Source organism: Rhinolophus ferrumequinum, chromosome 18 (assembly GCF_004115265.2).
Source record: "Rhinolophus ferrumequinum isolate MPI-CBG mRhiFer1 chromosome 18, mRhiFer1_v1.p, whole genome shotgun sequence".
Classification (NCBI taxonomy): Eukaryota; Metazoa; Chordata; class Mammalia; order Chiroptera; family Rhinolophidae; genus Rhinolophus; species Rhinolophus ferrumequinum.
This window is the reverse complement of record NC_046301.1, coordinates 39,779,252-39,916,647: the sequence shown is the minus strand read 5'-3', so window position 1 is coordinate 39,916,647 and position 137,396 is coordinate 39,779,252. Positions and strand designations below refer to the sequence as shown.

The following is a 137,396-nucleotide window of genomic DNA, read 5'->3' as shown; positions in this document are numbered from 1 at the left end:
CTCAACCTGCCTGACTTTGGAACCCGGCCTCCATTCAACCAGGACACCTAACTTAAGAGGAGGAACGAACAGGCAACCATTCACAATAACTTAATCACAAACCGATGCTAACTCCATTTCCAAATGGGGAATCTGAGGCTCAGAGAGAGAACTTTTAGTTGGTCATGGCCCTGCCATCCTCTGCCACCTCAAGGGGATGTGGGCACCAAGCGAATTCATCTGTGTCCCGAGCCCCGCCCAGGGCCTGGCGCATGAAGTAGGTGCAAGAACATGAATGACCACTGTGGGAGCAAGGGGAGAGCGTCCTACAGTTGCCTGATTCCCTAGGTGCTAACACCCATTTACACAAGAGGAGCGGGCCCCACTCAAGGCCACAGAGCTGGGGTCAGAGCCCAGGACTGTCCCATCTGAGCCAGATCCCAGCTTTCTCCAGGCTGGCCTGAGGCTTTGGAGCCAGCCTGGCTCTGCCACTCCCTGACTGTATGACCTGGGACATGTCACTTGAACCCTCTGTGCCTTAGTGTCCCCACCTGAAAATGGGAATAATACCTGCCTCTCTGGGCTGTTACAGGATGAAGGGATTGCAATAATGTGTCCAGAACCCAGTGCGTGCTGAAGGAATGTCCACCTTGGGGGTCATCTGGGACTCGCCAAGGGCTGGGCTTGGCCTATTCTCACCGCACTGCGCCTGTCATGGGGCTGGGCCCACATATGGAAGTGCCTGACAAATGGGACTTGGATGAACCAGGGATTATTTTGTTACCCTACTCATGAGTATCAAATTGCTTCTTATGAAGGAAACTGAGGCCCAGATAGCAAGTGACCGGCCCGGAGTCACAGAGCAGGGCTGGGACCTGGTCAAGTACGCGACCTGACCTCAAGGCTTAAACAGACTGTGGACTTCTCCAGAGCAGCCTCCTTAAAGCTGGGCCTGGGGCCTGAGACCCAGCAGATGCTCCACAAACATCTGAAGAGTACAGCAGTGCAAGTGGATGAGGGGTAAACAAGCCTCGCGCCCAACTTTTACAAAAGCAGCCTCACCTGCACCTCACAGGGGGAGACCAAGGCCAGCAAGGTTAAGCCAGTCGCTAGAGGGAGTGCAGGGATTTGAATCCCCATCATCTGGCTCCTATCTGAGCTGTCACCCACTATACCACATGGCCTCTCTAACAGGAACCCCAAAGTGGTGTCGTCAAAGGCTTTACTGAAAAGGGACCCAGGAGACTAGAGAAGGCAGGTGACGTCAAAGGACCCCTCCCAGGTGCACTGGGCCTGCTCCCGAAGGCCCCACTCCAGGCACAGGCTCACCTGGCAGAAGGTGGGTGTGTGGACAGCTGACAGCGCCCGGCACAGGGCATCCACATCACTGAAGCCGGGCGGCAGACGGTCGACACAGAGGCAGCGGGAGTGGAGCAGGGCGGGCGTCAGCTGCCCCGCATCTGTCCAGTGCACATAGAGGGTGCGTTGGCCCAGCGGCTTGCCCAACAGGTCCGACTTGGCGCGGGCAGCTGAGTCCTTCTTCATGTACTCAGCGAAGCCATAACCCTTGGAGTGGCCAGTGCGCTCACTGTAGACCAGGAAGCAGCGCTCCAGGCTGCCGAAGGGCCGTACCAGCTCCTCGAACTGCTGCTGCGTGAGGCTGGGGGGCAGGTTGGCCACGCAGAGCAGGGCATCTGTGGGCTGCAGCTGCACCGACAGCTCGCGCTCCCGCAGGTGGCTCTGGTGAAAGGTGCTGATGGCGGCCTCAGCCTGCTCCCCGTTCAGCAGGGTCACGAAGGCTGCAGCAGAAGGAGGTGTGGGTCAGTGGGGGTCCTGAGGGCCTGCCCCTCCGCCCCACCCCCACTTCCCTCTAAACCACGTGACCTCAGAATACTGACCAACCAGGACATCTCAGGCCACAGCCAACTGGATAGTTGCCAGCCTTGCACGGGTGCCTCCTACCTCCAGGAAGCCTGCTCCCTGCCCTTACCCCTACCCCTGCTTGCAACCCACAGTAACACTCCCCTACTCGTGAGCTCAGCTGCCCTCTCACCTACTGTGCACCTGGCTTGGTAATATATAGGAACTACATGCACAACTTGCGGGACATATAGGGCAGTGGTTAAGCATGTGGTGACTGGAGCCTGGGTTTCAACTCTAGCCCGCGTGGTTTTGGGGTCTGTTTCCCCATCTGTCAAATGGGAATAACTTATTCCTCATAACGACCATTGTGTCAGCAAGGAAATGGGTCTAAAACAGCATCTCCCTGCCCAAGGGGAGAAGCCTAGACTTGAATCCAGGTGGACTAGAGCCCCACTCTTCCTCATTGCCTTTTCAGGTCACTAACACCTCATATCTGAGCCCTGCCTCAGCCTTGGTCCCACTGCCACTCCTGGTTTGCTGTCTACCCACCAGCAACAGGGAGTTTTTCAAAATGAGAATCGGATTGTGCCATGCCCTTGTCCAGGGGCTTCTCAATACTGGGGCCAGGGGAGCCTTTGTGGCCTGGCCCTGTGGCCTTGTTGACCTCCTCTCCCATCTCCTACTGCTACTTCCTGGACCATGCTGGGCACAACCCCCCTCAGGCCTTTGCACCTGCTTTTCCCCGAACGTGGAATACTGGCCCCCACCCCCCTTCACCCAGTTAACCCCAACCCCCCCTTTAATCTGACTGCAAAAATCATGTCATCCTCACAAAGCCTACCCTGACTGCTCCTGTTTCAGGGCCCAGCTCTCTGTAGCTTCTGGTCCCATGACCACTGCACCTTCATGTCTGCAGTTGTTTGAATAATATCTGCTCCCCAGACTAGACTGTCTCTGGTCCACAGGGCCATGAGTGCGGGGTGTCCTCATGGCCCCGCACATATTGGCATTCAGTATTTATTGAAAGACGGTATGAATGAGTCTCTTAACCTCTGGATCCTCAATACCTGGCATATATGCATACGAGGTGCTTAGTAAACAGTTGTCTCATTGCCCCATCGATATTTACTAAGCACCTACTATGTGCCAGGCACCCCCAGCCTTTTTTAGATATCTTAATGTGACCAACCCAAGCCGGTCACACCCAATTTGAGAAAACTGAGGCTCAGGAAGGGTGAATCACTTGCCTATGGCCACAGAGTGAGGACAGATCACTCAAACCCAGGTCCATTTGCCTCAAGGGTCCAAGAGCTTAGCCACTACCTCAGCCCACCAGATAAGTTTCCAGGGGTCACCTGTCCTCACTTCCTTCTCACCAATGTGACAGATTGTAAACAAAGGCCCTGGGAGGCTGAATACCCAGCACAATGCTTGGAGGACAAAGACAACCACAGAGGGCCTCCCACACTAGTGGGGGGCGGCCAAGGCTGACAAAATCTGTCTCTGTTCTTATGAAGCTGACCACTGAGTGCAGGAGGCCAGGTGAGTGAGCCAGCAATGACCACCCAGGGTGGTCAATGCTATGATGGGGAGAGGGCACTGTAAGGAGCTGCCTGCTGCTACCTAGATGGAAGAGGAGACAGCTAAGAACAGTGTCACAGGGAATAGCCTGGAAGCTTATGGGTGCCTGAGGTAAGGCTGGGGTACATCCTTGTAAGATAGTGTCAGGAGAAGCCTCAGACAGCTTTTGAGTGAACAAAAGGATCAGGGTTGGGATCAGGTTTGATCAGATTTGCAATCAGATTGATCAGATTTGACCAGCCCTGGCTGCCTGGGGAAGGGGCAAACAGGGGCGTGAAATCATGGAGGCAGAGAGGCCATTTTGGCAGAGATGAAGGGCCACCTATTGTTCTGGAGAGCTTGAAGAAGACTAGACGGGCCTGGGTGACTGGCTTGCTGGGAGGGGTGTCGTGGGCAGCAGGGGAGCCCAGTGATCAGCTACCTGGCTAAGCAGCCTGAAGTGGGGACATCAAGGCTCCCCATGATGAGCACCGAAGACGAGGGACAGATGGGGGCAAGCGTCTGTCCTGTGCTGGCCTAGGGAGCAACGTTGGGCCGAAAATTCAGGAGAGGAGACACTGGGCCAGAACGCTCCCGGCTTCAGGAACTGTCACCCCTTGCCACTAGCCCACCCCACAACCCCACAAACCTGTCCCTTTGTATTTGTCCACAAAACAGTACTTGAGCTCATAGTCGCTGAGCAGGTCGTGCACTTCCTGTGGAGACAGAAGCCAAAGGACAGAGAGTCATCAGGGGCTTAACAGAGCAATCCAGTGCCACCTTCATGTGGACCAGCTATGAAGGCAGATCCATTACATCCCCCATTTTACAATGGAGGAAACTGAAACACAGAGCAGTTACTTGCCAAGGCCACTGAGGCCATACCTGGCAGTGCTGGGATTCAGAATCTATCTGCAGACCCCCTGCTCTTAACCAACACAACATGCTCTTAGAGAGCCAGGTAGGTCTGAGTTCAAGTCCCATCTCTGCCATATGCCCTTAGGGAAGTTGTTTAACAGTTCTGACCCTGGATTGGCAAGACTGGCTGTTTGCAACATTACAAGTTAGGTTATTAACAAACTCATTTTGCAGATGAGGAAAGTGAGGCTCAGAGATGTGAAGGAACTTGTCGAAGGTCTTGGGGTTGGTCATGGCAGCAGCAGGAATGCCACCCAGGGATACCTGAATGGGGACCTTGTGTACTTTAAGCCACATTTTGTGGCTTCATATGCTTCTCAATTCCCTCCTGCTGACAGGGCCGCCTTCTTGCAAGCCAGTTGCAGAGGCGAGGCTCTGGGGCCTGCTTGTGCCAGACACACTGTACACCCAGCAGGAGAGACTGCATGTTCCCAGCTGAGAGATGGCAGGTGCCAGGAGGAGGGCCAGCTCTAGAAAACCATGCTTAGTGGCGCCTGCCGCAGGTCTGATCCCAAGTCATGCTTGTCTCAACACTCCGGGGGCCCCACTAGCCATGTCCCCACCTACAGGCAGGGTGAGCCAGTAGCAGATGTGCTTGTAGGCCAGAGAGCAGGAATTCTCAGTAACAGGAAGAAAGAATCCATTCCACCACCACAGGGCAGGGCAGACCAGATGCGATCTCCTTGGGTCCAAAGAGCACTAGAAAGCCCTGTGCTACATAGGCCCCAAGAGAAGGGCACTCCTGGCCAAATCAGCCAAGGGGCCGCTCCACAGAACACTCGCCCCTCTTTTCCTTCAGGTCTGTGGGCTGGGGACAGAAGACGCCATTTTTCCAAATTAATCCGGGGGCTTTGAGGGAAGAAAGACCCCAGAAACTGCTACAGCTTCCAGATCTCTAAGAGACATTAATAAATGCGTACTAACAAAGAAAGGCATACTCTAAACAATTCTGAAACTGCTGGCTATGAGGTCCCACCACCTCATGTTGAGGAGAATGAGGAAAAACACAATCAGAGCAGAGAGCAACTGGCATCCCTATTTCCACATTCTCACTCTAGCTGCCCATTCACAACCCCCCAAAGCTGCCCGCCCCCTTTCATTCCCCGCCCACTTCAATCACTTGGTCTTGTCCAAGCCTGTGGTCGCCCCTAGCAACATCCTCCCTCAGCCCAAAGTTGGTTTCTCCCTCCATACCCTCCCCCCACAACCCGCTCTTGGTCTCTCCCAAACCCGCGTGGATCCCGCGCTTGGATTCTCCCGTTCCCCCCTGCGCACGCCAGCGTTGGTGTTGCTCGGGTACCCCCGCGCACGCGTACGGTGGTATTTCCCCGCCACGCTCCCACACCGCCCCCCCATACCTGGTTGGTCACGTCCCCCGGGAGGCCCCGGATCAGTATCTTGCGGCGGTTACGGAACTGGCGCTCGGTGTGTTCCAAGCGTTTCCTGATCTCCTCTGGATCTAGCGGCGGCAGTTCTTCTTCGGGCGCTCGGCGCTCCGCGGCATCGTCGGCTTCAACCTCGGCCCCAGCCTCCGGACTCAGCGGGGGCCGGTGAGTAACGGACACGTCGGCCGCCATCTTGGGAAACCCGACGCCTTCTGGGACCAGCGAGTCGGGGCGGAGCGTCATAGAGCGGCAACGAGAGCGCGTCCACCTATTGGCCGGGAGAAGCCCCGCCTCCTTCTCGATTCCCTCAGCCCATTGGCTAAGGCCCAGCCCGCCTCTCAGAGTTCAAGCCCCTTCTGGACGCCACAGCCTCCGCTCCTTTCCGCCGCCGAGGTGTCACTCAATGGACGCGCTGTGGGAAAGTACCTCTGCACAGGTGGAATCAAGCCACAGACTCCGGATTTTGAAGGCTTTATTGTTTCGGAACCCGGGGATACAGCCACATCCCGGTCTTCTTTGGCCCAGTCCCCCGGTAGCCCGAGGTTCAGGATGGCTCCCTCCCCAGCACCTCGCTGGGCCGTTTAGACGTGAGGGGCAAACAGGTGCTGCCCTGATTCACATGGTAGATGTCATTACGCTTCCTCACCCTGAAGATGTACAGTAAGGCTGCGATGACAGTCACGAGGCCCAGGATCGCTAACACCCCCATGAAGATGGTGACGACAGGGGAGTTCCGATCTGTGCAGATAAGCGAGGAGTAAATACTCGCACCTTGGTCCCGCCTGGGCTAGCCCGTCTAGACCCGCGGCCGCACCTCACTCACCCTGAACGTTCATCACCACTGTCAAAGTGTGCGTGCCCTGTGAACTGACCGCCCGGCAGCAGTAGGTACCATTGTAGTTTAACCTGACGCGGAATGGGATCCCGATGGGCACCTGGAACCCGGAGCTTTCCTGCAAACACTGTAGCTGTGGTTCCGGGTTGCCCCGGGCCTGGCACTGCAGGACATGGATCGTCCTATCTTTCCACGTCAAATGCTGAGGACATTTGGCTGGGTCAATCTTGGGACCGTCTGTGGGACCACCAAATGATCAAACACACCCGAGGCACAAAGGGACAAGGGAGAATCAAGTCTTCCCAAACCAGGGGAACAAGGGATTAGAGGCCAGAGTGACCTACTCACACAGGACATGCAGCTGGACGCTCCTGTTCCTGCGCAAGATTATCCCATCGACCTCGAGGGTGGCATTGCAGAAAAAGCTGCGCCTGTCGTCCCTCTCGGTGGCGTTTATCTGAAGCTGGGCGAGCTGCCCTGGGGCCACGGCCGGAACTCCATCCAGTGTGACCTGGACTCGGGCTCCGGCCGCGCAAGTCACGTTCACTGTGGTCCCCTCAGGGACGGTGGGCTCGGTCAGGTTTACGATAGTCCCGCTCAGGTTCACTGTGGGCCCCCAGAAGCCTAGAGGAGGGGCATTAACCGAAAATTTGCTGACCACGCCCCTCACAGCGGTCAAAGCCCCGCTCTCCACCCACATCTTGCCCCTCGCGGTATCCAGGCCATGCCTTTCGGCTACAACGCGGACCGCCCCCCTCGCCATACTTGGGGCGCTCAGACTATACTCCGGGTCACTTAGGCCCCGCCCACTCTGCAACTCCTCCCACTTTGGCGGCTCAGGCCTCACTTTTCCTATTTCCCATATGCCTTGCCCCCTTGCCTTATCTCTCCAGCTGTTTTGGCCCAGTCTTCACTTACTGTAAATGGTCAAGTTCTTTCGGATCTCTCGGCTCTCGCCCCCCAGAGTCACGTTGCAGACAATCTCCCTGGCGCCCTCTTGCTCCGCGCTTGCTGTGGCTGTGGCTGTGGCTGTGAGCGTGTCCCCTTGGCTCAAGACTGAGGTATTCAGCATCTGGTTCCCCAGTGCCAGTTGTACCTGGGCCTCTGAGGCTGGAAACAGCTTGTCCAGGCTACAAGCCAGGGGACCGGACGTTCCCACCTCCAAGAACCGGGGGACAGTGAGGCGCGGGGAGGTCGCAGGCAGGACTGGGGAGAAGGATGGGCATGAGCGGGGAGAAGGGTGGGCATGAGCGGGAAATCTCACACAGCCGTGGATTCCCCCTTTCCATGTGACACATTCATACCCCCCAACCAGGGTCCTTCTTTCCCAGAATACCTTTGAGCCTGGATCACCCCCTTTCCAGGACACACCTGAACATACTTCTCAAAAGTTCCAGTGGCCGGCTGGGGCCACCCATCTGAGGCCACCCTGCTCAAAGGCAAGGGCATGCCTTCCCAAAAGCCCTTGAGATCTAGGCCATCTCATTCTCAGGAGCCCCACGGCCCAGGCACCCCTACTTTGGCCCAGCCCATCAACCACTGTCCACAGTCCCTTCCCTTACCAAAGGTTCGGAGCTGCCTGGGGGCCGAGCTGTTCTGAAACAGTCCCAGCCCTTGGGGCCGCAGGTCCAGTTCGGAGCGGCAAGAGAAATTGGCACCATGATTGTCTCTGTTGGCCAGCACTGTGGTGGTGACCTCTGCAGGCTCCCCGACCGCCTGCTGCCTGCTCAACTCTTCCTCTCCACGGAGCAGCAACACGGAGAGGTGGGTCCGGGGTGCCCCGCCTGCCACCCAGCAGCGCAAGGTGAGGTTTTCGCCCACAGGCTGCCAGGGGGACAGGGGTGCCAGCTCCACACGCTCTGGAAACCCTGGCAGGGAAGGGAGAGGAGAATAGAATTTACCAGCCAGCCCTGTAACCCCCGCCCCAGGGAGTAGAGAGGAGCTGCGTGTGGCCCAGTGCAGAGCTGTGAACTTGGACAGGCCTAGCAAAGTGCCAGTGGAAGTGTCAGCTATTGTCATTAGCATCATGATTATTTCCTGTTTTGTCAGATGCCTTGCCAGGCACTAAAATAAAAATAAGATTTGTCCCCAAGGACCTCACAATTAAGGGGGGGAAAAAAAGAAAAGAAAGGGGACTAACGTTTATGACCATTTATGACGTTAATAGTAATAATTATAAAAGTTCCTGTTTATTCGGAGCTTTCCTTAGACTTTCCAGATGTCATTCAGTAATCCACCTTCATTCACATAGCAACTGAGTAAAATTTCCTCTATTTTCCCTTTTACAGACGGAGAAACTGAGGCCCAGAGAGGTGATCTACCCAAGGATGCACAGCAAGAAAGGGGCAGAACCCGGGTTAGAATGCGGGTCTCCCAAACTTGAGACTTGTGTGTCTATAGCCTCCTTCATGACACATCTAGGGACTCCCCTGGCCCTCCTCCCAGCTTCTGGCCTGGGTTCTGGCCTTACCCTCTCCCAGAGCTTGGTCTAGCCCTCCCTGATCAGTCCCCAGAATCTCCAGGTCCACCTGCCTGGGGTAGTCTCTCAAGGTGCTCTGGCATAGTCATGGGGTACCCCAACAACCCCAGGCTGGGTCCTCTCCCAACTGCAGCTGCAGTGCCCCTTGCAGGCACACTCTCACCCTCAAGCCTGGATCTCAAGCTGTCACATAGAGGCTCATGGACTGGCTGTTCTGAAAAATATTTAACATCTTATTCTTTACAATTTTAGAATATTTAACAAGGAGGTCTCCATCTTAACCTCGGGCACCATTGGTTAGGGATAGTGGTATGCTGGTAATGCTTGGGCTCTCAGAGCTCGGGGAGCCCCAATAGCGAGCATTTGCCAATTTCTGTGGTGTAAATATTCCCGCTAAGGCTGATGTCAAGCTACCCAATGTGAGACAAGGGAAGAGATGAGCAGTCAGATCTCATGAGCCAGGACCAACAGGCTCCTACATAGTATTTAACAGAAGTACCTCACAGACACACAGAGTGAGGGACACACAAATACACACATTACACGGAAATACACATATGAAGACGTATACATAGACACATACTGACACAGACATCCGCATACAGTCACACACAGACACATGCTCACACACAGATCTGCACACGGGCACGGATACTGACAGTTACTCACGGAGATAAAGACGGGTACACACAGACATACGTGTACACTGGCACAGACACATAATGACATATATACTCACGGACCCACATGTAGATACACAGGTGCATATGGACACTAGTGTCCACACAGGAGCTTACACAGTTACACACATACACTAATCTGTAAAGACTTCACAAAATGGTAGGCCCTATGAGTGATATTCTCAGCTATTTTCTAGTCTGTTGTAGTTTAAATGCAGAGAAACTCTTGGAAGGATGCACAAGAAACCAGTACCAGGGGGATGCACGGTCTGGGGAGGAAGATGTCACCTGTTAAGAACAGGGACTTGGGAGCCGCACTGCCGGCCTATCTGCTCACGGGCTGTGAACCGTGGCAAGTGACTGCACCCCACTGAGCCTCAGTCTCCTTAGCTGTGAAATGAGGCTCATAAGTGCACCCCCCACACACCCCACTCCACCCCCTGCCCTGGGGCTTTTTTAAGGCTTGAATGAGCACCTCAGTGGGTGTGAACACTTGAAACTGGCCATTGGCAGCAGCACTAGGTAAATGGAGACTTGACATTTATACCTTTTTATACTTTCTGATTTGGGAACCCCCTTAATTTATTACCTGCCATAAAATATAAGTAATAAATAAAAGGCATGAGCTATCAGTTTTTAAATGTTTGCTGGGATCTAAATAAATAGATTTCACATTGCTGCCTGGCATGTGGTTGAGATGTATCTTTGTCTCTGCCGTGTGTGTGTGTGTGTGTGTGTGTGTGTGTGTCACACACACACACACATGCAAGTCCAGGTCCAAGCTCTGGGTCAGAGAGAGGCCTGGTCCATTCCTGCAAACTCAGGGCCATTGCCCATCTACCCCCACCATTGCTTGAGACCAGGCCCACCTCCAGACACATCCACTCACGGTACACTGTGATATCAGAGGAGCTTGTCATCTGGGAGCCATTGCAGAAGCTAGCGCAGAGGACCTTGCTGTCAGCAGTCACATTGCTGAGCTGGAAGGCCACCCAGTTTGGGCCACGGCTCACTAGCTCCTTCAATAGGGACGTCTCCAGGGTGATGAGTTCAGGGTCGGGGCAATCAGTACTGCAGTTTACCAAGAGGGATCCTCTGGCAGGTATAACTGGGTCCTGGGGCTCCACCCGCAGCAGGTACTCCTGCCCCTGGATACCTACGGGAACAAGGGGAAGCTCTGCTGGTTGACCTGGTGCCCCCAGCCCAGCCATCTTCAGGCCCCACCATCCATCACCTCCTTGGAACAATGGTCTCTGCCTTCATAGTGCTTCCAGTTCAGTGGGGAAGGCAGGTGATAGATCAAGTGTAGGGGAGAGCTTGGAGGGAGATCCATAGGAGCCTAGAGGAGGAAGTGAGTCAAGGAAACTTCCTGAAAGAGACGACTATGGCCACTTTTGAGGGTAGGTAAGTAGGAATCAGCCAAGTGAAAGGGAAAAGTGATCCTGACAGAGGGAAGAGAATAGGCAAAGGTCAAGGGAACAGATGGAACAGAGAGAGTTGGGGTGGAGGGACAAACCACATGCAGGGATGAGGCCTCAGGGAGCCCTGAAAGCTGAGTGAAGGAGCCATAAACTTTGTCTCCAGGACACTGGTGAACCCCGTCAGATACAGGTTGAAGTGAACCACAGCAACAGGATGTGAGAGCTTTGTTTTCTTCACCCTCTACCAGTCCCCCAATACACCCCTTCCTACCCCGGTCACCTTACCTGGGGGCAGCAGACAGCAACCCAGAAGCAGGGAGATGAGCAGAGTGCAGCAGGCCCCGTGCAGTGGCCCCAAGGGCACCATGGTGGCCAACCTGTGGAGGAAGGTGCTGTAATGTAGCAGTGGGCAGGGCAGTGGGGAGCAGGCGGGGCCACCCAGGAATACGGAAACACAGCCACAGCAGTTAAGATTGTATAAATCCAGGGGTTGCATCTTGCCCAAGCCTGGGGAGGGGCAGGGAGGATCCTCTGTAACCCCGAAGGTCCAGCGTGGGGGGCCCAAGTGGGGCCCTGCGAGATGAGACGGGAGGGCACTGGCGAATATCTGACAAGGCGGACCTCATTTGCCCGCTCTAAACCTACAGGAAATACTAACACAGTCATCTTCCTTTGTTCTCAGTACTAGGAAGTCTAGGTGGAGGGGGGTGAAATACCTCCTTTCTGCTGACCTTAGAGGAAGTTAATGGGGGGGACCTCCAGACACCGTCCTTGAAGTGATAAAGAGTGATTTCAAGGCAACATTTCAAGGGGATGATGCAGGGACTTCTAGGCAGGGCCTCGAGAGATTAGTGTGAGATCTCAACATTCTTGGAGGGCATAAAGAGGGACCCCTGGGCCAGCCCGGTGGCTCAGGCGGTTGGAGTTCCATGCTCCTAACTCTGAAGGCTGCCGGTTTGATTCCCACATGGGCCAGTGGGCTCTCAACCACAAGGCTGCCAGTTCAACTCCTTGAGTCCCCCAAGGGATGGTGGGCTCCGCCCCCTGCAACTAAGATTGAACACAGCACCTTGAGCTGAGCTGCTGCTGAGCTCCCGGATGGCTCAGTTGGTTGGAGCGTGTCCTCTCAACCACAAGGTTGCCGGTGTGATTCCTTGAGTCCCGCACGGGATGGTGGGGCGCGCCCCCTGCAACTAGCAAGGGCAACTGGACCTGGATGTGAGCTGCACCCTCCACAACTAAGACTGAAAGGACAACTTGACTTGGAAAAAAGTCCTGGATGTACAACTGTTCCCCAATAAAGTCCTGTTCCCCTTCCTCAATAAAATCTTAAAAAAAAAAAAAGAGGGACCCCCTAAGATGAATGAAGCCATGAAAATGAACAGAGCCCACATTTATTGGGCACTTGTGCGAGGCTCTGTATTGGCTTCCAGAATGGCTCCTGTAGGGCCCTTTACCACTGAAGATTTTGGTGGGAATCTCCACGGAGATCCCCCCATTCCCTGTGCACGATGCTGAGGTGGGGTGTTTGGGACACAGATCAATCCTGAGCCACCGTGTGTCAAGGATGCACTTGTAACTATCCCTTATCCCTGTCCCCCTTGCCCTCACCTCTAGGCAGCTGGTCTCTTCATCTCTAGGAAAGGGACTGGGAACAGCAGTAGTGGGGGTGAGGGTGGGGGTGGAGGGGGTGGTGATGGTGGTGTCAGGTGGCCACTCCCACCTCCATCTGCTGCATCTCTTGGGCCTCCAACCTGCCTCCTTTTCCACTAATGAGCACCAGAGAGGGACCTTCATGGCACCTAGTATTCATTGATTCTCACCATCCCTGAGGCCATCTTCCTCCTCTCTAACCTGGGGCACCTCCCCTCTCCAATCAGGGGTCTCCTCTGCTGCCCTGAACCCCATCCATTTCCCACATGGTGCTGAGAGAGCAACTAAAACTCAAAAATATTTGTAAATAATATATCTGATAAAGTATTATATACAGATTATAAAAAAGTCCTACACTCAACAACAATAAAACCCAATTTAAAAATGGGCAAAGGACTTGAATAGACTTATCTCCAAAGAAGTTATACAAATGGCCAATAAACACATGAAAGGTGCTCAACATCACTAGCCATTAGGAAAATGTAAATCAGAACCACGATGAGAGAGCACTGCATGAAGCAGGGCCCGGTTGGGACCCCATAGATAGTAGAGGCTTCACTGGTCCCCGGCTTCACCTTTCCTTGAGCTATAGCTCAGTAATAGATTACCCACTGTGGCTCAATTTCAAGTTCCCTTCTTTAGAAAATTACCCTGAAACTTATGATTAATACCCTTATGCTTATTAATCACAACCTCTATTGTCTAGTATTCTTTCCTGGTTATTCCCACCATTGTTCCTGGGTTGTTAACACACTAGAGAGCCACGTTGCCAGAGGGAAGGCTCCATGAAGCAAAACAGACTCCCCAGAACTATCACAAAGCCTCTGGAGGAATGCTCAGATTTTCCCTTAAATACCATGAGCCAGTTTAGGAATATTAAAGCAGTTTTTGAAGGTATTAACCTGCTGCCTTCTCAGATCACTGGTGCTCTGACAATAAACACTCATCCTATAGCCCAACTCCTGTGTCGGTCTATTGGCTGAGCGGCACAGGCAGCACAAGCCCTGGACTCGGTTGCCCTCTGGTTTCATCCACACCTATTAAGATGGCTACCGTTAAAAAACAAACAATCAAGCAAACCAGAAAATAGCAAGTGTTGGGGAGGATGTGGAGAAACTGGAACTCTCACACTTGGCTGATGGGAATATAAAACTGGTTGTTCCTCAAATAGTTAAACAGAATGATTCAGTAATTCCTCTCTTAAAATAATTGAAAGCAGGGACTCAAACAGATACTTGCATACCCATGTTCGTAGCAGCATTATTCACAGTAGCCAAGAGGTGGAAGCAGCCCAAGTGTCCATCAACAGATGAATGGATAAACAAAATGTGGTCCATCTACACAATGGACTATTATTCAGCCTTAGAAAAGGAAATTCTGCAATATACTACATGGATGAACCTTGAGGACATTATGCTCAGTGAAATAAGCCAGACACAAACGGATAAACATTACAATTATACAAGGTCCCTAGAATAGAAGACTTCATAGAGAAAGTAGAGTGGTGGTTACCAGGAGTAGGGGAAGGCGGAGGATGGGGAGTTAGGGTTGAATAGAGAGTTTCTGTGTCAGAAGATGAAAAAGCTCTTTAAATCCATAGTGGAGTTGGTTACACAACATTGTTAATGTATTTAATGCCACTGAATCATACACTTAAAAATAGTCAAAATGGTCAAATTGATACTAGTAGATCTCAGTACACACACACACACACACACACACACACACACACACACACACACACAAAACATGCACTTATTTTTATTTGTATCCAAAACACAAGCTGGACTGATGGACAGGCAGAGGAAGGATGAATACATATAGTACGATAAAGTACATTTAGCAACCTGGTAATTTGGAATCTAGGGGTATTCAGTGTACTATTCTTCCAACTTTTCTATATGTTTGCAGTTTTACGGAATGAAATATTAAAAAATAAAAATTGCATACCTGATAGGTCTGGGTGGCTGATCGCGCCACAAAAAGAGGAACAAGCAGAACGTGAGTACCTCCTGCTGAGAGGGCACAATGCTCTTTGAGAGTTGCCAAAAAATGGAAACTGAACCTGCCCATTCGTTGCTTAAAGTGAGGACATAGGAATGTGTTAAAACTATACCACAAGCATGACGCAGATTGGTGAAGTCTACAGGACAAACAACCTTCTTTCTTCAACAAATATGGTGCAAGGGGAGGAGGGGTGGTAGAAAGAGGAAGAGGAATCCAGAACTTAAAGGAACCAGCCCTCAGCCAAATGCAGCATGTGGACCTTCTCTGGATTTTTATTTGAACAAACTGTAAACAAACACCAAATATGTGAGACAACTGGGGAAATCTAAACACTCACAAGCTACACCATGATATTGAGGAATTATTTTTAAATTTTTTTTAGGTGTGATGATATTGTAGTTATTGTTTGTGGTTACATCTTTTCGAGATACATATGGAAGTTTTTACAGATAAAATGATATTTTCTACATCTGGGATGTGCTTCAAAATGCTTCAGTGGCAGGGGTAGGGATGGGGGTAGAGTTGAAACATGACTAGCCACAGGTGTTGGAAACTGTTGGTGGCTGTTGGTTAAGTGCAACTTCATTACATTATTCTCCTTTGTTTTGTATATGCTTTAAATTGTTCATAATAAAAGTTCTTTGTGTTTTCCCCCCCTTTTCTTCCACCTCCCCCCCAACTCCAGTTCAAGCCGTTGTTTCTCAGTCTAATTGTGTAGGACACAGCTCCCTGGCCCATGCTGGTATTAAGAGCCTTGCGCTCCCCCGGCTGAGGCAGTCGGTCGCCGGTCGGCGGCTCACAGCAGCTCTGACAGCTGCCGCAGCTCATGCTGGCTGCTGGCCACTCACACTGGCTGCGGCCGCTCATGGCGGCACACGGTAGCCCGTGGCAGCACTCGGCATCCCGCGGCAGCACTCAACAGCCCACGGCCGCTCACGCCAACCTCTGGTTGCTCATGGCCGCCCACCTCCAGGGAGAGCTGTTGTTCACAATCTTAGCTGTAGAGGGCGCAGCTCACTGGCCCATGTGGGAATCGAACCAGCTACCTATGCGTTAGGAGCGTGCGCTCCAACCACCTGAGCCATTGGGCCAGCCCCAAAAGATATTTAAAAAGTAGCTGCACAAGAATAAGCCAAGATAATTTTGAAGGGGAAAAAAGGAGAGATCTGCCCTGTGAAATATCAAACACGTCCTAGTGCCAATGTCTTTCCAAATTACCAGGTTGGATCCTGCAAGCAGCAATTCCTGTTGGGAATTTGTCCTACAGAGACCCTTGAATGTGGGTGAAACGATGAGCACACATGGTTACTCGCTGCAGTAGCACATAGGCATGGCAAAGGATTAGGAATGACTGCATGAATCCCAGCAGAGAACAAATGCTGATGAACATTTCAACAGTGGACTACAGCACAACCACAAAATAGAATAAGGAAATGCTATATGCCTAGATACATGGGACCATCTTCAAGATCTATTACATGGGGGGGGGGAAATAGCAACAAAACAGACTAGAGCTCTGTAGAGTTTTGCACATGCTACCATTTTTGCAAAAGATGGGAAAGCATAATATGTGTACACATTTCCTTGTATTTGGATAAAATGTCTCTGGAAACAAAAACAGGAAACCAGATGACATTAGTTGCCTTCAGGGAGGTGACAGTGGTGGCTAATGGCCAGAGGAGGGAGACATTTCGCGGCCTATGTCAATATTACCTATCCCCCAAAGGAGATAATAATAATGAATATTTAATTTTGAAAACTGGTATAAAAAGCAAATGCTTCTAGAATAGTGTGGAATTGTCCGTTCAAGAGAGCTTCAATGCATAAGGTCTGGAGACATCCTATGGGAAAGCAAATTACCTGCCTTTCACAATGTGGCTGACACATAACCCATCTCAAGTACCAATTAAGTGGAAACACTTTGGCAAGCACCAGATGAACAGTATCAAATGTTTATTAAGCGCTTGTTTGCAAGTCTCTCTGCTAAGCATGTGACATACACAATGTCAAAACTCTTTACATTAGTCCTCCAAGTAGCAAGCATGACTACCCCCGGCTCATAGCTGAGAACTGAGGCCCAGAAAGGGAAAGTCACTTGCCTGAGGTCAAACAGGGAGGAAAGGGTGAAACTGGCAGTTGATGTGATGGTATTAGGAGGTGGGCCTTTGGGAGGTACTTAGGTCCCTCATGAATGGGATTAGTGCCCCTATAAAAGAAGCCCCAGAAAGACCCCCTCACTACCCTCCTGCTTGTGAGAACACAGTGAGAAGGCCTAGGCTATGAACCAGGAAGAGGGCCTTCACCCAAATATGACCATGCTGGCACCTTGATCTTGGACTTCACAGCCTCCAGAGCTGTGAGAAATCAATTTCTGTTGTTTATAAGTCACCCAGTCAGTGGTACTCTGTTATAGCAGCCCGAATGGATAGACAGGGAAAGTCAGGTCACAAAGGTGGGATCTCAGGGCAGGAGTAAGGCGCAGGGAGTGGGTGAGACCAACTTCCCCCTATTGGGGTAAGAGTGGGAAGCCCTATCTGTGGGTACTGCCTCCTCTGATCCCCTGAATCAGAGCCATGGGTGGGCTTCAGCAGACACTGAACACAGAGGGGGCCTGGCCCTGGTATTTCTCGTGCAATGTTTTCAGGATAGGTATGAGGTTCTGGAAAGTTGGGCGGATTGAGGCCTCTGCCTTCCAGCAGTTCTTCATAAGGAGATAGATCTGGGGGAGGAAAAACGGACTGTGGTCACTGCTCCGTCTACAGTCCAATGGTGGGGGCAGAAGAGAAGGGGGGGTCTCACCTCACAGGGACATTTCTCTGGCCGAGGCAGCCTCTCCCCTTGTTCCAGCAGCTCTGTGAGCCTCAGTACTGCCATCTGCCCCTGGGTGAGGCCTATAAGCTCGATGAATTTCTACAGAATAAAAGACAAGCTCTTCAAGAGGCACAGCTGCCTAGGTAGAGGGCAGGAGCTTGGAGTAGGACTGCAGGGGTTCGACCGTGTTTCCCCGAAAATGAGACCTAGCCGGACAATCAGCTCTAATGCATCTTTTTGAGCAAAAATATAAGACCCAGTCTTATTTTACTATGATATAAAACCGGGTCTTATATTAATTTTTGCTCCAAAAGACGCATTACAGCTGATTGTCTGGCTAGGTCTCATTTTCGGGGAAACCCAGTAGTCCTGCCTCTACCACTTCTCAGCTGTGTAACTTTGGACTTATGACTTCACCTCCTTAGGCCTGTTTTCCCATCTGTAAAATGGGGCAATACCTTCTAACACCTGGGGTGATTGTGAAAGTTAGATAAACTCATATTCATAGAGTAAGTCTGAATCAGGTGTTTGCTGTTGTTATTAAGCCGCTCAGCAAGTTGTTTTGTCTGTCCAGGACCTTTTTTTTTAATCTCCTATAAAGGCACTATGATTAGTTTTGGGAGTAAACCCCTAACGTTCTCTTGGCTCCTCCTACAGCCCAGGCCTGGCCAATAATTGTGGCTCATGGATACACATTGATTGGCTCCCTGGAGGACATGTGAGCTAAGCTGGGCCAGTCAGAGAGTCCTGAGAATTAAGCTGGAAAGCACCCTTGATCCCCTCAGCTGCAGGGAATGGTTATGTGGAGGGCTGGTGGGAGGGCTAGGGGACCATGGTTGCCACAAGAGAGAGAGGGCCTGAGAGATACTACCACAGAGAACAGCATAGCTGAGTGATGGAGAAAATGGGATTCATGATGATATCTGAGGGTCTAGATTAAGCTGTGCCCTAACTCTCCCCTGGAGTTTGCAAATAGTGGAATAAGCTGTTCCTATTTGAGTTCCTATTTGAGTTTCTGTCACAATCAAAGCCTCTGGCATTTTAAGTGGCCCATTTTACAGATTGGGACTGTGATGCTCAAGTGGACCAAGCACTTGCTAAGCTGGGGGAGCTGGGAATTGAATGCATGACTTTCTAACTCCTCTATTATGGGGTAGAGGTGCAGGCTTGGCTCTCACCGAGGGGGGGCTTTGGCTGGAGTCACAATAGGTCAGCAGTTCATACATGGTGACACCAAAGGACCAGACGTCAGATGCATAGTAGAACTTACACTCCTTCAGGCACTCTGGGGCATACCTGGGGGGACAGGGCAGTTAGGCTTTGGGCCAGACCAGACTGGAGTCCTCATCTGGGGCTTGGGAGCCCTCTGGCCCGTTAGGGCCCCTCCCTTGAGGCGAGACCAGACCCTGTCATCTGAGGCCCCAGCATCCACCTCCTCCACTGACTGCTCCAGATAACCCTGGACCCCCCTCCAGGTGGGTCTCGTCTAGTCACCAGAACACGGGGCTGTCCCCATCCTCGCGCACGCAGTAGTACTCGTGGCCTTCGGGCACAGCCTTGGCTAAGCCAAAGTCCCCAATCTTGACCAGCCTGTCGTTGTCCAGCAGCACGTTGCGCGCAGCCAGGTCTCGATGGACGTAATGCTGCGTGTGCAGGTAGGCCATGCCCTGGGAGCGGGGTGAGGCGGGGCCTAAGGAGCGGTGACCCGGATGGCTGGGGGACAGTCAGGTCAGGCTTGCAGGGACCGGATGCGAGAGCAGGCAGGATGGCAGGTGCAGCCAAGCAAGGGAGCAGGATGGACGCAGAGGAGACCACAGAGGGGACACTGGACCAGGGGTGGGCAAATTGGGAGGGATCGGGCTGCTGGGCGTGGCCAAGTGAGCAGAGGGCGTCTCCGAGTGGAAAACTAGGCGGGTTGGGGGCCTAGCAGGCTGGGGGGTGTGGCCAGGTGATCGGGTGATGGACAAGTATGATGGAAAGTCGGCCCAGGGGCTGGGTCGGGCAAACAAAGGGATGGGACGCTCAGGCCAAGCCAAAGAGGAGGGGCAGGTTCTGCAAGCAGGGGCGGGCCGGCCCACCTCGCAGATCTGCTGGGCGAACAGCAGCAGCTGAGCCAGCCCAACGCTGTGCCGGGGCAGGTAGTCTCGGAGGCTACCCAGGGGTACGTACTCCATGACGAGCTGTACCGATTTTTCGCCTAAGGGCGATAGAGGTACGGGCCACGGCGGCCCACCGTGAGCCCTGCAGTCCCCGACCCCAAGGTGGGTAGGGAAGGCCAAGGCCCACCCACACTAGGCCCAGTCCTCAGGTGGGAAGGACCCATCCTGAACCCTGTCCCCAACCCAGGGAGCTGACCACGGCTGCGACCCATCCTGGCGCTAGGAGAGCATCCCCCAAATGGAAAAAAGGCAGTCCAGCCACGCCCACTTCGGTGCCTAACAACCTCAGTCCTCCAACCTGGGACTGAGTGGCTCTAACTGGCCACAGGCCCTGATGGCCCCGCCCCATGGACTTCTAGGCCCCGTCCGGTTCCGCCCACCTTGGTCCTCGCAGCAGCCTTTGTACTGGACGATGTGCTCGTGGTAGAGCGTGCGCAGGATATCGATCTCCCGCCTCCAGCCGGTGCGGAGCTGAGAGCCGCAGTCCGCCTTGAGGGCCTTCACTGCCACCATCTCGCCGGTGCCGTCGTTGGTCGGGTCGTAACAGTATAAGCTAACCTTGCCGAAGTGACCCTAGCCAAGAACGCAGGATAGTTTTTAGCCCGAGCCTCGATTCCCCGGGCCCCGCCTCCAGGCTGGTCAGGCTGGAAAATCCTAGGCCCCACGTACTCCGTGTTGCTGGGTCTCCTAGGGGCCTAGGACCCCCTTTCAATTCCCCAGGGCCTCCTTTGAAGCTGACAGTCTTCTGGACCTGGCTCTGCCCACGCTAAAAAAACACCCTTCCGCAGGATTTCCTTAGGATTTGAACTTCTCCGCCCCCGCGAGCTTTCTAACAGCCAGCTGCCCGCCCTGGCCCTCCAGGCCCCGCCCTCACCTCGCCCAGATCCCGAATCTTTTTCAAATAGCGCTTGTGGAAAACAGTGGGGTCTGCCGCCTGCAAGTCGGGGTTCACAGCCAAGATGTCAACAAGATCTGGAAAAGCCACACCGCATGAGGTCGGACCCTAGCCCTTTACCCAGCAGGTCTACACTTTGGGGCACAGAAAGCAGGTAACTGCTTCCCGCAGCATCAACCCAGAGATAAGGAAACTTTTTGCAACAGCTGGAAAATTCCACTTCTGGTCCAAAACGCAGAGTTGGGTGCATCAAACTGATACCTGGGATGTTCTGAGATTGGGTAAAGGGCACAAACTTTTCATCAAGAGAGAAAACAAAACAAAACAAAAAAATGCATCCAAAGAAGTTTGGCTGTCCCCAAGGAAAACATTAAGAAGTCGGTGCATTCCTCGCCTAAGTGAATTAGAATCTGGCACACACCCTGAGCCACTGTACAGAGACCTTGGGTGCACTGTGCCTGTGTCAATAGGAATCCCAGTCCCTTCCCCTGCCCCAAGGTCCCAGCACTGGGGTGGGGCTCACTTTGGGGTTGCAGCCGAGTGAGGTCACGCAGGATGGTGCGGAAGGATGGCCGCTGGGCTGGCTCATAGGTCAGGCACTGGCTGGTAAGCATGGCCAGCTCCGGGCACGAGGGTTCAGGCAGCTGGTGCTGCTTCTCGTAGAAGTGCTCTTTCTGTGGGGAAGGGAACCTGAAGGAGTCAGTAGCCCGACCCCCCCCAAGTCTCTTTTCCCAAGAGGCAGAGTCAAGCCCCCAAGGCTGCAGGGTCCTTGTACTGTTCTCATTTTACAGGTGAAGCAACCGAGTCTTGGCAAAGGGAAGCTGACTTGCCTGCCACCGCAGAGCCAGGACTTAAACCCAAGTCCTGCAGATTCTGTTGTGTGAAGCATCTTACACTTGTCCCTTCGTGTCCTGACTCCCACCCATCTCTGCTCCCAGGGAGCTCTGCAGACACAGCTCCCTGAATGCATCAGACCCCAGGCCTTTGCACAGGCTGTGCCAAGGCTGCCCCTCTCTAGCATGGGCCACTGTGGTATTTCTGCACTTCGATTAAAACTTCCTCTGGGAAGCCTTGCCTACCCCTCGGCTGCGTCAGGGGCATCCTCTGGGACCTCTTCCCTGCTACAGCCTGTGCTTCCTCCATCACTACCCAGGTCACTGTGTCTACAACTGAAGCATGTCACTTCTTTGCTGTGTACCACAATGACATTATGAGGCCGGGACTACGGTTAACTCCAACTGACAAATAACCTGATGGAGTCCCAAAGAGATGAGACAACATATGAGGCCACAAGCCAGAGGGAGGAGCTCTGGACCCTGAATGTGCCCTTGGAGGTACTGGCGCCTTTGTGGGAAGAGCCCAAGGGTCCTCCGGATGTACCTCAGAGGGGCTGCGGCACTGCAGAGGAGCTTCCCCGTTGAAGCAGATCTCCAGGAGGGTGGCACCAAAGCCCCACTTGTCAGCCGCGGTGGTCAGGCTGTTGGCCCCGCCGACGAGGCACTCAGGGGCCATCCAGGGGATCCGCTCTGCTCGCTCTGGGGGCCAGGGCCAGAGGTCACCGAGGGTGAAAGGAGTAGGGGTAGCCACTCCCCATACCCAGCCATGTCCGGGTCCTCACCCTCCCTGGAGAGGGCACCCAGGCCCACGCCGGGGTCACTCAGCTTGATGAATGGGCTGGTGCCCTCTGCCAACCCCAGACGTGCCAGCAGGATGTTCCGGCCACACACGTTACCATGAGCCAGTCTCTTGTCTTCCTGGGGTGGGAAGGAAAGGGGGCATGGCCAGTGGAAGCCTACAGACCCTGTCCCCACTCCATCCCACAGGGACAGCCCATGTGGAAAAGACAATCATAGTCATTATGGGGACCCCAACACATTGTCATTGTGTGCCCAGTGGGTCCTTCCTGTTCTCCCAGAGCTGATGGTCAAGGCTCTTGGCCAGGGACAAAAGGCCAGAGGACCCCACTGCTGTACTCAAACCCATGCCACACACACTCCTTCCCCAGGGCCTTTGCACTGGCTGTTCCCTCTGCCCGGGATGTACCTGGGGAAATCCTTCCACAACCTGCAGCAACTCTTTAACTCCACCTCTGCTTCCCACCCCCTCCCATGGTTCTTTCTACTTTATAACATACAACGTACGTATTTATTATTTCTCATTGATCCCTTCCAACTAAAATGCTGGCTCCCAAGAAGACAGACTTCTGTTTTGCTCTATGTGTGTCCTCCAGGGCCTACCAAAGAGCCTGGCATACAGGGGTTGCTCTGGAAACTGGGGTGACTGGACCAGGAGAGGCTGGGGATGAATGGTGAGAGAGTAACAGAGGTGGCCAATGTCAGACCCCACAGGGCTTCAGACACCAAGTGGAGGAGTTAGGTGTTCTCTTCCGGAAGATGGGAGCTGGGTGTGTGAGCAGAAGAGTTTCATGGAAAGATCTCGTGGGGCCAGTTTGTGGATTGAAGGACATGTTGAGGTCTCGATCCCCAGTGCTGAGGCTGCCCTGGCCCTCCCCACCACCCACAGGCCACGTACCAGATAGCTAAGGGCACTGGCCAGCTGCTGGGCTACTGCCACCTTCCAGGCCACAGGAACGCAGCCCCTCTCCCGCCGCAGCCACACGTCTAGAGGTCCATGCTCCACGTACTCGGTCACCATGATGTCTGCAAAGACCAGCCGCTGCAGGGCCACCCGCCTGCCTCCACCCTCCCGGGCGCTGAGGGCAGGCCATCAGGGGCTGGGGCTGTGGGCGGGGGAGCTGTCGGGCAGGGGTGTGTGTGTGGGGGCTTAGGAGTGACCTCAGGGAGAGGAGAAATGCAGGATGGAGTGGAGGCTGAGGTGAGTCCAGGGTGAGGCAGAGATGAATGGTGGTGTTTGGGTCCAGGGTGGGTCTGAGACAGTCAGCTGTCAGGACAACTGTGGAGAGGGGACTAGGGACCTGGGGGTGAGGCAGACAAGTGGAGGCATGGAGCTTGAGGCTGGGGCATCAGTGATGCTAGGATCCCACAGCATTGGGGTGCTCGGGGGTGGAAGTTATTCAGGGTCAGAGTGAAAGCCAGCATTAGGGGGGAAGCAGGAGAGGTGGACACATGGGGTTCAGGTTCTGGGGACTGGCTGGGGTCACCCTGTGCAAGGAGTTTTGAGGTACACACAGGGTAGAGGTAGAGGTGGGGTGGGGCAGGGGCTGAGGTCTGGAAGGATTGGGGTATCCAACAGGGCTGGGTCTGCATGGGGTCACAGTCCTGATGGGGTTGGAGGGCAGATGGGGGCTGGGCTATAGAGGCATCTAGGTGGTGACTGGAGCATGGGATGAAGTCGGGAATCAGGGTATAGTCGAGGGTTGGGGTACAGGTAATAGTCAAGGTATAGCCAGAGGCTGAGATGCAATGGGTTGGCATATAGTCAGGGGTTGGGGTATAGGTTGAAGGTCAAGGTTCAGCAGGGGGTCGGGGTAATAGTGAGAGTTGAATAGTCACAGATTGGGTTATAGTCAGGGGTCAGGATGTTGGTCAAAGGTCGGGGTACAATCCAGGGAGTGGGTATAAGTGGGGGGTCGGCCCGTAAATGGTGGGGGCGGTCTCCTGGGGTCCACTCACTCTTGGAGCCGTGAACACAGACGCCATGGACGAAGGCCAGGTGCACGTGGGACACCTGGCTCATGAGGCTGGCTGTCTCATAGAAGGCCTGTGGGGACACCAGGTCAGGTGGCCGCACACCCGGCCCCTCCCCCAGCCCCGGCTGCGTCCACTCACCAGGGCGATGTCATGGTGACTGGGGTCCAGCACCTTCAGCACCACGCGGAGCTCCTGCCCACGGCCCGCACCGAGCGTGGGCGTGTCCCCCGCATCTGCCTTATCCTCCACAGAGCCTCTGCCCCCTACTTGCAAGCGGCCCTCATACACGTTGGTCCTCGTGCCCTGGCCCAAGTGGGACAGCTGGGGGAACATGGCAGGGAACATGTCCATGACAAAAGCTGGTGGCTGCTCTCCCGGCATCCTCCTACCCCCAGGGGCCCCCCACCTGCACAAACCTGGGTGATGTCATCCTGGCAGACCCGGTGGAAGCTGAGCTGGCTGAGGTTGAGCGGCCTGGTGCTGCTGGCCTGAGGCCCCCGCGTGATGATGAGATTGGAGATCTCTGGGGGCGAGAGCCAAGTCACTGAGGGCTGCCATGGAGGAAGTGCCACCCCCCACACCAGGCACCCCCATCACACCTCCTGGCTGCGGCAGGCAACAGTGGCGCAGGAAGAAGCAGTCATCACCGGCCCGTAGCGAGCAGCCCTGTAGGGCAGCCCGAAGCTCCCGCACGCTGGGGAAGGACCGGTCCCAGCTCTCCAGTGTGAAGGTCCCCGTATGCAGCTCAATGGGGAACTTCCGCAGGCGCAAGCCCTGCGTGCCAGGGTCCTGGGGTGGGTGGCAGGATGAGGGCGATGAGCAGGGGTCCAGGCAGGGAGTACACCCAGCCCCTGCCCAGGACCCCGACTCCAGGCCCACCTGGTCCCTCTGGGCCACCGTGAGGATGAGGCGATTAAAGTGGCTGGTGCTCCAGTGGATGAGATAGAGACCGTCCTCCGGCCGCAGCTTAGCCAGCACAAATGGATCCCTGCAAGGGACAAGGGGGCAGCATCAGGGGGCGCTGCTGGACCCCCACGTGGCAATAGGAACGCACAAAACCTGTCCAGAGGGGCACACTCCCAGCTGGGACAAACGTCAGACACAGCTGCTTATGTGGTGACACTGAGTCTGGGACACATACACGTAGGTATAACACTGTCACACATGACAACTCACGAGGAGAAACAGGCACACACTTGTAGGAAACATCTGTCAGACACTGTCAGCGACACAATGACATACACGCAGAGACAGAAAACAGGTGTCAAATGCCAGCGGGCACACCCCCAGCCACAGACACAGCCACTCCCAGGGTGACACACAGTGGACTGTCTGTCCCACCCCCAAAGGAGGATGTTCATTGACACGGCTGCTTACCCAGTGTCATGAGGCAGCACAGGGGCACCGACATCCTAGGCCCAGAGGTACCAATCATCCTGAACAACAAACAGGAGACACTGCTCCACAGGCCCAGACGCCTACATACACAGCGGCTCACGTGCTGCTAGACTGGATGTTCGTGTCCCCCTAAAATTCGTCTGTTGAAGTCCTAACCCTCAATGTGATGGTATTAGGAGCTGGAGTCTTTGGAAAGTGAGTCAGTCATGATGGAGGAGCCCTCATGAATGGGATTACTGCTTATAAAAGGGACCCCAAAGAGCTCCCATGAGGACACAGCAAGAAGACAGCTGTCTTGAACCAGAAAGTGGGCCCTCACCAGACACCAGATCTGCTGGTACCTTGGACTTCTAACCTTCGCAACGGTGAGAAATAAATGTGTGTTGTTTCTAAGCCACCCAGCCTGTTGTATTGTGTTAAGCAGCCTGAACAGACTAAGAAATGCGCTGATATGGCCCACAGACCCTGCACGGGTGGCACACACCTCGCTGTGATGTGGCACAGCCATAGCTCTCATGAGGTAAAATGGCTACTTCACCCTCCTCTGGTGTAGAGACGAGGCTCAGAGGGGTCAGACCTCTTAGAAACCCCCAGGGGCCAGTCCCAGTGTTACACGCAGGATAAGGGACACCCAGGCACAGGGACAATGGCCAGACAATTACAAACTATGACCTGGCAGCATGCAGAACGGCCACACACGCACCCGATGACCACAGAAGCACTGATGCTCCACATTCTCAGCCCTACAAGTCCAAACAGAATCTCAGTGACCGAAAATTACCAGGACAGACACACACCTGCAGGGGCGTAAACCCACACACATCTCTCTGAATGGCCACCAGCATTTGTAAAACAGCACCACAAAAATCACCCATCCTATCACGTGTGAAAACATACGAGGACAATTTTATACGCAGTCACTGGAGCAGTGACACAGCTGCACGCCAAATGGGCTGTTCAACATCCAGACACGCACAGCAGTGGTCCCAAACCCAGTCACTCTCGTGACACGTCGCCCATGCCATTGCAGTTGCTCTCTCCCTCTGTAACCCCTATTGTACCACACTTGCGGGCACACACACACATGCACATACAGGCACGCACATGTGAGTGTACTTACACACACACACACACACATACACACACAAATGGATGCACCAGTGGTATGAGTGAATGCTTGCACATATAATGCAGGCGCACACAGGCAAACATGTGCTCACACTCACAGGTATACACCACACACAAATGCTTGCACACACGTGCTCACACACTCAAATGCATGCACACTTACAGCTGTACACACAAGCATACACTGACACATGAATGCCCACAAATATGTGCACACACCTCATTCGAGCCCCACAGTTCCCAGAGCTCAGTCTAGTTGGCAGCTCTTGCCCCCATGGCCCACGCTGCCCAGCCACCCCTCTGTGCACTCACAACAGGGGTCCGTGAACACCATCCTGGATACTCATCACAAGCCGTGGAGGAGCCACTTCGTGGCATAGGTAGTGACTCGAGTCGGCTGTCAGGCGGAAATAGCCATCTACCAGTGACACCAAGGACAGGGCCCCGGCCCGGGAAGGCAGGGTCAGCTCCTAGAGGCCAGGGATATGTCAGCCAGGCGTCGCAGGCTGGAGGCACCCCCCAGCCCAGCCCCCAGGCCCAGGCCCCACCAGGCACTTGTTGTCTTGACAGTGGATGCTGACATGGCGTTCCCTCAGCACGACATGGCTGATGTCCTGGAAGTCACAGAAGTAGGCCCATGGCACCTCGCATCGCCTGTCCATGGGTTGGTTGCCCAATTCTTGGGCCTTTGCTTTCTTCCTAGAGGAGCCAGCATGGGCATTCCTGCTCCTGCCACCGTCACCACCACTGGGACCCTGGAAAGTCAGCATGTGGGGTGGGTGGATTTGAGCAGGGATGTACCTGTTTAGTCCCCCACACATTCCATCTGTGGATAGGCTGGAACTGGGGGCACCAGGCAATCTCCTTCAGCATCCCCCCTCAAGTCCTGGTGTCACAGGTGGGACAGAGGACCCATCCCCAAGAGATATACATGCCAGAAGCCAGAACCTCGAGGAGGGCAGAGAAGAGAATCCTAGTTCTCTCACCCTCATATGCCAAAGGGATTGTCAGAGGAGCAGACCCCAGAAATCAGGTTCTCAAGGGGCAGGCAGACAAAGGACACTCCCCAAGAAAACAGACTCCGAGGACAGAAGGACATACCCCAGACCCATGTTGGGAAAGGGCGCACCACAGTCCCCTTCAGAGACCAAGGTCAAGATTTCACAGGAGCTCCTGCCCGGCCCTACCTGGACCCCCAGATAGAAAAGGTGCCCTGCTCACCTCTGCCTGTACTGGCCGCCACTGGATGCCACCAGTACCGGTCACCAGCACCTCATGAGTCGGGGGTCCTACAGCAGACTCGGGCCCGGGGTCCAGAGGGGCCTGCCTGCTGTCCCGGATATAGCAGGGCTCTCCCTCAGCCTGGGCCAGCAGCTCTAGGTGGCACACAGACACACGCTCTGTGCCGAAGCGGGGTGCCAGCCGCTCAAGTGTGGCCAGGTACTTGACCATGATGACCTGCTGGGAGAGGTGCCGTGGCTGGAAGGCCCGCAGGAACCTGTGGAAGATGATCCACAGGCGCAGCCGTGTGAAGGCGTTGTGTTGCTGGATTTGCTGCCGGAAGGAGCGTGGGATGCAGTCCTTGAAGCTGTGGGGACAACCAGGAGGGGCCAGTCAGGCACCTGGGTTGCAGGCCTGGCTGGGTGACACGGGGTAAGTGGCTTAACCTCTCTGAAACTCTGCTGCCTCATCAAGAAAACACATAGGCTATCATGAGGTGGAAAGACCACACAATAAAGGGCCAGCACAGGGAGGCTGCGTGGTGTCGGGCCTGGGGCACAGAACTCAGGAGGAGTCTATGGGCTGAAATCCCAGCTCTTGGGCAACTTCCTTAAGCTCTAAAGGGCTTCAAACCGTGCCCTTCAAACCGTGTAGGGCTTATGACAGAATTAAGACTATTATTGATTGGCATATAATAAGGACCACGTCACTGTCAGCTGTTCTTATTATTGAAGTCATTATTATTTTTAACATGAATATTATGGTTATCAATAAAAGGCACAATTCTGGGGGGTTCCTCTGTTCCTCACAAAGCCCTGCCCCCTTAGCCCCTCTCCCCATCACCTTCCCTGCACCTGGCCACTAGTATAGTATAATAACCCTTCTAGAGTATAGGTTTCGCAGCTTCAGTCTCCATGTCCCAAGCCTTCCCTCCCACCCTTTGACCAGAGGGCTCCTAAAGTTTGAGGTTCTAACTGCCTCCTGTCCCCACTTCCAGGCCCTTCAGGGCTCCCCACTGGGGAAAGAGGCCCCCTGACTAGTGCCTTGCCGACTCCTGCACATGGGCAATCATATTCCAAATCCGGTCCCCTTAGAAATAGGCTTTTGCCACCTTCTGCCTCGGGGCCTTTGTATATGCTATTCCCTCGGCCTAGAATGCTTTGCCAACGCAATCCACATCCGGATAAAGCCGACTCAACTTTCAGATCTCAGCAGAAATGTCACCTCCCCCAGGAAGTGTTCTCTGATCTCCAGGCTGAATAGGCTGCCTCCTCTGGGTTTCCCAGTTCGCTGTCACAGCCCCAGTCCTCCAGAGTGATAACATGATCGTGACAGAATATGTACTTTAAGAAGAACTGCTAGCCCTGAAGACCCAGCTCTCCTGCTGCCTCCTCCAGGCAGTGTGCCCTGATTTGCCCCAAGAGTTGGCAATGGAGGTGAGCATAGCTAGCTCTTTCCTTCCCTTGAATTATACGGAGTTCTCCAAGTTCATCCTGTTCCAGCCACACTTCCTCCAACATATCGAGCACAGTCCAGCCTCATGGCCTATGCACTGGCTGTTCCCTCTATAAAATTATCTTCTCTCAGATACCTACATGGCTACCTTTTTCACTTCCTTCAGATCTTTGAATGTGAATGAATGTTACCTGCTCAGTGAGGAATTCCCTGACTACTCAATTTTAAATTGTATACCCCCGACTCCCTGACACTCTTCTTCTTCCTCTTTTCCTGCCTAATTTTTCTCTGTTGCAGTTATCACCATCTAAATCACTACACATTTTACTTTTGTATTTTCTTTATTGCCTGTCTCCTTCACCAGACATTCTTATCCGACTTGTTCACTATTATGTCCTCAATGCCCAGAACTAATGCCAGCATACAGTAGTGGGTACTCAATACACGTTTGTTGAATGAACGAAGTCATGGCAGCATGAAAGGTCTGCCTTGGTCCTACCATGCCCAGGTGTTGCCATCCATCTACACAGTGTCTCCACCCCATTTGCAGATACCTGATCTTCTTGGCCACCTTTTCCAGGGGAATACCAAGGCGGAGAGCGAGGTGGCAGAGGTGCAGAAACGCCATGCCCAGGCTCTCATTCTTAAAGTGGTGGATCTCCTCCTCACTCGACAGCTCCCACAGTGATGCTACATCATTCACAAACTCATGCTTGCCCTGGGGGTGGTTAAATTGGACAGGAAGGGAGGCATGAGAACCTGTTCCCCAGCTTCTGGCCACTTTGGAGAGGAGGGGACCCCCCCGTTTTTTGGAAAAGCCAAATAAACAGCATTCATGCCTTTCTACCCAACCCTATGCCTGTGGCAGACATCACTGATCGATCACAGCACTCTTTCCCAGGCTACCAGAAGAGTCTTAAAACCCTTTGGTTCAGGCAGAAAAAGGATCCCAGATGGCATGAGCTGAAACCTATTAGCTGTAACTGGGGAGGGAAGTGAGGCCTCCTCAACTGCCCATAAGTGCCCCCAAAACAATCCCACCTCCCCAGCCCTGCTCACACCTGCTCAAAGAGGTACTCAAAGGAGGCTGGGTCCAGGAGTTGCATGCCCTGCTCTGCCTGATCTGATGAAGCCTTGGCCCCTGGGGGTCCACAGCGGTACACAGCTGGCTCCTGAGGATTTGTGCCGTGCCAGTTCCGGAAATAAAACCTGCAGGAAGGGAGTGGGCACAGCTGGGGCTGAGCACAGATTCAGACCAGCTCCAGGAAAATGGGGTACAGGGGAGGGAGGGGACAGAACAAAAGGAGACAAGCTTCCCACAGGCCTTTGCTCACCTCATGCGGAAGTGCAGCGTCAGGCTTGTGTCTCTGGAGACCTCCAAGATGTGGTTTGGGGGCAGCCAGACCTGGGCCTGGGCATCGAAGAGGGCAAAGAGATTGAGGCAGGGTGGAGTGATGCCTGAAACGGGGAGAAACAAGGTTAGGAGTCAGCGTCTGCTGCCATTCACTCAGGGCCCCCAGACCTGCTGTCTCCCTTCACAAGCCTTCCCTGCACCTCCTCCCCTGCTGACGGAAGACAACGCAATATGTTGACCATGCTGTGGCCTCACAGAAGACTATGTTTCCCAGCCTCCCTTGCAGCTTGGATGGGGCCATTGGACTGGTTTCTGGCTAATGGGATGTGAGCAGAAGAGATTTCATACTTCCAGGCCCGGAAATAAACCCTCCTGCCATCTTCCCTGCCCCAGGGATGTTAGAGACCCCTTGTGCCAAGATGGAGGCGAACCATCTGACCTGCATTAGATTTTAGGTAAACCTTCATTGTCTTAACCCAGGGAAACTTGGGGGGCTGCTTCTTACTATAGCAGAACCTATCCTCAACTGACCAACACAACCCTCCTCGGATCTCTCTCTGAACTTCAGCGCCAAAGAAATTATCAGCTACCTCCTGGCTGTCTCCCCCTGGAAGTCACAAGCCCCCTTCAACATGCTTTGTTTCAAATAGATCTTATCCGGGGTCCCAACACCTGCCCCTCCTCTGCCCAGTTCCTTAAGCCAGGACTTGGTCCTTATGCTCAACTCCTTTCACACACTCCCCATCAGATCGGTACAAGTCCTGCTCTTCCTGTATCTTCCCTTTCTCTGGGACCCACCCACTTCCTTCAAATCCAAAGCCCAGGCCTAGTCCAACCTCCAGACTTGTTGTCATTCCCCACACTGGCCACCCAAGACGTCTTTTTATATATATATATCACTTAAAATTTTTAGCTAAAATAGTTCTTTCAGAATGATTTATAATCACCTAAGTACCAGCCACCAGATGAAGAAATAAAACTTGGTAAATATAGCCTATATCCACCTCTTTTCCCCTCCCACAAAGAGGTAAGCATGCTCTTAAAGTAGAGTTTACCATTTTCATATCCTCTATGATCTAGTCTTGAATGTTATAAACTCGAAATGTGGTATTATACCATAAGTGTCCTCCTGCAATTGCTTTTTCATGCCACAATAAGTTTTAAAGCTTCACACATGATGATATATGTAAGGTTGGTTAAATTCCCTTTTCATGGCTGTATAGTATTCCAGTGTTCAACCATACTGCTATTTATTTGCACATTCTCCTGCAGAGGGACTTTGAGATCGTCTCCCATTTTTCGCTAAGATAAATGAGGCAGCTCTGAACATTCTCATGTGTCTCCTGGAACACATGAGCTGAGTTTCTGTAGGGTGAATATCTAGGAGTGGAACTGTGTGGCCTCAGAGTGTGCATTTCAACCATGTTAAATGATGCCAAATTGCCAAGTTGCTGTATCCAAGAGTACTGCCTCCTACAGAAGGACAATGCCTCCCTGTGAGACAACTTCCTAAAGAGCCGATGTGACTGTTTCATTCACTGGCTTAAACCTTCTATGGCTCCCCATTGCACCCTGAGAAAGCCCAACCCCTCACCACAGAATAGCCATGACCTGGACCCCAGTTTCAATTCCTACTTCCCCTTCCAAATCCTTGAAACTGACAAGCTAATCACTCTTAAGGTCTTTTGCTTCCTCAAACAGATCAGGCTCTCTGGGACTTCTGCACATGTTGTTCCCTCTGCCAGACATGTTTCACTTCACCCAGCACTCCCATCAGAATGCTTTTAAGAATCACCTATCAATTGAAAAGTACAAAGTGAGAAATCCACCAGAAGGCACACCCACCCAGTCGTTGGGTGGGTGGGTGAGGGAGTTTGAGAGGACTTCCTGGAGGAAGAGGCACGTAAGAAAGTCCCCTTGGAGAGACCTTCTCCACCTCTGGCAGAAGAAATTACACTTTTGAGCACATCTACTGCAGGCTCTCCCAGCCATTCCCTGTTTCCTTACTGTTGTCAAGAAATAGTCTAAAAAAAAAAAAAAAAGTCTGAACTCTCAACTCCTCCCTCTGGCATTTAAGGCACTGTAAGATCTGGCCCTGGCTGACCTCTCCCCCATCCGCTCCCACCTGGAGATCAACTCTGCCCTGGTCTCCCTTCTCCCACCCTCACCCACCACAGTCTGTTCCCCCCATAGGAGCCAGAGAGCACTTGTGAATACCGGAGTCCAGTCACCTCTTTCCTTTGCTCACAGTCCCACCTCACGTGGAGTAAAATCCAAAATCCTCCCCGAGGCCCACAAGGCCCTGCACAACTTGTCACATCCTTGCCCTCACCTCTCCTGTCTCCCCTCACTCGGCTCCAGGGGTTGCTGGCAAGTTCCCACCTCTGGGCTTTTGCCCTTGCTGCTCCTGCTGCCTGGTACCCATCTTCCCCAGACATCCCTGGAGCTCCCTCCCTTATCTCCTTAAGTTTTTAATTTTTCACCATCATCTATCTGCCCTCTTATACAGTTTTCTTATTTATTACATTTCTTGCTGATTTCCCTATCAGAATATCAGTGCTACAAAGGCAGTGATTTGGGGGCTGGCACACAGGAGGTGCTCACTCAGTGTCTGTTGAATGAACAGGCTGGTGGATGGATGGGGTCCAACTGCTGCCAGCACCTCCATGCTCGCCACGGGACTCACCGACTTTGCGTGCGATGTGAATGCAGACCTCCTCCGCAGTCAGTGTGGCCTCACTGAAGGTAACCCAGGGCTCTCCGCCGTCAGGGCCAGCCCAGTGCAGGAGCACCTTTAGGCCTCCTCTGGTGGTCATGAGCCGAGCTCGGTCCTCATCAGGCGTGCTGCCCCTGGCAGTGGCCATCCAGTGGCACAGAGGCATGCTCTTGACAGCTGGCTTGGCTGTGAAGGGACAGCTCATCAGTCCCCAGGTCTTCACCTGGAGGCTCCTGTTAGTATCTCAACCTGCTGCCCAGCCAGACTGAGGACCGAGGGGAAGATGCTGGACTCCCCATGCTCTGTGACCTCAGGCACACAATTCTCCTCCTTAGTTTCCACATCTGTTTGATGGAGTTGAGGGATGTGTCCCCACCTATCAGATACTTGTCATGAACTATAACAACACCCAACCCCTTTATTGGACACAGTTGCGTCAGTATAAAAATCTGCTCTGAACCCTTATTCCCAACATAACCAGGCAGACAGGTGTGGTCAAACAGACCTGGGTGGTAAATTTGGGCACTCCCTGTGTCAACTGAGGTAAGTCACTTAGCCACACTGGGCCTTAGTTTCCCCCAGAATGGAGATGCTGAGAGCGCTGCCATCAAAATATGGTTGTGATGTTTCAACATAATTCTGCATATTCCTTATATGTTTGGCACAGACCCTGATACGGGCCTGAAAAAATAACAAATGTGACCAGAACAAGAGTAAAAATCATTATTATTGGTTTCACCCTCGTAATCGTTTTTTTCCCTTCAGTCCAAGATTCCTGCCTCCCACATCCACCCCCATGAGCAACCCCAGACTCTTCTTACTTCCCTGAGCCTGGGAAGGGTTGTGTTCAGCTCTGTACCTCCAACCCAGCTCCAGGACTTTTAAAAAGCCAGGCCCAGGGCCCAGGCCTCCTGAGGTCTCCTGTATCTCCAGGGAGGAGGGGCTGTCAGTGATTCCACTGATTGCACCAATGTTACTGATTTAAGACAAACAGTGATGGAAAGAGGAGAATGTTGTAACCGCATAATGTCAGATTCATCAGGAATCAGCTGCTTTCTCTAACCTGTTTCCTCATCTGGAAAACGGGCATATAAACGTATCTCCCTCAGAAGGCTGTGGGGAGGATTCAGTGAGATGAGGCAGGGAAAAGGCACAGCACAGGCCCTGGCACGCAGCAGGCCCTTGATCAAGGTTCGCTATTATTATCTATTAACTTTTAAGAGAAGACGTGGGGATGGGACTTTTGGGGTGCCCATCTCCCCCTTAGGCCCAGACCCAGCTTTGAGAGGGGGTCAGGGTGAGGTCTGTACCCGGGAAGTCTGCACCCCCCCACACACCCACACCTCCAAACTCCGCTGACCCTGACGGGCAGCAACCGTGACGTGCACCCACCAGGCATCGACCAGTCCCGAGGCAGCGGGTGCTGTTATTCATCTCCGGCCAAGCGCTGCCAGTCCGGCGCCTCTCGCCGGCCGCATCCTTCCTGACGACCTCTGGGGGGCACCCTTTCCATGCCCTCCTCCACACTCAACCCTGGTCCCGGGGACTGTGGCTCGAACCCCGGACCCCTCCCCGCCGCGGGAGGCAACCACCTCCTGATCGCCGCCGAGACACCGCCTCTCATTGGCTGCCTGAAACGGTCACACTCATTGGCCGCCTCAGACGCGGAAGTGGCTGGCCCACGCAGGCTGGCGAGAGAATGTGGTCGCCGCCTGCAGCGGTATCTTCATTTCCTACGCGGGCGATAGGCCCAAGTCAGGCTTCCGGACCTGACTCTGGTGCAAGCCCCAAATCCTCGTCTTGGTGATCAAGGCTGCAGCCAGTCGCCATTCAGTCCTCCAACCGCCTGCCATGTGTCTCCGCATTCCATCCTGCCTTGTCACTGCCTGGCCAGCCCCACCCTCTAGCTGAGACCCCCACCTTCGTCTCTACGGAACGCATTTCTAGCCCACCTGCTCACATCCCTTTCCAGATCTCTTGCATTCCTGTCCTCTGAGGCCACCTTGCTGTCAAAGTAGCAACTTGAACGTCCCACCTGATCTGAGTTTTAATCTCCACACAGCAAGTCTCTGCCATTTACCGAGAAGGCTATACGCTTAGCGTTTTACACGCATCGCATTTGTTCCTGGTAGCAGTCCTCCGAGTAGGAGCTCTTATACCCATTTCTCAGAGAAAGAAACTGAGGCACGGAGAGGTGCCAAAGACTCCTTAACCAAACTTGACTCCTCTGAGGCCTCTTCTCCACTAGCCTTCGACCTTGCCCCGGGTTCTGTCTTTGCCCAGACCAGTCTGAGCGAAGACTCCTAAGTCATCCCACCACCCTTGATATCTGATCAAGTTCCTCATCCCCCACCTTTGATGCATAAGTCCTTGGCTTCTTTTTAGCCAAAAATTTTGTTAAGTCAGTTTAGCAAGAGTCCCCCTCCCTCCCTTTAATGTCTCTCTCCTCTTAGTCCTTTTCCAACCATAGACTACCCCCACCCCCACTTTGCTCTTTGGCTCCCAATCCCCAGCTGTCTTTGCTGTACTCAGAATTGACCCTGACTTTTCAACCCTATTCAATCCCCCTATTGCAATAGACGTGAATGAAGTTTTCCTTACCATTTTACCAAGCATCAGAATAATTTTTTCTTTCACAGAGGTTGAGTAACTTTCCCAGGTCACAGCATAAAAGGGCAGAGCCAGGTTTATTTCTTGAGTTGGAGCCGTAACTGCTGTAGCCAAGGGCAAGTGGCTGCTCCTCACTGAGAAAATATGGGGAAAGACAGACTCTTCCTCACAAGGCAGTTATGGAGATTCAATGTGAAGTTGTAAAGACTGAGCCTGGTGCCTGGAGGGTCGTGAGTGCTGGGAACCTGGGGCTGGGGAATTAACAGTGACTCATCCCGACAAGGGAATAATATGCAGCTGGGAAATAAATGAGGGCCTTTGTACTGATATGGAGACATCTCCAGAGTGTCTATATATTTCATAATAAAGGAGAGGAATAAAAATAATGTGCTTTTGTTGGAAGAGGTCATCAAGAGGCCATAACCCTCGAGCTGGACCTGGACAATGACAGGCTCCTCACCCTTCCCCTTTCTTTGGAATGTATGTCTGCCTACTGTTCCCAAAGTGGGAGCAGTTCCCAGGACACAGCCTTGAGAGAGTAAGGTGTTGTTGAGACCACCTTTACACTATATGTGACTGAATCCAGTTAAGGCCTCTATACAAACTTTTAAGATGCTGGCGGGAAGGTGCAGAGATCTGCTTGTCTTGTAGACCCATGACAAGCATCTTATGTAAGTTCTCTTACTAAACCTGCCACCTGCCAATCTGGAGTGCTCTGCCTCTTTCTTCAGTCTCTCCTTGTCCTGGGTGTACCAGGAGCCAGTTTACAAACCAACAATTGTATTTTATTGTACCTGCTCAGCCAACCTACGGAAGGACTCAAGAGAAAAGAGGAAATATTCTTTAGCTCAGGGAGATAAATCTTAGGGTTCTACTTGACTCCCCCATTTCTGTCACACCCACCTCCAATTCATCAGCAAAATTGGCCTGCTTCTCACACCTCCCTGTTCAGCCCCATCATCATATGCCTAGACCACTGCAGTTGCTCCTGTTCTGGGGCTCCTGCCCTTGCACCCCGCCCCAGTCTGTCCTTCTTGCATTGCCTAGAGGGCACCTGTGAGCACCTGAGTTGGGCCATGTCCCTCCTCTGCTCAGAACCTTCCTCCGCTCCCACCTCAGATAAAAATCCCAGCTCCATTCTGTGGTCCTGCATGACCTGCCCTGTTCCCTCCCTGCCCTCCCCTCCTCCCTCTCTCCCCCTCACTCACTCTGCTTTGGCCACACACGCCTCCTCACTGTTCCTCCAACACACCAGGCACAGTCCGGCCTCAGAGCCTTTGCACTGACTGTGCCCTCTGCCTGGAATACACTCCCTCAGATTTTTTTATGACTCTTCCCCTCACTTTACTTAGATCTTCAAATACTAAATTGCTGTTTTGTGCACGCTTTTCGACTTTATTAAAAACATACCATGCTGTACATGTCCTTCTGCCACTTGATTCTGTTTACTCAGTGACACATCCTTGAGATTAATCCATGTTGACTCAAGTGGCTCTAGAACACTCCCTTTCTCTGCCATATCATATTCCAATTGTACAAATTGATAGTTCAAAACTTAATTAACTTAAGTGCCCATTCTCCTGGTGATGGAGTTTTGCGCGCTTGCCAATTTTGTTGCTACAAGGAACATTCTTGTGTGTGTGAGAGAACATATGGTTGTTTTGTTTCATGATAGCCATTACACAATTGCTTATCTTTTACAGGAGCAGGTGATCAGACCTAAAGCCTGATTGTATGGGTTTTGTGAAGCCATTTAAATACATGATCCCAACGGGCTCTTAAGCAGAGGTCAGGGCACTGAGTGGCAAGGAGTGTGGGTCCCTGGGATTTAGAATGGGAATTCTGGGCTGACACAGGGAACTTTGAAACCATAAACACCCGTCTCTGAAGGAAAAATGGTCTTTCCATGTGTGATATTGTGATATAATGAGATGTATATATTTGGTCTTTATTCCCGATTCCTGGCACAGAGCTTCTAGAGACTTTGTAACTTCCAGAGGAACCAACCATGTGATTAGAAGGTTGGAACTGTCAGCCTCACCCCACCCCCATATACAGGGAGGGAAGAGGGGATGGAGGTTGAATTTAATCACCAATAGCCAGTGATTTAATTAATTGTGCCTGTGTAATGGAGTCTCCATAAAACCCCAAATAACAGGATTCAGGGAGCTTTTGGGTTGGTGAACACATCCATGTGCTGGGAGGGTGATGACCCCCAACTCCATGGGGACAGAAGTTCCTGTGCCCAAGACCGTTCCAGCCCCTGCCCCGTGTATCTCCTCATCTGGCTGTTCATCTACATCCTTTATCATAAACTGGGAAACCTCTGTAGTGTCTCGCTGAGTTCCATGAGCTATTATAGCAAATTATTGAACCTGAGAAGGAGGTTGTGGGAACCCCCAATTAATAGCAGTCAGCCAGAAGTAAAGGTGACAACCTGGGACTTGTGATTGTATTGGTGTAGAATTACCCTTGGTCGTTCACAGAATGTAAAAGCATTCACAAGACTCAGAAAAGTAGGAGAACAAGGAAAGTTTTATTGAAGGTGGCGCTGAGAGAATTCCCGCGGCAACATCTAAAGAAGACAGTTTCGCAGGTGGGAAGGAGAGAAACACCAGCAGGGGAGACGCAGGAGCAGTTTGAGGTAGACAGCTGCAGCATGTGGCTGTTTAGCTGGGGTTTTATGTTTTTCTATGCAGGATGCAGGGGGCTAGTCACCTTGTAGTTGTTTACCATTGCTGCTGGCCCCTTCTGAGAACTGTTTGTCGCAGGTGACTTTCTCTGAAAATTGTCCTGGTGTTTGTCAGCCTGCAAGTGTAGTGTTAGACAGGAAACTCAGAGCTAAGTGGTTAATCTTTAAACCTATTCCTGTTAGCTCACAGACTTGTTCTTATTAACTCTTTTTCTGACTCGTCAATGATTGGAGGCTGAAGTGGGGGGCGGTCCTGTAGGACTGAGTCCTTAACCTGTGGGGTCTGCACTAACTCTGGGGGCGTTAGTGTCAGAACTGAATTGAACTGTAGGACACCCGTTGGCGTCCATAGGAAACGAGAATGGGTTGGTGTGGAAAACCCACACATTGGGTGTTAGAAGTGTTCTGAGTAGGGAAACAGTTTTCCTTTATCATGCATTAAAAAAAACCAAAAAACTTTCATGAGCTTCACCCGTGGGCCCAGTTTTAAAGAACAATAATAAAACAAACAACTACTCAGGGTAAGAAATAAACCCTCACCACTTTCCTCATTCTGAATCAGCAAACCCAACTCTCTGTTCCTCTGTTCCCAACTATCTTTTTTTTCTTCGTGACCTTTATGACCACATGACATTCCACTGGAAGTTTCTTTGAGCGCTGATTTTAATGCCTGACTTCCATTCCAGAATGTTAGCTCCATGAGGGAGGGGTCTGCCTGGTTCTCCACTTGTAACTTCAGATCCTGGAATTGAGCCTGGTACCCAATAGGTGCCAAGAAGCTGGTGGAGTGAATGGCCCTGGGGAGCTTTCTGGGCCCAAGTTGCTGTCCTGTCCACTGCAGAAGGACTAGCCATGGCCTTCCAGCCTCAGCTTCTTCTCTGCCACTGGGAATGTGGCAGCGGGAAGCCCAGGGTGCCAGTTTCAACAGCTAGGCCAGGGAAGGTGGGGCCGCCTCTGCAGGGCTTGGAGGCTACACCACAGAGGGCGGCTGGGCCTGGGGCCCAGTGTCTACCACCTCACGAGGCACCACAGGAAATGTCAGATGAGGTGGCTAAGGATAATAATGGCAATGATCCCAGTAATAATAAATTTTAATAGCTTACATTGTCCCTTCCTGGATGTTGGGCCCAGGGCTGGGTGCTTAGAATTCTCTAAGTGGGAAGAGAGAGAACACATTCTCTAAGTGTTCTCTTAAAGTGGGGCCAGCACCCCCACTTGACAGCTGAAGAAAATACAGTCTACAGGAGGCTGCTGGGAAGGCTTGTGTGCTGCCCCCTACATCACAGATGGGGGTCCAGGCCCAGCAGGAAGGCTCCAGGTCATCCCAACAACTGTTGGGGTTTACCCAGGACTGCAGGGGTTTCCCAGATGGGACTTTCAAGGTTAAAATTGGGACAGTCTGGTCACACTAGGGCCTCCCTTCCCCAATGGGTTTTCAGGGGATTCCCCAGACTGCAGAGACCTGCAGGGGCCTTCCCAGAGTGTCCAGCAGACCAGAGAAAAGCCTGGAGTTGGTGAATTAAAAGCAAAATCTCTTTGTGTCCTTTTGAATTGGAGGGTTCAGGGAACAGTCAGCCCCTGCCCCAAACAGTCATGAGGTTGGTTGGAAATCGTTCCAAGGAAATTCCACACTCAGTGGAAATGGTGGCATGTATGTGAACCCAAGGCCTTTAGAAAGTGGCTACAGGGTGGATGGATGGCTCAGTTGGTTAGAGCACGATCTCTGGGCAACAGGGCTGCCGGTTCGATTCCCACATGGGCCAGTGAGCTGCGCCCTCCGCAACTAGAATTAAGTCAATGAGCTGCAGCTCAGCTCCTGGGTGGCCAGATGGCTCAGTTGGCTGGAGCGCGGGCTCTCAACCACAAGGTTGTCAGTTCGACTCCTCGACTCCTGCAAGGGATGGTGGGCTGCACCCCCTGCAACTAACAACGGCATCTGGACCTGGAGCTGAGCTGCGCCCTCCACAACTAAGACTGAAAGAACAACAACTTGACTTGGAAAAGTCCTGGAAGTGCACACTGTTCCCCAATAAAGTCCTATTCCCCTTCCTCAATAAAATCTTTGAAAACAGAAAGTGCCTACAAATAGCCACAGACAGGACATGCTGTGCTGGTCTCAGTAGGAAACAGAGGACTTACACGAAGGGAGTACACGAAGGCTGAAGCCAAAGGGTCTGGGTTCCATTAGGAATAGAGACAGTGGAAATGTAATGGCTGTGTGCGATGTCAGAGGGGTAGTAGATGGGGGAGGGGAGTTATCACTGTGTGAGGGATATAAATGATAAATGTCTGTTACATTGTTTTGTATACCTGAAACTAAAAAAAAAAAAAAAAAAACACAAAGGGTCTGGGTGTCCATCTCCACTGCTGCTCGTTCTGGGGTGCCTGACTGTGGCTGGCAGAATAACAGCTCCAGCCCTTCCCCCCAAATCCCGTGGCTATGTTATGTTACTTAGCAAGGGAGAATTAAGGTTGCAGACGGAATTAAGGATGCTAATCAGCTAACCTTAAAACAGGGAGATGAGCCTGAGGAGCTCAGTGTCGTCACAGCGTGCTTAGAAGTGGAAGGGGGAGGCAGAAAAAGAGGTCGGAGTGATGTGATTCAAGGACTTGACTCATTTTTGCCATCTCTGAAGATGGAGGAAGGGGCCATGAGCCAAGGAATGCAGGCCTCCTGTAGAAGCTAGAAAAGGCAAGGAAGTGATCCTACCCAGAACAGCCTCCAGAAGGATCACATGTCTTCATTTTAGCCCTGTGAGATTTCTGACCTACGGAACTAGAAGGTAATACATTTGTGTTGAAGCTACTGTTTATGGCAATTTGTTATAGCAGTGTAAGAAACTAATACACTCAACATATGTTTGCTGGTTTTCCAACCCTGCTCAGATCGCTGGCACCAATTCCTTCATTAGTTTGTTCAGTGTTGAGTGGAGTTCTGTTTCCCATTAAGCAGTCCTGCTTTGGGGAATTTTTCTTATGAGTAGGAAGCCTATACTCATGGGGAATGGTATACAAGGGCATTTCTGGTGGCATTGCTAGAAAATGTAGAGATTGGAAAAAACCCAAGTGTTTATCAAAAAGGGCTGGTGAAATAAATGCTGAGATGTACGATGAGACAGGGAAAGTGTTAACAGGAGCGAGCTTGTGAATTAGCAGGAATGAGCTTAAAAATTAACTGTTTGGCTCTGAATCCCCTGGCTAGCACTGCACCTGCAAGCTGACAAGCACCTTATATCCATCATAGGTTAGAACAGAACAATTCCCAATCGCAACAGCAACCCCCTGCAAGCTAACACACACCTATCATAGATGGGAACAGAACAGGTTCTGGAAGAAGCCAGTTGTAACAGCAACCCCCTGCAAGCTAACAAGCACTCTACATCCTGCATAGAAAAATATAAAACCCCAGCTAAACAGAAACCCACCACAGCTGTCTCTATCAGACTCTACCCTGGCAAACTCCTTTTGCCAGTACTTCTCTTCCAAACAGAAATCCCAGCACGTCTCATCGCGGCAGGCGCCTCCTCTGGATACTGGAGGCACCCCCCTGCCCCACTTTCAATAAACCTTTTCTTGCTTTCCTACTTTTCTGAGTCTCCTGAATTCTTTCATGTTCTGTGAACGACCAGGGGTAATTATAAGCCAAATACAATGTACACATATTGGAGCTTTCCACACAGGAAAGAATGAGGAAGTGCTGATGGACCGATAAAATCTGTAGGTCATGTTCAGTGAAAAAGCAAGATGTGTTCCAGATTGTAGATTGGCTACGTTTTCTGTAAAAAACAAAAAAGGGGAAGGGATAAGAATATATTTGATTTTACAAAAAGACACCCTGGAAGGAGTCACAAGAAACCAGAGATAGTGGGTTCCAGTGGTTGGGGGCAGGGAACCAGCAGAGTGGAGGGATGAGGAGAGGCAGCCGTTTCACTGTGAATCCCTTAATAGCGTTTGATGTTTTAAGTCTTGTGTCCTCCCAGGGCCACACTTAATGCGAGGCAGGTGAGGCAGGAAAGCAAAGATGGTGTCAAAAAACTCAGTAACCAAGATAAATATTTTAATGCAATATTTTCAAAAAGCACAATTAGCATGAAAAAAGTCTATGAACAAAGTATCGAAATTTTAAGAATCAGTAACAGTGCTGAGTTATAGCAGAGCCTGAGGCAAAAGGAAAACTCTGTAATATGGATTATCTCTGTAAGTTTTCACAGTAAAGAATTAACAAGTTGACAGTCCTGGCTGGCTGAGGTTTATCCAGGGCTTTAGGATCGCCACCCCACCACACTTTTTCATCCATTTAAAAAGCAGCAGGTGTCGCCTTCTGGTTTGCAGCTCACTATTGCCCCCTGGTGGTGACTAGCTGAGGGACGACGACATTCTAGGGCCTTTACCTTTGGCAAACATTTACTTCAGGGCCCGCTGTGTGCCAAGGACCTCTTGTGGGTGTTGCGAATATCTCAGGGACGAGAAAGACTTGATTTGTACCCTGGTGGTCATCACAGAATAAGGGAGACAATACGTAGGTCAGCAAAACCAAGCGTTTGGGTAGGTAAGGCAAGCTGCCTGGCTGGGCAGGAGGGGCAACTCAGAAAGCAGGGCAAAGTGGGCCTCTGGGAGGAGGTGGCACTGAGCTCTGGGCTAAGTGACAAGCAGCTGCTGGGGGTGGTGTCCCCCAGGTGTGGGCAGAGGACTTCACTAGCTTGTTATTTCGTGTCTAAGGGGACGTGTCCTTAATCATTGTATCCTTAACTATTCTTTAAGGCCTTTCCTGAGGCCCAAATAGTTCCTTCTTTTTCAAGGAGCCCCGCCTGAGGACTGCCGGGAAGGCGCTCAGGCAGAGGGATAGGAACACATCCAGGCCCACAGTTGGAGCACCTAAGTGCCAGGTGCCTGTTTGCCTGTAGCATTATCACCTTTCTTCACAACCCTGGGAGGAAGGTACCACCATTACTGTCCTTGTACAGAGCGGGGGACACTGAGGCTGAGTCACCCAATCCACACTGATAAAGTGCTCAGAGATCAGCAAGGAGGGAGTGGAGGGAGGACGTGAGATGAGGGCAGGGAGGGGACTGGGCATACGGGGCAGGGCCTGGTGAGCCTACGGGCTTTTGGCTTCTGCTCTGAGGGAGGGATGTGCCCCGACTCGTGCGTTCATGGGCACCTCCTGGCCACTGCCTGTTGGGGTTCAGTATGGGGCAGGTGTCCAGGCCAGAGATGATGGGGGCCTGGACCAGGATGGAGGCCGTGTGGACAAAGGGCAGTGGTCAGACTGAAGATCGGTTTTGGAGGCAGAGCTGCCCATGTGGAAGGTGAGACCTGGTAGAGGAAAGGGACTTGGAAGAATAAGTCAAAGACTGAGAGGTGAGGGGGGCAGGGGGCAGATGAGAACTCTGATGGAAGAGTGTTCCAGGCAGTGGAACAGCAAGTGCCTGGAGTAAGCACAAAGGGAGTCAGTTGCCCAGATAGCTGGAGGACAAAGCACGGGTATCACAGGCCCAGCCACCAACACTCACCAGGTTCCTCTCCCCCCTCCCAAGAGAAGAGCTGTGCCAACAGCCCTTGTGAGGCCCTGCAGAGCATGTGAAATCCTTTATTGGAAGATCGCTGCTGTTTCCATATAGAACTCGACAGCGGACAAGCAGTGGACCCAGAGCCCACACTGACTGGAGCAGGCCTCAGCCGGGGCCCCTCCCTCCTCTCCTGGACCAACCTGGCGACCTCTGCCCCTTTCTGGACCCCTGGGCCTTTGGCATAAAGCTGATGGGGGAGCTGCAGGCAGTGAACCCCCTTGACTCAAAGCAAGACTTGGACAAGCTCTGGAGGGGAGGGGTGGGTGCATGAGGGGCAGGTCCCCCAGGATGGGGGGGACGCAGTGAAAGTGGAGGAAGCCAGGAACTAGGGCAATGGCATCTATTTTCATTTTTTGAAAAGGGGTGCACAGAGCCTGCAGGCAAGTGGGCGGCAGTTGGGGTGAGTCACGCGCTGACATCCTTTTCCTCGCCTGGCTTGACGGCTTCCAGCAAGGTGTCTGTGTGCCCGGGGCCCGCCTCCTCCCCCTCCTTGGCCTCGCTGGACTTGGAATTGGGGACCCAGAGGCCGGAGTCGATGCAGCGCTGCATGTGGTACTTCGCGTCCTGCAGGGAGAAGGGGGGCGGGGTGAGGCCGGGCTGCCACCTCCTGGTGGCCCCCCTGCACCCCGTACATCCTCCAGCCTGCTTACTGCTTATTTTAGGTCAGAGCTGTCCGTCCAAAAGGGCTGTTGATTGTCTGCAGTGATAGAAATGGTCCGTAATCTGTGCTGTCCTACACGGCAGCCACCAGCCACAGGTGGCTACTGTGTACGCCAAATGTGGCCAGTGCAGGCGAGGGACAGAATTTTTAATTTCCCTTAACTTTCATTCAAACTTAAATAGTGTAGGTCTAGAAGGGTCAGCAAACATTTTTGCAAAGGACCAGATAGTACATATTTTTGGCTTGCAGGCCACGTGGTCTTTGTGGCAACTGCTCAACCCATCACCCCTCCACTGTGGTTGACTATTGCACAAAATCCGTTACAGACAATGTGAAAATGAACGAGCATGGCTTCTGCGTACCAAAGACAGGCAGTGAACCTGCGAGCTGAAGTCTAAAGACCCTTGGTCTAGATGCTCATTCCCCACAGAAGCTTCTAGAAAGCCCAGAACAGATCCTGTGACTGGACCCATTTTACAGATGAGGAAACCAGTGAGCCAACTAACAGGAATGGGGTCAAACCAAGTGCTATTGAACCTCAAAGTCCTCACCTGCCAGCGCAGTTACTGCTTCTAATAATGACAGCGCAATGCGGTTTCCCAGCATCTACCGTGTGCCCAGCCCTCCCCGTGCACTTGGCCAGTTAATAGCAAGAATGGAACTGGACTGAAGGGGTAACAGACGCCTCCTTGGGCCACCTTGAGTCACTGGCAAAGACGGGGTCAGCAGGATGTGCTGGCTATAAAGGGCCTGCAGTGACAGTGGCACTCATCTGGATACTGGGCACAGTAGGTGCTCAATAAATGCGAGTACAAAAGCCTGGCTGCCTCCTGTGCTGGCCACACAGTAACCCAACCTCCCTATGCATTCTAGACGCCCAGGAGACCCTTCTACCAGCAACATGGGGAACAAGGCTAGAGAGGAACTGGGGGACACAGTGCTGGTTCAGCCGCTCAGCCTGGCTGGTGGGTGGGCTTAGGGCACAGTTACTCACCGCGGGGTCCATTTTGCTGATGGCGTCTTGGAGCATCTGGACGTCCTTCACGTCAAAGCATTTCTGGAGTTCCTGTGGGGGCAGAGGAGCTGGGGATCAGGGCCTGGGTCCCCGGGACCCTGGGAGTCCTGCTGGCTGGCTGGCTGCCGCCTGCCTGGGGCTGGGGCTCCACACCTCGGGGAGGGACTCGTAGACTTCCACGGGGTCCAGGCCGCCGGGGCCGAGCCGCTTCTTGCGCTCCTCCTCCTCATACTCCTTCAGGGCCTTCTCAATGCGCAGCTTGGCGCGGCCACGCACACGTTCCTTGAAGGCCTCCAGCTCGTCGTTGAAGCCCTCCATGTACTGGCGGTCAGCTGTCTGTGGGGAGCAGGAGACGGGAGGCGTTCGCTGGGCAGGATGGGGAGCACTCAGGACCCTCCTGCTGCTGGTTCTCAGAAATGCCGTGGAGGTCAGGCCTCTCCTCTGCCCCATCTAGTGTCCGCTCAGCTCAACTCGACCACCCATACAGGCACAGCTCGGAGACACTGTGGGTCCGGCTCCCGACCACCGCCATGAAGCGAGTATCACAGGAACATTTGGTTCCTCAGTGCACGTAAAAGTTATGTTTGTACTACACTATAGTCTGTTAACAGCGCAATAGCATTACGTCTAAAAATACATACACGCCTTAGTTAAAAGGTGTTGCTAAAAAATGCTATCTACCATCTGAGCTTTCAGCGAGTTGTAATTTTCTTGCTGGTGGAGGGTCTTGCCCTGGTATCATTTAAGATCACCGGTCACAGATCACCGTAACAAATACAGTAGTAATGAAAAAGTCTGAAGTATTGACAGAATTACCAAAAGTGACCCAGAGACCAAAGTGACCAAATACTGTTGGGAAAATGGTGCCGATAGACTTACTTGGCAAGAGTTGCCACAAACCTTCAATTTGTAAAAAAAAAAAAAGAAAAAAAAAACAGTAATAATCTGTGAAGTGCCACAAAGCAATGCACAATGAAATGAGGTCCGCCTGTCTGATGATGACCAGCTGCCTGCACGCCCCCTTGAACTGCAGACCCGACACACACTCCTTCGACATCCTCGTGTGGGGACTTTCACAGGCACCTCACACTCAACACAGCCACACCCGAGCTCCAGATCATGCCCCCCAGCCCCATCTGCCTTGCTCCGTCTCCCCAGGTCAGCATGGGGAGCTCAGGGTAAGAAAGCTGGAGGCGTCTTTGACTCTGTCCCTCAGCAGCTTCCAAACTCTGTCTAGGAGCTGACTAGTACTCCCTCCTCCACGGCTCAGCCCTCTCCTAACCTATGAGGTTCTGATCACAGGGTCTCAGTCCCAGGGGACATGTGTTCAGGTGTTCGCCTTGCCTCCCCTCCACCCCCACCAACCAGCGGACAGCAGGCTGGTTCCCCGAGGACCAGCCGCCACCCTGTCCCCACTGCTCAGGGCCCCTACCTTAATCTTCGTGAAGAACTGCCGGAAGCAGGCGCGGGGGTCCACCTTCAGGCTCTTGGCCAGCTCCAGGATGAACTGCATGACGATGGTCTGGTGGGCCACCTGCTCCATGAGTGCACACTTCTGCAGAGGGAGAAGAGGCAGAGCGTCACCCAGTGGCAGCCCCCAGGTGGAGCCTTTCCCCGGCGCTGGGGCAGGGCACACGTACCTCTTCCACCTCTAGGTCAATGCACCAGATGACCAGGTAGTTGGCCGTCTCCTCACACACCAGGTGGACATTGTCTGACAGGTACTTCTGACTGTCATCCCAGCGGCGGAGCATGCCTGCAAGAAGGTGTTGCCAAGGTGCTGGAAAGGCCCAGAAGCAAAGAGCCAGCCCGCCGCATGCACCTACCCGGCTGCCCCCCGCAACCACACTCAGCTCACCGAAGTGCTTGATCTGTTTCTCGTACTTCTCCACGAAGGTCTTGTGTTTCTGCTCCCTAACCTCCTCTGACTCCTCCTCCGCCTGCTCAGGCTTGGCGTTGACCATGCTCTGTGGTGGGGCAAGAGGGGGAGTGGGCTGGGGCGAGGCCGTGGGGCGGCCCGAATGTGGCCGGCTGGGCCGTGGCCGCAGCGCCCATCCCATCCACGGTGGAGGCGGTGATGGCGCTGTGAACATCAATGTGGCGGGAGCGTGGGTGTGGCACGTGTGGCCTCGGACTAGGGCCTTCGGGCAGATCAGAGGGGGACCGGTGGGGTGCTTCACCTGCCCAGCCCCCCAACACCTGCTCCCCGCCCGCCTCCAATTCTGTCCCTCCCTTGACCTGCGCTCCTCACCCTCTCCCACCCGCCCCTGGCCGCCGAGCCCGCCCGGAGTGAGGCCCCCCCGGCCCCTGCACACCTTGCTGAAGCCGTCTTTGCTGAGAGTGTCCACATTCCAGGGCATGCTCTTTTCCTTCTTGCGCATTTCCTCCAGCTTCTGCTCCCAGTTCCGCTCCTCCTTGCGCAGCTGCTGGGCCTCAGCCTGTAGCCGCTCCAGCTCTGCCTTGCTGCCCTCACCTTCGGCCACCTCCAGCTCCTTCAGCTTCCGCTGGCACTCGGCCACTTTGCGCTTGCACTCACGGCAGCCCCTGTCCAGCTCCTCCTTCTCCTTCTGGAACTGCTCCATGCGCTCCACCCGGGCCTGTGGGCAGGGGTTCTGGGGAACAGCCTGTCCCTTGACCGTGGCCCCACCCCAGCCCAGGGCACCCAGGATGCACCTGGGATGGCCAAAAGGAATATCTGCACCAACCTGTGTCCCAGATGCCCGGCTTCCACCCTCACCCCCAAAGGGACCTGTGTACACCGAGTCAGGGCAGGTCTCTCTTCTGCTCAGAACCCTCCGTGGCTCCTACCTCACTCAGAGCAAAAGCCCAAGTCCATTCCATGGTCAGCAAGGCGCTGAACGATCTGCCCGGTCACTTCCATGCCCTCAGCAACTCCTGCTCACCCTCTCCCTCCAGCCACACTGGCTGGAACGCACTTCAAACCTCAGGGCCTTTGCACTGGCTGTTCCCTCAGCCCGAATACTCTCTCCAGACCCCCCTATAGCGGACTCCTAGCATTCTTACCTCCTTGGCTCAATTGCCTTAGAGATAAAGCCTTCCCTCCCTCCCTACTGAAGAGCAGGACCGCCCCTTACTCGTGTCCTGCTTTATCTTCCTCCTCACCACTTGTCACCTGCTAACTAATATCCAGTGACAATTATTTATCATGTTTTGGGCATTGTCCTTCTCCAAGGATATTGGCTCTGGAGATGGGGATGGATCTGTTCACTGTGTCATACACACAGCAGGGGCCACACAGTAGGGGCTCAGGAAATGCTTGTTAGATGAGTAAAGAGAAGCTGGATGGGGCCTCATCCCCCATCAGGGTTTCAGGCTCCCCTTCTTCCCTGGAGCCTCTCTAGGCAACACTTGGGCACCTTCCTCTGTCCACCAACCGCCTCAGTCCACCCTCCGCCTGGTTGCCCCGCAGGCATCTCCAACTTCATGCCCAAAACTGACCTCACCATTTTACCCTCCAACACCTGCTCTCCTGCCAGGTCTTCCCTTAACAAAGACACTCCCCACCTGGCCTGTGCCCCCTGCTGAGGCCTGCTCATTGGCCTTGCCCCACCCTCCTGCTCTCTCACCAAGTCCTGACGATTTTCACTTCTAGATGGTTCTCTAATTCACTCCACTGGGAGTCTTGAGCCTGGATCACTGCCAAGGTCTCTCAGCTATCTCCAGACCAGCGTGCCCTCCTGAGACCCAATTCAGTGCCCAGCAGTCTCCTGTCCCCCTACCCTGGTTGTTACACCCCAGATGTCCACTTTAGTTGTGCCCCAAGCTTGATGACGGCACCCATCTCACCAACCACCTGGCTCAGTGCCCCATCCAGGCCCGGAGCAGACCACTGGGCCTTGCCTGCTCTCCAGCCCTCCTGATGGCTCCTCCATCACCTCCCCAGGCTCCCGACAGCGCCTGCTCAATAGTGAGAGGCACCACTGCTTTCAACTGCTGGTCCCCCACATCCAAGCTCAGAAGCTGCTACAGGAGTCTCTGACACATAACATCTGACTGCAGCTCTTCCCGCTGCCCCACAGTGGAGTTCCTGGGTTCAGACGGGACCCGGGACCCCTGCACCAAGCTGCCCAGCTGGCACCAAGGCCCTGTGGGGGGCTGGGTCCTGCCTTCCTCTCCCAGCTCTGGGCCCCAAGCAGATACTGGCCCTTCCCGTTCCCTGAATACACCAGCTGTCTCCTGCCTCTTGGCCTCTGCACATGCTGTTCCTCCCAGCTGGAACTCTTTTCCCCTTACTCCACCTGCTTTGCCCCCAAGTCCCAGCTTTGACAGAGCCTTCCTCAAGTGCCCCAACCAGCATCAAGTCCCAAAGGCCCCTATGTGATCATCAGACTACGTGATGAGATGCTGGAGGACAGTCTCAGGGCCCCAGACCTGGGGTCACACTTCACGGTCATTGCGCACTGCCTGGGCGTCCCTAGGCCAATCCCCTAACCTCTCAGAACCTGTTTCCTCATCTTTCAAATGCAGACAACAATGCTGACCTCACGGGGTTGCACTGGGAGAAGCAAAGGAGATTATAAATTAAAGCAGATGGTCCAGGGCCATGGACGTCCAGCAAGCACCAGCCCCACACTGGATATTGTCATTACTGTCTGTTCAAGGGGATGATCTCTCTCTCTCTCTCTCTCTCTCTCTCTCTCTCTCTCTCTCTGGGGAACATTCTGGGGCTCAGACAAGACACGGTACTTCGCGTGCTCAGTTTGATTTCTGGCCCAGAGTAAATGCTCCTTAGCTGGGGGTGGTTGTCACTACATCGTCACCACAGCCAGGTCTGCCACTTACTGGTGATGCGTCCTTGGGCAAGTCGCTTAAACCAGGGTCTCCCTGTCTTGGTTTTCCCAACTGGACTAAATGAATTACTCCACAGCACCTGCTTGCAACACAGCACTCAGTTTCTTACTGTTATCACCACCGTCATGGCTACTGCCACCAGAATGCTCTGCTAACTCGCTCTGTGCCTTTTACGAGGCTGTATCTCCAAGTTCTAGCACAGGACCAGGCATACAGAGGGTGAGAACTGGGAGACCTGAGCCCCAGAAACTGACACAGTCAATCCTAAGCCACACTTTTCCCCATGTGGATAGGGGTCAAAAAGGCCCTCACCTCTGCAACCTCCCTTTCTCCACAAGGGCCTGTGTGGCCCGGGTGCCTTCCCACCACCTTGAAAGAGGCTCTCTGGGGTCGGCACCATACTTGGCCACAGTTTCTTGTTCTGTTTGGGAAAAAAGTGGGATTTCTGGATCTTAATGGGAATCACCCTCAAGACCCAGGGAAGCATATCACAGGAACCTACCACCCTGCTGGTTGCTGCTGGGTGGCGACCAAGCTCTTCCTGGTGTCCTCTGAGCAGCTGCCAGGGAGGCCAAAGCTAAATAAAGGCCGCCCGGAGTCGGTGGGGGCAGCTGCCTGCCCAGCCTGGGCTTTACACCTCCAGGAGGGACTCTAGCATGCTGGGCAGGGCAGAAGCCACAGGAGTGGGCAGGGCCTGCAGGTGCACTGCCCTCCTGCCTTACAGATAGAGAAACCGATGCCCCTAGAATCTTGAGGCAGCACAGCTTACGGGAAGAAGCCACAAGAAACCAGTGGCGGCTGTCTGAGCAAGGTTGCCGCGGAGCCAGGGAAGACTCACTTGTCCCCTTCTGGAATCTGTGTTTTGTTTTGCTTTTTACTATGAGAGTAAATTACCTACATAACGATGATGACGATGGTGGCTAAAGTTTATGGAGAGCTTATTACATGCCAGGTGCTGTCCCAAAAGTATTATACACATTAAATAAATAAGGCAACCTGCACGACAACCCTACGGAGTGGACACTATGAATATTTCCAGCTGGGGATGTTGAGGCACCAAGAGCTCAAACAACTCACTGGAGGTCACGCAGCAAGTCAAGGGATTCAGAAGCCAGGATCTGAAACCAGGTGGGCAGGCCGAGGCTCAAAAGGCCACCAGGCTACCTTTTCACTAATCGCACCTCCCGTCCTAGGCCCTGAGCCAAATTCTTTTCAGATCTAATCTCATTTCATTTTTGCAATGGTCTTGTGAAGGCAAGGCTGGGATTAGGACCCAAGCTTCCTTGGTGCTGGAGATGCTGAGCCCCGTCAGCAACAGCCTAGAGGCTTTCCGTGGCAAGACAGGAAACGTTTCTGCTTCAGGAGTGGGGAGGAAGGGGGGCAGAGGGCAAGGTGGAAGGCATTTGCCACAGGAGAGGGGGCACCGGTCTCCACAAAGCAGGATAGATTAACCTCTTTATGTGACAGAAATGTGTTCCCAAGAATGGTCTTTAGAACTTTGTGAAGATCTTAAATGCTTCATAATAAATGACAAGAAATAGAAGTGCTAGAACTTTCTTCTTAGACTCCAGTGGCGTGCCGAGCAGGTACACTACCCAAGAGACTGCTGCTCTAAGGAATAGGGTGGAAATGGGACTGGGGATCCGATGTGGAGACTAAATGCCTTGGCAAGATGGGAAACGGCCCTTCTAGGAGTTTCCGGATACATGACTGGGAGTTGCCATACCAGAGGGTAGAAGGTTCTGAGAGGAACACACCCTCAATTTGAGACTATAACAGGCACAGCTATGGGGGTGCAGCAGCCCTGATGTGTGGGAGCAGGAGGTTAGAACATTAAGACTTATGAGAGCCCTTCTGTTGGTCTGTGGACACTGCTGGACAGGGAAAGAGGAGGGAGGACACTGGGGCTCGGGATTCTGGGGTCTGGATTTGGGGACAAATATAAAAACGGGCAGTGAATTTGGAATCAGATTGGGAGAGAGGGTTCCTGGTGAGAGCAGGGACAATTTGGGTGCCTGAGCGCAGCAGACCAGGCTGGGGTCAGGGGCAAGGCAGAGTGGGTTTGGATGAGGTGTTCCAATGCTGGCAGAGGTTCCAACAGGAAGCTGGTCTTGGGGTTTAGGTGGTGCCTGGGTCTGCAATGCCAAATAGGGGCAGGGGGTGTGGCTGGACAGGAAGCCACAACGGTAGGGTTTCCTGGTGTCATGGGAAATGGGGTCTACAGTAGGTAAGGCTAAAGGAGAGCAGCCAGAATTGGAGGCTCCATCAGGGTGGAGCTGGTAGTTGGGTCTGGAGGGGAACTGGGTTCCAAACTCCAGGCCCAGGTGGGACTACGGGCCCTAGTGGTGCATAGGTCTACAGGATAGAGTAGGGGTCCTGGGTGTGGGGTGGCATCCCAGGTTAGGAACAAAAACCCCAGGGGAGGCCACGGTTTCTTGTTCTGTTTGGGAAAAAAGTGGGATTTCTGGATCTTAATGGGAATCACCCTCAAGACCCAGGGAAGCATATCACAGAATAGATTCAAAGTATTGAGGACTCTAGGGACTGGGGAGTGGCCGATGGGATATCCAACATCAGAAATGGGGACCCGGGTCCAGACTCTGAGGCAGAGCTCTGGGTGTAAATGAAAGGTCCCAGACGGGACTAGGGGGCACCCCCAAAGCTTGGCTTGGGAGTCTAGACTCAGGAAGGTGCCTTAAGCGTCAACTGGGAGTTCCATGCAAAAATTCAGGGTCCCGGCAGTTCTGCGGTCCCGGAGTTTAATCGAGGCACCCTAGGCGATATTAAAAGTCCAGACTGTGGGGTGGGAATCCCAAGTGTCAACGGCGGAATCCCTGGCTGTATAAGGGATCGGAACTTTGCAGCGGAGTCCCAGGAGGGTGGGGGAAGGGGCTGGGCGCGCGCGCTCTACCTGGTGCCGCCAGCGGAAGAGGCTGGCCGTATCGATATTGGGGTGCGTCTCGTCTTCATCGTCAGACACTTCAATGTGGTCCCACACGCTGTAGTCCACCATCTTGCCTCTGTGGCCCAGCCCGCTCCGGCTGTGAGGGCGGCGGCGGCAGCAGCGGCGGCAGCGACAGCACGGGAGCCTCAACCTGCGGAGCCCCGCCCCTTCCGCTTCCGCCGGGGGCGCGCAACTCCGCCCACGCGTGACGTCAAATCCCTAGTAACCGCGGCGGCGTCACTGGCGACCGAGTTATTCTTAAAGGCCCCAGCGCGCATATTCGACCCCCGGGAGTCCCGGTCGAGACCTCGCCTCATCCGACGCGGGGTTCCCACTAGGCATCTTCTAGGGGTATACGGGCGGGAGCTCCAACCTCAAGCTCCCCCTCATCTCTCGCTGCCCCTCAGTGGGAGTTTGCGGCGGTCGTGGCGGGGGGTGAAGTTGGCGACACTGAGGGAGAAGATTGTCCCCTCAGCCACGCCGCAGTGACATCAGCCCGAACCCCCTGCAGGGGCAGGGCCTCGGCGACGAGACCCGCCCTCTGCCCCTTGTGAGTTGGGACCTAATTTACACTGGGGAGGGGTGTGTGATCTGAGAGGACCTTCCCTCAGGGGTGCAGGACCCTGCCTTGGGAAGGTCTTAGTGAAAGAGGGATATTATGGCCGTGCCCTTGGGGGGTGGGAGGTGGCGGCGATGTGACCCTGCCTTGGGGGCTGGTATTTTCTATGGGAGTACCACAGCCTCCTTGTGCTGCTCTCATCTGCTACCACTCCAGAGCCAAGATTCGCGCATACGCCCCCTCTGGAATCACCTGGATCCCTCAAATGTGTCTCGGACGCGGGTCCGCGGCGTTTCCCCGTGTGGCCGCTAGGTGTCACTAATGTCTAGCCAGCGGCCAGTGCTCTAGGCCCCGCTCAGAGTCTTGGAGAGCCGAGGTGCGAAAGGGGGCTTTCCTCGTACGTAGTAATACTCCAGGACTGCTCATAGCCCCTTCCCTTTCGTCTGGACGCGCTCAAAGAACTCCATTATTCTGAGTTAGGGCGACACCAGCCGCACGCACACTTTCGTAAATCCCAACCCACACTTTGATACCGGGATAAAAGACTCTGTTGCAGCCTAGGGCCAGGATTATCTCAGATTAAAGGGCACTCCGTGAGGGTCCGGGGGGATGATAGGAGCTTTAGACCCTCAGGTGAGGGGCGCCTCTTCCCAGGCTCTCCAAATCGTTTGTTTGGAGGAAGGGGGCTGGAAGGTCTCCAAATGGGGGGATTCCCCTGCCCGGAGAGGGGATGGGGCCATCCAGAAAAAAGCCCCCTCCTGCTGCCGCCCCTCCACCTCAGGCTCCATTCAAACCAATCAGTGGGCGGGCGGGGGCGGGGGAGTCCCCCTGTCTTTCTCCCCTCCCCCTCCAGCCCCAGCAGTCCAGGATCTCAGAGACCGTCACAGCCCGGGCACGCGCGCGCACGGACCGACACCCCAGCGGGTCTCACAATCGCGCACACACACTTACACAGCAGCAAACAAAGGGTCTGGACACCCTTGTCCCCTCCCGCCCCCCCCTCCAGCCGGAGAGGGCGGGGCATCCCCTCCCCAGCTCCCCTGCAAGGTAAGCTTCGGGCTGCGAGCTGCGGTGGGGAGGGGAACCTGGAGCCCTGGAGGGAGGTGGACAGGATGGAGGGGGTTTCCCCACTCCCCAAGAAAGCCGGCCCTCCACCCCGTAGCCATCTGAGGGCTTCAGGCCTGCCTCCGGACTGCGGGGGATGTGGGGAGGACCCCGGATGCCGGGGATTCCCGGGTAGTCGCAGGAGTCTCTCCCTGGCCTCGAGACTGGAGCTGACTGGCCCCAGTTAAACCGGGTCCCAAGAGCCCCAGCTTCCAGATTTGGGGACAGGGCGCCGGAAGCTCTCCCATCAGCGCCAAACCGTTTCTTATCTCCTGCCAGCACAGTATCTCCAACCCTGGAGATAGAGATCCCGGAGTTGTTTTGCACTGTCCTTTGGTCTCTCTCTCCCCGCCCCCCCCCACCCCGTTAGCGCATCCCATGCTGTCTCTGGTACCTGCGAAGTGGGGGTGGGGGGCTGGGAGTGCTCCTTTGGGCTATCCAAGCTTCCTTTGCTGCATCCGGTAAGCCACACACTTAGCTGCAGTGGGACCCAGTAAATGGCTTTGCCTTCCTGAGCCTCAATTTCCACATCTGCAAAGTGGGTAATGGCACACCGAGGCTTACACGAAGTCATGCATGCGAGCCTGTCCTTGCCTCATCATTTATATCTTAGCTCATTTCACACCTATTTCCCAAGTGCCTACTATGTGCCAGGGCACTGTAGCCAGGCCGTGGTGCCATAGCAACCAAGACCAGCCAGGTCCCTGCTCTTCTGACCTTCCAGACTGGTAAGGGAGCAAGATCAGTATGTAAACAGAGAAATACCCATGGTGATTTCAGGCTGTGCAGACTAAACTCCTATCAGGCACAGAGAGTGTTGGGGTGTGGTGGTGGGCGGGGGAGTGCTGGAGATTAAATAAGATTTACCGTTTGTATCTGTCTGCCTTGTTATTTCAGCTCCATGAGGGCAAGATCAGGTTCAAATCAGTGCCTGGTACACTGTAGGTGCTCAATAAATGTCGAATGAATTAAAAAGGGAATTAGACACAGAGTATTTCCTTAGTATTTTAGATCACAATGGCGGCTTTATCATGAACCAGTCCATCCATCCTCCCATTTTACAAATGAGGTTGAGTGAGTCCCTAAGACCCAGGGATGGGAAAGATGTTGTCGGAGGTGATAAGGTTGATGAGGTGTCATCATTCCCATAAAAGTGAGGATGGCTGAAGGAATGGTTGTGAACAACTGGGAAAGGAAGATAGTAGAGACCAGACTTGGGCACGGTCTCTCCAGGAACCTATGATACCCAGGCAGAAACTACCTCTCCTGTGCCATGCAGATATTCATCCATTCAACAAGTATTCAGTGCCTACTACATGTCAAGGGCTGGGGACATAGCAGTGAACAGAAAAAGGCTCCCTGCCCCCAGGGAGCTGATATTTATTGGGGGGAAGAGAAAAACAACATAAACAAATAAATATGGTAACAAACATTATGCTTAGAGCTGTGAAGGAAACAGACAGCTTGTGACAAGAAAGAAAAAGGAAAGGGTCCATTTCAAGTTGGATATCCAGGAAGACCTCCTGGAGGAGTGGAATTACTCTTCCAAGACACACACACACACACACACACACACACACACACACACACAAATCCAGACAAATGTAATCCTACTCACACTCTACACTGAGAACCTAAATAATATGCCTGAGGCCACACAACTAGGTGAGTGGCTGAGCAGAGATTTGAACCCAAATTTGGCATTTCTAACCACTGTGAAAAGCTGCTTCCTGCTGCCTCCACATGCAAATACTCTCCCCCACACACACTCATGTCACAGTCACACAGAGGTACGTCTAACCTCATGCCCACATAGACTGATGTGGTGTCACCCTGTCACATACAAACACTCCTACAGGTAGAGTCTTGTCTCAACTATATAAACTCAGACTCGTGGAAAGTTCCACCTGTCAGTTGAATATGCACAGCTGTGTACAAAGTCTCATGCACGTGGCCGCCGACAGTTTTCCCAGCCCCACTTCAGTGCCAGGCAAGGAGCTTGTCAGACTTGGATGCTCAGGGCCAAGGTGTAGACTCGGCCTTTATCCTCACTCCTTTCCCTCTTGTTGGCCACCTGTCCCCATATCTTCCTGAGAGAAGTAGGGGGTGGGCAGGATGTCAGGCTGGGAGAAGCCAGCGCCCCTCTGTTAAGCCAGGCCAGGGGCTCCCAGGGTGGGCCTGTGGCTGATTGCACTGACAAGCTAGGTGGGGGAAAAAGCCTCTCTCAGTCTGAGCTTGGTGCCAGCTGCCCAGAGCGGCCTGCTCTGCCATCTGGACCCCTCTCCTCAGACAGCCTGCTGCCCAGGGGAGGGGAAGGCAGGCTTAGAAGCTGATGCCCTGCCTCCTGCGCCCAGGTTTCTCCCAGGATGGATTGCTGCAAATGTGCATGGGTGTGTCCGGACAGTGGTGACATGCATGTCACCTCTCTCCCCTGGCCTGTGGGGCTCCTCTGGCCATCCACTCCTCCATTCCGTCCTTCATTCCATATGTTCTTGAGCACCTATCTTGGGCTATTCCAGGCACTGGGGATGTAGCCAGGACTAGCTACAGAATTTGCACAGTACAGGGCAAGAGGAAAATGCAGGGCTCCTGGTCAAAATTATGAAGAATTTCAAGACGATGATAGCAGCGCATTAAACCTTCTAAACGTAGAGCCCTGTGGGATTGCACAGTTCAGATGTCCATGAGAGGTGGCCCTTGTTACAGCTAGAACAAGCCAGAAAAATCCCCTGCCCTCATGGAACTAAGGAGTTGGGAAGAGTAGAAACATACAGATATGATATGTCAGGGGTGATAAGAGCTGAGAAGAATAAGCTAAGTAAGGGCAGAAGGTGACAGTATTGGGGGAGACATCTGTATCAGGGAAGAATCTAGAACAGGGATGTCAAAACTTTTTTCAACGTTTTTTACCAAGGGCCATACGCAGTAAAATACACAAACAGCTGGGCCACTCACTCGAGGTGAAGTACATCTTGCCTCACCTGGTTTATTTAAGTAAACTAAATATATTTTTGGAATTTGCTGTGGGCCAATTAACAATGGATTGCGGACGGCAGTTGGCCCATGGGCCACAGTTTTGACAGAGACCGGAAGAAGGTGAGGAAGTCAAGCAGATTTATTCATTCATTCAAGAGCTATTTGTTGAGCACCTACTGTATGCCTGCATTGCCCTAGCAGGGGACAAAACAAACCAACATCCTGATCTCATGTCCTAATCAAAGGACAGGCAACAGCTAATAAAAATAGGAGGTAAATTCTATATCTTGCTAGAATGTAATAAGTCTAAAACAAACAAAATGAAAGCCAAGTCAGGGAAATCAGGGGAATGGAAGGAGCACAGGATACCTGAGGCTGGTTTTCTGGATGGAGGGAATAGCAAGTGCAAAGGCCCTGAGGTCTGAATATGTTCCAAGTGTTTTAGGAACATCTAGGAGGCCACTAGGGAGAAGGGGAGGATGGGAGAAAGTGAGATCTGTCTATAGCTCCATGTGAGTCAACAACAGTGATAGTTGTTATTACTAGGCTAGTGGCCATTGTTTTGTGAGCACCTACTATGAATCAGACACTGTGCTCAGAACCTTACATACATTGATTGCTTCACTTCATCTTCATAACAACCGCTCAGGGAGGTATGAATATTATCCCCATTTTACAAAGAAACTGAGGCTCAGAAAGGTTGGGCAACTTCCCCGAGGGTATATGGCTAATAAGTGGCAGAGCCAGGATTTGAATGCAGGTCTATCAGTGTAATTCTGGAACATGAGTATGGCCCTTTCTCTGCTTGTTTGAGCGTATGTATCTGTCTGCATTCAGAGAGAGAGGGTGCCTCTCTCTCCCTGTGTCTATCTGTATTTGTTCAGCATTTACTGAGACTCTGTGTGGGGAATCATGATGAATGGGTACCATTTCTTGCCCTCAGAGAGCTCTAATAGGGAATACAGATAATTACAAGCCAGAATGATGAGGGATTTAATGGGGCAGAATAGGCAGCCGTGGAGCCCAGAACATGGACTGGCTTGGTTTTGCTGAGAAATGGGGTGACTTTTAAGCTGTCTATACATTCACCTATTTGTTCAACAACTGTCTGTTGCAGGCTTGCCTGGTGCTAAACACTAGGCTGGTGAGATGATGTTTATATTCACTTTTACTAGCTGACACTGAACTGAAGTGCTAGCTAGTGCAATAAGGTAAGAAAAATAAGTCACAATAAAGTATCTAGTCCGTGGTAGACCTACTGGGAACTTTATAAATATGCTATTGAATACTCAAAATAACAACCAGACATTGAACAAATACCTATTAAGAGCCTACTATGTTCCAGATTCAGGCACTGGGGATATGTAATGAATAAAATAAATATTCTTGCCCTGCTGCAGCTGATATTTTGGTGTGGAAAGAGACAATAAATGTAATAAATAAATGACATAGTATGTTATGAGGTGCTAGTGCTATGGGGAAATGGAGCAGGATAAGGGGGATTAGAAATCCTGAGGGGCTACCAACTTTAAAAGAAGTACAGTAGAGAGAAATGCAACGAGAAATGCCTGAAAAGGTGAAATATGAGCAAAGACCAGAAAGATGTAGGGAGCCTATGATTATTTAAGGGACGAGAAGCAGAGGGAACAGCAAGTACAAAGGCCCTGAGGCTGGAGCGTGCCTAGTGTGTCCAGAAATAGCCAAGAGGCCAGTGTGGAGGGAGCATAGTGAGCCAGGGGTACAGTGGGAGGAGGTGAGGACAAGAAGGTGAGTGGGCACATTGGGCAGGATTGTGTGGACCTCCTACTAAGGACTTTGACTTTTCCTCCGAGTGAGGTGAAAGTCATGAAAAGTACTAAGCACAGGAGGGCCATGACTTCATTTGGGCTCTAACTGGCTCCACAAGCTCAGATGTTAGCAGCATTTATTAAGCATTTACTGAGTGCCAGACACTGTTCCGTGAGAATTCAGTATGGTCTATTCTCATTTCATTCTCACATGGACCCCGTAGAAATTATCATTCCATTTCTCAGAGGAGAAACTGAGGCTCAGAGAGTTTAAGTCACCGAGACAGGGCCACACAGCAGTAATTTGCAGCGTCTGGGTGAGGTGAAGTAAGCCAGCTTTTCCCTCCCCCAAGCTTTTAGACAAGGCTAGCCGGCAGTGGAGCGCACTCGACATCCGGAGCTGCGTCTGTGTCCCTGTCTGTTTCTATTTCCACGCGTTCCTGTCTGTCTCCGTGCGCCTCTGCCTGCGCGTCCCCCATCTGTGCCCAAGCCGCTGTCTTTCTGTGCCCGGCCCCCGCACATCTGAGCTATTTCGGGTTTAGGTTTAAAAACCCAACAGCTCGGAGGAGACGCTTCCTTCGGCCGCTGGCTCGGACCACGCGCCACACGCGGCGGGCTCTGGGAGCTCCTGGTCTTCTCTGCCAGATCCCCAGGCATGGGTTAGCCCCAGCGGGAGATTGCTGGGGCAACCCCCCCCCCCAGGCTCGGGGGTCCCCCAGTGGCTAACCCTGGCATTGACGCTGTCGGGGGCCCAGCCGTGCGTCAGCTGTCGCTCTGGCAATGGGAGGCGATGTCACAGGCAGTGCGTCAGCAGCCTACTGACGTCACGCCCGGGGAGAGGCAACTGACCAGGGGCCGGGGCGGATTCTAGGCCCCGCCGGCAGGGGGAGCCCCAGGGCGCTAATGGTGGATGCCTTTGGCTTGGTCCTGCAGGAGGCGCTGGCCCAGGCCGAAAATGGTCCCCGCAGACCTCACAGCGTACTAGATTGGCAGGATGAAGAGGAGTGGCAGTGTCCAGTCGGTGGCCGGGACCCGGGACGAGGTGCGAGGGTCGGGGCCCAGGCTGTGGCTTGGGCCACTTAGGAGAAGGGCGCCCTCTAGTGACCAGGGCTATTCACTAAGTGGCCGCGAGCAGTTACGTCCCCTCGTCCCCTCGTGCCTCCTTTGTTTCTGTTATTCTCTTGCTGCCCGAATTAAGAGGCCCTCAGCCCAGGGGCAGAAGGCAGAGTCTTCCAAGGGACATCCGAAGTCGGTAAAGGATTGTGGGTGGAACTGCAGGTGAGGTCTTGAGGTTCTTGGATGTGATAGGGGGCCACAGACATTAAGTCCAACAGGAAGTTTCTTAGACTTGGAGGGTGGGAAGAGACCCTAAAAAGGTGATGTGTTAGGGGGATCTCATGTGAAGGACAGTGTACAGGCATGTGGGCCCAGAGCAGCGTCCCCATGGCTGGGACATCAAGAGGGAGCCCTGTAAAAATTATGGCTGAGAAAGGGCACCCCTCAGATATAAGGGGTGGGAAGGCACTCTATGGGAGTGATCAGCCAGTGGCTCAGACTTGAGGGGGGACACAAGGATTCTATACCCCCATCAGCCTCTTCCAGGTGGCTAGGGAGGGTCATTTCTGGGAGTGGAGCTCACAGCTGCCTGTCCAGGCCAAGCACCCATCCCATCTTTGTCCCTCCATAGAGGCTGGGGGAGACCCCTGAACCCAGCCATGTCAGTATGCTGGGGGCCGGCCTCCGACGCCCTCGCCGTCGCCTTTCCACCGGTCCAGGCCTGGGCTGGGTGGACCCTGAGCCCTTGGACCCTGGGGTTCCTCTGCTGCCACGGCCCACCACGTTGCCACTTCTGATCCCTCCGCGGATTTCCATCACCAGAGCCGACAGGTAGGCAGGAGGTGTACCAGGCTGGGAGGTGGGGTGGAGGAACAGGGCCAACTGGACTAGGTCCAGCTACCAGCCCTTTCTGTGTTCCACGCTCCCTGCATTTTGCAAAACCAGCTGAAACTTCTGGAACATAGTGGGTCAGGCTGTGACACCCATCCCCCAAGGTGTCCCTTGCAGCCTCTAGAAACCCCTTCCATTTTGCAGCTGCCTGAGTCAGCAAGGGGCAGGGTTGTGAAAAGGAGTTTCAGCCCACCAGCTCCCAATTGTGCCTCCACATTCAGAGAGCTGGGCCAGGCTAGAGAGCAGGCGCCTGATCAGTCTGCTGTGCGCCTTTATTTCCCCTCCTTGAAGGATTCTGTTTCTCCTAGAACTTAGGAGGGTGGGGTCTTGGAAGAGGTCTGGCCTGGCATTTTTCTTTCTCCTGGGGAGATGTGAGCGGTATTTGTGAGCTTTTACATTGCACTTTCTTGCTATTTCTCATCAGGGTCCTCCCAGGGCATCCCAACTCCCATCTTGGCCCAAGGATGAGTTCAAAAGCCAGAGGACTGAGCTGGTCCTGGCTGCTGGTGGGCCCCTGCCCCAACTGCACTTCCCAGGTCACTGTTCTCTGCAACCATGATCTCCCCACCCTTTCATCTACTCAATTGGAGGGCTCCAGGGTCTCTGCTTGGGTGATGGTATAATGGTTCATTGACAAGTGGGAGAGGAAGTGACTGTCATTCCTACCTGGGGAGGTCTAATATACCCCGCCTCCACCCACCCCAACAAAACCCTCTAGCCTCTGCACTTTAGGATCCAGCCTGATCCATCCCAGCCTCAGGCCACAGCTCCAACTACCAGCTTGGCCTACTGTCTTATGCCCTTCTCTGCAACCCCTGTGTGGCCGGACACTCCCCCACCCCCCACATCCTGCATTGCCCATCCAGAGTTCTCTAGCCAACGCTACAGCGGCCCCCACCCCCCACCCTACCCCTGTGCCAAGACTTTGGCCCAGACCAGGACCCTCAATTCATCTGGGGAGGACTGGCAGCCCTTGCAAATCCCCTAGAAGCCGTTTGTGTGTGTACTTGCCAGGAGGGTCCCGAGAGAAGTGGCGGATACACTTCTGGCCTCTGGGATCCCCCGCGGCTGCTGATGGGGGGCCGGTTCTTGCTCCACGTTCTCCCACTCCTGGAGCCCCCTCTGGCGGGGAGAAAAGCGGCTGTGGGGGTTGGAGACTGGCATATATATATATATATGAACATTGCGGGGGATGGAGGGAGAGAGGCGGTGGCAGACAGCTCGGCCTCTACGGGGGAGCCCGGGACTGGGGAGCACCGAGGCGAGGGCCTGCTTCGGCGGACGCGAATCTGAGCAGATTAGCATCTGAGCGCCTCGGCCCAGCGAATAGGGCACCCGGGCGCGTGTGCTCCCCCTTCCGGACCGCCACCAGAGCTCCGCTGGGGCTGGGGCGGGGGGGGGGGGGGGGAAGGGAGGAGCGCTCGAATCCTGCTCGCTCTCAGCTCCCTCGCTCAGCGCAGCGCTGGGGGAGGCGGGAGCGTGAGTCACGGCGACTCCCGATTTAGGTGCCGGAAGGGGGGTTTTGCCGGCGGGGGCCGAGAGGAAGAGGCGCCGCTGTTTACTCGCCCGAAAAGGGCACGGGTGTGTCCCGAGGCTGCCGGGGGACCTGCCTCAGTTTACCTCCTGAAGAAGCGCTTTAGAAGAGGCAGCGAAACCTAGAGCAGTGGGTGGGCAGCCGGGTTATTGGCCACGGGTGTCCTCCTGGAGCCACAGGGGAACCAAAGAGATACACTGAAAACATCCCAAAGTGGCCCCAGGCCAAACACACACACACACACACACACACACACACACACACCGATACGCTTGGATTCCCTCGGACACGACAGTCAAACAACCGAGGCTGAATCGCGTGCACAACTCCTCAAACACGGACCGACCACATTACACACCCAAAAGCGTGGGAACACACACACAGCCCTCAGGCCACCCGAATATACCCGGTAGAAGCGCACACCTTCCAAACAGCCAGCACTCCTGTGCATACATCCTTCACCCACAGACACACAGATACACACACAGCGAAATCCAGAGAAACAGGCCGACCGCGGCAGCCAACCACGTGCGCACACACACTTCAGGATATCAAAAACACAGACAACCCTCGGAAGGGGCCACGTGCGCTCACATCCTGCCCCGGGAACACACTATCACCATCCTCCGACCCACTAACAGTGGATACCCGGCGCACTGCCGCTGTCCTCCGCAGGAACCGCGTCTGTGGTACCGGGACCCTTTCCCACACGTTCCCCCTGGCCTGGGGTAGCGGCGAGGACACGCCAGTACCGGGCTCCTCCCCCGCCATGATGAAGGACTGACTGACACTCGCGCAACCAGTCGGGTGTCTTCTTCTCGATCCGATTAACCGTTTAACTCCTTTGTTCCCGTGCGCGCAGATGCTAGGCAGGACGCTCTGGAGAGAGCAGCGTTCAGGCGCCCCCTCCCCGCCGGGACCTGGACTCTGCGTGGGCGGGAAGGGCCCCCCCATTCTTCGGGTGGCTGTCCCCCACTAGCTGGGACCCAGGAGGAGCGAGGCGGCGCTGACAGCCGCGGCGGGCGGGGGGCGGGGAGGGGCGGGACGGGGGTGGGGGAGCCGTGCTGGCGCCGAGCCGCGCGCCGAGCGCGAAGAGCGCTGCCGGGTACGGAGCGGAGCGCCAGACGCCAACAGGAAGCCTCCGCGCCCGGCCCGGGGGCGATCGGCCCGTAGCGCCCCCGGGTCTGTCCCCGGGGCGCCATGGCCCCACCGAGGCCGGGCGCACCGGCGGGGCTCCGGGTGCGTCGGCTAGCGCGCAGCTGAGCAGGGTGTAGTTTGGAGAGGCCGGGGCCCCCTGGGGTGCAGGTGGGGGCCGGCGCCATGGAGCCCCCAGCCGCCCCCTCGGAGAGGAGCCTGTCTCTGTCTCTGCCCGGGCCCCGGGAGGGCCAGGCTACCCTGAAGCCGCCCCCCCAGCACCTGTGGCGGCAGCCGCGGACCCCCATCCGTATCCAGCAGCGCGGTTACTCCGACAGCGCAGAGCGCGCAGAGCCGGAGCGGCCGACACACCGGCACATAGAGCGCGCGGATGCTGTGGACACCGGCGACCGGCCCGGCTTGTGCACGTCCCGCATGTCCTGGCCCTCGTCCTTCCACGGCACCGGCACCAGCAGCGGCGGCGCGGGGGGAGGCAGCTGCAGGCGGTAAGACTCCGGGAGGCGGACGCGCGCGGAGCCAACAGGCGCGCAGGGAGGATGCAACTCGCTCCGCTGACCGCAAGGGGACGCTGTGAGGCGGGTGGAATCTGTGTGACTTGTGGCGGTTGGGGTGCGGGGAAGTTCTTTCGCGGGGGCATCCGGAATCCGGCCCCTGGTGGTGTACTGTACCCGAGGCTTCGTACTGAAGCCGATCTTGAGGTTGACTTGGGGGGCGCCATGCTGCGTGTGGCATTAACGGGGTCTGGGTTGAAGGCTGCAGCTTTAGGGGTCTATATCCTTAGTCGGTGATAGTGCAGGACAGTGGCTAGGCTGAGTACCACTTCCAGGGATTCTCCTGGAAACATTGTACTGAAAGCTAGATTCACTCTTTGGGGATGCCCAAGGGGGCGCTGTGAGGGGGTGGCGCCTTCTAGGACCAGTGTTTCCTCCAGACTGAGGGCCTCTCATGGCCCTTCTAGGGGGTGGAGAACTTTATGGGATGGGGAGGAAGGCATTCGTGGACTCGCCCTGCAGCAGCTCGAGTCAGAAATCCAGAGGGGGCCTCTTTGGGGAGCACTGTGTTGGGGGCCTGTGTGCTGAGTGGAGCTCCCTTCTTAAGGCAGGAGAGTTAGGGTTCAGTAGCTGCACAGAGGAGGGAGCAATGTCCAGGGGGTGCACAGTCCCAGCACAGGGTGAAGATGTCCCTGCGTCCCCAGATGACAGCATTAGTGAGGGCGTGTGCTGGGCTGGCTTTGACTATCTTCTCACTGACCTCAGTTGGCTCCAGCTGTTAGGGTAGGACCGGCTGAGGTTGCCTTAGCTGTGTGCTTTGCCTGGATTTCTGAGGTTCTGTGATTGTAACATGGGGACAGTGTGCTTCAGGGATAGTGATAATTGTGGCAGTGGGAAAGTGTGTGCTCCTAGGACGGTGATTTTGTGACTGTGTACTTCTGGGACAGTGACTGTGACAGTGACTGTGCTACTGAAATACTGTGACCTATACTGTGGCTATATGTGCCCCCAGGATGTTGTGATTGTGTCAGTGATGGTGTGTGTTGTTGGGATACTGTGATTGTAACAGACTACCTATCTGCTCCCAGGACAGTGATTGTGACAGTATGCATTCCTGGGATGCAGTGATGGTAGCACTGAGATGTGTGCACTCCTAGGACGATGTGATTGTGTCAGTAGGACTGTCCGTTCTACCTGGGACACTGAACTTGAGACACTGTGATGTGCTCTTTCTTGGCTGCCATCGTGCCCTGTGCTTGGGAGTCAGTGTTCTGACTTTCGGGGTGTATTCCTGTGTGCCCGGTGTGCTGTCCTCTAACCACCTGGTGCTCTGATAGTGCTAGAGATCTGACTGTGTATGCTGCGGTGACATGAGTGACTGACAGCTTTGATTCTGTGCTTTGCCTGCCCCCCATGGGTGCCCCTCTGCTTGGGACATCACTAAGACAAATTTGGGCCTCTCACTGTTGGAGTTCCCAAGGGAGGCCCCTCCAGGCTGTGACCCTACTATTCTACCTCCGGAGACCTCCAGCAGGCACCACAGCCCCCAGGCCACCTCCACCCACCTCCATTCAAGGCACACCCAGCCCCTTGCCCCACCAGGAAGTGTCATAAGCCCCGCACACACAGCCTGATATTTCCCAAAGGGAAAGGAGAGGAGCTGAAGGAAAACAAACTGGAATCAACAGGAAATGCCAAGACCAAGGGCAGCACGCCAGGTCACTGTTCTGAGAGACCGAGGAGGGGGTGGGGTGCAGTAGGAACTGGGCCCTATTCCCTTTTAAGGCCCCAGGGACTCCCTTTATCCTGGTCTTGGGGTGCTGACTCTTAGGGGACGGTGGCTGAGTGGTAATAATCATTATCTTAATGTCATCCATCTCCTGATGGCTCACTGTCAGGCTCCATGTGGGGGACTTTTTCACATGTCCTCATCCCCTGGGTCTGGCGAGGTACTCCTATTGGACAGATCAGGAAACTGAGGCTGAGAGGGGCAAAGTCCCTTCTCCTTCTTGCCCAAGGTCACACAATCAGGAAATGGCAGAGCTGAGATTCCACCATAGGTCTATCTGATGCCTGGGTGTCCTGGCCTCTGTGAGCTTCAGATTCCCCATCTGTAAAGTGGGGCTGTGGTCAGCACTGCCCTGTGGGTGTTGGTTTGAGACTTCTGTGAGATTCGGGATGTGTGTAAAGGACTTAACACAGGGAGTGCTCAGTAGCTAGTCACTCAGGGACCTGAATTCGGGAGAGGGGGTGGAGCCTGCTTAGACCCTGTTCCTCCAGGATGGAAAGAAAAAACAGGAACCTCAACCACATGCCAGCAGGTTTCTGTTTCACAGGTTTCTGTGGCCTATGTAGCCTCCGGGGGCTGTGGCGGGAGGGAGGGCATTGGTGCCAGTATCCTTTCCTGACTCCCAGGCAGAAGGAGGAAGGGGGAACTGAGAGACCTCCAATGGGAACCTTGCTTTTTAGAATGGGCATTCTGCCAGCCCAGTTCTCCGGAAGATGGTTCTACCAGTGCACACACAGGGGGTTCCAGCGCTTCCCCCGTTGGAGTTTATGCAGCCACCGAACAGTGGGTCCAGGGAGCCCTCCAGACTTGAGTCACAGGTACCTCCAGAGAGGACACTGTCCTCCGTCCGAGACCTGGGGATATATAAACCTGCGCTCTTGGGGCCCTGCAGGGCTGAGTCATGACACCACCACGATCTGTCAAGAGGCAGATGGAGTACGAGGAAGAGGGCTGTGGTGGTGAGATGGGGAGGGGGGCTTGACTTAATTGGGGTTGGGGCCAACGTATCGACCCCTGCGGCCCCCTTTAGGCCCCCAAATTCTCCCCACAGAGAGGGACGATCTCTGATCCCAGGCAGCCGGAAATGGGGTGTCTCTTTGGTTGGTGGTCTCTGTCCCCGCTTGGGTCCTCTTTTTCCCTTGTCTCTGGCGATCCCTTGACCCTGGCTGAGCGGGTGTCTCCGCGCGCCCCCTGCTGGGCAACGAAAAATGCACAGACTGAGTGTGCGTTCCTAGTCCGAACCTGTGTGTGGTACTGGTCCCTGAGCAGAGCTAAGTCGCCGCCACCGCCACTGCCGCGGCGCCCACTGTTATTATTTAATGCTTACTGAATACTTGGGAATTCGGGTGCCAGGCCGGCCAACCGCAGGCTGCGCGTGAGATCTGCGCCTTCCCCGGGTGGGTTGGGACCAGGCCGCCACCTCCGTCCTCCAAGCGGAGCGCGGTGGAGATGGCCGCCTGGCGGCTGTAGAGGAAATTAGCGGAAAAGTTGCGGAAGCGGAGTTCCCGTCTGGCCTCCGCGGTCCTGCCTATGCCCTTGCCCAGGCCCGGGCCTCCCAACACCAACCTGCGTTTTAACTCCCAACATCTTTCTTTTGCTTTCTATTTCAGCCGAGGAAACGGAGACAAAGTTGCTTGCCCGAGGTCACACAGCCAGGAAGGGCAGAACTGGGGTTAAAAACCAGGTCTCCTCGGCTTCAGATCAGTGGGTGAGATTCAGATTGTGCCCCTGCCCGCTGACTCTCTCTCTCTCTGAGTTGGGGCCAGCGATCAGGCCTCCTTGTGCCTCACTTTCCTCATCAGTAAGCCATGCTGAATAAGATCTGCCCACCCCAGGGCTGTGGTAAGGCTGAGATATCTGACATCAGGGCTGGGCAGCCAGGAGCTGATGTCTTGAGAACTACACTTCCTCAAAATGACTTCAGCAGAGAAAGGGGCGTCCCCCACAGCACAAATCCAGGCCCTAGTGCCCCTCACACCAGTAACAGATTGACTGCAAGCTCCTCTGAGTTGCAGGAAACTGGGGCTTTGGGCCTGGGGGAACTACAGACACAGCTGTGAAGAGTTTTGGGTGGCATCTGAGCCCACTGTTTTCACTCCTGAATAAGAGCTCAAATCCAGCCTTTGACCTTGGCTTGCTGTGTGACCTTGGGAAAGGACTTCACCATCTGAGCCTCAGTTTCCTCATCTCTAACAGGGCCATTCATCCCACATTGATCAAGCATTTTCGGGTTGTGACTGAAGATAATGAGATAGACCCACTTGCTGCCTCTTGGAGTTCTGAGACTCTAGGTAGGTGAGGAAGAAATATCAAGTAAAGGGATATGATAGCTCTAGATGGAGACACATGGAACATGAAGAAAAATATCCTGGGGACAAGGAAGGCCTCTTTGAGGAGGTGACATTTGAGTAGAAACCTAAAAAAAATGAGATTGGTATACAGATGTCTGAGGGAATAGCCAGTGCAAAGGTCCTGAGGTAGGAGTGTGCCTGACATATTGGAGGAAATGTAGGGAGGCAAGTATGGCCAGGGCAGAGTAAGCAAAGGGTGAGTGGAAGGAAATGAGGCAGGGAAGTGAGGGGGCAGTTCACCTCCCTCGTAGGCCATGGTCAGCGTTGGCTTTAGGTCTCAGTTTACATCTGACTTCCTAGAAAGGGACAACAGTCACTGACTAGAAGGAAGCTAAACCGTGAAGGGCCTAGTGGCTAAAGTCCCAGTCTCTGGAACCAGACAACTGGATTTATAATCCAGCTCTTCTCCTTCCAGTCTGGGTGACCCTGGCCAAGGACCCTATTCCCAAAGTCTGATGTGGCAATGGCTGGAGACATTTTATTTGTCATGATTGAGGAGCGCTACTGTCACCTAGTAGTAGAGGTCAGGGATTCTGCTACTGCTATGAGTGCACAGGACTGCCCCCACCACTTCCATCCCGCCCAGGACAAAGGATTATCAGGCGCCAAATGTCAGTAGTGCTCAGGTTGAGAAACCATGCTTTCCCGATGAGGTGGTATCACTTTCATGGGGGCAAAATTTGGTTCTTGGGGTGGATGTATGAAAAAAAAATCTTTATGTACAAAGCCCTGATATACAAACAGCACATAAACAAATATACAGTATTTCTGTGGTATTAGCATTTCATTGAGGCGGCGATTAGGGGGAAATGTTTAGGCAGTAATAAAATACAGAGTGACAAAAACTGGTCTAGAGCCTGAATCAGCCACTCATTGGCTGTGTGACTTTGAGCAGGTTGGAGAGAAACATCTCTCCACAACTCAGTTTACCCATCCGTAAATTGGGGACACCAATAGTATCGCTTTGTGGGTGTCTTGTGAGGATTAAATAAGAACATAGCTACCACGTTTCCCCGAAAATAAGAGCTAACCAGAAAACAAGCCCTAGTATGATTCTTCAGGATGACATCTCCTGAACGTAAGCCCTAATGCATCTTTTGGAACAAAAATTAATAATACCTGGTCTTATTTTTGGGGAAACAGGGTAGAGGTGATGAATCACAGGAAGCATTCTGAAGATCCGGTGCTATTATTGTCGTCATCTGTATCCTCTGTACATCTGTATCCTAGTACACTGGCTGGCACATTATAATCTCTCCATAAATGTTTTGTCAAATAATAATAGTCGTAACTAACATTCAGTGAGTGTTTACTACGTCCAGACACTTTTCTGAGCCTTTCACATGTCCATCCACGAGGTGCGTAGTATTATTACACCCATTTTACAGGTGGGAAAACTGAGGCTCTGTGAGAGGAAGTGACTGGCCAAGGTCAAATGACTCAGTGCCAGAAACCAGACTCAAGCCTGGGCCATCCGTCTCTGGACCCCATGACAGCTGAGCTAACAGGTAGAAAGGTATTCATAGAGGTGGGGCCCTAAAGTAGAGATTGGCCCATTTTTCTTATTTAAAACAAGCTTCTCCCCATTCCCTAACTCCTAAGAGCCACAGACAGGTTGGAGTAGGGTCTGGAATTATAACCAGCTGGCTCGTTTTGTTCAAGGGTCTTCCCCTCTCTGAGTCTCAGTTTCCTCATCTGTGAAAGGGGATAATGTGCCCCCCAGAGTCACAGTAGTTGGGCATACAGAGCCACTGCCAGGGTCCCAGAAAGTCCATGCCTGTGTACTACTGTGCCTGCGTGGGAGTCAGTTCTGAAGGGAGGTTGAATTCTTGGGGTCACCTCATGAGCTGTGGGGGCCTCAATTCTAAGAGGTGTCTCAGACTCTAAGGAGTGTCTTGAGACTGTGAACATATCTTCTAGGGGTGTTATAAGACATGTCTCAGAAGCTGTGGGGGGTGGCATTCTGGGAGGTGGTCAAGGATTGTGGGTGGATCTTGGATTCTGGGGGTAGCCTAGGGTTGTAGAATAGTTTTAGGAGCTGTGGAGGAATCTAGTTGTGCCCCTGGGATTTTGGTGGCATCTCCATGGTTATGGGAGCACCCCCGAGTCTAAAGTCACCTCTGAGGTTATGTTGGGGGTCTCTGCTTTTGTGGGGGCATGTCAGGGATGCTGTGGAGCCACTCAGGGATTGGGGAACATCTGAGGGACTGGAAGCATTTCTGGCATCTGTGAGGAACGCCCATTTCTGTGGGAATGCTTTGTGGCTCTGGGGGATTCTGGCGGTACTGGGGGGGGGTGTCTCTGCATGACTCGGGTGGTGGAAGTGCTCTAAGGGATTTGGGGGACATCAAGTAACTGAAGTAACTGAAGCAGTGGTCCTGGGATTTGAAGGGGTTTCTCGTGGGTTCTCAGAACACCCCTGGCACTTGTAGGTGTGTCCTGGGATTCTTGGGGTGCTGTTGAGGTTTGTGGTGATGTCTCGGTAACAATGAGGACACTACTGGGGGACATCCGGGGAGCTGTGTTCTCTCAGAGCACTTCTGGGTTTTGTGGGGGAACCCAGGGATTTGGGGTATACCCTCGGGTAGTGTATGGGCATCTTAGGGATAGTGGCGGCACTCCCTGGGATTGTGGGGACGTCTGAGGGACTTTAGGGACACCCCTGAGGTCTGTGGGACCTCTCAACACCATGGGGCTTGTGAGAGCGCCCTAGAGATTTGGAGGAGGTGAGTCCCAGGTGTTTGTAGAGACGCTTCCAGCGATTACGAGGACATCAGAGGGACTCAGGGCTCCCTGGGGTCTGTGGGGTGTCCCTGCTGCAGCCCTGCATCTCCCCAGACCCGCCCCGCCCAGGGGCGGCCCCAGCGCGAAGCCGGAAGGGCCGAAGAGGCCAGGAGGGGTGGGGCCGGTGGGGCCGGTGGGCCCCAGGGCTGGGCGGCCGGCCTGCTTGGGCCGCGCCGGGCGGGCAGCGCTGCTCCCCAGCGCCCGCCAAGGCAGGGCCGCCCCGCGCCCCCCGCGGCCATGGCGCGGCAGCGTGGCCTGGGCTGCATCCCCGAGCTGCAGCTGGCCGCCTTCCCGGCGGCGGCGGCGGCGGCGGAGGACGAGGCATTCCTGCCGGAGCCCCCGGCCCCGCGCGCTCCCCGCTGGCTACGTTCGCCGCCCTCCTCTCCGGTCTTCTTCGCCAGCCCGTCCCCAACTCTCCGCAGGCGCCTTCGGCTTCTCCGCAGTTTCCAGGATTTCGGCCGCCAGGCGTGGGCCGGGTAAGTGCGCCCAGGTGGCTGTGGGTTCGAATTTCCACCGGCCACCTGACGCGCGTCAGTGTCCGTGTTACATAGCTGGCTCCGCCCAGCCTCACTTTTCCTCTTCCGTCACAAGGCAGCGATAAAAATCATCCCTGGCCCGCCAGTGTTGCCGTGGAGACATCTGATAGGGCATGCAGTAGGCGCTCAATATAACACTACGTTCCTCCCACTTCCTGTGCAGACCTGAGGCTGCAGTAAGGCTTTGGGAGAGCGAGGCCAACCTGCCACCCCGGGTGATCTGAGGACACCTGTTCAGTTCTGTTGGCCTTAGTCTAGCGGCCTGTGAAATGGGGCCAGCGGTGCCCTCGGGGTTGCTTTACCAGGAGGCTTGCTGGTCACCGCGTGCACCGGGCACGGAGGGCAAATGGAAGAACCCTTCTTGGCCAGACCAGGGTGGGCGAGCAGCCTTGGGGTGAGAAGCCTGGCGCCACATCCGGTCTCATTTTCCAGTGTCCCTTTATCCTGGAAACCGAGGTTGGCAACCCGGAGGTGGGCACGGGCTAGAGGTGGAGGTTCTCCGGAGCTGGGAGAGGGTCCTCTGCTTGCTCCTTACCACTACTCTCCGTACACACTTGTTTAGAACCAGAGTCCCGAGACACAGACTAGGAGAGGGCAGTGCGGGTACGAACAGGACCCGGACCCAGCGAAAGACTGGGGGCCGGGAGAGAAGAGGAGTAGGGTCGGGGCCTCTGGGATCCCGGCATGGGGCTGGGGAGGGGATGGCGGGGGAAATAAGGGCCTCTCTCGGGTTTCACTCTGTGTCTCCGTCTCCACTTATCTGTGTCCAGTCTCGGTTCGATCCCCCAGCTCCACATTCGCCGCATCCGCCGTCCCTCCCCCGAGTTTGTGTCCCAGACCCTGCACTCTGCTGGCGCGGGTGCCTTGTCCCCCCGGGGCACGCACCCGGCGCTCTGAGACTTTCTGCGGGCCCAGCTTGACGTCAGGATTGGGGGGAAGGCGGGGCCAGAGTCAGAGGTGGGGCGGGCCCGGAGCCCGGGAACCGGAGCCCGGGGCACCGCCCCCCCTCAGGCCAGGGGGAAGGGAGGCAGGCGAGATGTGTGCTCAGAGTTCCGCAGGGCCCCACAGGAGGAGGCAGGCGCGGAGCCCGCGGGGCGCTGCGAGGACGCCAGAACACCCGGGGCAGTGCCTCGGGGGTCACCGGGAGGGCAGGTGTGGAGGCAGCTCCGGCAGCGGCCGCAGACACCTCGGACCTGGCGAGCTGTGCACGCCACACCACGGTGCCTTCTCCGTCCCCATGCGTGCCCCTACAGCGCTTGGCACCCATGCGCTCCAGTTCAGCCCGCCGGGCCAGGCCCCGGCCCCCTGCCCTAGCACTGCCCCACGCAGGCCCTGAGTCCCTGTTCCACTTCTCCTTCAGCGACGAGGACACCTGTTGGCACCCTCCAGGCAGATCTGTCAGGTGGGTGGCCCGCGGCCAGTCCCCTCCTTTTCCACCAGAGGGCTCTGACTGCTGGTGGGGGTGTCCAGTTTGCCTTGGGGAGTCTCCAAAGTGGTTTTCAGGGTCTACCTGGAGCCCCAACCCCCTCCCTGGCCCTAAACGCCTGGGTACTGCTCAGGGCTTTCTGCAGGTGGCTTCAAAAATGGGTGCTGGGTCCTGCCCCCTTTCTGCCTACCCAAGATGGGATCCCTTCAGCCTCTGCACCCCTAAACCTGGGCTTCTGGCATTCACCCTGGCAGCAAGCATGGGTGTCCAGGGTCACCTGGGCTCCACTCCCGGGCCACCGGCCTCCAGCCAGGTCCCTGGGCCCTTACCCTTCCTCTCTCCTTGCTAAGGCTGCCAGGCTGAAAAGCAAGCTGGGGTGGGGGTGGGGAGGAGATTCATGCTGCAACTGCTGCGGGTATTTAGAATCTCCTGGACAGTTGTAGACAGAGAAGTGGCCTTTAGGTTTTCAGAATTCTTGGGGTACTCCAGCCATGTTTTTGGTCCCCTCCACCAAGCCTTTCAGACAACTGGACACACACATGCTCCCTAACACTGACACACTCCACGTACACAGCCACAGATGACACAAACACACACACTCACAGGGCAGTCGGGGTCACCCAGTGTTTACTATGTTGGGCCTGGGTCTCCTGGCTGATGGGGGCAAAAAGAGAACCCACAATTGACCCATGGCCATGGTGACACACAGACTACAATACCCCTGGCCTCACACAGCCTTGTATACACTGCACTGCCCGCAGGAACACAATCTCACTGCAACACATACCCAGGCCTGATTCTCACCTCCATACGGCTGCACACAGGCGCTCACCTGATACCAACTCAGGAGTCAGGGACAGTCACAGGACATGTACAGCACACAGATGTACCCTTATAACGTCAGCCGGACTCACAGATCCATGAACACGGGTTCTCCTGAACAACACCCTCTACTCACACATGCACAGACCTTTCTTGTACACCCCACTCCACTAACAGCCATGTCACCTGGCACCAGGCGCCCGCCTGGCAGACACACCACATTGCCTGCCTTCAACCTCTGTGTGACCTTCACAAAGTAAATGCCAGGCCTTTCCATAAAGGCTGCCTGGCAATTCCTACAAGGGAGTCATGTAGAGTGGGGCAGAAAGAGCCTGGAGAGATACCAGGCCTGCCTGAGGGCACACAGATAACCAGTGGTTTGGCATGCAGCTTTGTAGCCAGGCTGCCCTGGTTCAAATCCTTGCTCTACCACCAGCCAACTTAGTCATCCTGTGCCTCAGTTTCTCTCTCTCTGGAAAATGAGGATGAGTGCCTGTGTAGGCATAGCATAGTGCTTAGTGTGTGACATTCAAGAGCAGCTGGCTACTTTCATTGTTATGATTTTTACCAAATGTGATGTGTCCCCTTTCGTTGCTACTCCCACTCCCACGTCGGCTTGTTTGTTTCCCGTTGGTCCCTGTAGCAGAACTCTCTGAAGCGTGCATCTGTCCCTGGGCTGCACAGCCCTCCAGAGGCCCAATTTCATGTTCTGGAGCCCAGGTGGGCAGGCCTAGAGGCCCCAGAAGGGTGGAGGCAGGTAGCAAGTTCACCTAAGAATGCTAAGTGGTCAGACTGTCCCAGGTGGAGTTTTGGGCAGGTCGTTTCCCTTTTTTTTTCCTATAAATTTTATTGGGGAATATTGGGGAACAGTGTGTTTCTTCAGGGTCCATCAGCTCCAAGTCAGTCTACGTAGCTGTGGTGCAGCTCAGCTCCAAGTCCAGTCACCACCGTTTTCAGTCTTTAGTTGCAGGTGGCGCAGCCCACCATCCCATGGGGGAATTGAACTGGCAACCTTGTTGTTGAGAGCTCACGCTCTAACCAATGGAGCCATCCCGCTGCCCCTCCGGGAGCTCAGTGGCCGCTTGTTGTCTTCAGTCTAGTTGTAGAGGGCGCAGCTCACTGGCCCATGTGGGAATCGAACCGGCAACCCTGTTGTTCAGAGCTCTCGCTCTCACCAACTGAGCCATCTGGCTGCCCAGGTCATTTCCCTCCTGATGGAGTGTCAGGCATGAGGCTATGATGTCAGGGCCTGTCAGCTGCCCCTGACTCTGGCTTATGGCTGGGGGTCCCATTGGGACATCTCTGGTGCAGCCTCTAGCCTGATGTTGGGTCACCCTGAATAGCAGCAGGCCAGGGAGGGATGACTGCCCACTGCCTGGGGGGTAGCTGAGACCCCCTCACTCACAGGTTGCAGTTCAACAGGCCTAATCCCCTCCCCCTTGCCCTTCTGCAGCCCAGGAGACATAGCTCCTGGAAGCACAAACAGCAGGGCCCCAGGGAGCCTCTTCCTATCCTGGCCTCTGGGCTCCTGCTTGCAGTAAAGTGCGTCCTCTGGGGCTGCAATATCTGCCCGAGATGCTAGTTGGGCACTGTCTCGGGCTTGGGTCTCGCCTTCCCTAAACTGCACTTCAGTTCCTGCGGCAGGGGAAGGGTCTTCTCTACATAGGTATGTGCTGCTCCCCTTCCCAGTGGCACTCAGCAGAGTCAAAAACAAATCCAGGCTGGGCTTTGGGAGATAGGACATGGTTCTCAGGCAGCGAGACCACCCCCCACCACCACCATACCTCAGTCTCCTCATTGAACCAGGATGTTATTAGAGTTGGTGGAGACATAACTGGGTTCATGTGTATAAAGCACTTTGATGATGCCAGGCCTGGCGAGTGCTCAGTAAGTGTCTTGTTATTACTACTCTACACCTGAAAGTGTCTAACCTGGTACCCCGTACATAGCAGGTGCTCAAGGAATGGGAATTACCACCAAAGGCTCAAGCTCATGATTAAGTATTCCATCTTAGGTGTGTTTTTTAAATGTCTTTAAAAGAGCAACATATTAAATTCAGCCTTTTTAGTATACATCTATATGAAGTTTTTGTTTTTTTGGTGGTAAAATAGAAATAACACAAAATTTCCCATTTTAACTACTTTTGAGTGTACATTTCAGTGGCATTAAGTACATTCACATTGTTGTGCCACCATCCATCTCCAGAACTTTCTCACCTTCCCAAACTGAAACTTTCTCCATTAAGTCACTCCCCATCCCCTGCCCCCACCCCTGGCACCACCATCTACTTTCTGTCTGTATGGATTTAACTACTCTAGGGACCTCATATAAGTGGAATAGCACAATATTTGTCCTTTTGTGTCTGACTTATTTCATTTAGCATAATGTTTTCAAGATTCGTATTGTAGCATGTGTCAGAATTTCCTTTTTAAGACTGAATAATATTCCATTGTATATATAGATACACCACATTTTCTTTATCAATGGATGCACCCATTGATGGACACGAGTTGTTTCCACCTCTTGGAGATTGTGAATAATGCTGCCATGAACATTGGTGTACAAGGAACTGTTTGAGTCCCCACTTTCAATTCTAGAAGTAGAATTGCTAGATTACATGGTAATTCTATACTTAAATTTTTGAGGAGCTGCCAAACTGTTTCCCACAGTGGCTGCACCATTTTTACATTCCCACCAGCAATGCACAAGTATTCCATTCTTTCCACATCCTCATCAACACTTCCTTTCCTTTTTAAAATAACAGCCATCCTAATGGGGTGCAGTGGTCTCGCACTGTGGTTGATTTGCATTTCCCTAGTGACTAATGGGGTTACCTATCTTCTCATGTGCTTAGTGCCTATCTGTATATCTTCCTTGGAGAAATGTTTAAGTTCTTTGCCCATTTTTTAATTGGCTTGTTTGCTTTTTGTTGTTGCTGAGTTTTAGTTCTTTATATATTCTAGATATTAATCCCTTATCAGATACATGATTTGCAAAAATTATCTCCTATTTTGTGGACTGCCTTTTCACTCTCCGAATAGTGTCCTTTGAGGCACAAAAGCTTTTAATTTTGAGAAGGACAATCTATTTTTTATTTTGTTGCTTGTGCTTTTGGTGTTATAGCAAAGAAATCACTGCCAAATCCAATGTCATGAAACTTTGAAGCATTTTATAGTTTTAACTCTTATGTTTAGATCTGATCCATTTTGAGTTCATTTTGTATATGGTATGAGGTAAGGATCCAACTTTTCTTTTGTATGTGGATAACCAGTTTTCCCAGCATCATTTGTTGAAAATACTGTCCTTTTCCCATTGAACGGTCTTGGCATACTTGTCAAAAATCATTTGGCCACGTATGTGAGCGTTTATTTCTGGGCCGTTTATTCAATTCTATTGGTTTATATGTCTGTCTATGTAGGACCACACTGTTTTGATTACTGAAGTTTTGTAGTAAGTTTTGAAATTAGTAAGTTCTTTTTCAAGATTGCTTTGGCTATTCAGGGTCCTGTGAGATTCCATATAAATTCTAGGATGGACTTTTTGTTTTTATTTCTGCAAAACAATGTTGGAATTTTGATAGGGATTGCATTGAATCTGTAGATTGCTTCAGGTGGTATCAACATCTTAACCTTAAGTCTTCCAGTCCATGAACGTGGGATGTCTTTCCATTTATTTGTATCTTCTTTAATTTCTTTCAGCAACATGTTATACTTTTCAGTGTACAAGTCTTTTGCCTCCTTGGTTAAGTTTATTCTTAAGTATGTTATTCATTTTGATGCTAGTGTAAATTAAATTGTTTCAGTAATATCTTTTTTGGATTGTTCCTCGTTAGTGTATAGAAAAGCAGTTGATTTTTGTGTGTTGATTTTGTATCCTGAAACTTTGCTAAATTCATTTATTTAGTCAGTTCCATGAGTTTTGACACATGTTATCCCACCACTGGCTCCCTTCTCTTAGCTTCCCTCCTTGGGTTAGATAATTTGCTAGAATGGCCCACAGAACTCAGAAAAACAGTTTACTTACTAGGTTACTGGTTTATTATACAAGGTACAACTCAGGAACAGCCAGAGAGAAGAGATGTCTAGGGAGGAGTGACGTGGAGCTTCCATGCCCTCTGCAGTTGTGCCACTTTCCCAGCACCTTGATGTGTTCACCAACCCAGGAGCTTTCTGAACCTTGTCACTGAGGGATTTTGATGGATGTCTCATTATAAAGGCATGACTGATTAAGTCATTGGCCATTCCATTGGGGATTAACTCAACTTCCAGCCTCAATCCCTTCCTCAGAGGTCTAGGAATGGGACTGAAAGTTACAACCCTTTAATCACGTGATGGTCTCTCTTGCAAGTAGCACCCCCCATTCTGAGGCTGTCTGGGAGTCCCTAGCAGGCAGTCATCTCATTACCTTACAGAAAGTCACATTTCACTGCTGAGATTCCCAGGGTTTTAGGAACTGTGTGTCAGGAACACAGGGCAGAGACCAAATATATAGGTACACCTACAAACATACACACATACACACATATGTATATACACATATACAAACACACGTATACATATAGCTTATTATCTCCCAGTAGTTGTTTTTTCTTTTCTTATTGCTGAATAGTATTCCATGCTACAATTTATCCATTCACTGTTGGTGTACATTTGGTTTGGTTGTTTCTAGCATCTGGTGATATGAACAGAGCTTCTATAAATATTGGTCTGCAGGTTTTTGAGTGGACGTATATTTTCATTCATCTTGGGTAAATACATAGGAGTGGATTTGTTGGGTCATATGGTAAGTATGTATTTAATTTCATAAGAAACTGACCAACGGTCTTTCAGAGTGACCGTACCATTTGACATTCCCACCAGCTATGAATTAGAGTTCCAGTTGCTTGGAATCCTTGTTACCACTTGTTATTATTGTCAGTTTTTATTTGTTTCTTTGTTTTTTAGCCATCCTAGTAGGTATGAAGTGATAGTTGCAGTTTAAATTTGCATTTCCCTAAGAATAAATGGTGTCTCTTGTGCTTATTTGCCATCTGGATATCTTCTTTGGTGAACTGTCCAAACTTTTGCTCATTTTTAAATTAAGTTGTCTTGTTGCTATTGAGTTTTGAGAGTTCATTATATATTCTGGATCCAAGTCCTTTGTCATATATTTTCTCCCTGTCTATACCTTGTCTTTTTATTCTCTTGACAGTGTCTTTTATCAGAATGGAAGTTTTCGGTGTATTTAAAAAGCTTTTTGAAGTGTTTTTTGGGGGGGAGGTGGGGAACAGGACTTTATTGGGGAATAGTGTATATTTCCAGGACTTTTCCATGTCAAGTTGTTATTCTTTCAATCTTAGTTGAAAGTTCTTTCAACTCAGCTCCAGGTCCAGTTGCCATTGTTAGTTGCAGGGGGCGCAGCCCACCATCCCTTGAGGGAGTCAAGGAGTCGAACCCGCAACGTTGTGGTTGAGAGCCTGTGCCACAACCAGCTGAGCCATCCAGGAGCTCAGGGGCAGCTCATTGACTTCATTCTAGTTGCCGAGGGCGCAGCTCGCTGGCCCATGTGGGAATCAAACTGGCAGCCCCATTGCCCAGAGCTCATGCTCTAACCAACTGAGCCACCCATCTGCCCCTGAAGTTTGTTTTTAAAGGAAGTTTGAATTTCTCACTATTTAGAATTTCAGGTTTCTTTTCTAAAATTGGAATGTCTGGTTACTCAGGGCCCCAGCCCCACTCTGCTTTGTGTGTTGGCTACCTGACCCTTTGGAACATCTTTTTTCTAGTGGATGGATTATGCTCTGATGGCGGTCAGGTAAGCAGAGGGCAGCAGTTAACATTTTGGTTTAAGGAGTCACAAGACTTGGGTTCGAATTCTGACCCCACTATGGTCTTGCTATGTGACTCAGAGTTACATTCTCCTCTCTGAACCTGTTTCTTCATCTATAAAATGGAATCAATGAAGTCCCTTCCTACTCCCTCCTCCCAGAACTAGCCTAGAAAAAAGGCTCAGTAAATGGAAGCTGGGGTCACTGTCCTGGTCTAAGAAATTTAAAACTTATTTCTTTTTTGTTATTGTTGTTGTTGTTTTGTTTTGTTTTCAAACTTATTAGCAGAGGGACTATTCAAATACAATCTTATGCTACTCGCAATAGGTAGGGCCAGAAAAGGTGGGGTTCCATTTCCTCCCCCTACCACTATGTACCCCCCAGAGCATAGCCTGAAGTCTGCTCACCAGTCTAACCCCCTCATTTTAACAATGGAGTAACAGACCAGAGAGGGCAATGGTCTCCCCAAGGCCACACAGCATGTTGCAGGCACACAACTCCTGCTCTCCTGCTGTCATCCTCAGTTCTCCATATTGATTGCCTTGCTGAGTCCATTCCCTAAATGGTGTATATGGGGCTGATAGACTTAGGATTGCCAATATGTTTTGAGCTCGGTGCCAGGCATCATTCTAAGCATTTTACCTATGCTAATGCTGGTCACCTGGATGACCTGAGGGAGGGGGTGGTTGTCCCTATTTTGTGGATGAGGAAACTGAAATTCAGTCATTTCCCCAAGTCATACAGCTGGGAAGTGGCATCGCCAGCATCTCCCTGCCTCATCCTGAGGCTCTTGGTCCTGTCAGTATCCCCAGGCTGGGGTTCCACTGTCCTCCCTTTCTGTGTCTGTGTCTCTGTCGTACTCTGTCTATATGTCCATTCCAGCCACACCAGCTTCCTTGCTGGCCCTCAAACAAAAACTGAATCCTGCCCCAGGATCTTTGCACTTGCTGTGCCCTTACCCCAGAGTGCTTTCTACCCCCTCCAGACCCATGGCCTTCTCCTTCTCATATATCACCTCCTCAGACAGGCCTGCTTCAACTACAGCAGCTAAAAGCAGCTCTCTAGCAACTTGCGGTCATCCATCTAGTTTTAATTCTCTGCGTGGCACAATCCAGTTCATGTATTCATATATTCATTTCTTTATTCATACATTTTATGATTCATTCCATAAACGTGCCAGGCCATGTTCTTGGCCCAAGGGATACAGCAGTGAACAAAGCAGACAGAAACCCCTAATCTATAAGACTTAGTTCTAGAAGGGAAAGCAAACAGTAAAGAAGTAAAATATAGAATATGTCGGCTAAGTAGTATTTTTTCAAGGAAGGGAAATATAAAATGTTAGGACAGCGGTTGGAATTTTAGATGAGTTGGTCAGCGGAGGCTTCCTTGAGGAGGCAACATTTAAGCTGAGGCCTGAGGAGGTGAAAGAGGAGCCACTGGAGATCTGAGCAGGGGAAGTAGCCTGTGCAAAAGCCCTGAGGCGGGAATGTGTCTGGAATGTTTAGGGAACAGCGAGGAGGCCACTGTGGTTGGAGCAGAGTGAATGAGGGGGAGAGCGGGAGGTCAGAGGGCAGGACTACTGGGCTGCAGTGAGGACTTCAGCTTTTGCTCTGAATCACCTGGGCACCATAGAAGGTTCTGAGCAGAGGAGGGATGCGACCTGACTTAGGTGTTTACAGGTTTCCTCTGGCTGCTAAAGGGGGAACAGACTGAGGGGAAAAGACAAGAGGCAGGGACCAGGGCAGAGGTGAATGCACTGGTCCAGGCAACTATGAGGGGGGCTGGCCGAGGAGGGGGTGAGACGTGGACAGATCCTGAATGGATTTGGGCTGAGTCTGATCTGAGGTACGAAGGAAAGAGTAGAGCCAAGGAGGACCCCACAACTTTTGGTGTGTACACTGCTGCTAGGTTAACCTGTTTATAGTCCAGCTCTCCCCATGTCATCTTTGTGAAGGACACTGCTGTGTCCCCAGCACCTGTAACAGGGCCTGGCTCACAAAGACTTTCGGTAACTGTTTAATCACTGCTATTCTTTGTCTCCCATCTCTTTTGGGGTGTCTGTCTTTAATGTCCTCTATCTGCCCCCCATCTCTGCCAGGAATCCCCTCGGCCCCCTTGTTCCTCTTAACCTCCCTGATGCCATCTCAGCCCCTGTGGCCCCTATTCCTCTCCCCCCGCAGCTGTGAGGCAGAGAATGGGCCGACGCCATCCCCTGGCCGCAGCCCCCTGGACTCGCAGGCGAGCCCGGGCCTTGTGCTGCACGCCAGTACGGCCACCAGCCAGCGCCGTGAGTCTTTCCTCTACCGCTCAGACAGCGACTATGACATGTCACCGAAGACCATGTCCCGGAACTCGTCGGTCACCAGCGAGGCGTGAGCACCCCTAATCCCACCTGCCAGCCCATCCAGGCCTGGCCCTACCACAGGCTGCTCTTCCCAACATGGAGGGGTTCACTGCCCAAGCTCCCACACCTGTCCTCCCCAGTGAAGGGTAAACAGCCCCCTGCCCCCTATGAAGGGCTCAATTCCTTTATAGTGCGTTCACCCAGTAAGCACCCACCCTATCTATCTCTGCCCCCCACCCAGCCACACTGAGCCCCTCCCTCAGGCCCAGCCCCCACCCGTGTCCATACTGTCCTTACCCACCCAACCTATTCATTGGCTGTCAGGGCCTGGCCCCACCTCAGTCTGCGTCTCCCGAAAGGAGGGAACACCCCCAGTTGAGCCCGTCCCTCCCACTACTTCCTCTCAGTGTCCACCTCTGCTGAGCCCCCTCTTTCTGCCCTCCTCCAGCCTTCCCTTAGCTAGCCCCCCTTATCATGACCACCGATTGAGGTGTGAGCACCCCCCAGACCTGCTGAGCCCCCTCCCCTCTCATTGGATCCTCCAGCCCTTCCCTTGCCACATCAAGGTACCCATCTCATCCTCTCTAGGCCCCTTCTTGCCCTCTGCCCCTCTCCACCAACTGTTCTTACCAGGCCCAGCCTCTGTAGTGTGTTCAGCCTTCCCCCACCCACCCACCTGAGCCCTTCTCCCTGAATGCCATTTCCTTCAGGACCTGCAGCATGTCCACCCTTGGGAGGTGTACGTGCCCTCTGCCCCACCCCCAGAGTCGTCTCCCTGCCCAACGGCCTTCCCAGGCCCAGCCCCCACAGAGTGTCCACCCTAGAGAGTTGCTTCTCTGGCACCCCAGCCCCTCTCCTCCCAGGTTCTTTGGCATCCCACTGGGAGGACCCCTGACCTGCTCCTGTCCTTGATTACAGGTACGCTGAGGACCTCATCGTAACACCATTTGCCCAGGTGAGACCACTCCACCTAAGGAAGGAAGGGGCTCCAATCCTGTCCCACCCTTGGGGACAGGGGGCCAGCCCTTGCTCCCCTTTCCTCATTGTTACTCCTGGTCCCAGGTACTGGCCAGTCTCCGGAGTGTTCGCAGCAACTTCTCACTCCTGACCAATGTGCCCATTCCCAGCAACAGGTAAGTTGAGACTGGGCCCCAACGACCATGATCAGGAGGCTAAGCATGCCTGAGTTCCACTCTCAGCTCTGCTATGTGACCTCAGGCAGGCACCTGACCTCTCTGAGTCTCTGTTCAGGTAATAGCTCTGAGTCAGTAAACCATTGCAGTTTGAATGCCTGACACAGAAACTTTTATAAAGACCGAGGGGTCTAGACACAGGGTGGTGAGGCCATGGGTGGCCAACCACCCCAGCCTCAGGGCCACTCTTGCCCTCAATCCAACTTCCTGGGCAAATAGCACCCTGTGGTGCCTTTTTTCTCCTCTATACAATGAGAATTGAATAGTGCCTCCATTAGCTAGCTGCTGTGAGGAGTGCAGAAGGTGATATATAGAAAGTGCTAGAACATTGCCTAGCACATAGTAAGCACTCACTAAATAGGAGCAGTTCTTATTTGGGGTCAGGGGTATGGCTGAGAGCTGCTGGTCCCTCTGGGAAGGGGGGCAGAGCCATCCTCAGGAGGTTCAAGGAGTGAGGGCTGGGGGTGATGAAGCAGGAGCTTTGGAGACACAAAATCTGACCCTACCACTGATCACTTATGTAGACTCCAGGGAGCCGGTTCACCTCCTTGATCCTGTTCCCTCATTTGTAAAATGCTTTCTTGTGGGTAGAGTTTCCAGGTGGGAGGGAATTCCTGCCTGTTCTCAGGAATTTTTTTCGCTTTTCCGTTCCCGAATCCCAAGAAAAGTTGGTCGGGAAATTGGGAAAATCAGCTCCTTGAACCCAGTAATACCCACAAAGGGAAATAAATGTACTACTCACAATGTATCTCTTAGACATTTTTCCTGTTTATCGCTAGGGTTTCCAGGAGGGAATTCCTGCCTGTTGGGAATTTTTTTCGCTTTCCCGTTCCCGAATCCCAAGAAAAGTTGGTCAGGAAATCTGGAAAATCGGCTCCTTAAACCCAGGTGGTTGGTAGTATCGGCCGTCACTTTGTGGCAACGATTCATTGTGGAGAACAGAAAACAGTTTATATCTTAAAATTCAGGAACAGGAAAGTGAAAAAAAATTCCTGAGAACGGGCAGGAATTCCCGCCTGGAAACCCTACTTGTGGGGCTCTGTGAGAGGCTGCAGGTAGAGGACATGGCAGCATGCCTGGGACCCAGTGAGCAATCAGAAAAAGGAAAATCAGTACTATCATGGAGAAGGGGTGGCAGGCTGGCACTGGAGCCCCATTTCTTTGCAGGCGGTCCCCACTGAGTGGCCCAACTCTCGTCTGCAAGGCCACACTGTCAGGTAACTATGGCCAGGGGTAATGGAAAAGGGCCACTCTTACTGCCCCAGTGGGGGTCCCTCACCCCGGGTGGTTGATTCACCCCATTTTCCAGCAGCCCACTCCCCTGGCAGACCCCCATCACCATGGGTTGGGGCCTTGGGAGTCTGCCTGTGGATCTTCTTAGTCACTGCCCCTGCTGCCCCCCTCTCCAGAGGAGACATGTCAGCAGTTGGCCCGGGAGACGTTGGAGGAGCTGGACTGGTGTCTGGAGCAGCTGGAGACCATGCAGACCTACCGCTCAGTCAGCGAGATGGCGTCCCACAAGGTGTGCGGGCCTGGGGCGGCAGGGTGGCGGGGCCAGTCTGTGAATAAAATAAGGCCTGTGGGGTAGGGCCAACCCCTGGGCGGCAGCTTTAAGACTTGTAGTTCCTATAGATTCTGACTTCTCCCAGGGCCCTGAGAGCCTGGTGTGTGTGCGTTCCCTATGGTCATCTATCCATAGGCGACCATCTCTTGGAGAGGGGTCCTATCCTTGTATGGTCAATAGGTGTGTATCCGTGGCTGTGGGTGTGTGTGGCTGTTGATTTTTTTGGCCATACATTTGCAGTGTGGGTCGGGGTGTGTTCCAATTGGTTCTGTCAAGAGTGGCATACAGATGTGTACTTATGGATGATGTGTCGGTGTGCACAGGCTATTCTGAGGGACTGTAAGTGCGTGGGGCTGTGCTGGAGGGATGTGTATGTCTACAGGTGTGAGTGGGTCCAGGTGCAAATGTGAGTGTGTGTGTGTGTGTGTGTGCGTGTGTGCACTTGCAGGGCTGCTGGGGAGGCTACAAGGGTTCCATGTGCAGCTGTGCAGGCTGTACACTGCACAATTCCAGGGGGCACTATGCAGAAAGCAGGCCGTGTGAATTGAATGATGCTTCCTGGAGTTATGCAGGATGGTGGCAGCCCCTGTGGAAGGATGCCTATCAGGAAATGAGTGTGCAGGTGGAGGAGTCAGTATTAGGGGGTGCATACGCCTATGGGTGGAGGGTTGTCGGAACATATAAGTCGGAGGGCGATTGTGTCCCTGCGGATGTGTTGAGCATCAGAGAATGTGACTGTTTCTCTGAATGTGGATGTGTGAGTGTATGTCTGTGATGGGTGTGTGTATGTTTAGTGTGTGTATGTGTGTGTGTATCTTCTCTTATGGATTTGTCAGGGTATGTTTGTGTCTAAGGCATCATGGGTATTTGTGTTTGTTTGAAAGTGTGTCTGTGGGTGTGTTGAGTATGTGTCTGTGTGGCTAGTGTCTGGGTGTTTGTCCTCGGTGTGTGTCTTCGTATCTGGGTGTGGGTCTGTGTTCTTAGAAAGGGTGTGTCTGCCTGTAAATGTGTTGCACATCAGAGTTGTGACTCTGTGTGTGTGTGTGTGTGTGTGTGTGGTCAGTGAGTGTCTGTGTGTTCGTGTATGTCAAGTGTCTGGTTGTGTTGGTGTGGAAGGTGTGTCTCAGAGTATGTGTCTGAGTGTGTGGAGCATCTGGGTGTGTCCATGGAGGAGGTATGTCCCCTCAAGGGGGTGTACGCCGCCCTGCCTATCCCAGCAGCCCTACCTGGGTCCCGGCCAAGGTCCGTGGGCTGCAATGCCCCTTTAACACCCCCCCCAGCACCGGCTGACATCACATGCAGCCTGCCAGTGCTGCAGTGAGCCAGCGTGCGTGCGCACACACACACACTCACACACACACACACACAGGCATATACACCTAGACCAGAGCCTCCAAAGCTGCCTCCTGGGACCCTCGCCCTGCCCCCACCCATGGGCAGGGGTCCCTGGCCACCTCCAGCTGCTGTAGCTGGGGGGCCTATAGGGGTCAGGGGCTGACAGACCATGTAACCAGGGCTGCCACTGGGAGCGCGGAGGGGAAGGGAGCCCCCAGCGCTGCTGGGCCGGCCCAGGCCCCTCCGCGGCTCCCCCTTCCATTGCCCACCTGCCCAGTACCCCACCCCCGCCCCAGAGGGTGGCTGTTAACCCCAGGACTCCCCAAGGCCAGCCTGTGTGTGCGGCAGCCCTGAGCAGGGCTAAGACTCCAAGATGCCCTTGGTGGATTTCTTCTGTGAGACCTGCTCCAAGCCGTGGCTGGTGGGCTGGTGGGACCAGGTAGGAGACCTCGGAGTGAAGGGTGGGCAGAAGACCAGGCTCTAGCCCTCTGACCTCTGACCCTTCAGCTGCCCCCAACCCCCTATCTGGAATTGTGTGTGCAGCTGTGCACATGTGTCGCCTGGAGATGAATGCTTATGACTGTGCCTCTGTATGTGGCCCAGGGCTGGGTGTAGATGGTGGGTAGCTGGGGGGGTCTCTGTCTGGGTGTGACCATCAGCGCACACATGTGTATGTCTTCAGTAGTTTGGGGCCACCTGACCATATGCTTGTTTGCCTGGGTTATGGCGTGGCCCTGTCTGAGATCATCTGGCTCTGATGGTGGTGGTGTGTGTTAGGCATATTTGTGAGCCCAGAACTGCGTGGTTTTGGGGGGGCATGTGACCCTCACTGTCTGTGACCACCGTATTATATAGGCCCCTTGATTTGTGTGTCTGAGGCAATGTAGAACTGGATAACACAGGAATCTGTGACTCAGTGTGTAGTTTGTGACTTTGGGTATGTGTGCGTCTCTTTCTGTGTACCCAGGGTCTCTGGGCAGCACTGGGAGGAGAGAGCACCCTGTCCTGGTGTGGGCCACATGGGCTCACCCTTCCTACCCAGCTTCCTTTCTGCCTCTCTGGACAGAGTCGGCTGGTGCTTTGGGGGTGCTTTGGAGGAGCTTGGGGGCGGGGAGCCAATGCCCTTTTTCCTCCTTGCACAATGTCACAGCAGACACTGTGTGAAGTGGCATGGAGGGACCAGGAAGGGCCCCCAAGCCTGGTTCTGGGTTTACTCTGTTCATCTGGTATCTGTCCACCCCTGAAGTTGGGGGAGAGGGGGCTATGATGGGAACCCCACTCCCCTGGGTGACTGAACTAGGATTTCCTCAGCTCACTATTGTCCTCTGCTCCAGCCAAGCCTTTTCTTCACCCAGAACTTGGGGACTGTGTTCTCTCCTTCAAACTGGGCTGGGGGCCAGGACTCCTAGGGAGTGGGGTCAATATCTGGGGAGACCCAGGCCAAGGGTAGCTCTGGGAAGGCAAGGGTTAAGGGGCATGTAGCCTGCCCCCCCTTTCCCCCAAGCTCAGCTGCTGGTTGGAAGGGGAGTTGCTAAGGAGACTCCCATCGCCATGGCAACGGGATTCTCCTGATACCCCATTGGTTCCCTGTTAGTCAGGAGCCCCTCCCTTCCACAGGTACCCCTCTGTCTCCTCCTTGGTGGTGAGAGAGGATGGGGAGGGGAGACCCCCCCTTCCTCAGGCAATGAGGGATGTGCTGAGTCCTGACTCCCCTAGATTGGGGACCACCATCCAGAGCTGGGAGGAGAGGAAGGGCTGACCCCTCCCCTCTAGCAGCCTGCTGGGGGCTCTGTTGGCTCAACAGAGAAGGAGGAGGGATTCATGGGGTCTTCAGAAATTTTTTGGGAGGAGCTGACTCTCGCATTCCTGTGTGACCCCATTATTCCTTCCTTCTTGCCTCTCTCACCTTAGTTCAAGAGGATGCTAAACCGTGAACTCACACACCTGTCAGAGATGAGCAGGTCAGGCAACCAGGTCTCTGAGTACATCTCCACCACATTCCTGGGTAAGTGAAGAGCAGCACATGGCAGGGGACACATGAGCTGGAAGGGTACAGCAGATTCCGGGTCCTATTGTCCACCTTTGCCCAAGGGACCCTGACTCTTAATTCCCCAAAGGTCAAAGTCACCACACTCAAGAGTCCCCATACTCATGATGCCCCCAAACTCAGTGGGACCCCATTTTCTATATAACCTCCACATTAAAAAAATTTCTCTAAACTGAAAAGCCCTTCTGAACTCAGTGGAACCCCAGTGGAACTCTCAAACTCAAGACCTCAAAAAATCCTCAAACTCAGATAGAATTCCTAAACTTTAAGATGCCTCCAGGCTGAAAAGCCCCCCAAAATTCAATAGAATCTGCAAACTTGGATTCCCCCAAATTCAGAAGACCCCCCAAAAAAACTCAGGAGAGATGCCCAATCTCAGTAGGGTTCTCAAACTTAAGGGAACCTCTGCCCCGAAGAGTCCATAAAAGACCCCAAAACTTTAAAAAACTTCTAAGCTTAAAAGTCTCCTAAATTCAATAGAATCCCCAAAGTTGTATGACCCCCCAAATTCAGTAGACTCTCCAAACTTAGATACCAAACTCAGTAGAATTTTTAAGCTTAAAAACCTGGAAGAGATTCTCCAAATTTAGGAGAATTTCCTAACTCAATTGAACCCCAGTACAGTAGAATACCCCAAATTTTTTGGAACCCTTAAGGTCATGGGAGCCTGCAATTCATCCTAACCTCTGAACTTAAGAGCCCAAGCTGAGGATAACCCTCACAAATTCAGGATAATTTCACCCTCATAATTTATCACCAAAGGTCCCCAAATTCAGGAGACTTACCTCCCCCAAGCTTAGGAGAGGTTTTGAGTTTCAAATGCTCCCGCTGGTAGGGGTGTGGCGCTGCAGAGTTCTGAGATCCAGCCAATGGGAGCACGGCATGCAAATGACCCCTATTAGGCCCTTTCATTGACTGGTGGGCCCCAGGTCACAATGCGTGGCCTTGGCTGGGCTCTGGAAGCCCTTGAAAGCTTAGGAAAAGGGCTGCTGGGCTGGCCCCCAGGCAAGCTGGTGTCACCAGCTAGGGGTGGAGGTCCATGGAGCCAGAGACCACACTTCCCTCCCTCCTCCCAGCGCTATCCACCCCCAGCAGCACTGTAGGTCATTATGGGGATGTTTTCACAGCCAGAGAAGCTTCCCTGACTATCTGGGACAGGCAGCAGCTCTCTGTAGCCTCCCCACCCCACTTCTTGGCTTCCCAAACCACCCCCCTGCCAAACCTGGCAATTGGACTGAGGCCACTCCATGGCTCCTGGCGGGCCCTGGGGTCCTCACTCCAGCTCACCACCTCTCAGAATTCCTGCCTCCCCTCTGGTTTCCAGCCTATGAGTAACCAACAGCATGACACCCAGAAGTGGTCTGCCCTCCCCAGCGAGACTTCCCAGAGTCAATGGGATGGGGACTGAGGGGCAAATGGAGTCTCTGTGGGGAAACTCATGCTTGCCTCTCCTCCATTTTCTGCAGACAAGCAGAATGAAGTAGAGATCCCATTACCCACGATGAAGGATGGAGACAAACAGCAAGCATCCTGGCAGAGACCCTCCCAGCAGCCCCCACCCCCTGGGCCGCAGTTCCAGCCCATGTCTCAGATCACAGGGGTAAAGAAGCTGACGCATAGCAGCAGCCTGACCGACTGCAGTATTCCCCGCTTTGGGGTGAAGACAGACCAAGAGGATCTCCTGGCCCAAGTGGGTGGGGCTCAGTGGGAGCTGGGCTGGAGAAAGACAGGGGTTTCCTGGGGCCCAAGGAAGGACTGGGCATTGGGTTAGCCTGAGATGAGGATTGGGGTGTACAGGTCCTACTGCTATCCGAAAATAGAGCGTTCCTATGAAACCTTTCATAAACCAAAACGGCGTAAAGCAAAGAAGCAGTTACCATTAATTTAAATGTCTTTATTTCGTTTACCACGATCAAAACACTTAATTACTTTCAGTTTTATGCTAAGTGTAACACCCTTAGAAGCTCTCGTAGGCTTTTCTGATACTGAGGACACATCTTGCTAATGGATACACAAAATAAATCTAGGTAAAACACAGATGCTCACAGACACAATTCAAAACTCTGGGGGCTGGAAGCTAAGATGCTGATTGTGGTTCAGGGGGAAGGAGCTTGGCGGGGCCACTCTTGCTGCTCAGGGTGCTGATGCCTCTACGAAGGCTGCCGCCAAACAAATGCTGAACACTGTTTTTGCCTTTTTTAAAAGCAAAAATCCTCTTTGGATTTCTTTCAGTTAGCAAAAACAGGTACTAGTGTAGGTCTTTTGTAAAAGCAAGTGGCATAACAAGAACTTTTGAAAAGTGCAGGACACCTGTACCTGCTTTCGGAGACCCCGGAGCAGGAGAGGAAGGAGCTAAGCAAGGAGGTGGTCTCAGCTGGAGTCCAGCCTCAGCCTGACCCCACAGGGAGCTCTGGAGTCGATCTCATCCTAAGGGAAGAGCACTGACCTCTGCACCCCGTGTCAGTCACTGGCTGGGGGCTGCCCCCAGGGTGGATGACATTGCCCCCTCTGTGTAGCTCCTGTAGGGGCAAAGGCAGTTTTCTGGAGAGTGGGGCAGCTGTGAGCCTCAGAAGCAACCGTCCCAGCAGCTGGGAGGTGAGTGCAGTGGCCAGTGAAGGGGATTTGGGCAGAATCCCAACAGTGTCCAGTATAGGCCAGACCTGGTTTTGGCTCCTGGCTCTTCCAAGAGACCTTAAGCCCAGGGGCTTCCACAGTGATTTGTACATTAGATGTGATGCACTGTCAGTGTGTCACTCAGCTGACATTTATTGTAACTCTCTGTGGACTAACACTGGCCAGTACTACATTGGGTCACCCAGTGTTTATTGAGCACCTTCTATGTGCTGGCACTGTTTTGGATCCTGGGAAGCCATGGAAAATTAGCCCATGTTTCTTTCTTCCCGCCGGTGCCCATGAGCAGTTTCGCTCAGAGACTGAGCTGTGCTTTTGGGTTCACATCCTGGCTTTGCCGGTTGTGAGCTGCAAGGTCTTGGGTAAGTCATGTCATTTCCCTGCCCCTGCCAAATGAGTGCCTATGTTCAATGCCTTAGTGCAATGCCTGGCACTAAACATTCAATAATAAGCATTCAGTAGATAGTCACTATGGTTGCTTTGTTATTTCCTGGCCCAGTAGGACCTGGGCAGTAAATTCTGTGCCATTAAGCATGCCACCTGCAGGATAAGCAATAATGGTGCTTACCTTCAGACCAGAGCTATGCTGGAAAGAATCTAGAGGGCCCTGGGCCTCACAGGCTCTTGATCTCTGGCCTCCATCTCCTCCAGGAACTGGAGAACCTGAACAAGTGGGGCCTGAACATCTTTCGAGTGTCAGATTATGCAGGGGGCCGTTCCCTCAGCTGCATCATGTATGCGATATTCCAGGTAGGGCGAGCTGAGTAGGGCAGGTGGAGGGCAGTGGGAGGGAGGGGCAGGGTGGGGAGCTAAGGGCCAGCAGGGTTCACCGCCTCTTCGCACCTGCCCTCAGGAACGGGACCTGCTGAAGAAGTTCCGCATCCCAGTGGACACAATGGTGACATACATGCTGACCCTGGAGGACCACTACCACCAGGATGTGGCCTACCACAACAGCTTGCACGCAGCCGATGTGCTCCAGTCCACCCATGTGCTGCTGGCAACACCTGCGCTGGACGTGAGCATTGTCTCCCCATCACTTTCTCTGACTGCCCATCTCCTGTCTCCTGCTTATCTCTCTGGCCCAGGGTCTCTCACCCTGTTCCTTTCTGATCTTTATCTTTCCTGACCCCTGTCTTTCTTCGCTACCCATCTCTCTCTCACCCTGTCTGACTCCCCATCTTTCTTACCCCAATGTCTCTCTGACCCCCTCTCTCTGCCTCCAGGCCGTGTTCACAGACCAGGAGATTCTCGCGGCCCTCTTTGCGGCTGCCATCCACGACGTGGACCACCCTGGGGTTTCCAACCAGTTCCTCATCAACACCAGTGAGTGGGCGGGGCCTGCAGGGCTGGAGGCAGGGCCTGCACTGCCCCTCCCTGCAGGGCAGCTCCGTGGGCGCTCCCGTCTCCTGACCGCCCGCCTGGGCCTGGGTTACAGATTCGGAACTGGCCCTCATGTACAACGACGAGTCGGTGCTGGAGAACCACCACCTGGCTGTGGGTTTCAAGCTGCTGCAGGAGGACAACTGCGACATCTTCCAGAACCTCAGCAAGCGCCAGCGGCAGAGCCTGCGCAAGATGGTCATCGACATGGTGGGCGGGGCAGGGGGCGGGTTCAGAGAGGGAAGGCTACCTTTGATGGGTGGTGCTTTGGGGAGGTCCGAGTCCCGGATGGAAAAGCCCGCGTCTTTTGGCGGGACTTGTGGGGACAGATTGTACCCAGTGAAAACTTGAGAGGCTCAGGTTGGTACAGCGGGTGATCGGCAGGGCTTAAGCGGCCCCTGTGGTGCCCTCTTCCCCCACAGGTGCTGGCCACGGACATGTCCAAGCACATGACCCTCCTGGCTGACCTGAAGACCATGGTGGAGACCAAGAAAGTGACCAGCTCGGGTGTCCTTCTGCTGGACAACTACTCTGACCGCATTCAGGTGCACCCCTCTCACATAAGGAGACTGGTCCCTCCCCTCCCCTCCCCCTTTCAGGTCTGGGTTGTCGCCCTTCTCTCAGCTTCCAGCTCCTTTCTTGCCCATCTTCCTGTCTGTTTTTCTCTCCCCTCCTATCATCCCCTTCCAACCCCCATCTCTCCTTCCCCTCTTCCCCACCACTTCTCCTCTCCCCCACCTCCCCCTCCCCTCTTCCCTCTATTTCCTCTGTCTCTCTCCATCTCCACCATACCTCTCCCTACCTCCTCTTTTTCCCTATCTCCTTCTGCCCTTTCCCCTATCAGCCCCTTCTTACCTCCCTTCTCCTCTCCCCCACTCATCTCCCTCTTTATTTCTCCATCTCTCTCCATCATCCCCCTGTTCCTTCTCCCTACTCTCCCTCTAAGAAGGGAGGTAAGGAAGCCTGAGGCCTCAGACGGGGACCGGGCATGGCCTCTGAAGGTACCCTGCCCCACACAGGTCTTGCGAAACATGGTGCACTGTGCAGACCTCAGCAACCCCACCAAGCCACTAGAGCTGTACCGACAGTGGACAGACCGCATCATGGCCGAGTTCTTCCAGCAAGGTGACCGTGAGCGTGAGCGAGGCATGGAGATCAGCCCCATGTGCGACAAGCACACAGCCTCGGTGGAGAAGTCTCAGGTACAGTTTTAGGTGCAAATGGAAGGGAACAGGGCTGGCCTCCCACCCCATCCTGTCCTGGAGCTTTCAGGCGGGGAGGTCCTGACCTGCCCCTCCACAAGGTCAAGTCTTTTCCGTCTTGATAGGAAATAGCAACATTTTGTCCTCCCCAGAACAACCAAATTGAGCCCCAGGGCACACAGAACTGTGTTCAGACTGCTCTAACTAATTTGTAGCAAGCACCATAGGATCAATAATAATACTTAGCTAAGTATTATTGATACATAGTATACATAGTATCAATAATAATACTTATGTTGATTTAGCTTCTGTTTCTGATATTGTGGCCTGGCCATTGATATTGTCCCTGATTTTTGGTGGATTTTGAAATTAGGTGAAATGACTTGTCTTCATCGTGAGCCTGTTTAATTTAACAAGAAGGGCAGGAATGCAATCTCGCAAAAGACTCAACATTGAAGTGTGAATGTAAGAGTTTCTCACCCTCTCCACTTCGAGTCTCCTCCTTGTGAGAGCCACCTTTCCTGTTTCAGTGTATATGCCCTTCTAGACGAGGGTTACCCAGCCTCAGCTCTGTTGACAGTTGGGGCCAAATCTTTCTCTGCAGTGGGGACCATCTTGAGCATTGTAGGGTGTTGAGTGGCACCCATGGCCTCTCCCACTAGATGCCAGGAGCACCTTCCCCTTCGAGGTATAACAACCAAAAATGTCTCCAGACACTTTCCAAATGTCCCCTAGGCCTGCAAGTCACCCCTCCGTCTCCCCACCCCCACCCCAGTTTTATAGTTTTATTATGTAGTTATTTTCACAGGCAACTTAATAGCAATGTTGAGTTTAGCTTTTTTAAAAATAAAAAGGTTATCTATATATATATTCACACATTTTATACAGCTTGCCTTTTCTTCTCAACAATAACTTGGAGATCTGTCCAAGTTATTGCACACAGATTTAGCTCTTCCTTTTTCACTACTATATAGTATTTCCACAGATGAAGATAGATAATGATTTGTGTAGTCATTCCCCTGTTATTAGACATTTAAGTGTTTAGGAGTTAGGAATTCACAGTGACTCAAACTAAAGTGTTTTTTTTTTTCTTTTATATAAGAAAAGTCTAGAGAAAAGGAATTGGGCTCTCTTTGGCTTCACAAAGTTGGCAGGCAGTCCAGAGCATTCAGTGTTTTCTTCTACGATCTGAAGCATGGGGCTTCTATCCCCTGAGAAGCCTCTTATGGTCACAGATACTGTTGAAGCTTTAGCCATTCTGGCTACATTCTAGGGAAGAACAGCATCTTCTATCTACAGGTGGTCTCATGGCCACCCTCTCTTTCCAAGGGAAGCTGGGAAATACAGGTTTCAGCTGGAAGCATTGTGTTCCCCAAGAAAAATCAAGATTCTGTCAATGAAAAGGTGGGAGAATGATATCAGGGTGTAGCCTGCTATGAACTTATTTCTAATTTCTCTTTGTTGTAAAAAATGCCGTAATGAATATCTGTGGAGTACATTTTTTGAAAACTTATTATTCTTTCTTTCTTACTGTGCAAGAGTTTTTCCAGGGTGGATCTGGACAAGCAAGCTTGCTGGGTCAAATGGTATCAGCATCTTTTCAATTTGATTAGATCCCGCAGTATTGTGGCGCCATCTGCACCACCGGGCCGGAGGTTTATATCTTCTTCCCCCTCTCTCAGGTGGGTTTCATCGACTATATTGTGCACCCGCTTTGGGAGACATGGGCTGACCTGGTCCATCCAGATGCCCAGGAGATCCTGGACACATTGGAGGACAACCGGGACTGGTACTACAGTGCCATTCAGCAGAGCCCGTCACCACCGCCTGAGGAGGAGCCCGGAGGGCCAGGCCACCCGTCTCCACACGATAAGTTCCAGTTTGAGCTGACGCTGGAGGAGGAAGAGGAGGAGGGGGCGGTGTCCTCCGCTCTGGGTGCATTTGAGGTGCAGGAATTGTCCACAACCCAGTATGCATTCCCACCTGATGAAGTGTTGGAGGTTGACGGCCAGGATACATCTGCAGAGGTGGAGGAGGTAGAGGAAATGTCCTTGACACAGCAAGCAGACAGTGTGGCTTCGGGCCAGGACGACTCCACATCCCCAGATGCATCCGTGGATCCCATAGGCTGCCGCAGCCCCCCTGAGAGCCTCCCTCGGCCTGCCTTGAGGACCCCGCCCACTCCAGAGGAGGCCCCGGGCCTCCTGGGCCTCCCCTCCATGGTGGCCGAGGTGGGGGCCCAGAAAGAGCATCAGGCTGCCAAGAGGGCGTGCTGTGCCTGCACAGGGACAACCAGCGAGGACCCACCCACACTCCCATCTCCTGGCGGGTGGGAGTCTGCTGGAGACCCTATCTGAGCCCCAGCCCCTACCCCCTTTTGCCCTCCCTGCCTCCTTTCACCGACATCACCCCCCAACTGCCTCCTCCACTGCCTCAAAGACTCTTGGGCCTCCTGAGAAAAAAGAAAACAGAAAAGTGGTTTTTTTTCTCTTTTCTTTTTTTCCCCTTTCCTCCCACCCCTACCCCCACCCACAGGACCTCTTTTTGGAGGTGGGGCCTGGGGAATAAGGGGCTGAGGTCCTGGAAGGGATTTTATTTTTCGAATTTTAATTGTTACATTTTTAAAAAAAGGAAAAAAAAAGAAAAAAAAACCAGGATGAAACACAGCAACTGTAGATGCTCCTGTTCCCGGCTCCCCTTGTCCATCTCCACCCCCGCCACCCCCCCAGGTCCCAGGCTCAGTCTTCCAGCCTCTTTGGGCTCTCTGTCTGGGCCCAAGCAGGCTTAGGGTCTCCCTCCAGGCTCTTCTGAGCTTTGAAGGGTTTCTAGAATCCAGCCAGAAATAGCCATTCTGGGCAGGGCTGGTGGGGGCGGTCACTGTGAGGAGCCCCAGCTCCAGCCCCTCTCAGGCTCACTGCCCTCCCACCCCCCCCCAGAAGTCTTCCACCTCATTTTGCACAAACCTGGCAATACTGACTCGGGGACAGGCACAGGGACGCTGTGAAGTTGAGGATGCTGGGAGGAGAGGGTGTGAGAGACATTTGCATTCACACCATCAGCCTAGGATCTGAGGTTTCAGGAGGGCCTGATCCCCCTCCACTTGCCACTCTCTTCCCCTTCCACTTTGGGTTCCGTTTGAATTTTCTCTGTTGCGGGGGGAATGGCTCTGAGCTGCACCCCCCTTCCAGCTGCTTCTCATCTTGTTTCTGCCTTAATGATTCCCATGGCCATAGGAGAGGGGGTTGCAGTGGCTCCTACCTGCACCTTGGTTGGGGTGGGGCCAGGCCCAGAGCCCCCATCCTGGGCACCCTCCAGCATCCTCCTGCTCCCCTCCCCAAGCCTTTGCCCTAGGAGGAAGCAATAATGGTGTACACCCACATTCCCTTTCTGGGCATCCCTTCCTACCCTGGCACCAAAGTCATTTCTCCTTTGTCCCCACTTTGCCAAGCCTTCCCCTCTCCTAGCTATTCCCCGAGCAATACGACAGACAGATGAAAGGCCATTTTTCTCCAAGCCATGGGGGAATGTTTGGAAGGAAAGACCCCCTTTTCTCCCCTCCTCTATGCCCCTTGGCCTGGTTCTGCGCAGCTGGGCAGGGCACGACCTCTCTCATTGCCCTCACCCCTCGAATTCTGAGCACACGGTACTGTAGCCTCCCCTGCCCCCAGCCTTCCATCTGTCTGTCTATCCCCCTGGGGAGTACCACCCGCTCCCACTCCCATGATGCTGTACAGGGTTCATTTTTGTAGTGAAAGTAGTTTCTGTCCTAGCCGGCAACCGGAGTGGGCCTTTTTTGTGTTTTTTGTTTTATTTTCTCTTTTTTTTTTCTTGTACATACTGTATGGTTGGTTTGTAAATTATTCTACAGAGGCAAAAAGGGAAAATAAACTTGCCCTTCCCCTGCTGACCCAGTCAGGGGGAGGAAGGATGGGGTCTCCCAGAGGGAGAGTTCCCATTCCTGCTGTATTATACAAACTGTACAATAGACCCCGAAAGGGTGGGCTTGATGCTGTTTGATGGGGAGTCGGTTCATCTGTGGGATGAGGGCTTGGCAGAGTCTGCCCCTCTCCCTGCCCCAGGGCCAGGTGGGACTGGCCTCCATTGAGATGGACCCCCCGACCCCCAATCAGGGCTCCTCTCTCCAGGGGGGAGCACAGGACCCCTGTGAGCTGCTCGAGTGTTGTCCACTTTGACGATAAATCAGTCGGTCTGTTGATCGATAATCAATCCTTTGATCTTGTCTCCAATTAAACCGAGGCTTTCACCAATCTTCCTGGCTGTTGTGGCTTCTTTTCTTACCTTGGTTGTCAAGATGTGCCTCTCCTGCTCTGTCAGCCTGGGTCTGGGGTGGCGGAGGTGGGGGGCTCTGTTCCAACCCCTCCCCAAGCAGATAGAACTTGAGGGGGCTGCAAGGAGCTTGGTGGAAGGCAGCCCCCAGGCCTGGGCCAGATTCTGGCACAGGGGACTACAGGTTGTAAAGTGAAGGTTGAGACTACAGTCTTGGGAGGCCAGCAGACCCAGGTAAACCTCGTTTGTCCCACACACAGCACACAACTCTTGGGTTCTTCTGGAATCTCAGGCACTCCTGGACACCTCCAGAGGCCTCATTGACGAGGCCTCCACCTGGCTGCCAGGTCATGATAAAAGGTCTCCGGTCAAATTCTGCCATGTAGACATTAAACTTGGTTCACAGGCACCAGAGAATTTACCCATGTAAGTTCCATGAACTCCCAGCATTCTGTCCAATTTGGTGTTGCAAACTATATGTTGCATGAAAACAAAACCAAGAAACAAACCTGAATTTTTTTTTAAGTTACTAATTTTTAAAAAAAATTTTATTGGGGAATAATGTTTTTTCCAGGAACCATCAGCTCCAAGTCAAGTCTTTCTCCTTCAATCTAGTTGTAGAGGGCGCAGCTCAGCTCCAAGTCCAGTTACAGTTTTCAGTCTTTAGTTGCAGGGGGCACAGCCCACCATCCCATGGGGGAATTGAACCAGCAACCTTGTTGTTAAGAAACCACTCTCTAACCAGCTGAGCCATCCAGTTGCCCCTCTAGCAGCTCAGCGGCAGCTCGTTGTCTTCAATCTAGTTGTGGAGGCTGCAGCTCACTGGCTGATGTGGCAATGGAACCAGCAACCCTGTTGTTAAGAGCTCACACTCTAACCAACTGAGCCATCCAGCCTCCCCTAAACCTGAATATTTTAAAGGCAGGGTTCTGTGTTGCTTTAGGCCTGTAAGCCTTACGGGTATCAGGCAAACTGAATCCTTCAAATGAATGACTGGCCACAGAACGGGCTTGGGATAGAAACTCTGTTTTTCTAACTTGCTCATAAAAGGTTGGGGAATGAGTGAGGCTCATATTTTAACCAATCCACATACTTGAATGCCGTTAATTTCGCCCATAGGAGCTCCTTTTTCCAACCTTTATAAGACTAATTAACAAGCTCCAGATCTCACCAATCAAAGGGTGCTGACATTTATTATGCTAATGGATGAAACTTCCCATGTGGAAAAAGACGGATAGCAGAAGTATTTGTGATTCGGGCTTTCAGAGTCAAATACTGGTTGCCTCTGGGGGTTAATAAAGACAAATACATACACAGTGCTTAACCTTTTTACTGCATTAATTGATTTCAAGTTTGTTCTCCAAAATGTGTCAAAAATCCACAGGAAATAATTACAGTATTTATATTTTTAAGTAAATACAGTCAAGGTGCTACATTTTATTAAAATAAATGATTAAAGTATAAAAATTTCCTATTGTTATTCATTCTTGAAAACCACAAAAATATAGAAAAATATACATCTACTTTCCTAAACTTCCTTTCTGGAACACTGAGCTTGTGGAGTAAAGTAACACTACAGTCAGAGGCATGAAAATATCATTCGACTACAGCCGGACATTGCAGTGAAAATGTTCAGCAGTTAAGCAAAGTGATATCAGTAGATGTATGTTCACAGCGTATGTGTTCTGAAAATGAGGGTAGCTTCCTTGCATCTAACGAAATGTCAGCCCACCTCGTCTGCCATCTTTCACTAGGGTCAGGGAATAGTTTGGATCCCAGCTCTTAGCTACATGCCCTTGGGTGTGACTTCTCTGACCTTCAGTTGTCTCATCTGTAAAATGGGATTACAAAAATCTCAGACTTACAAGGTCAGTCTCGAGCAGGGCTAGCCAGTGAAACTATGAGGGGGATGTTCTATGTCTGCGCTGTCTAACATGGTAGCCACTAACCACATGTGGCTACTAAGCACTGTCTACTGAAAAATAATACTGAGTAGATGTTTCATCACCTAAAAGCATTTATTCGGAAAAAAGAAAAGGTTGCAACCCACTGCATGCAGACATGGCAAGCTATATGCACACTCCGTCCAGTCCACGTGCCAAGATGGAGGGGTATTTATATAAAGGGAAAGGAAGTTAATGGAAAGAGAAGTTAGAGCTCTAGAGCTTTATTATAAACAGAGTTCTTCCTGTAAAGTTCTTGCATGTGGGGTTCTTGCGATTATGCAGAGCATGAGAATTTACATAAGCCCTAGCTCCGCCCATTGGCCCTCCTGACTGATTCTGTTTGCTTCAAGTCCCAGTTCAACTTTATCATTTCCCGCTTTTGATCGCAATCTCTCTCCAAAAGCATCTCTGATCAACAGTCAGATCTTCCGACTTCAGTCTTTTTATCCCTTGATATCAGGAAGGACCTCTTCTGGGTGTCCTCGCTCACATCAGAGGGAAAGTGCTTGGATCGGGAACAGCTCATGTTGAGGTTTAACAGGCAACAGGTGCAGAACTTAATAATAAGAAGAATTCAAAACAGAATTAGAACAACATAACAACTTATTCTACATGATGAATTTAAACCAGGCGCTCAAGCCTGTAGATAATGAAACAAAGACCATCATTATCTTAGATCAAAGTTCTTGATGACAAATTCAACAACCAGAAATTTCCCCCCTTTCACAATAGCTTAGGAAATGTCAGCAAGGGCACATTCCTTCCAAGCAAAAGAGAAAGATGAAATAAGAATGGATAGTAAGAAAAGAGTTGTACAGGCCTGATTCCGTCATTTTGGCAATTCATCTCCTTCAGAGGTCACCCGCTTTAATTTTGATAGTTTTAGTTTCAGGTCACCAGACTGTGCAGTTCCAGTCAGGGGTGGGTGCCTTCTTTAGGTGACACATGATTGTAATCAAGAGTCTACACCCCGGAGTTAGCAGCACAGAGGTTAGTCAACAGTACCTGATAGAGGCCCTTCCAGCAAGGCTGGAGGGAATCTTTTTTGAGGTGTCTTTTTCAGTGAACGAAGTCTCCAGGTTGAGTTTTTCATTTTCCTGGAGTGCACTGTGAAAAGATTGTTCTATCAAAGCATGATGATTGTTAATAGAAGCAATTAAGCTTCTATTGACATATGTCTCCTTTTACCAACTATGGATCAAGAGAGGCAGGAGACAAATACATGGGGCATCCTGTAATTATCTCGAAAGATAAAAGCTTATGTGTCCCAAAGGGGGTAGACCTGAGAGCTAAAAGGACTAATAGCAATGCTTTAGGCCAAAGTATTTGAAGAGTTTCTACTAATTTTGCTACTTGAATCTTAATAATGCCATTAGTACATTCAACTAAACCTGAAGATTGAGGGTGGTAAGCACAGTGAAAATGTTGTAGAACTGGCCAAATAGCAGATTTGTTGTAGCAACTGACCAGTGAAATCGGTTCCTCCCTCACTGTGGAGCTCGAGAGGCATTCCCAAGTAGGAATAATCTCATAGGACTTTAGCTTGTCTACAATGGAGCACTTCAGTCCAGTGAGAACACATACATATCATGACTAAAACATATGTATATCCATGAGATGAGGGAAGTTGTATAAAATCTATTTGTCAAACCTCAAGTTGTCTGTTAGGCCATTTAAACTGTCCAGGGGCAATGCGAACAGGCTCCCCTGGGTTGTACTTTGCACAGCTAGGACACCAGATAGGCGCTTTTTGCAGCCTTGTTAATATCTCCCCACCAATGTTGATTCATAAATGCTATCATTTTGACAGTGGGCCAATGGTTTAATGCATATACAGTAGTCAGGAGTGAAAATTTTAGTTTCTGGTAGGACTGGGTTGTTACTCTGGGTCTGTCCGAACCAGAGCTTTCTCTTCTAATCAAACCAGCAATTATTGAATTTCCAATCTTGTTTTTTTCTTTTTCCCCAAAGCCAATTGTTGGCTTTCTCTGGCCAGTTTTTCTAAGTTATCAACTAGAGAAATATCCCTTTGGACCGTGACAGAGGTTTTGACTGTAGCCGATGCCTTAAAGGCAGCCTTCTTAGCTGAAATGTCAGCCAGGTGATTTCCTTTAGCTTCCAGGGAGTCAGTTTAGAATATCCTGGAATCTTAATAAGCATCAGGTAAAATATAGTATCCAATAATTCCTGAACATATGGGCAATTTTTAATTTTATCTCCATTGGAAGTAAGGAAACCACATTGTTTCCATTAACATTCCAAAGTCATGTAACATCTACTGTCAGTATAAATGTTGACAGTTTTACCCTTTGCTGAAATGCAAGCTCTAGTGAGGGCATATAATTCAGCCTGCTGTGCTGAAGTGGCTGAAAGCAAAGATGCTGCCTCACTAACTTCAGAAGTGGTAACAATAGCATAAATAGCACCACCATTTACATTTTTTAAATATGAACCATATGTAATCCCTGAGAGATCAGCTTTACCGAGAGGAGTCTCCTGCAAATCATCAGGAGTCAGGAGTCAGGAGTCAGGAGGGGATCCGTCAGTCTCAGAAGGGAGACTGAGGATTAAGGTTATTACAACGTGAAGGAGTTATACAGAAAGCAGTTAACAAAAGGATTTCATAGGAAGTAAGGGGACTAACTGAAAGATGTTGGTTAGGAGGCTGCTTAGAAGGCTGACAGCGTCTGAAATGCTTAAACAGCAATCCCTTTTCCAGAGTCCCAGTTCTTTGCAATAATGGCAAAAGTTTGAAGTCTTTCAGTTTCACACAGGGCCTCTCATTTGCTGAGTCTGAAAATTAAAAATCTTGGCAATCTTACTTCTAGGTGGCTCATCTAGAGTATGGGCAAGCTGATTGTCCCAATTAACCAAATTTAGGGTGGGCATGGTCCCCCATTCCATCCTGGTTCTCTTAACTAGGAGGGAAAGATCTCTGCAGCCCATTAACAAACATAGAATTTGTGGGGACAGAGCCCCAGAAAGCACTTTCCAGGCTCTCGGCCTCACATAGAAAGGTGCTGGCTCAGGTAGTAAATGGCCATCAACTGTGATTGGATGGCCATCAGCTGTGGCTAGTTGGCCGTCAGCTGTAATCAGTGAGCCATTGGCCACTAATATAACTGCTGTGGCTACGCTAGCAGAAAAATGGGAGCTAGTAAGCAGATGGTGGCTGAGCCTACAAGCGGTACAGTGAGGGTTGCGAATAGTGTGGCTCCTGCTTCCTGTGTCTCCAACCCAGCCACCAGTGAGAATATAGTAATATGACTCCCCTACCTATGGCTCCGTGGGTGTTCCTTTTTGGCCTCACCATATCCTGCGTTCTTGTGTGGGGAGCGGGACCAGAGACCCTGTATGCCGCCCCGCATGACAAATGGCGCAGCGAGCAGGGTCTCCCGCACGACAGAATTAAAAGTTACCCAAGTGGCATCAACATCTGACGACCAGAATTTTCCTTAAAAACGACCTGAAGTCTATTATAATAGTCATAAACAGATTCGTCAGACCTTTGTGAGCAAGTCTGAATTTTGCTCCAATCAACGGGCTTTGGGAAAGCCTTGGGAGTTACTTGGTTTAGCTTTCGAGCAAGTTCTCTAGCTTCTTCCACCAAATTGGAAGTTTGCTTTTCTAAGTTCGTTTTAAAATGCTCCCATCCAGCAATTCTTAGCCTGGTCTTTACCAACTAACATATGGATTAGCTGATACAAATCAGAAAGCTCAGGTTGATAGGCCTGAATAATAATATAAAATTCCTCAAGCACACTTGTCAAGATGCTCAGTCACCTTAAGGAATTCCTTTACAATGGCTTGTAATTCAGATTTAGTCCAGAGGACATATGAAACTTAGGGTTAGGATATCCAGAGGGGGGGTTAATTTTAAATGGAAAAGTACTGAGAAGTTCAGAGGGGAAAAAAACAGGAGAGGATTCAAGGAAAAATGGCACTGAAAGCGGAACCAAAGGTAAGGAAGGCAGTGGTGGAAGGCAAGATGATGTCGGAGGTGGAGCGTGAGGCAAAGGAGTTTGGGGAAGAAGCACTTGCACAAACTGGAGAATAAATCTGAGGCAAAGTCTGCGTAGAAGGATAGGGTGGACCTAAAGATGGAACCTGAGACAATGGAGTCGTGAGGGAAGGGCAAGACAGTGCTGCAGAGGAAGAACACGTGACTTCTGATGCCATTCTCTCTTTTTATTTATTTTTATTTATTTATTTTTTTTAGCATAAACACATATATTCACTAACCAAAGGGACGATCTTAATTAAACCAACACTTGGAAATAGTTGCATGTAAAATGTTTATGATAAAGATAACTGAATACAGAGATGGAAAAAAAAATAAAAAGCACAGAGAGATTTGCTCATTGAACTGAGCCTCTTTACTCGAGCAGCTAATTCCTGTCCAGAAGGATGATGGAATTTTTACTCTACTTTTTCATAGACCCGAGTACAGTTCACATTGTTCATGACGCATTCCACCATTAGTTTCCCATTTTCCACTCTTCTTGTTATTGTGCTTTCCTTGCCATCCCATTCCTGATGTTGCACCAATGCGCCGTTGACAAAATTGCACACAGTCTGAGTTTTCCTGCCATCAGCTGTAGTCTCTTCAAACTTCTCTCCCAGGTTACATGAAAACTGCGTTGTTTTCAACGTGCTCTCAGTTTTTATGGTGAGGTGTTTGCCGTCAGAGGTGATGACACAGTCTGGTTTGGCCATGGCGCCCATTTTTCGCAGAGCCATTCTTACTCCTAATTCCTTCATGTACTCATCAAAGCCTTTGCTCTCCACCAAGCGCCATCTTCCTACCAGTTGCTGAATGGAGGCCATGGTGGGCCAGGCAGCGTGCGGGTCGAGAGGAGCAGAGTGCGGCGTGGAGAGCTTGGCTCCATTCTCTCTTTTTAAATGTTCAGTAGCCTTTGTTAATTTCAAGACTTTATTTTGCAAAGAGGCAAATTCAGATTCTTGGTCTCATTTGGAAGCCTCAAAATACCATTCAAAATAGACATTCCACTCAGTTTTACCAATTTTAGCGCTATTATTGTCCTATTTAGTTTTAAGAAAATCAAGTTTAGGAATCTTGAAAGTTCCCCACAGTGGCCACTGATTTTCTGAATTACTTTTAGTCAGATTTGTCCATTTAGTTAAATATGCATGTGAAAATTGACCGCGGCTTTTAACCATGTACTCAGCAGGTGTCCCTGATAAACGAGGTACGGTCTTAAAATATTTAGATGGGGGCCAGCCCGGTGGCTCAGGTGGTTAGAGCTACATGCTCCTAACTCCGAAGGCTGCCAGATCGATTCCCACATGGGCCAATGGGCTCTCAACCACAAGGTTGCCAGTTCGATTCCTCGAGTCCCGTAAGGGATGGTGGGCAACCCCCCCTGCAACTAAAATTGAACAGGGTACCTTGAGCTGAGCTGCCGCTGAGCTCCCGGATGGCTCAGTTGGTTGGAGTGCGTCCTCTCAACCACAACGTTGCCGGTTCGACTCCCGCAAGGGATGGTGGGCTGTGCCCCCTGCAACTAGAAAACGGCAACTAGAAAACGGCAACTGGACCTGGAGCTGAGCTGCGCCCTCCACAACTAAGACTGAAAGGACAACAACTTGACTTGGAAAAAAGGCCTGGAAGTACACACTGTTCCCCAATAAAATCCTGTTCCCCTTCCCCAATAAAATCTTAAAAAAAAAAAATATTTAGATGGTGAGATCCTGTGGGGACAGAGCCAGGAGTGCAGTTTCCAGGCTCTCACGTGGAAAGATGCTCACTCAGGTAGTAAATGGCCATCAACTTTGATTGGATGGCCATCAGCTGTGGCTGGTTGGCCGTCAGCTGTAACCAGTGAGACATTGGCCACTAATATAACTGCTGTGGCTACGCTAGCAGAAAATGGCTGAGCCTCCAAGCGGCGCAGTGAGCGTTGAGAATTGTGTGGCTCCTGTTTCCTGTTTTTCCAACCCAGCCACCAGCGGGAATATAGTGGTATGACTCCCCTACCTATGGCTCCATGGGTGTTCTTTTTCGGCCTCACCATGTCCTGCGTTCTTATGTGGGGAGCCGGAGCAGAGACCCCGCAGACCCTGCAGGCAGCCCCGTATGACAAATGGTGCAGCGAGCAGGGTCCCCCGCATGACAAATGGCACAGCGAGCAGGGTATGGTGCTGGCCAAAGCTCTTCGAAGGGTGGTGGAGCAGTTTGTGCGTATGAACACTTAGTCTCAGGAAGACCAGGAGGAGCAGCTGCTGGAGAGCTGGACCCCCGTGGAGGAGTGGAAAGCCGTGGACGGTTCCCCAACCAGCAGAGGCCGGAGAAAGCGAAGGTCATTGCGGCCCTGTGGGCTGGAAAGTGCTTGCTGAGGCAGCCCGGATGCAGGACTTGTAGTCCCAGGAGGAAACACTTGCTGAGTCCTCCTTGGAAGATGAGGGTGAAGTCAAGGTCATCCCTCACCCCCAGAACAGCCCTGGCGAATGACTATGGACTATGGGGAATTGCCTTCCATCCCTAATTTAATGGACAGCTTGACTGTTTGGGAACATACCACCGTGTAGTGGAACTGGCGGATGTTTGCTTTCGTGTCTTGACCGGCCATCATTGAGAATATATAAGCACCTTGACTGTGAGCCGCTGTTGTTCCAGCACGGTACCCTGAGAAGCGCAGAGAGAGTGGCAGTGCCCTGAGAACCCTGGCTGAGCCCAGAAAGTCTGGCTATGCCCAGAGAGAGTGGCAGTGCCCTGAGAGCCCTGGCTGAGTTCAGGAAGTCTGGCTGAGCCCAGAGAGAGTGGCAGTGCTCTGAGAGGCCCTCGCTGTGCCGGGGGAGACTAGTGGTACCCTAAGAAGTCCAGGAAGTCTGGCTGTGCCCAGAAGTACTGGTTGTGCCCTGAGAAACCCTGGCTGTGTCCGGGGAGACTGGTGGTACCCTAAGAAGCCCAGGAAGTCTGGCTGTGCCCAGAAGTACTGGTGGTGCCCTGAGAAACCCTGGCTGTGACCAGAGAGCTTGGCTGTGTCCAGGAAATAGCATTCACCTCAGGCTCCTCGCACAGGGCCCCTCGCGGAAGACGCTTGTCGCGTAGATTGTGAGGCGAGAGCCTGTAGGGGTGGAGTGTGGGAACAGAGCCCCAAAAAGCAGTTTCCAGGCTCTCGGCCTCACATAGAAAGGTGCTGGCTCAGGTAGTAAATGGCCATCGACTGTGATCAAATGGCCGTCAGCTGTAACCAGTGAACCATTGGGCACTAATATAACTGCCGTGACTAGGCTAGCGAAAAATGGGGGCTAGCAAGAAGATGGTGGCTGAGCCTCCAAGCAGCGCAGTGAGGGTTGAGAATTGTGTGGCTCCTGCTTCCTGTTTTTCCAACCCAGCCGCCAGCGACAATATAGTGGTATGACTCCCCTACCTATGGCTCCGTGGGTGTTCCTTTTTGGCCTCACCGTGTCCTGCGTTCTTATGTGGGGAGCGGGACCAGAGACCCTGCATGACACCCCGCATGACAAATGGCGCAGGGAGCAGGGTACGGTGTCGGCCAAAGCTCTCCGAAGGGCAGTGGAGCAGTTTGTGCGTATGAACACTCAGTCTCAGGAAGACCAGGAGGAGCAGCTGCTGGAGAGCTGGAACCCCACCCCATGGAGGGGTGGGAAGACATGGACGGTTCCCCAACCAGCAGAGGCCAGAGAAAGCGAAGGTCATTGTGGCCCTGTGGGCTGGGAAGTGCTTGCTGAGGCCCTCACCCCCAGGTTGGGGAGGACTTGGAGCCCTCGCCCTGCGGAGAGGGCACACATTGTGAGGCTAACGCAGAGCCCTGGCGAATGACTATGGACTATGGGTAATGGGCTCCATCCCTGATTTAATGGACCACTTGACTGTTTGCTTGGGAACATACCACCATGTAGTGGAACTGGCGGATGTTTGCTTTTGTGTCTTGACTGGCTGCCATCGAGAATATGTGAGCACCTTGACTGTGAGTCGCTGTTGTTCCAGCACGGTACCCTGAGAGGCCCAGAAAGAGTGGCAGTGCCCTGAGAACTCTGGCTGAGTCCAGGAAGTCTGGCTGTGCCCAGAGAATGGCGGTGCCCTGAGAGGCCCTGGCTGTGCCCAGGGAGACTGGTGATACCCTAAGAAGCCCAGGAAGTCTGGCTGTGCCCAGAAGGACTGATGGTACCCTGAGAAACCCTGGCTGTGCCCAGAGAGAATGGCAGTGCCCTGAGAGGCCCTGGCTGTACCCAGGGAGACTTGTGGTACCCTAAGAAGCCCAGGACGTCTGGCTGTGCCCAGAAGGACTGGTGGTGCCCTGAGAAACCCTGGCTGTGACCAGAGAGCCTGGCTGTGTCCAGGATATTGCATTCACCTCCAGACTCCTCGCACTGGGCCCCTCACGGAAGACACTTGTCGCATAGATTGTGAGGCGAGACCCTATGGGGGGGAGTGTGGGGACAGAGCCAGGAGTGCAGTTTCCAGGCTCTCAGCCTCAAGTGAAAAGGTGCTGGCTCAGGTAGTAAACGGCCATTAATTGTGATTGGATGGCCATCAGCTGTAACCAGTGAGCCACTGGCCACTAATATAACTGCTGTGGCTATGCTAGCTGCAAATGGGGGCTAGCAAGAAGATGGTGGCTGAGCTAGCAAGCGCGGATTGCAGTTAGCACGGCGGATTGCAGCTGGCAAGTGAAGTTGGTTGGCAGAGAAAAGCGGACTGGCAGGTTGTGGATTGTGTGGCTCCTGCTTCCTGTGTCTCTAACCCAGCCACTAGCAAGACTATAGTGGTATGAGTCCCCTATCTATGGCTCCGTGGGTGTTCCTTTTTGGCCTCACCATATCCTGCGTTCTTATGTGGGGAGCGGGAGCAGAGACCCCGCATGACACCCTGCATGATAGATCCTATTTTTCAGAGACGTTTCTCTAGAACACAGGGCCCAAGACAATTTACAGCAGCTCGAGCAACCTGCAGGTCAGCTCCCAGCCTGCCTCACTCTAGAACATTCTGATCACAGAGGACCCAGCCGAAGGCTGAAAGCCAGTTTTAGGAAAACAACTGACCCTGGGAGAGTCCAGTTATAGGCTGAGCTGGGTGCCACTCCTCTCAATGAAATGGCACTGTCTAATACTGGGCCAAACTGACTAATTTCAATAGAAATAATCTCTGTCTTCAAAGGGCTCTTTAGGCCAAAGCCAGTTTTGTTTCAAAGGACAACCTGTTTCTGAAGAAATCAGGTTGATGTGCCAAATCGAGTACTCACAGACAACAGACAAGCAAACAAGCAAGGCTTTTTTAACACATGCACACAAACAAAAAATTCTCTAAACAATTTCTGAATAAAGCCCAAAAAGCTTCTACATACAAAAAGGGGAAGCTTGATCCAGGAGAAGACCTACCCTAAGCTTCTGAATTGGAAAGCAAGCTGGGAGCTAAAGTGGCTCTATGTGAGGTGCTAGCACCTGGTTGCTCACCTGCCAAGAAGCTGTCAGGGTTGTTCTCTGGAATCCCGGACTAGCTCCTAAATGTGGACTGAAAAATAATATCAACTAGATGTTTCATCACCAAAAAGGGCTTATTTGGGAAAAAGAAAAGGTTGTAACCCCACTGCATGCAGATATGGCAAGACACGTGCACATTCTGGCCTGCGTGCCAAGATGGAGGGTATTTATAGAAGGGAAAAGGAAGTCAATGGAAGTTCCAGTTCATTTTTATCAGCACTTGAAATGTAGCTAGTGCAACTGAGGTACTGGAATTTTAATTTTCTTTTACATTAAGTAGCTATGTATAGCCAAAGTCTACTGTATCAGACTACACAGTTCTGGAACTTAAGTAAGAGAGTAAATGTAGGGCATTTAACTCATAAAAAGGTTTGCCTGCTTGACTGTGGCTTAAAGATTCACAGTAGATATATATCCTGGCCCAGAGGAGAGTGGGCAGCCTGGGCTCAGAAGGGAGAAGCAAAGCTGGAAAACTAGGCAGAATCTGAACTTTGTGCAAGAAGCAAAGAGGAGACCCAGACATTTCCCCAAGGGTGTTTCAAAGGAAGGCAGAGTCGGGAAAAGGGTATTGGGCTGGGGGTCAGGAGGCAACAGTACTAACCCCACGCGGCAGGGGATGGCTGGCGGGGCCGGATGAGCCTTCTTACTACAGGTCTCAGTTTCCCCAAGTGTAAAAGGGTAAGTGTGATGTCCCAAATGCCTCCTGTGTTGGGACACATCAACAGTCTGAGAATGTGGGTCAAAGGGCAGAGGTGGCATGTGACCATCAGCTGGCTCTTTAAAATCCTCCTGATGGGGAGTTCATCTTTCCTCAGGCAATGGTGACCAAGGGCAGGGAGGCCTTGTAATCTGAACAGGACAGAGGGACCTGGGAAAGGGGTGGAGTTAGTTCATTTTCTGATGTTGACATTAGCCACTTGCAGGCTGCATGGTCCCGGGCAAATGGCTCCGCCTCTCCCAGCCTTTGGAAGGTCCTGAACTCATGTGGAGGATTATTTTATCCACCCTCCAGCGGTCCTTGAAGTATGTACTATCATAGGCTCTGTTTTGCAGATGAGGAAATTGAAGCCGTGAAGTGATCTCACAGGGTTGGAAAAACTCAGAGAAATAAGGTGGGGATCTCACTTCAGCCATTGCCTATTTGACAATGATAGCTGCTCAATACTTTTATCATTATTTCACCTGCACAAAATCTTGAGATGGGGGTAGTATTTTTCCCTCTTTCATAGCATAAAAGTATAAGGAAGTACAAATGAAAACAAGCACTTTTTTTCTTTTTTCATCTATTGGCAAATAATAAAAAGACGGACCATCCTCGGGTGGGCAAAGCATATTCATAGCTTGTTAGTGGTGGCAGAAGTTGGCACACAGAGATTTCCAGGAGTGGTCTGACAATATTAATCAAAAACAACAACTGTGCATGCATTTTGACCCAGCCATTGCACTTTTAAAAATATTTATCCTAGGGAAACAATTGGATGAATACCTAAAGATGCAAGTACAAAATGCCCATTCTAGTATTGGTCAGAATAGTGAAGAATTATTAAAGACCCAGATGTCCACCCTAGAGGGTCATTAAATTATGCTTCAGTGGCATAAAGGAATAATTTGCAGCCATTAAAATCAAAGAAGTGGGTCTATATCGAAATGACAAGATGTTTACCATGAGAAGAGCAGGTTTTGAAACGTTCTGCATTATGCCTTGTTATGATCCTATTTAAAAATATGTGCATAGAAAAGGCAGCTTGTTCATCAAAAAATATTCGGTTCTCCCGTGGTGGGCTTAAAAGAGATCCGTGTTTTCTGTTCTGTAGTCATCACGTATTACTTGTATAATCAAGGAGAAGTTTGTTTCATAATCAGAAGAAAAATAATTTGGGAGCCACAAATGTAGATAAGCACACAGGCTCTGGATTCAGCTTGCCTATGTTCTAGTTCCGATTCTGCCAATTAATGATTGTGTTAGTCTAAGCAAGTTTCTTACCCACTCTGTGTCTCAGTTTCCCTCGCTGTAAAATGTAAATAATAGCCCAGGTTTACGAGGTGATTACTATGTGTCAGGCACTGTTTGTTTTACGTAAATTATCGCACTTAATTCCCACAACAGCCTATAAAGTAGGTACTATTATTATAAAATGGGTCATAGACGTAGATCGGGCTGGGATTTCCAGCCCCCCCCCCCCCATCGCCCCTTAGACTGGGAATGAAGAACTACAGCAGGACTAGTAGGACGCGCACGCGCAGATCGGGTAGGAGGCATGGCGAAAACAGAAGGGTTTTTCTCTCTTCACTACGATTGGCTGGCGCAGTTGTCATTAGCCAAGAAGGCAGCCAATGAGGGGCGCGGCCGCTTCGCCTTTTGAACGGAGGATTCAGCAGAGGAGCTCAGTCCGCGGCAGGTGCGACAAATTTGAGGCGGGTGAGGCGACCTGGTGTCACTCCCTGAGAGTGATTCCAGAGTCGTTCTCACTTTCTAAAGGGGACTCCGGTGTCATCCGCCTTTCCTGAGAGTATCCTGGCGTCGTTTCCCCCTTCTTGAGGGGAACCTCTGACGTCACCCCTTTTTCCTGAGAGTGACACCTGAGACGTCCACCTTTCCCGAGGAGGACTCCGGCGTCCTCCCTCCCTCCCGAAATGAAGCCTAGCATCATCTCTTCCTCCTGAGTGTGACGTCAGAGTAGTCCCCACTTCCTTAGGGCACCCTGGTGTTGACTGCCCTTCCTGAGGGGACCCTGGTCTCAGTCCCCTTCCTGATGGGACCCAACATCCTTCCTGAGGGAGACCCTGGTGTCACCCCCTCTTCTGAAGGGGTCCCCTCCCATTTCTTTGTCCCTTCTTAAGGGGACCCCACGTCATCCCCCCTTCCTTAAATATCCCCAGTATTCAGTATTGTTCCTTCTTCCTGAGAAGTGGCCTGACATTGTACCCCCGTCTCCTAATGGTTTTCTATCATTGCCATCCCCACACCCTGAAAGGACCCATCATCCCCCTTTTCTCTGAGAGTAACCACCTCCTCCCTTCCAATTTGAGGTGCACCCCTGCAAAAGCTTCAGTGGTTCCCATACATATGAGAAGCCCCAAAGCCTCCTACTGCACTCCCTGTCCCCAATTGGGGAGACAGGAAGGTAAGACTCAGATCACCCTCAAAGTGTTGTCCGGATGGGGGTGGGGGAGTGAAACTCACTGATAAAGGAACTCACCATGTCACATGAGAAATCATTTAAGGAACTGGGGCTGTTTCTCCTAAAATGGGAGCTGCAGGAAGAATCTAAAGCTACCTTAAAATATTTATCAAGTGCTTCTCATAGTTCGTGACATCGTCAGCAGGTACTTAGTCAGCAGGTACTTATCCAGTGATTGGATATGTGTGGGACCTGGATATGTCACCTGGAACAGGGATTACTTTGTTCCATTAAATTTCAAGAGATCTGATTGTAACAGAGGGAAGTCAAAAGGGCTTCCTTGTGTTGAACTGAAATCCTAACAGGCTGAGCAGCTCCATTCTTGCACAGAGCTGACGAAATCCACACCCTTGGAGAAGCATCTAGAAGACTTGGCCAATTCCATGCAATCCTGAAAATGTTTCTTGCACATCTATTGTGAACAAGAATTCTACTCGACATTCAAATATGTGTGAAGCTCTTATTGTGTGCCAGTAAATACAATGGTAAACAGGATAGAAAAGTAGAAGAATAATTATGAATACAAGACAGAAAAATGCATTATGACTTCTGCAAGCTACTTTTTTCCTAGAGCACTTCTCAGACTTTCTAGTTTATGTTAATGAAAAATCATGCAAATATCTGCCTCTTCCCCTAGTTGGCTATAGGTTACAGGAGGACAGAAGCCATGTCTTCTGCTCTCAGTTGTCTCTACAATGTGCCTGGAACATGGTAGGCACTGAAGCACTTGCTGAATCTCTTCACTGGGTGAATCTCTAGAGGAACTGGGAGATGGCCACGGAGGGTGAAATATGATAAGTTAGGGGAAGTCATAGCCTAGAAATAAAAGGGAACCCACACGAGAGAGCTGAGACTGAAGAAAGAAACACCAACTCCTTGGCTAATGCAGTTCATCTTTCCTGATCTGAAGCAGAGAGAAGTGAAGGCCAAGAGGCAACTGAACTCAGCATCAGGCTGCTCAGTTGCCGGTGTCCCCCCAAAGTTGTCTAAACCAGCTGATTAAATCCCAGAGGATGCTGGGATGTGTAGTCTGAAAAGTGTTCCTAGGTGCCCTGCTTAAGTTGTGGCCTAATAACATCAGAGTTACAACCCTGCCGTGTGGATGTGGTGCTGGGGCTCACAGGACGGAGAGTCCTTTAAATGGGGAGCTTCCTGGGTGCATTTGCAAGTTGTATTTGACTTATAAAAAATATAACTTTCCCTGAAGTTTTGAAGAATGCTAATTAAAAAAAAGTACAAGTCAAGGTTAAGGGCATTCTACACCCTGGGACTTGTCCAATCTTGTTCTTTTTCTACCTTTCCTTCTCTGGAAATAGTTCCTCTTTTCATGCAGAGGCCCACAAGAGGGTGCTGCACTCCTTTTAGACCTGTATCAGCCCTGCAGGTCATGGGAGCTACAAAATCATCATAAAATAAAGAGGTTGGTGGAAACACTGGTTTTTCACAGGAAATGAGAGCCAGAGAGGAATTAACAGTAACGCAGGTGAAGTGCTCTGAGGCCATTAAATGTTATCCTTATCATTTTATAACAACCTTGATAATTCAGATTAATGTTAGCATCTCAGGTTTCCAGTACTTATCTCATTCCTAGTCAATAACACTACATTTATTGTATTATTGCTGTGTTTGCCAGGTGCTTGTTACTGTTATTATCCCCATTTTATAGATGAGGAAGATAAGGCACAGAGATTTGTACTAAGTGCCTGATATGGGTCTCAAGCTTAGTCTGTTGACGCTAGTGTATTCTTTTATATACGTATATTTATATTTTTTATTTTCTTAATTCTATCTCCTGTAATATAATTTCCACTAACATATTTCAAAACCAGAATATACTCCCGAGAAGATATTCATTGACTTGAAGTCACGTTGTATTGTACCAAGCAAGGGACTCTGTACATCCAGAACTACAGTACCCTTCACAGAACTGAAAGTTACCTTAGACGTCATCCAGTTAATTGAGAGCAGGGAGCTACTTGCTCGCCATCCCTATGAGTCCATCCTGTCTTTCCCCTTCACTTTCATTATCTTTTTTTATGAATTTCCCCTCAGCTTATAAACATACTCTGTCTTCTGAATCTTAACAGAACTCCACCCCACCCCCAACCTTTCGTTCTTCTCTCGATATCATCCCATCTTTCTCTGCATCACCCAAACCTCTCAAAAGATGTGTCCACTTCCACAGCTTCCTTCACTGACTCAGTGTGGTCTCCTCGGCAACAGTGCCTTTTCTAAGTAGGCACTCAATAAATATTTATCGAAGCCATCTTTTACTTTACCCTCACAATTCTTCCGAAATTGTTATCAAGCTTACTTCCCAATCGCCAAATCCAGTGGACATTTGAAGGTCTCTATCTTTCTGAACCTCTTTGCATGTAATAGTATTGTTCCTTAAAACATTTTGTGCTCAACTTTTTCTCTACTTGGCTTCTGTGACACTATACTTTTCTTAGTTCTCCTCAAAATTTCCTGCTGCTGTTGTTTCTATTGGGGTTCCTCTTACTCCCATTTACTGCTTAAATGTTGTTTCTCAGAATTGGCCTTTAAGCCATTGTTCTTGTTCCACACCCATACGTCTCGAAGTGTGCTCCCTGGACAAGTAGCATCAGCATGAACTGGGTACTTATCAGAAAATCAATTTCTTGATACTCAACTACTTAATGATAGAGCTCTGAAAAATTCAACACCCATTTATGATTTTTAAAAAACTAGGTATAGAAGTCAGCTTCCTGAACTTGATAAAGTTTCCAGCGAAACTTAAGGCATAGATTGCAGAAAATCTTTTGGCAAACATCAGATTTAATGGTGGGACATTAGAAGCAGGTAGGAATAAGACAACTACGCCCATTATTACCACTACTAATCAACATTGTACAGATGGTCTTAGCTAATAATAAGACAAGAAAAAGAAAGGAGTGGTGTAACTATTGGGAAAGATGACATTACACTATAATTATTTGCCTATAATTTGACTGTGTGCTGAAAAATAAAACTGGTAGAATAAGGGAATTCAGCAAAGAGGCCAGTGGAAGATTTTTATCAATGACTTCCATATACATACATACATATATATATATATATATACACGCACTATATATATGTATGTATGTGTACACACACACACACACACAAACACAATTTAAAAGGATCCAGGAGTAAAGATCTCATTGACAATAGCAACAAAACCTTATAAAATTCCCATTAATAAATGCATTGCAAGCCCTTTGTGGAGAAATTATAAAGGTTTCCTGAGGATAGCAAAGAAGACCTCACTAAATAGATATACTAAGTTCATGAACAGAGAGATCTAAAATTGTAAAAATATTTCTCCCCAACTCAATAATTTTAATGCAATCCAATCAAAAATTTGATTTTTCATGGAGTTTCTTCTTCATAGAGAGGAAGAAATATGCAGTAATAGCCCAGACCTTTTTAAAGAACAAGAAGGGGGGACTTTTTCTATCTGCTATTAAGACATGTTATAAAAACATGTTAAGACATGTTATAAGACAAGTTATAAAACTGTAATAAGTAAAACAATGGAATTGGTGCAAAAATGGATATTTAGGTCAACAAAACAGAAAAGTCAAAAACTGAATAGAGTTGCATGTATATATGGGAATTTAGTATATGATTGAGATTTCATCTCAACACTATAGATAAAGAATGAGTATCAAGAAATGGTTTGGAAAATAAATGGTTTGGCAGCAATCAGCTATCCTTACTAAAAAAATTACATTCCACTTCATATCATACATACCAACAAATTCTGGGTGGATTTAAAAACAGTGCAAAAATAGAACTTGAACATATTTGAAGAAAATATTTAAAAATTTCCTGATGTCTCTATTATTCAGGATTCTTGATTCTAACAGAACCATTAAAAAAAACTCTGATTTAACTTAGGCAGAACAATTAATTTATGGGCAGAAGACAATAACTTAAATGGATAAGGAAGGTACAGAAAATGTCAAGAACCATAAGTCTTTCTTAAATATAGCACAAAGGGAAGAACCATCAAGAGAAAGTGATAAATTTGTGTATGAATTTATACGGGACTTCTAGAAAACAGCAGGAATATGATTTATTACAACCACTTTGGAGGGTGATCTAACAGCATCAAGTAAAGCTGTGCCTACCCTACGATCTAATAAGTTCCATCTCTTAGTATCCACCTAGAGAAATACACACACTTGTGCCCAAGGAGACATGATTAAGAGTGAGCATTGCAGCCTTTTCTGTAATTCTGAGAAACTGGAAACAACCTAAAAGTCTATCAATGGTGGAAGAGACAAAACAGAACAAAACAGAAGGAACCTTGATTCCTTCCTCAGATACCAGTTAAAGCAACCCTGTCCTAGTGATTTTACTTCTAGAATCTGCCTGCTTTTTATCTATCTGAGGTGGGAGAAGCAAGTTGCAGAATAATACAGGCAACATTACGTCATTTATGTAAGGAAACATATAGAACATTAGTGCAATTTTTAAAAAAAGATTTAGAGGGGACTGGAATGGAGAGTGAGATTTCAGCTTTATCTGTAATGTTCTAATTTTTAAAAAAAGATAATACTTAGGTATTTAACAATTAAAGATAAATGAGAATGACCCATGGGACGTGTATGTTCTGGCCCCGACAATCTTTTAGCCTCTTCTGGCATCATGTTCCTCCTTCTCAGAACTTCACCTAGATTTGTTTTTCAGTGCCTCAGGACCTTTGCACATGATGCTTCCTGTCCATAATCTTGCCCCTACTTCCCTCACCTAGTTTACACTTATCAGTTCCTTTGGATTTCAGTGAGAAAACCACTTCCTCAAGAAACTTTCCCCGGGGCCTCTGACATATGTCATGCTCCTGTCCTTCAGACATACATACGTGTGTTTTATGTCATTGTTATTAACTTTAGTTCTAACGAGAAAGGGCCAGTGTTATGCTTGTTCCCCACTGTGTCTGAATGCCTCACTTCATGTCCGGTACAGAACAGCCATTCAAGACTATTTGTTGGAAGCATTAAAGACTGAGGGCTAGAAAAATCAGGGCACTATCCTGAAACAATTGTATCTTGAGTCTTCAAACCCAACACACCCCAAGCCATCATCACTTCCCTTCTACAACTGCAGCCTCCTCCAAGTTTCCCTACTCCTGGCTGTTTAAGCTTGAAAACACCCAGAATGATTCCGAATTCTTCACCCTTCATATCTAGTCTCTTCACATGTAATGTGAAGGCCACCTGCCTAATCCAGACCGCCATCCTCTCACCTGGCTACTGCAATAACTGTTTGCCGAGCCTTTCCCCATCCACTCGCATCCCCAGCCAAGCCATTTCCATCTAGCTTCCAGAGCCATCAACTTTAAAAATGTGAATTTAACCATGACCCTCATCTGCTTGGCATACAGCACATTTGTAATATTGCTTCAGCATCTAGCTTACCCGGAGAGTGACCAATGGTCCTGGTTTACCTGGGAATGAGGGGTTCCTGGGATGCCAACCTTTCAGTGTGCAAACTGGGAAAGTCCCAGGCAAACCAGGATGAGTTGGTCACCCAACTCCCTGCCTAGGCTGTAATTTCTTTGAGGACAGGGATCATTTGGGGCTGGTTCACTGCCATAGCCCCAGTGCCTACGGGAGTAAGGACTAAAAACAATTTATTTTTGTGGTTAGAAAGTGAATGTAAATACTCACCTTTGTTGGCCCAGCAGCTCACACAGGGCCTAGTGCCCAGTAGGTGTCCGAGTACCATTTTTGCAGACAAGAAACTTCACCTGACTGCTAATAGCTAAACTGCTTTTCTGAATCAGCTAAACCTGACCTTAAGACCAGGCTCTAACCCCCTGAAAGGAAACGACTCTAGGGTAGGTAGCGTGGCTTCTGGCAACTGCATCACATGTAAATCCCCTGACCCTAGATTATAGATTGCTGTTTCTGGAACTTTCACTGCTATACAAATTGACCCCATGTGCCCTCTTTAATATCTATTCTCACAAACACAGTGGTACAGTGTGTTGTGGTTGAGAATGGCTGTTTTGGTGTATTACACAGGTCGAATCTGAACTCCACCACTTAGTGGCCAGGTGACCTTGGGCAAGTCACTTCTCTGAACCTCTGCTTCTCATCTGTAAAGAATTCAGGCTTGTCCTTCCTAGCTCAGAGCACTATTGAGGACCAAATAATGTGTAGAAATACTTTATACCGTTTCCCCGAAAGTAAGACCTAGCCAGACAATCAGCTCTACTGCATCTTTTGGAGCAAAAATTAATATAAGACCCGGTCTTATATTATGTTAGATAAGACCCAGTCTTACATTATAGTAAAATAAGTCCGGGTCTTATATTAATTTTTGCCCCAAAAGCTGCATTGGAGCTGATTGTCCAGCTAGGTCTTATTTTCGGGGAAACATGGTAAGTGCTAAAAGGCTAGCCAGATGTTAAGTTTACAATTCCTAGTTTTCCCCTAGCCATTCAGTGCAGCAGACATAGATTTCCTTGTTCCATAAAAGCCTTGGACCAGGACAGAGAATGGGGCACAACTAAGGTAGCCTTTGGGTGAACTGAGTGAGTGAAGTTGCAGAGAGGGGAGGTACCAGGTTTTCCCTGGAAGGGAAGGAATCAAATGTTTGCTTTCTAAGCTATTTGGGAAGAACCTGTGAATTTCCCAATAAGGTTTTCACTGTGCTTCCCTTTATTGCGCTTCACAGGTGTTGCATTTTTTACAAATTGAAGGCAAGACCCTCCACCTCCATAAACGGTTATGACTCACTTTACTGCGGTGGTCTGGAAACCCACACTATCTCTGAGGTGTGCCTGTAGTCAAAATCACACTTCATTTTTCTTTTCTCCACCCCCTTCCCCAACATGAATAAAGTTGATTGGCAGAAGAAAAGATCTGGGCCACATACTGCCTGCACACATATTGTTCAGAAGAGACTTGGTATTGAGCCCTTTGCCTAAGAAAATTCCCAAGAACCACTTTGTCCTTTTAATACCCAGGCACCTCAATAAAAACAAAAGGCTCAGTCGGTTATTGACGCATATTAAAATGACCAGACAGATTTTCTCCGAATTTGGCATGCGTGTTGGGGATGGCGTGCCTTAAAATATAAACTGTGCACACATGATATTAACCTTGAGAAGCCCTGGGAGATGTGTCATTGTCTTCAAAGCAGCTGAAAGTGACAGACAGACAGTGAGCCCTGTGTGGCTTGCCTATGGGGAAAAACATGCCCTACATATCAAGAGGCCATAGGCAGAGATAAACTGGTTTAAATTCAAGCCCTAAATCAAAGACTTGAGTGCATTTCAGAAGAGTCCCTGGTTTGGAGACCTCCAGCTGAGAGCCTGGTGGAAGACACTAGTTAGTTTGTTCTTTATTTTCATTGGAAAGTTACACGGTTACTTATCAACAAAATGACTGTCCAGGGCAGAGATATCCAGTGGTTTCTATGTACAGGCCCCTCCCAGGGTCCGGACCTCCAGAAGGGCCTCACCCCTGAGGCCTCAGTTGGCTCCTTCCCAGGCCTCTAGGAACCAATCACAAAGATGCAGGGAACAAAAACCAGCCCGACCTCAACCCCTGCTTTTACCCCAAAGGGAGGTGGCGGCTGCTGTTGTAGGAGCCAGGCCTAGTCTTGGGGTAGTGGGTATGGGGGTTTCTCTCCCGGGAGCCCACCCTTCCTGTACCCCATCCCAGGCAGGCTCTCTTGGACATTCCTGGGACTACTCTGACGGGCTCATGGGTTCCCACTCTGGCCTTCTTTCAAGTTGTCATTTTAACACTGAGGCATCCCAGCCTCCCATCCTGGAGGATAAGCATTTGCTCTGTCCCTTTTCTTTTGTCCCTGTTTCTGTACAAAAATGACAATACTCTCAATGGGACCATTTTTCCCCCAGAAACCAAAGAGGCTCAACAGGTACAATTCTGCTGGTTGATCTGCTTCTGGCAGGGTTCCATGGTGACAGCAACACCCACCCCGCTCCGGCCGGATGTCATGTGGGTCACCTCACTCCAGGTGTCCGTGTCTGGGTCATAACACTCCACACTGTCCAAGAACGTGTGACCGTCGTAGCCTCCTACAGGGAGAGCAGAGGGGATGGTCACTGCCTCCAAGGGCAGGGGAAAGGAAGAGAAGGAAGAAACCACAAGAGGCCTTCCTACGGATTTGAGCCTGCCCCTAAAAGATGAGGCTAATTACTTAGTCTTCTCCACCCAGGTCCCCCCCAGCCTCCCAGAGCCTCACCGAGGACATAGATTCTCCCCTGGTGCACAGTAATCCCCAGGGCACTCCGCCGATGCTTCATGGGAGCTACGAACGTCCACGTTTCTGTCTCCACGTCATAGCGCTCCACACTGTTCAGCTGGTCCTGACCGTCGTAGCCCCCCGCGGCATAGATGCAGTTGTGCAGGACACAGACTCCTAAGCCACACCACGAAGAAAGGGTGACTCAGGGGCCTGGCCGTAGGGGCCCCAGCCCCCACCCCCTTGGGGGGCCCTCCCCTCCTCCCTCTCCTGAGGGACCCTTCAGAAACAAAGGCAGGAGAGAGGAGCTCGGATTCTGTCAGAATCTAACTGTCCTGTGTGTGCCACCGGGTTATTTAAGGTGGAAACAGGCCCTCACCCAGCCGGGCTGAGTTGCCGTCCGGGTTGGGTGTCCCCTCAGGCCCTCCCCGCAGCCCCGCAGCCCCGCGCACCTGCCCCACTGCGGATGGTGTTCATGGGTGTGATCATTCGCCACTCGTCTCTCTCTGGGTAGTAACACTCCGCCGAGTTCAGGCGGTTCGTCCCATCGAAGCCGCCCACGGCATAGAGCAGACGGTTGAGGACAGCCACTCCCACCCCGATCCTCCGCGTCAGCATTGGGGCCACCAAGTGCCACTCGTCCCTCTCTGGCTCATACCTGCAAAGGCATAATAACAACGACAATGGCAATCATAGCTGATCTACAAGAAACACTGTAATTTCGCTAGCTTTGTGTGCCTGGACTCTTTAATCCTCACAACTGTTCTCCAAGGTGCAAGTTACCAGTAGCTCCAATTTCCAGCTGAGGAAACCAAGGTTCACAGCTGTCATGGCTCAAGGTCACACACACATCTCTTGGACCCAGTGGCTCCATCATACCACCGCCAGGCCCTGTGCTGAGTGCTACGTGCATCATCTCACCAACGCCCCACCCAGCATGGTGGGGCCAGCACTCCTTATTACTGTCCATCGCGCCACAGATGGCACGATGGAGGCACAGAAGGCTAAGGTGGTATGTCCAGGGTCACTGAAGGAGCAGGAGGGCTGGGGTCTGACCCAGCCCTCTCAGGCACCAGAACCCCAACTCTAACAACTAGGCTGATTTTTCTCAAAGTGTGACGCTCAAAGATGGGCCTAGGCACTCCCAGTTCATGCCTGTTCTCCTAGACTAATTAATAGTATCCCTTTTTTTTCTTGAAAGTGGCCTACTGAGGGTGACACATCATACAATCATCCTATTCACAGATCACACGCATTAGAAACCTCTGGGGTATTCAGTTTAAAATTCCCATCCCCCAGCCTCGCTCCAAACTCACCCACCAATGACAGATCTCTAGCATCTCCAGCAGTGGGCTGGGGAGTTTGTTTTAACAAGTTCTCAGGTAAGAAATATAGCCGGTTCACACTTCTGGAAGGAGAAGGCAGAGGACTAGGCTATGCAAAAGCTGAAAGCCCAAAATGCTTGGCCTCTAAACATAGGGTCACTAAGCACAGTTGTGCAAGTTGTGCACTGCACAAGGGCACTACATCTAAGGGGGCACCTTCTACATAGCAGACCTCATAATCTGTTTATTGCAACAATTTTGGGGCAGATGTCAGGGAGGGGTCATGTTTTAACAAAATTAGCATATTATAATTTCAAACTGATGGAACTTTTCCCAAATCTGCACAGAGGAGCTATACGTATGGTTTTGTGATGGCCCTGTTCCCCAGGCCCAGACACATCATCCAAGGTCACCATCATACATCTCCCAGGAATTTAGCTTCATTTTGAGGCTTCTGCTCTCTGGAAACAGGGCACAGAGATAGGCACTCAACAACATGGACAATCCCCAAATGCCAATGGCATGGGAACTGTTAGCAGCGGAACCCTTGGAGCCTACCCCTCTGGGGCGTGTGACTCACCTCTCCACGCTGTTGTGGTGGATGCAGCCATGGGAGCCGCCAACGGCATAGATGTGCCCATCGATGACCCCAACCCCGATTCGGTTGCGTGGCACACTCATGGGGGCACAGGGTGACCACTGGTTGGTCATGGGGTTGTAGCAGTCCAGGGCGCTGGAGTCAGTGTTGCCATCGGGTGAGTTGTTCCGGCCGCCCACGGCATACAGCAGCCCACCCACCACGCAACCTGCCAGGCCACTCCGAGGGACCTGCAGGTCTGCCAAGCGGAGCCACGTGCCATCACTGGGGTTGTAGGCCTCCAGGTAGCTGAGGGACTGGCGGAAGTAGCCACCGGCGGTGTATATGAGCCGGCCCACCTTGGGTGCCCGGCATGGCATCACTTGTGTGGGCTTGTGCAGGGTAAGCTCCTGGAAGATCTTGACCAGGTAGTCCTTGCAGCGGGAGTCCGACTGCAGGATCTCGCACTTCTGTAGCTGCATCTGCAGGAAGTGGGGCGTGAGCGAGTGGCAGCGCACGGCCCGCAGCAGCGCCTGCACATAGAAGCGTCGCTGCTCACAGTCGTACTTGACCCAGTTGATACAGGCATGGAAGACCTCGGACTCGCAGCGCACATTCAGATCATCCCGGCTGATAAGAGTCACCAGCTGGCAGTGGGATAAGTTGAAGAACTCCTCTTGCTTGGCCACCTGCAGAGGGCGATAGTGTGACAGGCTGACTCCTGTGTCTCCCCCAACCCCTCAACTGGCAGTATGACCATGGACAAGTCACTCAACCTGCCTCTGACAATCTCAGTTTCCTCATCTGTAAAATGACAATTTGAATAGTATGAACTTCATAGGTTGTGAGGATTAAATGAGTTAGTATTACATGTCAGGCAAGTAGTACATATCTACTCGGGTAAATGGGCAGACACACTGCCCTGTGTATCTTTTTGTATCATCTTCTGTTTGAACTATAGGAACCTTATCTTTTTTAAAAAATTGAAATTACTCGAGCCGGCCAGGTGGCTCAGGCGGTTGGAGCTCTGTGCTCCTAACTCCGAAGGCTGCCGGTTCGATTCCCACATGGGCCAGTGGGCTCTCAAACACAAGGTTGCCAGTTCAATTCCTCAAGTCCCGCAAGGGATGGTGGGCAGTGCCCCTGCAACTAAGATTGAACACGGCACCTTGAGCTGAGCTGCCTCCGGGATGGTGGGCAGTGCCCCTGCAACTAAGATTGAACACGGCACCTTGAGCTGAGCTGCCTCCCGAATGGCTCAGTTGGTTGGAGCGCGTCCTCTCAACCACAAGGTTGTCAATTCGATTCCTCGACTCCCGCAAGGGATGGTGGGCTGCGCCCCCTGCAACTAGCAACGGCAACTGGACCTAGAGCTGAGCTGCACCCTCCACAACTAAGACTGAAAGGACAACAACTTGACTTGGAAAAAAAGTCCTGGAAGTACACACTGTTCCCCAATAAAAGTCGTGCTCCCCTTCCCCAATAAAATCTTTAAAAAAAAAAATTAAAAAAATTGAAATTACTTTTGACTAAAAAGGAATAGCAATAGAATGTTCTAGAAAAAAAGTACAGGCTCTGAAGAAAGCAGCCTGAGCTCTAATTTTGGCCCACTACTTTTTAACTGGGTGACTTTGGGCAAATATCTGAAACGCTCTGTGCCTTTGTTTTCTTCCTCTGTAAATGGGGATTAACTGTGTTTCCTTGAAAATAAGACCTAGCCGGACAATCAGCTATAACGTGTCTTTTGGAGCAAAAATTAATATAAGACCCGGTATTATATTATATTATATTATATTAAATTATATTATATCATATTACATTATGTAAGATCCAGTCTTATGTTATAATAAAATAAGACCAAGTCTTATGTTAATTTTTGCTCCAAAAGATGTATTAGAGCTGACTGTCCGGCTAGGTCTTATTTTCGGGGAAACACGGTATTAGTAGCTACCTTATAGCAAGGCTACTCCTAGGGCATACAGGACCCCAAACAAAGTTTTCTTGGCAGGCATTGATCTGTATAAATTTGGTAACCCCACATCAGCAGGTCACCACCATTCTAGTGCTCCAAGCCCATGCAAGCCCTTGAAACAAACACTGGGCTGGCCAATGGGAGAACCCTGCTCATAGACCACCTTCCTGTTAGCCATCAGCCCTAGGACTAATGCCAGAGCTCTAGGCCACTGGTCAACCCCACATGTGGTGTAGAGAGAAGGAAAGAAATGAAATGGAGACCAGAGTAGTATCCACCCCAGCTGGTTCCAGCCACTGGAGGAGGGCTTTGAATATTTCCAGGAATGCCCTCCAAAGCATACTTCCTCCTGGGATGGTTGGCAAGATTCAGTGATTTAAAGGATGGAAATTACTTAGAACAGAAGCTGGCCCACAGCAAGGGCTCAATAAGCACTTATTATTTCTTCTGTTCACAACTTCCTCCATTTAAAAACAAAAACGAAACCAAGAAAATAATGATGACACTGAGTGAACCAAAGAAAACACATCTGGGGTCACATTGGCAGTTGGAAGCATGTCATGGGCGTTCAACAATTACTTTCTGACTGCCTGAAATGTGGGGCCCTGCTCTGCACACCCCAGGGTTGAGCTGCTGTCATGTTCACGGCACCCTGTCCCCACCCTAGACCCCAGAGAAACCAGGGAGCCCAGATCCCCATGAAGGCCTCATTTGCCTCAGCTGTTTCCCAGAGACGGCCCAGATGGGTAGACTAGAAGCTCAGAGCCCCACTTCTCTCCAGCTCCTTGCCTTGACCCTTCCTATCTCAAGGGGAGACAGTGATAACCACCTGTGCATCCCTGGTCCTTCCGATACCGTCCCCAAGCCCTGCTCCATGTACCCTCCCGTCACTCACCTCCCCAAAGTGCATATAGATGTACTCGCGGGCACGTTGATGCAGTTCGGCACAACCGATCTGCTCGGCGAAGTTGGCGATGCCAATGGCGTTGCTGGGGTCCAGCTGCTGCACCAGGAAGTCACTGCAGGCACGGACAACGCTGTCGATCTGGTACATGACAGCACCATTCATGACATGGAGCACGCACTTCTCGCCCATGGAGATGGAGGCTGTGTAGGCGAACTCGATGAGACGCTCCATGACCTTGGGGTGGATGCCCTCAATGGACACCACCTCCATGCCCTGCTCCCGCAGCCCGTTGGTGAACATGGCCTTGAAGACGGGGCTGGACGAGGCCAGCACCACCTTGTGGGCCATGAACTGGGCGGCAGGTGCGTCCTGGTACTTGACCTGCAGCGTGACATCACACAGCTGCTGGCTGAGCCGCAGCTCATTCATGATGCCAAAGGCCTGCTTGGTGTGGTCCTCCAGTGTGTAGCTAAAGGTGCGGTTGCCATGCTGGGAAGGTGTCACCTCAGCCTTGCACTCGGTGGAGGCGTACATCACTGTGTCCCCTGCCCCGTCGGGGCACTGTGACCTCAGGGGTAGGAATCGGGTACGGGCCCCAGCCCTGCTAGGCCTGGATTCCAGCTGCATGGGGTTCCAGGTGACAAGGGACAACACCACCACTGGCACTCAGGGGCCTGGAGGAGGGAGAGCACAGGGCTGGGGGCAGGGCCTGGGGCCAGGCCTTTATTAAGATAAAGCAACTCCTACACCAGTTTTCCTTGCCAAGCCCAGGTGAAGCTGCATCCATTTGTGCTTGCTAAATGTCCTATGGCCTCATTAGCCCAAGAGTCCCTCTTAAAACATGTCACATGATGTCACCCCCTTGCTCAGAATCCCCCCACACCTGTCTACAGCACGGAGAGTAAAACCGAACACTTCAATGGCCAGCAAAGCCCTTCAGACTCCGTCCCTGTCCGCCTCTCCCCTTTGCTCACTCTGTTTGGTAGGTAGCCCTTCCCTTCCTAGAGCATGTCCAATTCACTCCTTCATTCACCTCACCAACGTTTATTGAGCATCTACTGTGTACCAGGCACTGTTCTAGGCACCAGGGACACAGCAGTGAGCAAGACAAACAAAAACTGTGCTGGAGTTGATACCTGGGGGGGGAGGGAGGGGAAAATGGCCATAAATAAAATAAGCGACTTAAGTAGAAATTGAGATCATGAAGAAAATGACAACATTGTGACAGTCATTAGTTTTCCAGGCAGAGGGAAGAGTAAGTGCAAAAGGCTCAGAAGCAGAATGAGACAATCTGGAGAAGCAAGGAGGTGTGTCATGACAGACAATGACTACTGAAGGGAGGGTTTCCATGAAACCTGTGGAGTCTGGAGGGCTGGAGCATGAGTTGTGTTTTGAAAGGTCCTGCGGGGAGAAGGGGGGTGGATCTGCAAGAGGATCCCCAGGTTCTCCACCTTATCTTTCTGGGGCTCAGCATAGAGTCACCTCCCAGTTTTATTTCCATCACCCCACTTGTCAGGAACTGAAATAAGCCTCTTTGCTTGCCTGTTGAGGGGTGACCCGTCCCTCTGGCCCTGAGCCCCAGCGCTTCAGAGGGCAGGTCAGGGTTGTGCCCACCCTCTCATGTGTCTCCCTCAAGTCCAGCCTGGGGTCTGGCACTGCACATGGGTCAGTAAGGTATGGCTGGCTGACTGCCCACGCCACTGTGCCTACCAGAGCACCCTCCTTCACCCGGCCCGGGGCGCCGCTTGTCCACCTCTCCCCAGCCAAGGCCCCGGGTCTGCCTCTTGGTCTTTGGCCAACAGGTCAACGGTGCCCCCTGGGCATTTCCCCTAACGAAGCACTAGGTGGGGGACTGCGCATGCCCCGCCTGAGCCGCCACCGAGGCCTGGAGAAGGAAGTAACCCCACCGAGGCCTCTTGACTGCCAATCCCAGGGCGCAGGTCAAGCACCCAAACGCCCCGGGGTCCCCGGGACTCCGTCCGAGCGGCTCTCCCCAGGCCTCTCGTCCGGCTTGTGTGGTTCCCGGGCCACCCCGCGAATCGCGCCGTCCAACAAAAGGATGGAACTCGAGCCGCGCCCTCCTGGCCTTCCGGGGGCCACGGGAACCCCCCAGACCACCGGGCCCGCGGCGCCACGTCCCCCGGCCCCCCGGCACGACTGCAGGGGCGCAACCGGCCCGCCGGGCCCGCAGCCCCGGCGCAGGCCGCTCACTCACCCCGCCATGGCCGCGCTCGGGCTCCGCCTCCGTCGCCCAGGCCCCGGCGCCTCCATCGCTGCGCTGGGGGGTGGGGGTGGGGGTGGGAGGCGCGGAGCGCGCGCAGGTCACCATGACTAAGCAGAGCCTGGCGCTTGCCGTGTCAGAATAAAAGTCCCCGCGGCCCGGGGCCTCAGGCGGCGGCGTTGGCACCGTGGCCGCTCCCCGCTCTCCCACCCCGCGGGCTGTCGCCAAGCTGCGCAACCCCAGCGCCGCGACCACAGCATTCGTCATTGCGGCGCGGCGGGGTCAGGGACCGCAGCTCTCCGCGCACCTAGCCGCGTGGTCAGCTCCGCGGGAATCGGGGCACCGGGTTCGAGGCCAGACGCGTCCCTGCCCACACCGGGCATCAGTGGACACTCCTCCCCGCCGCCGCCGCCGCCGCCGCGCTCACCTCGGCCCCTGCGTAGCCTCGGTAGCTCTTGTCGCGGGGCGGGGATACCTGGGACAAGGCGGCGGCTCTGGGCAATGTGGTGCCACCCGCGCGCTGAGCTTCCGGGAAACCCGAGGGGCCGCAGTCCCGCCGGGGGCGTCTCCCGCCTAACCTTCGCTCTCCCGGACCCGCGGGCACCTCCGCTGTCAGGGGACCTCGGCTCTCAGGAGGCAAAGCCTGAGGGGTCTCGACCGTCGGGTGAGGGGAGGCCTCGGGACACCCGGGAAGGAGGCGGGGAGAGGGCGCGGCGGGAAAGGAGCCGCGATTCTCCGCCCTTCCCGCAGGTGCCCGGAGCCCCGGCCAGGAAAGCCCGTTACCCCTTCGCACTGTCCCTTTCATTCGACCTATTTCGTCGTCTCAGCGCGGGGCTGCTCTCTACGACCTGCGCTTCTCTCTTTAACGCAGGTCTCACGGTCGACGGCCGCAGGATCCAGCGAGAATTATCTATCTAGCTGGGGTTTCTTTGTCTATATTTTTTAGTTATCTCTAATGTAGAGGTGCGTGGAGCTCGCCTGCGGGGCGTTCGAAGGCCCGCTCTGCCACCCTCTCTGGTTCTGTGCGGGTGGGCCTGTGACTTCTCCATGCTTCAGTTTTCTCCCTTTGAGGTGGTAATAATGCTAGCACCTTGGTTACCGGGAGCACTAAATGCGAATGCGAGTGCCTAACAGATGTTAACTATCGCTATTTTTCATGGCATGGAATACTGACTTGCCACTTACGCTGTTTAAGATATAAAGTTAACATTTAAATAAATGTATTTAAGGCTATTTTTCAAAGAGTCCTCTATGAAAACTAAGTGAATAATGGAAACGCAAAGAGGTTTAAGAAAGAATTCCGCCAGCCTCCAGACTGAATTTGGAGGATTCAGTGTCCCTGCTCAGGGTCTGGGATTAAACCCGCGCAGGAGCATGTGGTGGGGTACCCTTCTTCCGCCGCCTTCCCAGATGCGCGAGTCTGCGGTTCTGGACCCCTCCAGCGGGGGACGCTATAGCATAGTTGGCAAATACTGGCAGTGGCGGAAGCTGTGGGAAAACTCGCACCATCCTTAAGGCAACCTCTCATATATGAAAATCAAACCTACAGGCCCTGTGACCCAGTAGTGCCACTTGTAGAGATTTATCTAAGGTATACTCACATACGTGTACACTGAAGTGTTTTGCAGCGCTGTGTATAAAGGCAAAGGATTGGACTCAACCCACGGGTCTCTCCGTGTAACAAGTGGTGGCACATCCATGCTGGGAAATACTATGCAGTCAGTGAAAAGGAGCAAGACATTTGCTGTATGACTTTACTTCAATATTTAAAAATTTAAAAAAAAAGAACAAGTGATATGGACTGAATTGATTAGATTTAGATGAGGTCATGAGGGTGGGGCCCCATGAAGGGATTAGTGCCCTTATAAGAAGAGACACCAGAGAGCTTTTTTTTCTCTTTCTGTACACCATGAGAGCACACAATAGGAAGGTGACCGTCTGCTAGCCAGGCAGAGATTCCTCACCAGCACCCGACCATGCTGGCACCCTCATCTGGGACTTCCAGCCTCCAGAACTGTGAGAAATTTCTATTGTTTCAGCCACCGAGGCTGTGGTGTTTGTTATGGCATCCTGAGCAGACTAAGGCAGCCAAACAATACAAAAATCTGTGGATGGGCAACAATTTCCAGGATATACTATTAAGTGAACAAAGCAAGATGCAGAGCAGTGCTAAAATTGTGTAGAAAGAGGGAAGATGTATTTATATTTCAGCTCATTTATCCACAGAATAGCTCTGGAAGTTTCCCAGGAATCCCCACAGTGATCATGTCCAAGAAGGGGACGTGTTTTTTGACTTTTGTAAAATGTGAACAAGTGAATACATCTACCATCACGCCATCAAGTAACCAAACAATGGGGTGAACTTCAGGCTCCCCTGGAATATGAAAGGAACCTGGGATTGGGGGCACCAGGGCAGGTAGGGAATTGGGTCCAGTCCTGGGATCGTGACCCGAGGCTTGAGTGTTTGTGTTCCAAGAATAGGTTGGTTTCCCGTGCGTGTAGCCTGTTGGGACCTGAGTGTGGCAGGTGGAAACTCAGGCCACCAGGCTGGGTGAGTGCCTCCAAAACACATGGCTTTGTGACTGCCTGCAGTTCCGCAGTCTCCCGGCAGATGGTGGGCCACAGTCTGAGCCCGAAGTGACTCCGCGGCACGCCCCACCCAACGGTCCAGGCCGCATAGGGGTCAGGACTGCGCTCAGGGACAGCCGGGGACCGTGGCCAGGGCGTCTGGAGCCTTTTATGGGCACAAACGGGGCCCTGGTATCGCCCCAGGCCGAGAATGCAGACCCCTCTGGAGGAGCCAGACACAAGGACTGAGCCTGGGAGCCTGACAGCCTCGGCAAGTATCCTGGCTCAGACACTGGGGCAAGGTACTCACTGCTTAGAGTTCCCTCATCTGTCAAATGGGGGTGAGGAAACCCACCTTGCAAGGTAGCAGTAAGGGTGAGAAAAAGGTGTGTCCTGAGCTTACCACTGTGGGGCGACTAGCCAGGCACAATAAGCTGTAATTCTTATTATTATTTTATTATATTTTCATTTTTTATGAAGAATCTGACACCACTCTCAAAGACATCTTGTTTCAGATAGGAATTGGCTGAGACTCCCAGAGTCAAATTTTAGGGTGTCCTGTCTTTGGTGTCCTCCCCTCTAAACTGCAGAGCTGTCCTTGACTACTTTCTTTCTCACTCTCACACTCAATTCCTCAGTAATTCTTTTCGCTGTTTCCAGAATCTATCCGAGTTGACATCATCTCTCCCCCAGGCCAGTGCAGTCACCTTCACCTTGTTCTCCTAGCTTACACCTTTGCCTCACACAGAGATCTGTGAACACCTGAACCAAATCAAGACCCTCCTCTACCTAGAACCCTCCATGGCTCCCACCTCACTTAGAACAAAAGTAAAGTCCTTCCCTGAGCCCACAGTGATCTGCTCTGTCATCTTCCTGCCTTTGTTTTCTCCCGCCTTCACCTTCACTGATGCTCCAGCCACACCTGGGCCCTTGCTTTTATAGAGCACATAGGAACGTTCCAGTCTCATGGACTTTGCACCTGTGGTTCCCTCACCGGAAGTGCTCTTGCTTCAGGTGTTCCCAGGACAATGACGTCTCAGCTCACATCAGTTACCACCACCTCTGCAGAGAGGCGTCCTCTGACCACATTCGCATCACTGTATTGTCACTGGAACTGTCTCCATTATTTCTTCACTCCTTTATTGCCTGTGCCCCCACCAGAACGTCAATTCCACAAGGGCAGAGATTCTTGTCTGTTTTGTTCATTGTTGTGGGGCTTAAGGCCAATAAAGTACATTTCCCTGTGTCTCTTCTTCCTCCACTATCTTCGGCTGCTTTTCCTATAAATTCTATTATTTAAAAAGAAAAAAGTCTGCAAAACATCTCTTAGGGAGGGCAATGGCGGGCCAGAAGGCGTCAGTCTGCAGCTGGTGCGGGTGCGGATACCAGGGTCTCCGCGGCTGTGGGCGCGCTATTGGAGCCGCTGATGTCCAGCCCGTCCCGCAGGGGCGACGAGCGCTCGGAGCGGCTAGAGCTGACATCCAGGTCCGGGGGCAGCCAGCGGTGTAGGCCGTCCGAAGCCCCAGCGGCGCTCCCGGATCGCGGGGAGGCGCCCCAATCTCGGCCACAAGGGCGGCGGCCGCAGCAGACGAGGCGCAAGAGCGCGTGGCGCAGGTCACGGTTGGTGAGCGTGTAGATGATGGGGTTTAGAAGAGAGTTGGCCATGGCCAGGCCTAGGAAGGGGTCCGCCTGAAGGAGCACGGGGCAGGCGCGCGCCGGGCACGCCACGTCGAGCAAAAGTAGCAGGAAGAGGGGGCCCCAACACACCACAAAGGCCAGGAGCACTATACTGAGAGTACGCAACAGCGCCAGCGAGCGCGGCGTGCGGCGCGCTCGGCTCGAGAGGCCCCCAACAGCCCCAGGACGAGCCCGCAGGCGCCGCGCGTTGGCCCGCACCTGGCAGTAGATGCGCGCGTAGAGCGCACAGATGGTGGCCAGGATGCAGAGGAAGGCGAGTACGCAGAAGAGCAGGTACGCCTTGGCGTAAAGCGGAAGGACTGTGGAGCAGTTGTCCAGGTGGCCCAGGCAATTCCAGCCCAGCGCTGGCAGTAGCCCGAGGAGCAGCGACACACCCCAGGCGGCGGCCGCCAGCGCCAGCGTGCGCCCGCGACCAGCAGCCGGCGCGGGTCCCCTGCGCGCCATGGTGAGGAGGCGTTCCAGCGCGATGGCCAGGAGGCTCAGCACAGAAGCGGCGAGAGCAACAAAGACGCCACCCTCGCGTGCAAACCAGAGCGCGGGCGACAGGCGCAGCGTGAGTGGCCCGGACAGTAGGATGTTGGCGGCGTAGGCGGCGCCAGCCAGCAGGTCGGACAGTGTGAGGCTGCCCAAGAGCAGGAACATGGGCGCATGGAAGCGCGGGTGGCGTCCGAGCACTAACAGTACCGCCAAGTTCTCGAGCACGATGAGCGCGCACACAGCCAGGCACACGACGGCGTCGGCGCGCAGTCCGGCGCCGGGCTGGTAACGCGCACCGCGGAGCTTGCCGGTGTAGTTGTAGTGCAGGACGATGACCTCGCTCACCGGCGCCGGCCTCAGCAGCCCCGGATCCATGGGCCTCCTGCCCCAAGGCTGCAGAGAGGCCAGGTGCAGTGTCAGGCTGGGCTCGCACCATCCCCGCGGCCTGCGGAGGCGAGCATGTGCCTCGCAGAACTGGGAAAGGAGCCCTAACCCCCTGCCCTCCACCCCACATGTACACTGGGGCCCAGGGAGAGTTTGGGATGGAAGGGGGCTGGCCATGGAAACAGGCCCACACAGAAATAATATTGGGACAGGGTGACACAGTCCCACAGTTGCTGAGGGATACTCATAATTCACACACAAACACGGATATCCAGAGTCATAGTCAACTATAAACAGACAGAACGCACACAAATACAACCACACACAGAAAGGGACATATAAATACAGTGACACGAACTAGGGCAAACATACACAGACCCCATCAAGAAAACACGAAAATATATTCACCCATGGGCAAAGCTACACAGGCAGAGACATACAGGAACACAAATTCTGCAAAACGCAGACAGGGTCTCACCCAGTCGTACAGGCCACAATTTCACAACCTCCACCCACACCCCATCCTGGAGTCCCAGCCCCACAATCTACTTGTCTTGTTGCACACAAGGCTTTTTCCTGCCAAACTCCCTTCATCCACCGCAAAACCTCGTGAGAAAGTTAAGCCTATCCATCCAATTCATAGAGGCAGAGCCGGAAGGCAGCAGACAGGATCCACATCGCACAGACAGGCTCTTGTAGAGGGGCACACATGTCATTAAAGTATAATAATACTTCCCACTTGCGACTGTGCCCTTTAGTCCCCTACACATCTCTCCCATCAGTCCCAATTTAAAGGCGAGGAAACTGATGCTGAAAAGTACTTCGCAGAGAAACAGGCACAAAAGTTTTGATGCTCCCACACAAACACAGCCACGCAGAAACGGCTACACAATCACGCAGACCCCACTTAACATGAGAAAACTGAGGCCTGGGGAGGGGAATGGACTTATTTAGACATGGCAGGAACAAACGCATGTCAGACGGCTTCAGTTGCATACAGGGAACCAGGCGCAAAAACAGACCCACAGAGAATAAGGGACTCAACCACCGGGGGGCGGGGGGCATCAAATACACGCAGACACAGGTTACACTTGCTCTGATGGCAACAATGTGCACCAGCTCACAGCCCCTGCACCTCCCGCCTGGTCTCGGCTGGTCCGGCAGCAGGACTGAGGTAGCGAAACTTGCAGTGGCGTGGCACGGAGAAGGCGAGGCGGGGAGATTCCAGGAGCCCCCGCCCAGCCGGCGCCCCGCATCTAGCCAGGTGAAGTCGCCTTCCCTTCCCAGGAGACCTCTGGGAAAGGCCCAGGAACCCCAAGCAAGGGACACAGGTAGTGGCCAGGGCAACCCCTCCAGGCCAGACGGAACACCGCGCCCCCAAGAACCCAGTGCTGTACACTCACCCTGCGCCCTGGGCGTGAGCTCAGCAGTCACACAGCCTGAGCGGAGCGAGCGGATGCCGCTCCGGGGGTGGGCGGGGAGGGGCTGGAGCTGGCAGGCAAGGGGGCAGGCCCCGAAACGCTGATAGCCAGCGGTCGCAAGCATCTGCCCCGCCCCTTGGAACCCGGCACCCAGCTCATGGCTGCCAGCCTGTGCCACCCGCCGCGGTACAGGAGCGCGACCCGGCGGCGACTGGCACCGGCGAGCGCTCGGCTGCCCCCTCCGGGACTGGGCTGCCCTCCCAGGGACGCCCCGTCTCAGTGCGAGGACCCGGAGGCGCGGGAAGAGGAGGGTTCTCAGCGGGGACGGCCGCGGCCTGAGACTCTCCCCCAGTCCTCAGCAGAGGGGTCCCGTCTGTCCTCCGGCTCCTGGGCACGGGTCCTTCCCCATTTTCCTCTTACCTTCCAACTGAGCCTCCTGGGCGGCACGCTACGGACTCCGGGGTCGGCGGAGGGACCCCAACAGCGTGGGTTAGGAGGGGTCTTCCGCACGGATGGCGGTAGCCTGAATCCCATCCCCATAGCAGATAGATCCCGGCGGCTCCCGGGGGCAGGCTCCTCCCCATTTCCCTGCTCCCACCTCCGTCTTGGAGAGAGAGCAGGCTCAGGCAGGATTCTGGTGGGAACCTCCGCCCACCCCCATAATGGGGATCTAGCTCATATGCCCGCTGATTCTCCCATTCCCCCACCCTTATTGCTCCCGAGGATGGGATTTACTCGTTTATCGTATTTCTGGGCTGTGTCACCATCAAACTGTCAGCCCCACTGAGGGCAGGGATTTGCGTCTGTCATGGGCACTGACCGGACACAGCCGGTGCCCAGTAAGTATCCTCTGAGTAAGTAAATGAGTGAAGGAATAAATGAATGTCTCCCTCAGTTTCTCTGTGTGTCTCTCTCGTTGTGTCTCTCTGAGTCTCGGTGTCTGTTTCTCCCTGTCTCTGTGTGTGTCTTTCTGTCTGTGTTGCTCTCCCACGCCTCTCCCAGGCCTCCGCTCCTCCAGCGGGCCAGTCTCAGCTGGCCCCGCACCCCCACCCACAGTTCCCAGGAGCTTCCTGGCCGAGCTCAGCTCCCCCACCCTCAGACCAGCAGCCACGGCCCGGAAGGGACCTTCCCCAGGACAGTGCCCTTTCCCTCGACTGCTGCAGCCTTTGCCGGCTGCGGGTGGGGTGAGGGCGCCCCAGGGGCAATGAACGCGAGGCAATGAATACCCTTGATTCAATCTTGGGCGACCCTGGGGCAGCGACCGAGAGGGACAACCAGGCCAAGTTGCGCCCCCCCCCCCCCCCGTACCCCCTTGGAGACCACTGCGGCTCTTGTCACGCTGTTCCTCCCGCTCTTCCTCAGGATCTGCTCTAACCAATGAAAGCCAAGTGCGGGGCAGCACAGCCAGTGGAGTTGGCGGGTGGGGGTGGGAGGTTAACGCTTGGGTACCGACGTCCAAGAGCCCTGCGGACCGACCCCGCTGGAATGAGCCCTGGAGTCCCCAAACGCGGCAGAACCACGCCGGGCACTCGGAAAATGACCCCTTTTTGCAAAGAGAAACCGCACCCAGGGTGGGCGGTGGCTGCCTTGCACCTCCCAGGCAACAATCTCACCTCCCATGGCCACTACGCAGCAGCGGAAGGAGGCTCTTCCTGCCACTGGGGGCCCAGCACCTCCCACTCCTGCCACCTCCCAGCGCCTGTTTCCCATAGACTGGGAGCCTAGGGACTCAAGGTCCTGAGACTCAGGCAGATGGCAGGGGCCTCCGTGGACTCCTCTATGCTTCCATCCCTCACCGCCATTCCACACCCCCAGCCACAGTTCTTACAACTCAGATCACACCCTTTCCCGGACCCCAAACTCTCCATGGCTCCCTGTGTCTCTCTGAGTAAACCCAGGGTCCTCATCAGGGCCCACCCGGCCCTGCAGCCTCTCCTCCTACTTCTCCACTCTCCCCCTGCCTTACTTCCTTCCAGCTGCACTGGCCTGCTTGTTCTTCACGTATTTCAAGACCTTGGCATTTGGGGATCAGTCTGCCTGGAACACCCTTCTTCCCATCCTCAGCTGGTCACCGCCTTCAGAGAGTCCTTCCTTGATCTGTCCCCCTCCTCCCCAATCTCACATGGTAGTCGG

General features: G+C 52.3%; 8 protein-coding genes across 19 annotated transcripts in view; 1 reads left to right on the top strand and 7 right to left on the bottom strand.

Annotated features, from left to right (window-relative positions):
* RAVER1 (ribonucleoprotein, PTB binding 1) overlaps positions 1-5,978 on the bottom strand; it is a 14,436-nt gene extending 8,458 nt beyond the window's left edge. The window contains 3 exon segments of the mRNA XM_033133618.1: positions 1,309-1,778; positions 4,052-4,118; positions 5,679-5,978. Of these exon segments, the coding sequence (XP_032989509.1) occupies positions 1,309-1,778; positions 4,052-4,118; positions 5,679-5,948 (807 nt within the window). The 5' untranslated portion in view covers positions 5,949-5,978.
* Positions 5,979-6,217: 239 nt separating this feature from the next.
* Positions 6,218-14,877, bottom strand: ICAM3 (intercellular adhesion molecule 3). 2 transcript variants are annotated; one of them, XM_033133612.1, is made up of 8 exons: positions 14,724-14,877; positions 11,406-11,497; positions 10,589-10,855; positions 8,103-8,408; positions 7,459-7,746; positions 6,889-7,164; positions 6,529-6,777; positions 6,218-6,443 (listed from the first exon to the last, which is right to left on the bottom strand). In XM_033133612.1, exons 2-8 carry the CDS (start codon positions 11,485-11,487, stop codon positions 6,250-6,252), a joined length of 1,662 nt encoding a protein of 553 aa, XP_032989503.1. In that variant the 5' UTR covers positions 11,488-11,497; positions 14,724-14,877; the 3' UTR covers positions 6,218-6,249. The 2 variants fall into 2 exon arrangements, with proteins under 2 accessions (XP_032989503.1, XP_032989502.1); XM_033133611.1 differs by lacking the exon at positions 14,724-14,877 and having other exon boundaries at positions 11,406-11,766.
* Positions 14,878-16,718: 1,841 nt separating this feature from the next.
* TYK2 (tyrosine kinase 2) lies at positions 16,719-36,243 on the bottom strand. Of its 3 annotated transcripts, none has more exons than XM_033134813.1 (24): positions 36,130-36,243; positions 33,499-33,714; positions 30,793-30,916; positions 30,520-30,667; positions 30,013-30,176; positions 28,004-28,370; positions 27,331-27,537; positions 27,095-27,252; positions 25,136-25,244; positions 24,856-25,045; positions 24,673-24,779; positions 24,395-24,577; positions 24,239-24,326; positions 23,178-23,305; positions 22,264-22,399; positions 22,026-22,180; positions 21,169-21,319; positions 20,625-20,722; positions 20,131-20,323; positions 19,670-19,788; positions 19,086-19,258; positions 18,770-18,887; positions 17,580-17,690; positions 16,719-17,499 (listed from the first exon to the last, which is right to left on the bottom strand). In XM_033134813.1, exons 2-24 carry the CDS (start codon positions 33,692-33,694, stop codon positions 17,365-17,367), a joined length of 3,558 nt encoding a protein of 1,185 aa, XP_032990704.1. In that variant the 5' UTR covers positions 33,695-33,714; positions 36,130-36,243; the 3' UTR covers positions 16,719-17,364. The 3 variants fall into 3 exon arrangements, 2 of the variants coding, with proteins under 2 accessions (XP_032990704.1, XP_032990702.1); XM_033134811.1 differs by lacking the exon at positions 36,130-36,243 and adding an exon at positions 34,921-35,139; XR_004425633.1 differs by lacking the exons at positions 16,719-17,499; positions 36,130-36,243 and adding an exon at positions 34,921-35,139 and having other exon boundaries at positions 19,086-19,304.
* An 8,161-nt stretch (positions 36,244-44,404) lies between these two features.
* CDC37 (cell division cycle 37, HSP90 cochaperone) lies at positions 44,405-54,013 on the bottom strand. Its single transcript, XM_033134518.1, has 8 exons — positions 53,800-54,013; positions 48,392-48,673; positions 47,935-48,043; positions 47,717-47,832; positions 47,509-47,631; positions 46,230-46,412; positions 46,056-46,127; positions 44,405-44,964 (listed from the first exon to the last, which is right to left on the bottom strand). The coding sequence occupies exons 1-8, from the start codon at positions 53,899-53,901 to the stop codon at positions 44,806-44,808; spliced, it is 1,146 nt and encodes a 381-aa protein (XP_032990409.1). The 5' UTR covers positions 53,902-54,013; the 3' UTR covers positions 44,405-44,805.
* Positions 54,014-61,181: 7,168 nt separating this feature from the next.
* Positions 61,182-98,944, top strand: PDE4A (phosphodiesterase 4A). Of its 6 annotated transcripts, none has more exons than XM_033133889.1 (16): positions 61,182-61,300; positions 61,946-62,145; positions 83,080-83,271; positions 84,162-84,198; positions 84,306-84,376; positions 85,604-85,653; positions 85,846-85,958; positions 89,247-89,340; positions 90,849-91,072; positions 92,665-92,763; positions 92,867-93,031; positions 93,240-93,339; positions 93,452-93,606; positions 93,819-93,941; positions 94,416-94,598; positions 96,281-98,943. In XM_033133889.1, the coding sequence occupies exons 1-16, from the start codon at positions 61,253-61,255 to the stop codon at positions 96,953-96,955; spliced, it is 2,529 nt and encodes an 842-aa protein (XP_032989780.1). In that variant the 5' UTR covers positions 61,182-61,252; the 3' UTR covers positions 96,956-98,943. The 6 variants fall into 6 exon arrangements, with proteins under 6 accessions (XP_032989780.1, XP_032989778.1, XP_032989784.1 ...); XM_033133888.1 differs by lacking the exons at positions 61,182-61,300; positions 61,946-62,145 and adding exons at positions 72,520-72,785; positions 74,206-74,247 and having other exon boundaries at positions 96,281-98,944; XM_033133887.1 differs by lacking the exons at positions 61,182-61,300; positions 61,946-62,145 and adding an exon at positions 64,838-65,379 and having other exon boundaries at positions 96,281-98,944.
* A 6,163-nt stretch (positions 98,945-105,107) lies between these two features.
* Positions 105,108-105,673, bottom strand: LOC117038095 (fatty acid-binding protein 5-like). Its single transcript, XM_033134741.1, has one exon. It carries the CDS (start codon positions 105,656-105,658, stop codon positions 105,251-105,253), a length of 408 nt encoding a protein of 135 aa, XP_032990632.1. The 5' UTR covers positions 105,659-105,673; the 3' UTR covers positions 105,108-105,250.
* A 15,150-nt stretch (positions 105,674-120,823) lies between these two features.
* Positions 120,824-129,890, bottom strand: KEAP1 (kelch like ECH associated protein 1). 2 transcript variants are annotated; one of them, XM_033134393.1, is made up of 6 exons: positions 129,294-129,890; positions 126,483-127,168; positions 123,619-124,304; positions 122,166-122,371; positions 121,714-121,890; positions 120,824-121,546 (listed from the first exon to the last, which is right to left on the bottom strand). In XM_033134393.1, the coding sequence occupies exons 2-6, from the start codon at positions 127,119-127,121 to the stop codon at positions 121,380-121,382; spliced, it is 1,875 nt and encodes a 624-aa protein (XP_032990284.1). In that variant the 5' UTR covers positions 127,122-127,168; positions 129,294-129,890; the 3' UTR covers positions 120,824-121,379. The 2 variants fall into 2 exon arrangements, with proteins under 2 accessions (XP_032990284.1, XP_032990283.1); XM_033134392.1 differs by lacking the exon at positions 129,294-129,890 and adding an exon at positions 128,710-128,948.
* A 766-nt stretch (positions 129,891-130,656) lies between these two features.
* Positions 130,657-135,308, bottom strand: S1PR5 (sphingosine-1-phosphate receptor 5). 3 transcript variants are annotated; one of them, XM_033133392.1, is made up of 3 exons: positions 135,246-135,308; positions 132,680-133,851; positions 130,657-131,582 (listed from the first exon to the last, which is right to left on the bottom strand). In XM_033133392.1, the coding sequence occupies exons 2-3, from the start codon at positions 133,831-133,833 to the stop codon at positions 131,453-131,455; spliced, it is 1,284 nt and encodes a 427-aa protein (XP_032989283.1). In that variant the 5' UTR covers positions 133,834-133,851; positions 135,246-135,308; the 3' UTR covers positions 130,657-131,452. The 3 variants fall into 3 exon arrangements, with proteins under 3 accessions (XP_032989283.1, XP_032989280.1, XP_032989281.1); XM_033133389.1 differs by lacking the exon at positions 135,246-135,308 and having other exon boundaries at positions 132,680-135,205; XM_033133390.1 differs by lacking the exons at positions 130,657-131,582; positions 135,246-135,308 and having other exon boundaries at positions 131,780-135,196.
* Positions 135,309-137,396: the final 2,088 nt, after the last annotated feature.

Excerpts from the sequence above, each read along its gene's own strand:
- LOC117038095 (XM_033134741.1), bottom strand. The coding sequence starts at position 105,658 with ATGGCCTCCATTCAGCAACTGGTAGGAAGATGGCGCTTGGTGGAGAGC.
- KEAP1 (XM_033134393.1), bottom strand. The coding sequence starts at position 127,121 with ATGCAGCTGGAATCCAGGCCTAGCAGGGCTGGGGCCCGTACCCGATTC. Across the intron at positions 124,305-126,482 it reads TCTATATGCACTTTGGGGAG|GTGGCCAAGCAAGAGGAGTT; the intron begins GTGAGTGACGGG and ends CGCCCTCTGCAG. Across the intron at positions 122,372-123,618 it reads CACCACAACAGCGTGGAGAG|GTATGAGCCAGAGAGGGACG; the intron begins GTGAGTCACACG and ends ATGCCTTTGCAG.
- ICAM3 (XM_033133611.1), bottom strand. The coding sequence starts at position 11,616 with ATGCAACCCCTGGATTTATACAATCTTAACTGCTGTGGCTGTGTTTCC. Across the intron at positions 8,409-10,588 it reads CTCTGATATCACAGTGTACC|GGTTTCCAGAGCGTGTGGAG; the intron begins GTGAGTGGATGT and ends CTTCCCTGCCAG. Across the intron at positions 6,444-6,528 it reads AGTGGTGATGAACGTTCAGG|ATCGGAACTCCCCTGTCGTC; the intron begins GTGAGTGAGGTG and ends TTATCTGCACAG.
- PDE4A (XM_033133887.1), top strand. The coding sequence starts at position 65,060 with ATGGAGCCCCCAGCCGCCCCCTCGGAGAGGAGCCTGTCTCTGTCTCTG. Across the intron at positions 92,764-92,866 it reads TCATGTATGCGATATTCCAG|GAACGGGACCTGCTGAAGAA; the intron begins GTAGGGCGAGCT and ends ACCTGCCCTCAG. Across the intron at positions 94,599-96,280 it reads CCTCGGTGGAGAAGTCTCAG|GTGGGTTTCATCGACTATAT; the intron begins GTACAGTTTTAG and ends CCCCTCTCTCAG.
- TYK2 (XM_033134811.1), bottom strand. Across the intron at positions 24,327-24,394 it reads GTCACCATGACATCGCCCTG|GCCTTCTATGAGACAGCCAG; the intron begins GTGAGTGGACGC and ends GTGTCCCCACAG. Across the intron at positions 22,400-23,177 it reads CCAGTGCCCTTAGCTATCTG|GAAGACAAGAGACTGGCTCA; the intron begins GTACGTGGCCTG and ends TTCCCACCCCAG.
- S1PR5 (XM_033133389.1), bottom strand. The coding sequence starts at position 134,019 with ATGGCCAGCCCCCTTCCATCCCAAACTCTCCCTGGGCCCCAGTGTACA. Across the intron at positions 131,583-132,679 it reads AATAGCGCGCCCACAGCCGC|GCCCCAGTGTCTGAGCCAGG; the intron begins GGAGACCCTGGT and ends AGTGAGTACCTT.
- CDC37 (XM_033134518.1), bottom strand. The coding sequence starts at position 53,901 with ATGGTGGACTACAGCGTGTGGGACCACATTGAAGTGTCTGACGATGAA. Across the intron at positions 47,632-47,716 it reads TTGACCTAGAGGTGGAAGAG|AAGTGTGCACTCATGGAGCA; the intron begins GTACGTGTGCCC and ends CTCCCTCTGCAG. Across the intron at positions 46,128-46,229 it reads TCTACGAGTCCCTCCCCGAG|GAACTCCAGAAATGCTTTGA; the intron begins GTGTGGAGCCCC and ends CTGCCCCCACAG.